Source organism: Piliocolobus tephrosceles, chromosome 6 (assembly GCF_002776525.5).
Source record: "Piliocolobus tephrosceles isolate RC106 chromosome 6, ASM277652v3, whole genome shotgun sequence".
Lineage (NCBI taxonomy): Eukaryota > Metazoa > Chordata > Mammalia > Primates > Cercopithecidae > Piliocolobus > Piliocolobus tephrosceles.
In genome coordinates this window covers 46,889,801-47,033,979 of record NC_045439.1, presented here as the reverse complement: position 1 = coordinate 47,033,979, position 144,179 = coordinate 46,889,801, and the positions used below count along the sequence as shown (strand labels likewise).

Below are 144,179 nucleotides of genomic sequence, written 5' to 3'. Positions count from 1 at the left end.
AAGGAGAAAAATCACATGATCATCTCAATTGAGGCAGAAAAGGCATTTGACAAAATATAACACCCACTCATTTAAAACAAACAAACAAACAAACAAACAAAAAACCTCTTAGCAAACTAGGAATAGAGGAATACTTCCTCAACATGATAAAGAGTATCTATTAAAAAAAGAAACCCTACAGTTAACATCATACTTCACAGTAAAAGACTGAATGTTTCCTTTAAGATCAGAAACAAAGAAAGATGTCCACTTTTATCCTCTTATTCAACATAGTACTGGAAGTTCTAGACACTGCAATGGGACAACAAAAAATACTAAAATCCATACAAATTGAAAATGAAGAACAAAATCTGTTCTTATGTGCAATGGTATGATTATCTGTGTAGAAAATTCCAGGGAATCTACAAAACTAAAACTAAAACTCCTAGAGCTAAGAGGGGTTGCAGAAAACACGATGGTATAGTTTGAATGAATCATTGTCCCTGCCCAAATCTCACGTTAAATTGTAATCTTCAGTGTTGGAGGTGAGGCCTAGTGGGAGGTGATTGGATCATGGGAGTGGGTCCCTCATAAATGGCTTGGGCCAGCCTCTTGGAATAAATGAGCACTCTCCTGAGCTCGCCAGCGATCACCTGAGATCTGGTATTTTTAAGATGTGTGGCACCTCTCCCCTCCACCGTTTCCTGCCCTCTCTTGTTCCTGCTTTTGCCATGTGAAGTGCCTGCTCCAACTTCACCTCCCACAATGACTGTAAGCTTCTTGAGGCCTCCCCAGAAGCTGATGCAGGAGCTGTGCATCCTAGAGTCTGCGGAACTGTGAGCCAATTAAGCCTCGTTTCTTTATAAATTACTGGTCTGTGGTATTTCTTTATAGCAATGCAAGAACTGTCTAATACACAAGATCAACACACAAATATCAATCATATTTAGACATGCAGTCGCTCCCCTTTTCCAGTTTTGCTTTCCACAGTTTCGGTTACTCATGGTCAATCACAATCTTTAAGGATTAAATGTAAGATTTGAGACATAAACAATCCATATGTTTTAAATCATGAACCATTCTGAGTAGCATGATGAAATCTTGTGCCATCCTGCTCCGTCCCACCTGGGATGTGACTTATTTCTTTGTCCAGCGTATCCACACTATATATGCTACCCACCCATTAGTCACTTAGCAGCCATCTTGGTCATTTGATCAACTGTGCTGGTGTCACAGGACTTGTGTTCAAGTAACCTGTATTTTACTTAATCATGATCCCAAATCATAAGAGTAGTAATTATGGCATATTGTTACAGTTGTTGTATTTTATGAATAGTTATTGTTGTTAATGTTTTAATCTGCCTAACTTACAAATTAAACTTTACCGTAGGTATGTATGCATAGAAAAAAGCATACTATATATAGCATTTGGTAATATTCGTAGTTTTGGGTATCTCCTGAGGATAAAGGGGGAACTACCGTACTAACAATGAACATGTGGACACTAAATTGAAAAACCTAATGCTATCTGCAATTACTCCAAATAAAATTGAATGCTTACATATACACTTAACAAAATGGATGTAGAATCTGCATGCTGAAAATGACAAAATGCTGATAAAAGAAATAAAAGAAAACCTAAATAGAGATATACCATGTTCAAGGATTACAAGACTCTATGCAATAAAGATGACAGTTACAGTTCTCCCAAATTGATTTAATGTAATTCCTATTATAATCCCAGAAGGGATTTTCATAAACATAGAGAAGCTTATTCTAAAATTTATGTAAAAAGGCACAGGCCCTAGAAAAACTAAAACATCTTTTAAAAGGAGAATACAACGAGAGGACTCACTCTATCCAATATTAAGGCCTACTGTATAGCAACAACAATCAGGACAGAGTGGTGGTGTTGTTAGAGGGACAGACACATAGGTCAATGGAACAAAACAGAAAACCTGGAAACAGACCCACACAAATATGCCCTATTGATTTTTTTGCAAAGGTGCAAAAGCAATACAATGGAGTAAGGACAGCCTTTCCAAAAAAAGGCAAAAAATGGCCTAAACATCATGCCTTATACAAAAATTAACTCAAAATGTATCATAGACTTAAATGTAAAACATAAAACTATGTAACTTTTAGAAAAAAAGAAGAAAATCTTCAGAATCTAGAATTAGAGAAAGTTATTAGACTTGACAACATAATCCATAAAAGAAAAAGAATCATAATTTATAACAGAAAAAAGATACATTGAATCTTATTCAAATTAAAAACTTTTTCTCTGTGAAAGACTGTTAAGAGGATGAAAAAAAGGCTACTGACTAAAAGAAAATATCTTCAAAGTACATATGCAAAAAGTACTATTATACAGGATATATAAAGTACTCTCAAAACTCAACATTAAAAACAGTCTAATTAGAAAATGCACAAAAGATTGAAAATGGGCATTTTATTGAAGAGGATATACAGATGGAAAATAAATACACGAAAAAATTTTCAGTATCATCAGTCATTGGAGAAATACAAATTCAAGTCATGAGATATCACTACACACCTATTATTAGAATGGCTAAAATTAAAAGGTAACAACCAGTGCAGATGAGGATTCAGAGAATCTGGTCACTAATATACTGCTGGTGAGAATATGAAATGGTACAGCCACTCTGAAAAATATTTTGGCAGTTTCTTTAAAAAAGCAAAACATGAAACTACCATATGATAATGCTCAATAAGTATTGAGCATTTATTACAAAGAAATTAAAACATATTCACACAAACGCTTGTAGACAAATGTTCATAAAAGCTTTATTTGTAGTAACCAAAAACTGGAAATAACTCAGATGGCCTTCTATGGGTGAAGGATTGAACAAACTGTGGTACATCCATACAGTATAATATTACTCAGCAACAAAGAAGAATAAGCTGTTTATACATGTAACAATTTGGATGAATCTCTTGGAAATTATGATGAGCAAAAAAAAAAAAAAAAAAAAATCCAATCCCCCAAAATTACATGGTCTATGATTCCATTTATATAACATTTTTGAAATTTCAAAATTATGGGAATAAAGAACAGATTAATAGTTACTAGGGATCATGAAAAGGTGGGGTGAAGATGGCTATAAAAGTTTCATCTTTGTAGTGATGAAACTGTTTATTATCTTGACTGTATAGTACTGTATCCATGTGAATACCATAGTTGTAATGCACAAAAGTTTTGCACTATATTATCATTGGGGGAAACTAGGCAAAGAATGCGTGGACTCTATTGTTTCTTAACAACTGCATGTGAATCTACAGTTATCTCAAAATACAAAAATTAATTTTAGAAATTTATATGCCTGCTGTTCCACTAATCCCAGGCCTAAGAATTTCTCCCATAGAAATAAAGCCATTAGAGGCCAGATGCAGTGATTCATGCCTGTAGTCCCAGCACTTTGGGAGGCCAAGGCAGGCAAATCGCTTGAGCTCAGGGCAACACAGTGAAACCCCATCGCTACAAAAAATACAAAAAATTAGCCTGGTGTAGTTGCATGTGCCTGTTGTCCCAGCTACTTGGGAAGCTGAGATGGGAAGATTGCTTGAGCCAGGGAGGTTTAGACTGCAGTGAGCTGAGGTCATGTCACCGCAAAGGCCCTGTCTCAAAAAAACAAAAAAGAAAGAAAAAGAAAAAAGAAAACTATTAGAATATGAAAACATATAAACATTTACTGAATTTGTTTTTAGTGGCAAAACCTGGAAGTAAAGTGAACACCCAGCAATTTGACAATGTTAGAATAAATTATGGTAAATAATATTATGTGTCCATTAAAATAATAAATTAGAGCAATACTGGTTGACTTAAAGGGATTTTTAAAAAGTTGAATAAGTAAAACAAGATGAAGATGTGTGGAATGTGCGTCTCTTTTTATAAAGCAAATAATGACAAAACCCCTATATATTTGCGAGTATATGTATGCATACATATGAATTTATATTCCTTTTCATAATTATGTGAGTGATATAGCTTCAATCTTCCCTCCAAATCTCATGTTAGAATGTAATCCCCAGTGTTGGAGGTGGGGCCTGGTGGGATGTGTTTGGCTCTCGCGGGTGGATCCCTCAAGGGTTGGTGCTGTCCTTGTGGTAGTGAGTTCTCACATGATCTGGTTGTTTAAAAACCCTACAGTTAACATTATACTTCACAGTAAAAGATTGAATGTGTGTGTGGCACACACCCGCACCCATCTCTTTTGGTTCCCCTCTCACCATATAATGTGCCTGCTCCCACTTAGCCTTCTACCATGAGTCAAAGTTCCCTGAGGCCTCCCCAGAAACCAAGCAGATGCCAGTGACATACTGGTACAGCTGCAGAACTGTGAGCCAATTAAACTCTTTTTTTTTATAAATGACTCTGCCTCAGGTATTTCTTTATAGCAATGCAAGAAAGGTCTAATACAATGAGCATGGAAAAATATGGAAACATATATATTAGGTTGCTGATAGGGTTACCTGGGAATAAAGAGGTTTTGGGGACATCAGTGTGGTAGAATAGGGAACAACGGTAGTGCAAAGAAAATGAGTAAAATAAAAACGGACTGCATTAAAATGTATACAATAGATAAAAATTATGCATTTCTGTAAAATTACATGTCTGGTACTTTTTTCTTATGTTTTCTAACAGACTATTCATGATATATATATAAGTTATAGATGTTTTAGTTTGATTTATATCTGGCTTCTATACTAAAATATCTTATTAATTCTAATAGCTTTTCCATTGATTTTCTTGGGTAAACAATTGAATATGTTGAAAATAAAATTTTGGATCCTACTTTCTAGTTTGTATGCTTATTTTGACTCCTTTAATCACTTGAAACTTTAGCTTCCAAGAAAGTATTAAAGAATATTGGTTTTCTCAGCCATCTGTATTTTGTTTCTTTAATATTCCTAGGGCTTACAATTAAATATGGTGTTAGTTATAAACTTAAAATATTTTTTGAAGGAATATATGTGTGTGTACTTTTTATGAGGAAAATGTGCTGAACATTAATGAGTGCCTTTGACATCTATCAACATAACACTTTTTAAAAATTTCTTTAGGCTTGGCAGAATGACTCATGCCTGTAATCCCAGCACTTTGGGAGGCTGTGGTGGGTGGATAGCTTGAGCCTGAGAGCTCATGACCAGCCTGGACAACATGGCAAAACCCCATCTCTACAAAAAAATACAAAAAACTAGCTGGGCATGATGGCACATGCCTGATAGTACATGCCTGATGGCACATGCCTGTAGTCCCAGCAACTCAGGAGGCTGAGGCAGGAGGATCAATTGAGCCCAGGAGCTGGAGGCTACAGTGAGCTATGACCATACCACTGCACTCCAGCCTGGGCGACAGAGCAGTACCCTGTCTTAAAAAAAAAATTCTTTGACCTATTAATATGATATATCATATGAATATATTTATTAATATTATATCATCATTGCATTTTAGAAAATAAATTCTCTATGGGTAGTGTTCATTTATTTAACTTAGTTCTGGGTTTAATTTTCTAATATTTTATTTAAAAGTTATTCCAAATTCATTGGCGGATTATCTAGTTTTCTTTTTTAACTTTTATTTCATTTTATTTTATTTTATTTTTGTGGGTACATAGTAGGTGTATGTATTTATGGGGTACATGAGATGTTTTGATGTAGGCATGCAATGTGAAATAAGCACATAATAAATAATAGGGTATCCATTCTCTCAAGCATATATCCATTGAGTTGAAAACAATTCAATTGCACTCTTTATTTTAAAATAAATTTAAAATTGACTATTTTATAGTCACCCTGTTGTCCTATCAAATAGTAGGTCTCATTCATGCTTTCTATTTTTTTGTCCCCATTAACCATCCCCACCTGCCCTCCTAGCCCCCCACCAATCCTTCCGAGCCTCTGGTAACCATCCTTCTACTCTCTATGCCCTTGAGTTCAATTGTTTTGATTTTTAGATCTCACAAATAAGTGAGAATATGAGATGTTTGTCTTTCTGTGACTGGCTTATTTCACTTATTTCACCTCCAGTTCCAACCATGTTGTTGCAAATAACTGGATCTCATTCTTTTTTATGGCTAAATAGTACTCCGTTGTGTATATGTAGCACATTTTCTTGAGCCATTCATCTGGTGTTGCACACTTAGGTTGCTTCCAAATCTTAGCTGTTGTAAACAGTGCTGCAATAAACATGGGAGTACAGATATCCCTTCAATATACTGATTTCCTTTCTTTTGGGTATACGCCCAGCAGTGGAATTGCTGGATCATACGGTAGCTCAATTTTTAGTTTTTTAAGGAATCTCCAAACTCTTCTCCATAGTGGTTATACTAATTTACATTCCCACCAACACTGTACAGGGTTCCCTTTCTCCACATCCTCGCCAGCATTTATTATTGCCTGTCTTTTGGATATAAGCCATTTTAACTGGGGTGAGATGATATCTCATTGCAATTTTGATTTGCATTTCTCTGCTGATCAATGATGTTGAGCACCTTTTTATATGCCTGTTTGCCACTTGCATGTCTTCTTTTGAGAAATGTCTATTCAGATCTTTTGCCCATCTTTTGATAAGATCATTATATTTTTTTCCTATTGAGTTGTTTGAGCTGCCTATTTATTCTGGTTATTAATCCCTTGTCAGATAGGTAGTTTGCAGATATTTTCTCCCATTCTCTGGGTTGTCTCTTCACTTTGTTTATTGTATCCTTTGTTTTACAGAAGCTTTTTAACTTGATTTAATCCCACTTGTCCATTTTTGCTTTGGTTGCCTGTGCTTGTGGAGTATTGCTCAAGAAATTTTTGCCCAGAGCAGTGTCCTGGAGATTTTCCCCCAGTGCCTTCTTGTAGTCATTTTACAGTTTGAGTGTTTAGATTTCCATCTTTAATCCATTTTGATTTGATATTTTGTATACGGCAAGAGATATGGGTCTAGTTTCATTCTTCTGCATATGGATATCCAGTTTTTCCAACACCATTTATTGAAGAGACTGTCTTTTCCCCAATGTATATTCTTGGCACCTGTGTTGAAAATGAGTTCACTGTAGGTGTGTGGATTTGTTTCTCAGTTATGTGTTTTGTTCCATTGATCTATGTGTCTGTTTTTATGCCAGTGCCATGCTGTTTTGGTTACTATAGCTCTGTAGTATCATTTGAAGTCAGGTAATGTGATTCCTTCAGTTTTGTTCCTTTTGCTTAGGATAGCTTTGGCTATTCTTGGTCTTTTCTAGTTCCATATACATTTTAGTATTGTTTTTTCTATTTCTGTAAAGAATGTATTTTGCTAGGGTTTGCATGGAATCTGTAGATTGCTTTGGGTAGTATGAATATTTTAACAATATTGATTCTTCCAGTCCATGAGCATGGAATATTTTTCCATTTCTTGGTGTCCTCTTGAATTTCTTTCATCAGTGTTTTATAGTTTTCATTGTAAAGATTTTTCACTACTTTGGATAACTTAATTCCTAGGTATTTAATTTTATTCATGGCTATTGTAAATAGGACTTTTAAAATTAGTTTTTTCAGATTGTTCACTATTGGAATATAGAAGGCTACTGAATTTTGTATGTTGATTTTGTATCCTGCAACTTTACTGAGTTTGTCAGTTCTGATAGTTTTTTGGTGGAATCTTTAGATTTTCCAAATATAAGATAATATCATCTGAAAACCAGGATAATTTGACTTCTTCCTTTTCAATTTGATGCCCTTTATTTCTTTCTCTTGTCTGATTGCTCTAGCTGGAACTTCCAGTACTATATTGAATAACAATGGTGACAGTGGGCATCCTTGTGATGTTCCAGATCTTAGAGGAAAAGCTTTCAGTTTTTCTCCATTCAGTATGATACTAGCTGTGGGTCTGTAGCTTTCTTTTGTGTACAATTTTTATCAAATGTTGGTATCAGCGTTATTAAAATGACCTGAAATTCTCTCGTATATTTTTGTTTCTCAGCAAAGCACAATTTTTCTATACTTCTCATACTTTAAAAAACATATAAATTATTTCTTGGAAATTTGATAGTGACAATCATTAAAATACCTAAGGCCTGGTACATTCCACAGAGGCAATTTTTAATAAACTTTTCAATTTGTTACATGGTTGTTCTCTTCTTGAGTCAATTTTTTATAATGTACATTTTCCCAGAAAAGTATTCCTTGTATCAAAATAGCTCTATCAGATCTTCTCATTTTGAAGAGAAGTCAGAAATTTTCATTACAGTAGTACTGCTTTTATTAAAAATAATTTTAGACTTATATTAATGTTAACATCTTATGTAACCACAGCACAATTATCAAAGCCAAAAAATTAACATTAACAGCTTATTAGCTAATGTGAAAACCAATTGTCCTATTAATATACTTTTTTTCTGCAACAGAATCCAATCAGATCCCACGTTGTATTTAATTGTCTCCTTTGTCCTTATTTTTTAATGTTAACAAATAAGTTATAACGCTGCAGGACTAACAAGACCTCAGACCTCCAATTTGCTACTTCTGGACAAGCAAGGCACAGCTAATCCTTATGTCTTGTGTATCATCAGCAATAGCTGTCCTGAAACTAAATGCAGGGTTGATGAGAGTTTAATAATGTATAGAAAAGTGAGTGTTCACTATATCTTTACTTTCTTTAATTTGCCAGAGGAATATTGGCACTTATTGTATCATGTAGAAATCAATTTTTATTTTGTTATTCTGGCATTCTCTACATCTTGCATGGCCTAGCATATAGTATATGCTGAGTATCTGTCAAATAAATGAGTAAATTCTGACAAAAAAGGAAATGCTGGCCATTTGGGAAAAGTTTCTACTAGCAAGAATGTATGTGTGCTATATTTTTGTGCACATGTGATGTTTTTGTTTGTTCATCATCTATTTTCCTTTCTTTTGGAATAGTAACCCAATTTTCCTTTTGGAAATGACTTTTCTCAACGCTATACAGTCTTGCTGAAACCATCAATCAAGGTGCCAAGAAGTGAGCAAATGACTCAGGTTATACCAACGAAGTTTTCCTGGAATTTCAAGCCTTGAGCAGAATGATACTCTGCTCAATGAATGGCTGGAGCTGACTCATTCCATTGGCAGAACACTGAATGGACCTAGATTCCTGGAATTTTTCTGATTCCTATCCTTCTCATGGCTTAACTTGTTCAACTTTTGCTTCTATTTTATAAGCTACTTCCATCCTTCCAATAAATCCTCACCTCCCCCCACTTGGTTTGGCTGTGTTTAGTCAGTGTCAGTTTATTGCTTATAAAGAAAGAAATTTAAGTATATATGAAAGGGGAAGTGGGAAGCCTATTTCTAGATTTTCTTCCCTAAATGAGTAGAAATTAGCAAAGAGGAAAGGTATGGTATATAAAATGCAAGTTCTCCCCCCTTCCATATGTAAGCTAATGTCCTTCATAATATTACAGCTTATTTAACATCCATATATCAACTATAATATTATATAACAGCTATGGATATATCTATAGTACATACAACATATATCAATATCATATAATTATGTTCTATATTATATATAAAGATAACAATTACATATATTAAATTTAACAATATATCTTAATATAAAACAGTGATATAAGATATAGCAAATGATAATTTTTTCATGAAAGAAATTCAAGTAGATATTTCATCATGAAAAAGAATAATCAGGCATTTCTCAAACTACTAGATTAAAATTTACTGAAGCTAATATCACTTGTTAAACAGGTATATAATAATCTGAAAAATACATTATTTGACTTCCAAATCCTTGGTAATAGTGATCCACTGTGTTCTAAAATGTCTTACTCTATAACAGTTCGCACAGTTCAATCATAATTTTAAAAAAAGACACATTTAAACTATTTGCTTATAAGAGTCTTGACATATTTGTGTTATTTTTCTTTATGTGTTTACAATATGGAATTTGAACATCACAGTACAAAATAATTCTTATTATTGGTTTAGGAATCTGTGTTTATTAACTTATAATAAAAACACATGCATTTGTATCCAATTTCATTTCTTAACATAAAGATATGGTAAAAGGATTGACCATCAGCTGTCATCTCTCATATATTGATAGCTCAGAGAAAAGTTAACTACATTTGAAATCCTGGAAAAAATTGTTAAGCCTTCAGCATTCCCATGTCAAAGTAATCACTGTGACTAACACACAGCAATAAATGACAAAAAACAGAAATACAAATAGCTGTTTTACATTATGTCAGTACTTACAGTTGACCTAGTCTTTGTGTTTGGTCTCTGATGATCTTAATTGTGAAGTATCATTTCCTTTAAGAACTAAAGAAAAATACAGTGTACATAATGTCCCATGAAGTCAAATTAAACAATTAAGTACATAATTTTTGTATAATTAAAATTGTGATAAGTTATATGAAGGAGGCATGCAGGGTGTTATGAAAGTGTAGAACAGGTATTCCAGTAGTCTTTGGTAGGGGAAGGAAGACCTCTTTGAGGAAGTGGCATGAATCAGTGAAAATCCCGTTAACGAAGTCTATGATTCTCTTCAGATCTAAAGCCACATTTTTGGTTACTTTTCTGTTTAAGCTAGTCTGAGTTGGGTGTCTGTTACTTACATGTGAGAATCTTAACTAATATGCCATTTAATGTCAAGTAAGAAGTAAAATTACTTTTGTTCAAGATATTCAGGAAAAAAAACATTATTTTTAGGGTTTAGTTTGCTATGTGAAGTTCACTTCTATTTGCAATTAATTTTTCCTAGGTAATTTTTTTCAAGCTCATTCCCCAAAGAAAATGTAAAGAAAATAATTTAATATATCCACACATATGTTTTTTGAAACTCAGAAAAACTATACTTTAGGACAAACTAATTATCCACTAGGACAAAAATGTTTCAATTTCAAGTATTTTCTTTTTTTTTTTTCTTTTTTTATTTTTTTCCTGGAGATGGATGCTTGCTCTGTCACCCAGGCTGTAGTGCAATGGCGCCATCTCAGCTCACTGCAACCTCCACCTCCTGTGTTCAAGCGATTCTCATGCCTCAGCCTCCTGAGTAGCTGGGATTACAGGCACCCACCATCATGCCCAGCTAATTTTTGTATTTTTAGTAGAGACAGGGTTTCACCGTGTTTTCCAGGCTGGTCTTAAACTCCTGACCTCAGGTGACCCACCCACTTTGGCCTCCCAAAGTGCTGGGATTACAGGTGTGAGCCACTGCACCCGGCCTCAAGTATTTTCAAACAACTTTAAGGAATATCAGAGAAGACTACTTTTCAAAGTTATCATCTGCACATACATTTACCAAGTGTATACTAAATGTTATGTAGTAATTTGGTAAACATTTATTGAGCATGTGCTAAAAACCAGACTATAGGATGCAAAGATTAACGACCAAATTATTGCTCTCAAGAAGCCCACTTCTAGGATTGTGAGAAAATTTCATAGGGAAAACTATATTCAACAAAACAGTAGTGTTAAATACTGGAAGCACAAAAATGATTAAGATTTACTTTGATCTGAAGGACCAGCCTAGTGGCACAATTAGCTCATGCCATTCACCTTTCTTTCAAAAATTATTTATTGAGTACCTACCATGTGCTAGGGACTCTGCTAGGCTCTGTCTGAGGAAGCAGTAGCAAACAAATCAAATACATTCAAATGGGAAAGATGGAAATTACTCAAGAATTATAAAAATAATTAAAGCATTACTGCACTTTGGGGTCACTAATAGACCTAGAGCTTAATCCTTCCACTTATAGATCACAAAGTGTAGTTTTAAAAATAGATAAATTATAAAAGAATGTTTTAAAAGTTATGATAAGAGGTATGAACAAAGTATTTTTGAATCATACAAGAAATGCCAGGATCTGCTTAGTGAAATCAGAGAAGGCATTGCAGAAGTGTCTTTGAGCTAAGTTGTAAAGGACAAATGAGAATCAATAGCATATGGGTGATATTTTAATCAATAAAAGAAGATAAGAGATTTTTTGCCTACAATTCTCTAATCACAATGAAAAGATAAGTACTATTTTATTGATTTTGTTTTTGTAGGCATGGAATGTTGATTATGCTTCTGTTTAATTAAGCTATCTGTTATAGATATACTGATAAGTTACACTTCTTGTGTTACATTGAAATATAGGGATAAAATATTTTGTTTTATACTCACAGCTGTGTTTTTGAGATCAGGTTGATTTATGTATGAATAAATTCAAGTTCTTAGAGAGGTGCTACTGTTGCTGTGGAGGATTAATTTTTGTTTGCTCAGGTAAGCTACACTATTATTTTGTTCCTCTTTTCTCTCCCTTATTCACCATATTCTTGCCACATTGACTTCTAGCTCCTAGAAGTTCCAAGTTCCTGCCTCAGGACCCTTGCCCATATTATGCCCGTTACCTAAAACATGTTACATATTTACACAAGTCTTGCACATTGCCCATCTTTCCCACATAGTAAGCCTTAAATTTTTTTCTTGAATTAATTATTATTGTCAGCCACATTTTTACTTCTAAAATCCTTTTATTTTTCTGCTTCTATCAAGAATAGACAGAAAGAAAGAGACACATTAATTCAACAATGAAGACTGTTATTGGTTATGTTTTAAAACCCTCATAATTCACAATTGAAATATTTCTCCATAGTGAGAATGCATCAATTATTTTATTTTATTTAAGTTTTGGGATGTGCAGAATGTGCAGGTTTGTTACATAGGTAAATGTGTGCCATGGTGTACCTAGATAATACCTAGGTGCTGGGTTGATAGGTGTATCAAAACGAATATTAATCCTCCACAGCAATAGTAGTGCCTCTCTAAGAACTTGAATTTATTCATACATAAAATCAACCTGGACTCAAAAACACAGCTGTGAGTATGAAACAAAATATTTTATTCCTATAGTTCCACATAACACAAGAAGTGTAACTTAATCAGCGTATCTCCAACAGATAGTTTAATTAAACAGAAATATAATTAACCTATCAACCCATCACCTAGGTATTATGCCCAGTATACATTAGCTATTTTTTCTGATGCTCTCCCTCTCCCTGCACCCTCTAATAGGCCTCAGTGTGTGTTGTTCCCCTCCCTCTGTCTATGTGTTCACATTGTTCAGCTCTCACTAACAAGTAGGGGCATGCGGTGTTTGGTTTTCTGTTCCTGCATTAGTTCACTTAGGATAATGGCTTCCAGTTTCATCCATGCCCCTGCAAAGGACATGATCTCATTCTTTTTTTTTTTTTTTTTTTTTTTTGAGACGGAGTCTCGCTCTGTCGCCCAAACTGGAGTGCAGTGGCCAGGTCTCAGCTCACTGCAAGCTCCGCCTTTTGGGTTCACACCATTCTCCTGCCTCAGCCTCCCAAGTAGCTGGGACTATAGGCGCCCGCCACCTCGCCCGGCTGATCTCATTCCTTTTATGGCTGCATAGTATTCCATGGTATATCTGTACCTTTTCTTTATCCAGTGTATTATCGATGGGCATATGGGCATTTGGGTTGATTCCATGTCTTTGCTATCGTGAAGAGTGCTGCAATGAACATATGTGTGCATGTATCTTTATAATAGAATGATTTATATTGCTTTGGGTATATAGCCAGTAATGGGATTGCTGGGTCAAATGGTATTTCTGTTTCTAGGTCTTTGAGGAATCTTCACACTGTCTTCCACAATGGTCGAACTAATTTACATTCCCCACCAACAGCGTAAAAGCAATCCTATTTCTCCACAGCCTCGCCAGCATCTGTTGTTTCTTGACTTTTTAATAATCACTATTCTGACAAGTTTGAGATGGTATCTCACTGTGGTTTTGATTTGCATTTCTCTAATGATAAGTGTTGTTGAGCTTTTTTCATATGTTTGTTGCCTGCATAAATGTCTTTTTTTTTTTTTTTTTTGAGAAGTTTCTGTTCATGTCTTTTGCCCACTTTTTAATGAGGTTGTTTGTTTTTTCTTGTAAATTTATTTAAGTTCCTTGTAGACTCTGGATATAAGACCTTTGTTGGATAGATTGCAAAAATGTTCTCCCATTCTGTAAGTTGTCTGTTCACTCTGATGATAGTTTCTTTTGCTGTGCAGAAGTTATTTCGTTTGGTTATTTTAATTTAAATTAGTTTAATTTTGATCCCATTTGTCAATTTTTGCCTTTGTTGCAATTGCTTTTGACATCTTTGTCATGAAATCTTTGCCCGTGCCCATGTCCTGAATGGTATTGCTTAGATTTTCTTCCAGCGTTTTTATAGTTTTGGATTTTACATTTAAGTCCTTAATCCTCTTGAGTTAATTTTTGTATAAAGTGTAAGAAAGGGTCCAGTTTCAATTTTCTACATGTAACTAGAAAACAGGCTAGCCTGTTCTCCCAGTGCCATTTATTAGAAAATTCTTTCCCTATTGCTTGTTTTTGTCAGGTTTGTCGAAGATCATATGGTTGCAGATGTGCAATCTTATTTCTGAGTTCTCTATTCTGTTCCATTGGTCGATGTGTCTGTTTTTGTATCAGTATCATGTTGATTGGGTTACTGTAGCCTTGTGGTATAGTTTGAAGTTGGGTGACATGATACCTCCAGCTTTGTTCTTTTTGCTTAGGATTGCTTTGGCTATACAGGCTCTTTTTTGGCTCCATACGAATTTTAAGATCTTTTTTTCTAATTTTGTGAAGAATGTCAATGGTAGTTTCATGGGAATAGCAATGAATCTATAAATTACTTTGGGCAGTACGGCCATTTTCATAATATTGATTGTTCCTATCCATGAGCGTGAAATGTTTTTCCATTTGCTTGTGTCCTCTCTGATTTCCTTGAGCAGTGGTTTGTAGTTCTCCTTGAAGAGGTCCTTAACTTCCCTTATTAACTGTATTCCTAGGTATTTAATTCTGTTTGTAGCAACTGTGAATGGGAGTTCATTCATGATTTGGCTCTCTGTTGTTGGTGTATAGGAGTGCTTGTGATTTTTGCCATTGATTTTGTATCCTGAGACTTTGCTGAAGTTGCTTATCATCTTCAGAAGTTTTTGGACTGAGACGATGAGGTTTTCTGTTATCTGCAAATAGAGACAATCTGGCTTCCTCTCTTGCTATTTGAATACCCTTTATTTCTTTCTCTTGCCTGATTGCCCTGGCCAGAACTTCCAATACTATGTTGACTAGGAATGGTGAGAGAGGGCATCCTTGTCTTGTGCCAGTTTTCAAGGGGAATACTTCCAGCTTTTGCCCATTCGGTATGATATTGGCTGGGGGTTTGTAACAAATGGCTCTTATTATTTTGAGGTATGTTCCTTCAATACCTAGTTTATTGAGAGTTTTTAACATGAAGGGATGTTGAATTTTATCAAAGGCCTTTTCCACAAGATAATCATGTGGTTTTTGTCTTTAGTTCTGTTTAGAGGATGAATTATATCTATTGATTTGTGTCTGTTGAAACAGCCTTGCATCCTGGGGATGAAGCTGACTTGATTGTGGCAGATAAGCTTTTTGATGTGCTGCTGGATTTGGTTTGCCAGTATTGTATTAAGGATTTTAGCACTGAGGTTCATCAGGGATATTGGCCTGAAGTTTCATTTTTTTGTTACATCTCTGCCAGGGTTTGGTATCAGGATGATGCTGCCTTCACAAAATGAGTTAGGGAGGAGTCTGTCCTCTCAATTGTTTGGAATAGTTTCAGAAGAAGCAATACCTGCTCCTCTTTGTACCTCTAGTAGAATTCAGCTGTAAATCATCTGATCTTGGGGTTTTTTTGGTTGGTAGACTATTAATTACTGCCTCAATTTCAGAACCTGTTATTGTTTTATTCAGTGATTCAACTTCTTCCTGATTCAGTCTTGGGAGGGTGTATGTGTCCAGGAATTTATCCATTTCTTCTAGGTTTTCTAGTTTATTTGCACAGAGGTATTTGCAGTATTCTCTGATAGTTGTTTGATAGTTGTTTGTACTTCTGTGAGGTCAGTGGTGATATCCTCTTTATCATTTTTTATTGTGTCTATTTGATTATTTGCTCTCTTCTTCTTTATTAATCTAGCTAGAAGCATATCTATTTTATTGACTTTTTCAGGAAAACAGCTTCTGGATTTGTTAATTTTTTCAAGGGATTTTCATGTCTCTATTTCCTTCAGTTGTGCTCTGATCTTGGTTATTTCTTGTCTTCTGCTAGCTTTGGGGTATCTTTGCTCTTGGTTCTCTAGTTCTTTTAGTTGTGATGTTAGGATGTCTATTTGAGATCTTTCTAGCTTTTTGATGTGGGTGTTTAGTGCTATAAATTTCCCTCTTAACATGGCATTAGCTGTGTCCCAGATTTTCCCTGTTAACACTGCATTAGCTATGTTGTCTCTTTGTTCTCATTAGTTTCAAGTAACTTCTTGATTTCTGTCTTAATTTCATTATTTACCTTCAGGAGCAGGTTGTTCAATTTCCATGCAGTTGTGTAGTTTTGAGTTAATTTCTTAATCTTCAGTTCTAGTTTAATTGTGCTGTGGTCTGAGAGACTGTTACGATTTCAGTTCTTTTGCTTTTGCTGTGGAGTGTTTTACTTCCAATTATGTGATCAATTTAGAGTTAAGTGCCATGTGGCACCAAGAAGAATGTATATTCTGTTGTTTTGGGGTGGGGAGTTCTGTAGATATCTATGAGGTCCACTTAATCCAGAGCTGAGTTCAAGTCCTAAATATCCTTCTTAATTTTCTATCTTGATGGTCTAATATTTACAGTGGGTTTTAAAGTCTCTCACTATTATTGTGCGGGAGTCTAAGTCTCTTTGTAGGTCTCTAAGAATTTGTTTTATGAATCTGGATGCTCCTGTATAGGGTACATATATATTTCGGATAGTTAGCTCTTCTTGTTGAATTGAATCCTGTACCATTATGTAATACCCTTCTTTGTACTTTTTGATCTTCGTTGGTTTAAAATTTGTTTTGTCAGAAACTAGGATTGCAACCTCTGCTTTTTTCAACTTTCCATTTGCTTGGTAAATTTTCCTCCATCCCTTTATTTTGAGCCTATGTGTGTCTGTGCATGTGAGATGGGTCTTGACTTTTTATCCAGCTTGTCATTCTGTGTCTTTTAACTGGGGCATCTTGCCCATTTACATTTAAGGTTAATATTGTTATGTGTGAATTTGATCCTGCCATCATGTTGCTAGCTGGTTATTTTTGCAGACTTGTTTATCTAATTGCTTCATAGTGCCATTGGTCTGTGTACTTCAGTGTGTTTTAGTAGTGGCTGGTAATGGTTTTTCCTTTCCATATTTAGTGCTTCCTTCAGGAGCTCTTGCAAGGCAGGCCTAGTGGTGATGAATTCCCTCAGCATTTGCCTATCTGAAAAGGATTTTATTTCTCTTTTGTTTATGAAGCTAGTTTGGCTGAATATGAAATCCTGGGTTGGAAATTCTTTTCTTTAAGAGTGTTGAATTTTGGCCTCCAATCTCTTTTGGCTTGTAGGATTTCCACTGAGAAGTCTGCCATTAGTCTGAGGGGCTTCCCTTTGTAGGTGACCTGGCCTTTCTCTCTGGCTGCCCTTAACAATTTTTCCTTCATTTAAACTTTGGAGAATCTGATGTTTATGTGTCTTGGGGTTGATATCCTCATGAAGTATCTTACTGGAGTTCTCTGGATTTCCGGAATTTGAATGTTGATCTGTCTTGCTAGCTTGAGGAAGTTCTCCCGGATGATATCCTGAAGTATGTTTGCCAACTTGGTTTCATTCTTCCCATATCTTTCAGGTACTCTAATAAGTCACAGATTTGGTCTTTTTACATAGTTCCACAGTTCCCGGAGGTTTCTTTCGTTCCTTTTCATTTGTTTTTCTCTAATCTTGCCTGCTTTTTATGTTTTACTTTTCTCCTTCAATTCTTATTTTATATTCAGAGGGTACAATGCATGTTTGTTACCTGAGTATATGGTGTAATGCTGAGATTTGGGGCTTTTTTTTCCCGATTCTGTGAAAAGTGACATTGGCATTTTGCCACGAATAGCATTGAATCTGTAGTTTGTTTTGAGCAGTAGGACCAATTTAATGATACTGATTCTTTCAAGTCATGAGCATGGAATGCTTTTCAATTTGTTAGTGTCATCTGTGATTTATTTCAGCAGTGTTTTGTAGTTCTCATTGAAGATCTTTCACCTCCTTGGTTAGATATATTCCTAGATATTTAATTTTATTTGTGGCTTAAGTAAATGGGATTGCATTCATTTGGCTCCCAGGTCGAACATGGTTATGTATAGAAATGCTATTGACTTTTGTACATTGATTCTGTATCCTGAAACTTTGCTGAAGTTGTTATCAGTTCCAAGAGCCTTTTGGTGGAGACTTTAGGGTTTCCAAGATATAGAATCATTTTGTCCATGAAGATAGTTTAACTTATTTTCCAATTTGGATGCCTTATATTTCCTTCTATTGCTTAATTGCTCTGGCTAGCACTTCCAATACTAGGTTGAATAGGAGTGGTGGGCATGTGGACTCTTATCTTATTCCAGTTCTCAAGGGGAATGTTTCCAGTTTTTGCCTTTTCAGTATGTTAGCTGTGGATTTATCATAGATGGCTATTACTATTATTTTGAGGTATATTCCTTTGATACATAGTTTCCTGAGGGTCTTTTTTTTTTTAAATGAAGAGATGTTGGATTATGATGAAAGCTTTCTCTGTATCTATTTAGATGATTATACAGTTTCTGTTTTTAATTCTGTTTTGTGGTGAATCACATTTATTGACTTGTGTATGTTGAACCTACCTTGCATCCCAGGAATCAAGCCTACTTGATCATGGTGAATTAACTTTTTGATGTGCTGCTGGACTCAGTTTGCTATCATTTTGTTGAGGATTTTTGTCTCAATGTTCATCAGAGATCTTGGTCTGTAGCTTTCTTTTTCATTGTGTCTTTGCCAGGTTTTGGTATCAGGGTGATACTGGCTTCAAAGAATGAGTTAGGTAGGATATAAGCCATAATCGTAAGTTTCCTGAGGCCTCCCCAGCCTTGCTGAACTGTGAGTTAATTAAACCTCTTTCCTTTATAAATTACCTAGTTTTGGGCAGTTCTTTATAGCAGTATGAAATGGACTAATATAGGAAGAGTTTGTCCTCCTTGATTTTTTGCAATAATTTCGGTAAAATTGGTGCCAACTCTTTGGTGTATGTCTGGTAGAATTTGTCTGTGAATCCATCTGGTCTGGGACTTTTTCTTGTTGGGAGGTTTTTTATTACTGATTCAATTGCATAACTTGGTATTGGTCTGTTCACGGTATCAATTTCTTCCTGATTCAATCTTAGGAGGTTGCGTGTTTTCAGAAATTTTTCCATTTCCTCTAGATTTTCTAGTTTGCATGTGTAGAGGTATTCATAATAGTCTCTGAGGATCTTTTGTATTTCCATACGATCTCTTGCCTTTGTTGTTTATGATTGTGCTTTATTTATATCTTCTCTCTTTTTCTATTGTTAATCTAGCTAGCAGTCTATCAATCTTGTTTATTCTTTTAAAAAACAAATTTTGCTTTTGTTGATTCTTTGTATGGATTTTTGGGTCTCAGTTTTATTCACTTCTGCTCTGATTTTAGTTATTTTCTTTCTTCTTCTATCTGTGGAATTAGGTTGTTATTTTGTTTTTCTAGTTCCTCTAGGTGTCATGTTAAATAATTAATTTTAGATCTTTCTAACTTTTTGAGGTAGGCATTTAGTATTATAAATTGTACTCTTAACACAGTTTTAGATGCATCCAAGAAATTTTGGTATGTTGTGTCTCTATTTTCATTTATTTCAAAGAATTTTTAAGTTTATGCCTTGATTTTGTTATTTATCCAAAATCACTCAGATCAAATTGTTTAATTTTCGTGTAATTGTGTAGTTTTGAGAGATCTTCTTGGTATCAATTCTATTTTTATTCCACTGTGGTCTGAGAGTATGGTTGGTATAATTTCCAACATTTTGAATATATTGAGACTTGCTTTATGACTGAACATGTCGTTAATCTTAAAGTATGTTCCATGTGCAGAGGATAAGAATGTATAGTCTGTGGTTGATGGACGGAGTATTCTGTAGATGTCTATTAGGTCCAATTGGTCAAGTGTAAAGTTTAAATCCAGAATATCTTTGTTAGCTTTCTGCCTTGACGATCTGTCTAATGCTGTCAGGGGTGTTGAAGTCCCCTACTATTATTGTGTGGCTAAGTCTTTTTGTAAGTTTAAAAGTACATTGTTTTATGAATCTGAGTGCTCAAATGTTGGATGCATATACATTTAGGATAATTAAATATTCCTTTTGAATTGGACTCATTATCATTATGTAATGCATGGTATTTTTTGTCCATTGTTAAGGTTGTTGGTCTAAAATCTATTTTATCTGATAGAAGAATAGCAGCCCCTGCTTTTTGTTTGTTTGTTTTCCATTTGCATGGTAGATCTTTCTCCAATCTTCTACTTTGAGCCTATGAGTGTCATTGTGTGAAATGGGTGTCTTGAAGACAACAGACAGATGGGTCATTTTAAAAAATCCAATTTACCACTCTGTTCTTTTTAAGTGGGAGTGTGTATACCATTTATATTCAAGGTTAATATTGATAGGTGAAGTTTGATCTTATCGTTAAGTCGTTAGCTGTTTGCTTTAGAGTTTCAATTGTTTGGTTGCTTTATAGGGTCTGTGGGCTATGTACTTAAGTGTATTTTTGTGGTAGCAAATATAATTATTTTGTTTCCATGTTTAGAACTCCCTTAAGGAGCTCTTGAAAGGCTGGTCTAGTAGTAATAAATTCTTTTAGTGCTTGCTTGTCTGGAAAAGATTTCATTTCTCCTTTGCTTATGAAGATTAGTTTAGCAGGATGTTAAATTTTTGGTTGGAATTTCTTTCCTAAGAAAGCTGAAAATAGGGCCCCAAGATCCCTGGCTTGTAAAGTTTCTGCTTAGAAGTGCACTGTGAGCCTGATAAGATTCCCTTTGTATGTGATCTGCCCTTTTTCTCTAGTGGCCTTTAAGACTTTTTCTTTAGCATTGACCTTGGACAGTCTGGTGACTATATGCCTGGTGATGATCATTTTGTATAATATCTCACAAGTGTTCTCTGGATTTCTTGTATCTTGGTGTCTACCTCCCTAGCAAAATTGGGGAAGATTTCTTGGATTGTTCTCTTAAATATGTTTTCCAGATTACTTGCTTTTTCTCCTCTCTCAGGAATGCCAATAATTCATATGTTTGGTTGCTTTAAATAATTCCATATTTCTCAAAAACTGCTCATTTACAAATATTATTTTTTCTTTATTTTTGTCAGATTTAGTTCAAAAGATGGTCTTCAAGCTCTAAAATTGTTTCTTCTGCTTGGTCCAGTCTATTGAGAAAGCTTTCAGTTGTATTTTGAAATTCCTCAAGTGAGTTTTTCAATTCCAGAAGTTCTGATTGGTGTCTTTTTAAAATATTGATCTCTTCCTTCATTCCCTAGATTTCTTTAGAAGTTTCTTTTTGTTGATGTTTTAAATATTTTATTTTATTTCAATAATTTTTGGGGAACAGGTGGCTTTTGTTACATGGATAAGTCATTTAGTGATGATTTCTGAAATTTTGGTGCACTCATCACCTGAGCAGTGTACACTATAGCCAATGTGTGGTCTTGTATCCTTTATCCCCTGCCCAACCTTCCCCCGAAGTACCCAAAGTCCATTATATCATTCTTATGCCTTTGTGTCCTCATAGCTTAGCTCCCACTTATAAGTGAGAACATACAATATCTGATTTTCTATTCCTGAATTACTTCACTTAAAATAATGGTCTCTGACTCCATCCAGTTTGCCACAAATGCCATTATTTCATTCCTTTTTATGGCTGAATAGTACTCCATGGCATATACATACCATATTTTCTTTATCCACTTGTTGGTGAATGGACATTTAGGTTGGTACCATATTTTTGCAATTGAGAATTGTGCTGCTATAAACATGTGTGTGCAAGTGTCTTTTTTACATAACAACTTCTTTTCCTCTGGGTAAATACCCAGTAGTGGAATTGCTGGGTCAAATGGTAGTTCTGCTTTTAGTTCTTTAAGAAATCTCCATACTGTTTTCCATAGTGGTTGTACTAGTTTACATTCCCACTAGTATTGCAAAAGTGTTCCCTTTTCACCACATCCATGCCAACATCTATTATTTTTTAATTTTTAAATTATGGCCATTCTTTCAGGAGTAAGATGGTATTGCATCATGGTTTTAATTTGCATTTTCCTGATAATTAGTGATGTTGAGCATATTTTCATTTTTTTTTGACCGTTTGTATGTCTTCTTTTGAGAAATGTCAATTCATGTCCTTAGCTCACCTTTTGATAAGATTACTTGTTTATTCCTTTCTGATTTGTTAGAGTTCCTTGTAGATTCTGTCAATTAGGAGTTTGTTGGATGCATAGTTTGTGAAGATTTTCTCCCACTCTTTGGGTTGTCTGTTTACTCTGCTAATTATTTCTTTTGCTGTGCAGAAGCTTTTTAGTTTAATTAAGTCACATCTGTTTATCTTTATTTTTGTTGCATTTGCATTGAGGCTCTTGATCATGAACTCTTTGCCTAAGCCAATGTCTAGAAGAATTTTTCCGATGTTATCTTCTAGAATTTTTATGGTTTCAAGTCTCAGATTTAAGCCTTTGATCCCTCTTGAGTTGATTTTTGTGTAAGGTGAGAGATGAGGATCCCTTTCATTTTTCTACATGTGGGTTGCCAATTATCCCAGCACCATTTGTTGAATAAGGGTGTCCTTTCCCCACTTTATGTTTTTGTTTGCTTTGTCACTGTAAGTATTTGGCTTTATTTCTGGGTTCTCTATTCTGTTCCATTGGTCTGTGTGCCTATTTTTTATAGCAGTACCAAGCTGTTTTGGTAACTATAGCCTTGTTATATAGTTTGAAGTCAGGTAATGTGATGCCCCAGATTTGCTCTTGTTGTTTAGTCTTGCTTTGGCTATGCAGACTCCTTTATGGTTCTATATGAATTTTAGGATTGTTTTTTCTAGTTCTGTGAAGAATGATGATGATATTTTGAGGGGAATTGCATTTTAACCAATGGATGGAAAAAATTACAAAGGAAATTAGATATAGACACAAATTAGACAAATTATAATTAAAGACAAATGAAAATGAAAACACAATGTACCAAAACTTATGAGACACAAAGGAAAAATTTCAAGGGATTTATAGCAATAAATGCTTGCATTAAGAAACAAGAAAGGTCTCAAGTTAACAACCTAGCTTTCAACTTAAATAACTGGAAAAAGAAGAAGAAAACAAACCCAAAACCAACAGAATGAAGGAAATAATAAAAATTAGAGAACAGATCAATGAAACAAAGAAAAAAACGATTGGAAAAAATCAAACTAAAAGTTGGTTCTTTAAAAAAATCAAGAAAGTTGACAAACCTTTAGTTAGACATACTGAGAAAAAAAAAAGACTCAAACAACTTAAATAAATGAAAGTGGGGAAATTATTGATTCTATAGAAATAAAAAGGATCATGAGACAGTATTATGAACAATTATATACCAACAAATTGGGCGATGTAGATGAAATGAAAATTTTCCTAAAAACAGAAAACCTACCAAGACTAAATCATGAAGAAATAAATAATCTGAATAGACCTATAACTAGTAGGGCAATTGAATCAGTAACCAAAAAATCTCCCAACAATAACAGCCCTAGACCTGATGACTTCACTGGTTAATTCTACCAAATATTTAAGGAAGAACTAATGCCAATCCTTTTCAAAATTTCCCCCCAAAATTGAAGAGGATGGAACACTCCCTAACTCATTTTACTTCTTTGTTTTTTTTACTTTTCATCAACTTTTTTCAGTTCTGGGGTATATGTGCAGGTGTGTAGGTTTGTTACATAGGTAAATGTGTGCCATGGTGGTTTGCTGTACAGATCAACCCCTCACCTAAGTATTAAGCCCAGCATCCATTAGCAATTCTTTCTGATGCTCTCCCTTCCCCTGCCCCCATGACCGGCCCCAGTGTGTGTTGTTCACCCTGATGTGTCCATGTGTTCTCATAGTTCAGCTTCCACTTATAAGTGAGAACATGCAGTGTTTGGTTTTCTGTTCCTGCATTAGTTTGCTAAGGATAACAGCTTATAGCTCTATCCATGTCCCTGCAAAGGACAAGATATCATTCCTTTTCGTGGCTGCATAGTATTCCATGGTATACAGGTATCACATTTTCTTTATCCAATCTATTATTGATAACCACTGGGGTTGATTTCATGTCTTTGCTATTGTGAATAGTGCTGTGATGAACATACATGTGCATGTATCTTTATAATATAATAATTTCTATTCCTTCGGGTATATATCCAATAATGGCATTGCTGGGTCAATTTATATTTCCAGTTCTAGATCTTTGAGGAATCACCATACTGTCTTCTACAGTGGTTGAACTAACTTATACTCCCACAAACGCTGTGAAAGCACTTACCTCATTTTACAAGGTCAGAATTACCCTGATACCAAAGCCAGACAAAGACAATACAACAAAAGAAAACTATAGACCAATATCCCTTATGAACATTGATGAAAATATCCTCAACAGAATAGAATTCAGCAGCATATTAGAAGGATTATACACTACGACCAAGTGGGATTTATTCCTGGAATGCTAGGATCGTTCAACATATAAGAATCAGCCAGTTGTAACACACCACATTAACAGAAGGAAGCACAAAAACCACATGATCATCTCAAATAAGGTAGAAAAAGCATTTGACAAAATTTTACATCTTTTGTGATTTAAAAAATACTCAACAAAGTAGGAATAAAATGAAAATACCTCAACATAATAAAAGGCATATATAAAAGGCCCACAAGGATCATTATACTTAGTGGTAAAATACTAAAAGCTTCTTCTCTACAATCAGAAATAAAGGCAAGGATATGTGCTTTTCACCACTTCTATTCAACATAGTACTGAAAATTCTAGCCATAGCAATTAAACAAGAAAATGAAATAAAAGGCATCCAAATTGAAAAGGAAAAAATAATATTACCTCTGTTCACAGATGATATGATCTTATATGTAAAAGACCCTGGAGATTCTACTAGAAATACTGTTAGGGCTAATATATAATTTAGCAAAGGAGCAGGTCACAAAGACAACATGCAAAAATCAGTTGCATTTCTATACACTACAATTAACAATCCAAAAAGGAAATTAAGACAACAATACCATTTGCAGCAAAAAGGATAAAACACTTAGAAATAAACCTAACCAAGGAGGTTACACTTATACACTGAAAACTATGAAATATTACTGAAAGGAATTATAGAAGATATAATAAATTGGAAACATCCCACATTCTTGGAAGACTTACTATTAAGATGTCAGTACTATTCAAAATGATCTACAGATTCACTGCAACCCTTATTAAAATCCCAATTATTATTTTTTTGGGCAGAAATAGAGAAAGCTATCTTAAAATTCATGTAAAATCTCAAGGGACTCCAAATAGCCAAAACAATCTTTAAAAAGGTGAACAAACCTGGAAAACTCACACTTCCTGATTTCAAAATTTAATACAAAGCTACAATAATCAAGCTATAGTAGACAAGAGACGGAAACAGCCCAAGCATCCATCAGTAATTAAATGGATCAGCAAAATGTGGTATATGCTACAATAGAATATTATTGATCTCTAAAAGTGAATGAATTTCTGACACGCTACAATATAGATGAACCTTGAGAATATTATGAGTAAAGTAAGCCTGTCACAAAAAGGATAAATAATGTATCATTTCACTTATATGAGGTACTTAGCATGGTTAAAATCAGAAAGATAGAAAGTAGAATGGTGGTTGCCAGAGGCCGGGGAGAGAAAGGAATGGAGAGTTATTGATTAATGGGCACAGAATTTCAGTATTACAAGATGAAGAGTTAAGAAGATGGATGATGGTGATGGTTGCACAACATTATGAATATATTTAATACCATTAAACTATGCACTTAAAATGGCTAAGATGATAAATTTTTTATGTGTATTCTACCACAATTTTTAAAATGAGGGAAAAAATTAAAGTTAGTAACAAAAAAAGTTATTTGAAAGTTGCAGACATGTATTTTCTAATAAAAACAGTCTCTCTTATTTAACCATAATACCATTATCACATCTAAAAAATCTAACATTGATACAAGAATATTATCTAGTATATAGTTTATATTGCAAATATATATATATAAACAGTAATTTTTAAACAGAAAAAAATTAGTTAACATTTCGGCATTTCATTTCAATCTTTTTGTATATTTATATTTTGACAGTTGAATGAATATACATTATATATAACAATGTAGTACTAGTTTTTTAATTTTTTCAGTTACCAATGTATATTATAAATTCTATGATGGCATTATTTTAAAATACTTTATAAAAATAAAAAGTGATGTGTCTTGAAGCAGAACTGCCGAGCTGCAAACAACCTGGGTATGAGTCAAAGGATATTAGAATGAGCCTGTCCACCAGGGATATAAATTTGATTGCATGTGACTTGTGTCAACTTCGGAGAAACCAAGAGCAAATGTAAAGCAAGGCAATAGAAATGTTTTTAAATGAGCCATTCAGCCTCTAAGGCAAGTTACAGGGCAGCAATTGAAATTCAAAGGGAAAGCACCAACATGTCAGGTTTACCATCTTTAAATTTCACATCACTTTTTCATTCATTCCTTCAAAATATCAGAAAAACTGTATTTTTTTTTTTTTTTTTTTTTTTTTTTTTTTTTTTTTTTTTTTTTTTGAGACGGAGTTTCGCTCTGTCGCCCAGGCTGGAGTGCAGTGGTGCGATCTCGGCTCACTACAAGCTCCGCCTCCTGAGTTCACGCCATTCTCCTGCCTCAGCCTCTCCAGCAACTGGGACTACAGGCGCACGCCGCCACGCCTGGCTAATTTTTTGTACTTTTAGTAGAGACAGGGTTTCACCGTGTTAGCCGGGATGGTCTCGATCTCCTGACCTTGTGATCCATCCGCCTCGGCCTCCCAAAGTGTTGGGATTACAGGCATGAGCCACTGCGCCTGGCCAGATAAACTTTATTTTAAAAATTTTAATGTCACGTCAAAATTACTGGCACTATTTGGTCATTTAGCAGTTATGCAAGCTCCAATCAGTCACACGTTCAGGCCCTTGAAATTCTAATACCCACCCAGTTGGAATAAATAAAAAGTTAATCTTTATCTTTTCCATCCACTAAAAATAATTTATAACCTTGAATCAGCAGGGTAGTAGAGAGATCATTGCTTTTTATAATATAAATCTACATATTCCAATCTGCTCTAATCAGTAGCGTTTACATCTTATTTTCTGACTATGCTTAAGTACCTTAAAGCTATAATGTTCAAGTAGAGGGTTATTTCATTCCGAGTTTAAATTTAATATAAATTACACTGTTAAAAATGTAACAGAACTGTGAATAAAAGTAAAGTCAGTTAAATAGTGAATTGCCTTAATACCTAATACTAAGGTACCTAATATTTTAATATTGAATAAAACGTAAACTATAACCAAGTCAAGTGATTTCTGCATAGTGACAGTATGGTTTCAAACTGTCAAGAAAGTAAAACCAATTTAAATAAACCTTCTCCAGTCTAAGAGTTTCAAAATGCTGTCTAAATTTCAATGTCAAAGATAAGTATTTCCAGCAAGGTGGCAGCATAGGAGTTTCCAATGCTTATCCCCTTGCAGAATCATCAATTTGAACAACTATCTACATAAGAAAATAGATTCACAAGAGCTCAGAAATCCAGGTGAGAGATTACAGCACCTGGATGAACCACAGAAATGAAAAAAAGACGCATTAAAGGAGGTAGGAAGGACAGTTTTACTTTGCCCATACCACTGCTCTCCCAGCCCAAGTTTCACAGCACAGAGGGAGATTCTTCCACATGAGAGAAGGAGAGTGTATGAGCACCCAACTTTACTGAAAACCCCAGCACCAAGCTCACTCCAGTGAACCCCAGTGCCAGGCTGGTCCCTGCAAACCTAGACTCCTGGCCTACCTCATACTCTGACCACCTTGTGCAGCTTCTGGTTTGAGAACCATCCTTGCAGATCCAGGCTCTAAGTCTGTCCCAGCACTCACAACCCCAAGTTCCAGGCAGGTCAGGCCTGCTTCAGCATGTCCATTATCAAAAAGACAAAAAATTGGCAAGGATGCAGAGAAAAAGGAACTTGTATACATGGTTGATGGGAATGTTACTGGGTACAGTGATTATAAAAAACAGTATGGAGGTTCCTTAAAAAATTACAAGTAGAACTACCATCCCACTTCTGGATATATGTCCAAAAGAAATAAAATCAGTATGTCAAAGAGGTATCTCTTCTTTGCAGCATTATTCACGGTCATTGCAGCATTATTCACAGTAGTCAAGATATGGAATCAACCTAGATGTCCACTAACAGATGAACAAATAAAGAAAATTTGATACATACACACACACAATGGACATTATTCAGCACTTAAAAAGGAGGAAATTGGCCAGGCACAGTGGCTTATGCCTATAATCCCAGCATGTTGGGAGAAGAAGGTGAGAGGACCACTTGAGGCTCAGAGTTTGAGACCAGCCTGGGCAACATAGCAAGACCCTGTCTGTACAAAGAAATAAAAATTAGGCAGGCGTGATGGCACCCACCTGTAGTCCTAGCTACTTGGGAACCTGAGGTGGGAGGATTGCTTGAGCCCAAGAGTTTGAGGTTACAGTGAGCTACAATTGTACCACTGTGCTCCAGCCTAGGCAACAGAGCAAGATCTTGTCTCTTTTTATAAGAAAGGAGGAATTTCTGTAATTTGTGCATTTTTGACAACACGGATAAACCCGGTGGACATTATGTTAAGTGAAATAAGCCAGGCACAGAAAGACAAATACTGCATGATCTCACATATACGTGGAATCTAAAAAAGCCAAACTCATAGCACACAGTAAATGATAATTGCCAGGGACTGGGGCATGGGGGAATGGGAGATGTTGGTCAAAAGGTAAAAAGTTTCAGTTAGGCAGGATTAATACATTCTGGAGACCTAATGTACAGCTTGGTGACTATAGTTAATAATATTGTATTGTATACTTGAAATATGCTAAAAGTGTAGACCTTAAATATTTTCACCGTTTAAAAAAGCCAAACATGTGAGGTGATGGAGATGTTAGTTAGCTTGATTGTGGTAATCATTTCACAATGCATATGTATGTCAATACATCACATTGTGTATCAAAAATATATATAAATTTTGTCAATTTTGCCTCAATAAAGCTGAAAAAAATAAAAATTTTTTAAAAAATATATTTCTTGTTTTATAGAGCATCTTATTCAGCCCCAGTCCATATTTCTTTAAGTTTTATGCTTATGTTTCCCTTAAAATTTGTATTTAGGCTGGGCGTGGTGGCTCATGCCTGTAATACCAGCACTTTGGGAGGCCGGGATGGGAGGATCACCTGAGGTCAGGAGTTCGAAACCAGCCTGGCCAACATAGTGAAACCCCGTCTCTACTAAAAATACAAAAATTAGCTGAGTATGGTGGCGGGTGCCTGTGGTCCCAGCCACTCAAGAGGCTGAGGCAGGAGAATTGCTTGAACCCGGGAGGCGGCAGTTGCAGTGAGCCAAGATCGTGCCATTGCACTCCAGCCTAGGAGACAAGAGTGAAACCTCTACTCAAAAGAAACAAACAAACAAACAAAAAATTGTATTTAACCTAGTTCAACAAAACAATATGTAGAATTATGAGATTAGTTCTTTTGGAAAGAAGGCAAATATTCCCTCTTTCCCAAATATTTTATTCTCTAAAACTAAAAGAAAATTACCTTGTTGAATAGATAATTCAAGTGTGCTGACTATGTAAGAAAATAATGGTTAGAAAATGGGATGCCAGGAATGGAGCATATGTAATTATCCCAGATTTTATGAAATTTCCAGTAATTTTCAAAGATTATCTGTAAAAAATGCAAAAACTGGATAACAGCATAAAACAAAGAGAGCACACAAGCATGGACTATTGTTTTTCTCCTCAAACCCAAATCTAAAGACATCACAGAAGCTAGAAAAAGTTTGAAGTATATTTCAAACTAATACAAATACTACGAGAAACCATCACAGCTGAACAACTCTATTAGTCAGGGTTCTCCAGAGAAATAGAAGCAATTGGAAATAGATATAGATAATATAGATATATAAAGAGATTTATTATAAGGAAATGGCTCAGGAGAGATAGTGGTACAGATTCAGTTTGAATCCAAACGCCTAAGAACTAGGAGGGCCAATGGTGTGAGTTCCAGTTCAAGTCCATGCCTGAAGGCAGAAGACTAATGTCTCATCTTGAAGACAGTCAGGTGGAGAGAGGGAATTCACTGTTATTCAGTCTTTTGGTTCTGTCTAGGCCTTCAATGAATTGCATGAGGTCCAATCACATTGAAGAGGGCAATCTGTTTTCCTCAGTCTCCCAATTCAAATATTAATCTCATTCAGAAACACACACTTAGAATAATGAGTACCCCAAGGCCCAGTCAAGTTGACATAAAATTAACTATCACAGCACTGTTCTCGGGAGCCAGCATTGGGATAAGTTTTTAGGCGTGCCCGTTTATCTTACCCTGGCAGTGGCAGCAACATGTGTTTGGTGTGAAATGGCAGGGAAATATTAGAATCTGGAGAGCAACTGAGAAGTACAGGAATGTTAGCCAGCCCCTGAATATATCCTCTACCTCAACTCCCTTATACATCCTCTTTTCAAAAACAACTGTTAAAAATGTGTATACCTATTTGACTTAAAAAAATATGAACAAAGGGACTTGAATAGATGTTTCTCAAAAGAAGATATACAAATAACCAACAAGTATATGAAAAAATGCTCAACATCCCTATTCATCAGGAAAATGCAAATTAAAAACAAAACGAGAGATCAGTTCATACCTGTTAGAATGGCTATTATCAAAAAAAATGAAAGATAATTGTTTTGGGGGAGAAAAGAGAACTATAGGTGGGCATGTTAATTAGTACAGCCATTATGAAAAACAGTATGAAGATTCCTCAGAAAATTAAAAATAGAACTACCATATGACCCAGCAATCACACTACTGGGTATACATCCAAAATACAAGAAATGAGTATGTAGAAGAGATATGGCCACTTCCATGTTCATTGCAGCATTATTCACAAAAGCCAAGATATGGAATCAACCTAACTGTCCATTAAGAGATGAATAAAGAATATGTGATATATATATTATATATTTATATTTATACATACAATAAATGTTATTCAGCCTTAGAAGAGAATTCTGTCATTTGCAACAACATGAATGAACCTGGAGGATATTCTGTTGAGTGAAATAATTTGGGCACAGAAAGACAAATACTGCACGACCTCACTTATACATGGAATCTGAAAAAGTTTGACTCATAGAAGCAGACAGTAGATTGGAGGGGTGGCTATTGGTAAAAGAATACAAAATTTTAGCTAGACAGGAGAAATAAGTTCAAGAGATCTAGTGTATAAGTTGATGACTATAGTTAATAACAATGTATTTTATATTTGAAAACTGCGAAGAGTAGATTTTAAGTGTTCTAACCACAAAAAAGATAAGTGTGTGAAATAATGCATGTGCTAAACAGCTTGTTTTAGTGGTTCCACAATATATACATATTTCAAATATCATGTTGAACACCATAAGTATACGTAACTTTTATTTGTCAATTAAAATTAATTAAAACTGGCTGAAAAATTTATATCTAGTCAAACTTTTTAAAATACTTTTATTGACATATAATATTTATACATATTTTTGGGCTACATGTGATATCTTATTACATGCATACAATCTGTGATGATCAAGTCCATGTATTTATGGTATCATATTGAGTATTTATCATTTTTGTGTGTTAGGAACACATTTCAGGTCCTCTCTTCTAGCTTCTTTGAAATATATAATACATTGTTGCTAACTATAGTCACTCTATTCTGCTATTGATAATTGGGGCTTATTTCTTCTATCTAACTATATCTTTGTATCTACTAAATTAACCTCCCTTTATCCCTGCCTCCTACCTACACACTCTTCCCAGCCTCTGATATCCACCATTCTATTCTCCATCTCCATGAGATCAATTTTTCTCCTACATGAGTGAGAACATGCAGTATCTGTCTTTCCAGGCCTGACTTATTTCATTTAGTATAATAACCTCCTAGTTCCATCAATGTTACTGCAAATGACAGGATTTCATTCTTTTTTATAGCCAATTAGTATTCCATTATGTCTATATACCACATTTTATTTATCCACTTATGGACACTTAGCTTGATTCCATATATTTGCCATTGTAAATAGTGCTGTGATAAACATTCTAGTGCAGGTGGATATACAAATTTTGATATACAAATTTCTTTTCCTTTGGATAAATACCCAATAATGGGATTGCTGGATCATACGGCAGCTCTATTTTCAGTTTTTCAAGGAACTTCCATACTGTTTTCTGGAATTACTGTACTAATTTACATTCCCACCAACAGTGTATAAGAGTTAACTTTTCTCCACAACCTCACTGTAATTTTCTGTCTTTTTATAATAGCCATTCTAACTGGAGTAAGATGATACGTCATTGTGGTTTTGATTTGCATTTCTCTGATGATAAGTTATGTTGAACATTTTTTTTCATATATCTGTTGGCCCTTTGTATGTCTTCTTCAGAGAAATGTCTATTTGTGTGTGTCCTTAGCTCAATTTTTAATGGGAGTTTTTTTCCTGTTGAGTTCCTTATATATCCTGGATATTAGTCCCTTGTCAGATGAATAGGTTGCAAATATTTTCTCTCATTCAACAGATTGCCTCTTCACTCTGTTTATTGTTTCCTTTACCATGCAGATGCTTTTCAGCTTAATATAGTCTCATTTGTCTATTTTCAGGTTGGTTGCCTGTGCTTTTGAGGTTATAGCTACAAAATCTTTGTCTAGACCAACTTTCTCAAGTGTTTCCCCTGTTTTCTTGTAGTTTTACAGTTTTAGGTATTACATTAAGTCTTTAATCCATCTTGAGTTGATTTTTGCAAATGGTGGCAAGTAGGGGCTCAATTTCATTCTTTTGCATTCAGATATCCAATTTTCCCAGCATCATTTATTGAAGAGGGTGTCCTTTCCCCAGTGTATGTTCTTGACACCTTTGTCACAAATTAGTTGGGTGTAAATATGTGGATTTATTTCTGGGTTCTTTATTCTGTTTTGTTGGTCTATGTGTTTGTTTTTATACAAATACCATGTTGTTTTTATTACTATAGCCTTGTAGTGTATTTTGAATATAGTCATGAAGGCATATTGAAAATGAAGGAATGAAACTATCTCTATTTGTAAGCAACATGATTGCTTACATAGAAAATCCCAAAGATTCTACAAAAAAAGCTAGACCTCCTGAGTTCAGCATGATCACAGTTGGTATATAAAAATCAACTGTATTTCTATATACTGGTTAGGAATAATTGGCATTTAAAATAAAAAATATTGCATATTTATATAACACTCTGGAAAAGACAAAGCTACAGGAATAGAAAACAAATCTTTGGTTTCCAGGCTTTGGAAGTAGGGGAAAGGATTGACTACAAAAGTCAATGCTAGAATTTGGGCTATGATGGAACTGTTCTGTATGGTGCTATGATGGTAGATACATGACTCTATTTGTCAAAACCATAGACCTGCACATCACAAAGTGTCGACAAAAAGAATCAAACTGTAAAATATTTGAACAGATTTATTCTGAGCAAATTATGAGTGATCAATGGCCCGTAACACAGCCCTCAAGAGATCCTTACAACATGTGCCCAAGGTGGTCAGGCCACAACTTTGTTTTATACATTCTAGGGAGACATAAGGCATCAATCAATACATGTAAGATGTACATTGCTTTGGTCCAGAAAGGCGAGACAACTGGAAGCAGAGGCTGGGGTTGCTTCCAGGTCGTAGGCAGATTCAAAGATATTCTGATTGGCAATTGGATGAAAGAGTTATTATCAGTAGGATGTTTGGTTATATAAGGGTTGTGGAGACCAAAGTTTTATCGTGAAGATAAAGCCTCCAGGTAGCAGGCTTCAGAGAGAATAGATTGTAAATGTTTCTTATCAGACTTTAAGAGCCTGTTCTCTCAGTAATTCCAAAAGGGAGGAGAGTATAATGAGTCTTGTCTGGCTCTCCCTCCCCATCATGGACTAAATTAGTTTTTCAGGTTAATTTTGGAATGTCCTTGATGATAGGAAGGATCCATTCAGATGGATGGGAAACTTAGAATTTTATTTTTGGTTTACAGAAGGAATTTTACTGTATACAATTTTTTTAAACCAAGAAGTAATTCAGATAAACCCAAGATGGAATGTAGATGGCCACAAATGAATCTGTGTTATAAATAAATGATACAATCAAATGTAAGGGGGTATAGAAGATAGGAGCTAACTTAAGTAACTTTGGAAAATATTGCTATAACTGGATAAAGAATACACACAAACACTATACCTTATGTAATAGGCTGAAAATGGCCCCCCAAAAGATTTCCATGACCTAATCCCTGGAATCTGTGATTGTTACCTATATGGGAAAAAATGGGGCTTTATGGATGTGGTTAAGTCAAAGATCTTGAAATGGGGAGATTATCTGAACTATCCATCCAGATAGACCCTAAATGCAATCACATTTACACGTATAAAAGGGAGGCAGTGGGAGAGATTTCATACACTGAGGGAAGGCCATGTGAAGGCAGGTCAAAGAGAAATTTGAAGATGCTGGCTATGGTGGTTAATTTTATGTCAATTTGTATAGGCTATGGTACCCAGTTGTTTGGTAAAACACCATTCTAGATGTTGATGCAAAAGTATTTTTAGATATGATTAAGTCAGTAGACTTTGGGTAAAGCAGAACTCTCCATAATGTGGGTAGGCTGCATTCAATTAGTTGAAGGCCTTAGGAGCAAAGACTGAAGTTTCCTAAAGAGTGAATTTGACCTTGAGACTGCAACACAGAAACCCTGCCTGAGTTCCCAGCCTCCCTAGTCTGCTCTGTTGATATTGAACTCAACTGAAACATCAACTCTTACCTGAATTTCTAGCCTGCCAGCTTGTCCTACAGATTTCAGACTTGCCACCTCTACAATCTTATCAACCAATTCCTTAAAATAAATCTAGATGAATGGATGGATAGATTAGATAGATAGATAGATAGATAGATAGATAGATAGATAGATAGATAGATAGTAAGAAAGATAGAGATAGAGAGAGAGAGAGAGAGATGGATGCTATTGTTTCTATTTCTCTGTTGAATTCTGACTAGCTTTGAAAATTGGAGTGATGTAGCTATAAGCCAAGAAATGCTAGCAGGCACCAAAAGCTTAAAGAAAGGAATGGATCCTTCCCTAGAGCGTTGAAAGTATGATCCTGCTGACACCTTGATTTTTGACCTGTAACACCAATTTTGGATGTCCCGCCTCTGGAACTATGAAAGAATGAATTCCTATTGTTTCAACCCAAAAAGGCTATGGTAATTTGCTATAGCAGTCACAGAACACTAACATATCCTAGTTGATAAATTTGTTTATCACAGCATCTGGGTTACCAATTTAGAAAAAACTTTACATATATACTAGGACTGAAAAAGAAAGCAAATAAATTGTAGTTAATGACAGTCAGGTTTCTCATTGTCAGAGAAAGCAGTTACAAATAAACAAAAGGGGAATACTAGATGAACCTCTTGTTGCTGGAATTATCAGTCTAAACTCGTGTTTTGTTTTCAGTAGTTAGATACACCGATAAACATGTATATAGATATAGTATACATACATATATTTCCTAGCTGTGTCTACTGACAGATCCTAGGTCTGTCCAATGAGAAGCAGTTATGCCAGGAACCACTGTCTGCTTATACATACACCTCTTGTGACAATAAATCAAGATTCTTAACTGATTTTGGAGTATTACTCTTATATTCTTAGAATATCTTTTCTAATCATAGAGAAAAAAATTCATTTAACAATATTAAAATAGATTTTTTGGACCTAAACAAAATTAGATATGCAGTGTCTATTTTTCTTCCAAATTTAACAGAGATCTCTGGGGCTAGACCCCTTATTTCTGAAATCTCATTGAATAGAAGTGGGAACAAATTCCTATTTTAAAGGTGATAGAAGATTTGATTTATCTCTAGGGGAATAATTCTCTTTTAAAAGTTATCTTTATAAGGCTATTTGATTATACAAAGTTAGTTTTGTGATTTGTATTTGAAACACTGCATATGCCTCCACTAGTTGGATGAGCTATGATATTCAAACACAAACAACTCTGGTTCCTTTCTCCTTTTACCTTATACTCAGATGGTGTTCAATCAAATGTATTTCTTTTAAACAAGATATATTTTTCCAGTTTGAGATGTCAGCAGTGTGAAACCACAAGACAATCAGTTGTTATCACCTGGAACATATCACTACACACTTGGACCACTGCAATTGACTCCTAATTTGTTTATTCAACTCTAATTTATCCTAACTGTGGCTGTATTGTCAGTTTAATTTTCCTAGTCATTTCTTTTCTCTTGAAACTCTGACATTAAAATATAAGTTCTGTATTGGCCTCAGAAACCAAGTCAAAACATTTCAAGATCCTTTATAAATCAATCCTACCATATCTATCAGGGGAACCCCAATATTTCACGCAGATTCTTTTCTATTTTCCATGACTGTCAGCTGGTCTGAGAAATAAAGGGAAAGAGTACAAAAGAGAGAAATTTTAAGGCTGGGTGTCTAGGGGACACATCACATGTCAGCAGGTTCCATGATGCCCCCCAAGCTGCAAAACCAGCAAGTTTTTATTAGTCATTTTCAAAGGGGAGGGAGTATATGAATAGGGTGTGGGTCACAGAGATCACATGCTTCACAAGGTAACAAAATATCACAAGGCTAATGGGCAGGGCAAGGTCACAAGGCAAAGGCAAAATTAGCATTACTGATGAGGTTCCCTCTCCCACTGTGCTTGTATTGTCATTGATAAACATTTTAACAGGGTTCAAGAGCAGAGAACCAGTCTGACTAGAATTCGCCAGGCTGGAATTTCCTAATCCTAGCAAGCCTGGGGGCGCTGCAAGAGGCCAGGGCGTGTTTCATCCCTTATCTGCAACTGCATAAGGCAGATATTCCTAGGGTGACCATTTTAGAGGCCCCCCCGGGAATGCATTCTTTTCCCAGGGCTGTTAATTATTAACATTCCTTACTGGGGAAAGAATTAAGTGATACTTCTCTTACCCGTTTTTGGTAATAGGAGAAATATGGCTCTGTCCTGCCCAGCCCACAGGCAGCCAGACTTTAAGGATATCTCCCTTGTTTCCTGAAAATCGCTGTTATCCTGTTCTTAAGGTGCCCAGATTTCATATTTTCAAACACACATGCTTTATGAACAATTCGTGCAGTTAACGCAATTATCATAGGGTCCTGAGGTGACATACATCCTCAGCTTAATAAGATGACAGGATTAAGAGATTAAAGACAGGCATAGGAAATCACAAGAATATTGACTGGGGAAGTGATAAATGTCTATGAAATCGTCACAATTTATGTTCAAAGATTGCAGTAAAGATGGTGTAAGAAATTATAAAAGTATTAATTTGGGGAACTAATACATGTCCATGAAATCTCCACAATTTATGTTCTTCTGCCATGGCTTCAGCCAGTCCCTCCATTCGGGGTCCCTGACTTCCTGCAACACATATCTATTAAACTCAATTTCATGATATTATTCTTCATTCCAGTTAGGTCTATTCTTTAATTTCCTCTACACATATTAATAGTAAATATGTGATTGCATTTTTCTTTTGATCATATTAGTCCCCTTATCTAGAAAGCTCTGTCTCCTTTACCAATTCAGTTAAATTCTATTAACTCAATAATTGTTTAATGCAATCCTACTAAAGACTAGCAACTACTTAGGTAATTAAAACATGAAAGGCTAAAAAAGCATCACTCTTACACTTGAAAATTTTACAATCTACATACCTATAAAGTCCTAATTCAATTCTACCTCTTTGGTGAATCCTTCCCAGGTTTTCCAGTCCACAATGACCTTTTTCCCCTCATGCTTAAAGCACTTGGTCTCTTCTATAACAAAAGTCACATTATAATAATATAGTTATTATATTATTGTTATAATAACATAGTTATATTATAGTTATAATATAGTTATTATAATGTGCTTTTGTTATTTCCCAAGTTTTGTCTACTCAACCAAGTTATAAGTTCCTTGAGTATAAGACCACATATGTGTTCTAGTCTTTTATATGCTGTCAAAATGCCATATGCACTGTAGATACTTTTAAAATATTTATTTCATATCACTTATTGATACATGATAAATCTAACCATACTGGTGTGCTAGACATTACTCTATTTAAAGTAAAAATAAATCATGGAATCACTGAATCATTCAAGGCTAAAACTAGTTTTGAATTTCTCAATAAACAAATTATAACTTTTTCTCCTGTCTCATATATAGCCCATGTCTTTATTATATCAAAACTACCAATTAATTCAATCATAGAGTCAATAAGATAAATACCTGTTTAAAAAACAAAGAAAATCCAGCTTTTTAACTGAAATTTTCATCTTTTAAGCAGTTGTTGAAAGTTTGATGGTTCTTTTTTAACAGAGTCTAAAATTTTCTTAAAGTCTATCATTAGTTAGATGGAGATTCTTTTTAAGTCTTTGAGACAGCTTAATGTAATACAACTGTGATAATTTGTAGACACCCTGAAGAAGCAGAAAAGACCCTTACCCAAAATTTGATCTGCATATTGAAACTGATGATGCCACACATCCTAATAGGGTATTAAAAGATTTTTCTAGTCATATATTAAGGCCTTCTAGGGAGAGCTGGACAGGCCTCCTAAGCTGAACTGAAAAATCAAGAAGTAGGGAAAGAAGATTGGCTTTGGCCGGGCGCCGTGGCTCAAGCCTGTAATCCCAGCACTTCGGGAGGCCGAGACGGGCAGATCACGAGGTCAGAAGATCGAGACCATCCTGGCTAACACGGTGAAACCCCGTCTCTACTAAAAATACAAAAAAAAACTAGCCGGGCGAGATGGCGGGCGCCTGTAGTCCCAGCTACTCCGGAGGCTGAGGCAGGAGAATGGCGTAAACTTGGGAGGCGGAGCTTGCAGTGAGCTGAGATCCGGCCACTGCACTCCAACCGGGGCGACAGAGCAAGACTCTGTCTCAAAAAAAAAAAAAAAAAAGAAGATTGGCTTTTGGTTTTTATGGTAGTTAGGGGGTGGAATTGGGTGGGGGCTCCCATATGTGGTTTGAACTTCCTACTGGCACCAAAGGAAGGAGCAACCAGGCTTTCTGATCAACTTGACCAGATATGGGGCAGAAAAAGAAAAGAAGGGGTTAGGTTTAAAAACTCATCAACAGTCACATCAAAATAAGGAGTCAAACTCTTTATTACTTGGTAACTCAATATAGCTAATTTACAAAGCACAAAATACAATGATATTGAGCAAAATGTTTACAGAAGTTCATCAAATGTTAAATATCTTTATGTAAGCTATATAACTAATTGAAAAATACTGAACACAAAACATAAAGATGACATTGTTTTTTATTGAAGGAGACAAAATTTTAAATGTTCTTCAAAAAATATTTAAGCAAAAAAAATATTAACAGGATCACCACTAATACAACAATCCAATTTTCAGAAATTACTCTTGCCCTTCACATTTAATTTTTATCCATTAAAGGCATTAACATGACTCATAAAATTAGAATTGTACCATGTGTTATATTAGAAGAAAATAACACAGATTTTGTTATTAACATAAATTATTTGAAATTATTATTATGGTACCACTCTGTATACTATATAGTGGAGCAAAAGTGAATTCCAATAATTTTAAAAGAAATTTTTAGTAGCTAAAGTACACTTCAGCACTAACTCTGGCGTTACTACTGCAGTTCTTGTTCTTATCAAAGTACCAACAATACTACCAGAAAAAAACCTTAGGTTCCAAGGAGAAGCAGGCTTAATATTTAAATAAAGAGTAATGAAAAAAGCCTCAAATTCTATTAAGATTAATAAAAGTTCTACCTGAACACGGCTCACAAAATCCAAACCAAAATAAATAATGATTAGTTAATAGCACACACAAAACCCAAAATATTCAGTATTTTAATATTTCAATAAATATAATCAAACAATGTAAACATTACTGCTTTAATCAACAAAAGAAAGCAGTCTTCATGTTTTAAGCAATAATGTGTAAATTTATGCCCTCATGAATACAGAACAGTAAAATAATTCAAGGAATTAATGACTAGCTCAAAAAAAAGTAAACTGTGTTGTATTTTGTGAGGAAGATGAAAAACCTTTTAAGGAAGAAGGTATTGAATTTTGACCCTGTCCAAATGAAAATGGAAAACTAAAATCATCTTTTCCAGCTCCAAATGTATGAGTTGAAGTGTCTGATGGAAAAGAAAATGTAAAGCCATCTTCTCCTTCTGGCTTCTCAAATAAGTTTCCTAAGGAAGATAAACATTACAATATCATGCTCTTCATCTTATATAAAATTTTTATAACCTACCGAATAATAGCATACTGCATACAATAAATATGGTAACACTCAATCATTCTTCTATTTAGCAGGTATTTAACTGTATTCCTCTTAAGTGCAAGGCATTGTCCTTGGTACTATGAAGATTAAAACAGACTCAAACTTAAACCCTATTTTCAAGTAATTTGAACTCTAGTATATAAAGAACTAGTATAAAAAGTAAAAAGTGGAATAAAATGCCTCAAATGAAGAGAATGATGCAGAGGCACAGAAATAGACATGCAAAGGATGTATTAGAGTAACAGAAATCTATTCAGCTTAGCAGGGGCAGTGAGAAATAATAAAGATGTATTAAGCAGAAATTAATGAGGATGAGCTTGGAAAGACTGCTGAATGTCCCACTATGGAATCTGACTTTATTTAGTAGATAACAAGAATTCATTGAAGATTTTCAAGCAGAGATATGACATGATTTGAACTGCTGTGTAAGTATTATTCAGGAGAGAATAGGTACAAAGGCTGGAACAGGAGAGTCTAGAAGTGGGACTAACCAAAATAAAATAAAAGTCCATTGTCCAGTAAAGACGTAATGAAAGGCTAACCTTACCTACAATCATAGTGATGGTAATGGAGGAAAAAATGCTGAATCTGAGAGATACTGTATAAATTAAACTTATTCAACTATTATTTATTGAGTCACTACAATATACTGTTCATAGCATTGTTCAAGGAAACTGACAGAACATTAAAAAGAGTTCTAAAAGGAATTTTTAAAATAAGCTTTAAATGTAGTTCTGGTTGATGAAGCCCAGAATTGCCATTAAGGAAAAATACTGTTTTTAATTTATTATATTACTTATTAATAAAATTATAAATATACAAATATATTTTCAACATCCTAATTCCAATTTAAAATTATCATTAAATAATTTTGAATCTATAGTAATCAAATATGTACTTGAAACAAGTCTTTTAAAATATCTATTTTTATATGGAATTAATCAAATAGCATATTAAGCAAAATAATTTACTTTGCATCACTTTGAATGTTTCATATATTTTTTAAACTTTCATATATTTAATAACTTTATTTTTATTTTTAAACATCTCAGTTATTTCACCCTAAATAGAACCAAGCCAATCAGCAATAAGATGGGTGGATAGATGGATGGATGGACAGACAGATGGATAGATGGACAGACTGACTACCAGATACTTGTGTTCTTCCCCTCTCCCTTTCTCACTTTTTTTTGACTATGTGTATTTCTCAGTACACATCCATACGACTTAAAGAAAAATAAGTATAATGGAAACACAGATCCAAAAAGAACTAAAATCTTGAATTTCCCTTTGAATAAATGAATTTGATTTTGTTTTTAATTTCACAAGAAGTTCATATGAAGTCTTCATAAAACTCATATGATCACTGTAAATAAAAGAACACGTTACTGTGCAAGGCAGCATTATAGGTGCTGTGGGGAATTCAAAAGTACATTTAAAAATCCCTGCCCTCAAAAAACCTGTGATCTAGAGAAGACTTTGTATCTATTTGTAAATAATGATGGTAGAATGCTAAAAAGTATAAAAAAGAAGAGATATTCGGAAAAGAGAGGGAGAAATCTTTTTGAAAAAGAAGGTTGAGGGGATAAATAAAAGGTATTATGGAAAAGAATTCTATCTTGAAAGATAGAGATAGAAGCTGAGGACTGCAAGAAGTAAAAAGCAGGTAAGAAAGTGTGGGCATACTTGAGACACACTGAGTTCCAGAGTCTGGTCAAAGCACAGGTTACTCTTATAAGATAAAAGGTTTAAAAGGTATGTTGGGGGATGAATAGAGATTGGTTAATGAGTATAAAAATACAGTTAGATGAAAGGAATAAGTTCTAGTATGGAATTTAAGAATAAGTTCTAGAATAGTAGTATGGTTTACAAGAATTTATAGTATATTTTGACATAGCGAGAAGAGAAGATTTGGAATGTTCCCCACACAAAGAAATGATAAATGTCTGAGGTGATCGATATTCCAATTACCCTGATTTGATCATTACACATTGTATGTAGGTATCAAAATATCACATGGACCCCATAAATAGGTACAACTATATACCAATAAAAAACAAAACAGGTAGTTGGAGCTAAATTAGAAAAGTAGAAGCATAATTTGATAGTCAATGGGGGAGTTACTTGAAGGTATCTGATTAGGGCAGTGACGATATGGCCACATTATGGGCACTGACGGTTAATTAAGCTGTGATCTATAGGTAAGCTGAAAAACGGAAAACACCAATTAGGATGTTATTGTAACAGTCCAAGTGAATAGTAAGACTCTGAAATATAATGGTTTCCATGAAAATAGAAAATAAAAATAAATATTTGAGACAGAACTGACAAAACTTGATGAATAGTTGAATGTAGTCACAGTCACAGAGAGAAGTTAAAATTGTTACTATGCTCCAAACATTAAAAGCCAGAATAATGGAGACACCATCAGGGACATGAGAAGGAGAACAAGTTTGATTTCAGCTACACTGAGTTTTTAATGTCAAAAGATGTCTGAAGAGATTTAAACTGTATAATCAGAAATAAGGTCCTAGAGTTTAGAAGTCAGTGCAGCAAGATATAAATTTGGTCATTATCTGTATGTAGTATATTTGAAAACACTGAAGTGAATAAGTGTCAAATGAATGAGAGTGTCAAAAAAGAGGATGTGGGCTGTGCGCGGTGGCTCACGCCTGTGATCCCAGCACTTTGGGAGGTGGAGGCGGGTGGATTGCCTGAGGTCAGGAATTTGAGACTAGCCTGGCCAGCATAATGAAACCCTGTCTCCACCAAAAATACAAAAAAATTAGCTGGGCATGGTGGTGGGCTCCTGTAATCCCAGCTACTCAGGAGGCTGAGGCAGGAGAATCGCTTGAACCCAGGAGGCGGAGGTTGCTGTGCCGAGATCATGCCATTGCACTCCCGCCTGGGCAACAAGAGTGAAACTCTGTCTCAGAAAAGAGGATGTAAATAGATTTAAATTTTTAGATGGTAGACATTTAATAAATACAATTGGTAGATTCATTCTGATCTCATAGCATTAAATACCATTTATAAAAATTCCAAAATCTGTGTCTCCATCTCACTGAATTCCAAATTCATATGTACAATTTCCTACTTTACTTTCACTTAGATATCTAATAAATAGGCTTTTCAATTAAAACACTTCCTAAATGAAACCCCTGGCTCCTCAATCTCAAATTACTCTTACAGCCTTCCATATTTCTATAAATGGCAACTCCATTCCAAGTTATTCATGTCAAAACCATGGCACAATCCTTTTTTCTCTCTCTCAATCCTTATATCCAGTCCATAAGCAAATTCTTCCAGCTCTATCTTCAGAACACTTTGTAACCAAAATCTGACATCTTCTCACCACTTCTACTACTACTCATCAATTCTCACTTTGTATCATTTTATAGCTTCCTGACCTTTCCCTGCTTTTGCCCTTGTTTCCATAGTCTGTTCTCCACATAGCAGCCAGAATAACTCTTTTAAAACCTGTCAGATCACTTCAGTCCTTTACTTAAAACCTTCCAGAGGCTTTCCATCTCACTCGGAAAAAAACCCCAAAGTCCTTAATGATCTACAGGTCCCACATGATTTGCTCTCCATCCACCTCTTGGATTTAATCTCCCACCAGTCTCTCCTTCCTTATTCCACAAAGCATACCAATTTAACTAATTTTCAGTGAACATACTGGGTATGTTCCCATTTCAAGACCTTTTTGCCCTTTGCTTGGAACACTTTTCCCAGTAGCTTGTATCTGCACCTTCTTCTGCTCAATGTTGACTTTTAGTGATGCCTTTCCTGACTCCCTTGCAATACAGCAATCACCTTCCCAATCCAAGTATTCCCTATTTCCCTTACTCTACATTACTTTGCTGCATAGTGTTTATCACCAATAATAAGTAAAGAATTAACATCAAGCCTGGGCAGATGCGGGCCCACCTGCAAAAATGAACTTGAAGCCTGACTTCCCACAGCACTGTTTTCACAGAATTAAGGTAAACATAGAATGTTTTATCTATCTAGTCTGCTGTGTGAGACTGCACCTGAATTAGAGGAGCTATGAGTTAGCATAGAGGCCTTGGGCCTCATGACTAGAAAAGTATAAAAGGCTGGTGTGAAATTGAAGTTACATCTCTCGTGTGTCAAGGTGACCTACATGCAACATGCCTTTTGTCCATAACAGCCTGACATGTTCCTTGGGTGGCAGTGGCAAAAGAAGATGTATTACTTGGGTAGTTGGTGATCCTCTCAATGAAACAAGGATGCTGTACCTACCATTATCTCTTATCTTGTATCGTTCTATAACATAAAGGTAATATTAGATTAAAAATCATAATATGTGAGTCTAACTATTCAAGTCCATAACAATTGTTTTTTAGTGTACTATCTGATAAATTATACATTGATTTATTTGTCTATTTTCAGTTTCTCACACTAGAACATAAACCATATGAGAATTTTTCATCCTTGTCCACTGTTCTGTCACCAAAGCCCAAAAGCATACCTGATATAAAATATAATACACATACACATTTATATTCATATGTTGAATGAATTAATCAAAGGAAAAATGAAGAATATCCAATAAAAAGTATCAAAGAGAGAAAAGGAAATCCAAAAATTACAGAAAAAAAGATGGAAATAATCAACTATATCAAATGTTGCAAAGAGTCTTAATAAATACAAGATACACATAATATTTGATAACTGGGAGGTCAATAACCTTGGAGAAAGTAAGTTTTAATAGAGTAGTGAGAAAAGCAAATTGCTTTAAAAAAGAAAGAAAATAATATCAGTGAGTAGTGCAGAAGTAACAGTAATTTCTAAAGAATAAATTGAGCACCTAAGAAAATAAGTTAGAGAAACTAAATACTGTACTAACGAGTTAACATGTTTTTAAATGTAGCAAACTTCAAACAACTTACCAATCTCTTGCTCTGATGACAGAGGATTTAGATTTCTTGCAGAATAATGTTCATTAAACTGGAAAATAATTTCCATTACATATTATTTGTGAAATCAGTATATACAGTATATATATTTGAATCTAAAGCCTAGTTCTTCTAATACACAGAATTGAAGTAGACATATGGTACCTTTATATAGCACACTCTTAAAAAGATCTATCTTCAAAACCTGTCATTTACTTATATTAAAATAAGGTCTGTTGATTTGATTCAGGCAAAATACACTGTACTAAAGATAGCTCCTACTTTAGAATTTAATATGATCTTTTGCTTTATCCTGAAAGCTTTTAACAAATCAGGTTCTTGGTTTTGTTTTGTTTTGTTTTTTGCCTAGGAAAGTAATAGAAAGTGGATAGCTTCACATCAGTTCAGATCAAGTTTTGCTGCCAAAAGTCTATTTTCTCAGTAAAACAGGCTTTTTTAAAAAATGAGATCATGACAGCATTGTTTTCTGTGCACTTTTTTCCTCTTCACATTGCATCATGAGCTTTTGTCCATGTCATTATTCTTCTAAAATGTGACTCTTTTCATGACTCTATAATATTCCTCTAAATAGACAAACCAGATAGTTTCAACCATCCTTTTATACTGGACATGTAAGTTGTTCCAACTTTGTTTCTTATATAAAAGCCATACCTGAATAAACACTGTTAAGCACATTTATTTTTCTTTGACAGTTAATAAGGAAATCTGTTTTCTCATAGATTTTATAAGCCACTTGAATTTCTTTTTCAGTGAATTATCTATTTATCAAATGGACTTTGCTCATTTTTCTATTGAGAAAGTAATTTTTTACTTATAGGTACGTATAAGCACTTTATATTCTAGAGATGGTAATTAATTCTTTGCAATCTTACTGCAAACATTTTACATCTTTGTCATTTTGCCCTTAAAATTTTTTAACATATAGAAGTTTAGATTTGGAGGTTGCTTCCAAGATGGCCAAATAGGAACAGCTCCAGTCTGCAGCTCCCAGCGATATCAACGCAGAATACAGGTGATTTCTGCATTTCCAACTGAGGTATCTGGTTCATCTCAATGGGACTGGTTGGACAGTGGGTGCAGCCCACAGTGGGAAAGCCAAAGCAGGGTGGGGCATCCCCTCACCTGTGAAGGACATGGGGTTGAGGGATTTCCCTTTCCCAGCCAAGGGAGGCTGTGACAGACTGTACCTAGAAAATACTGCACTTCGCCCAAGGTCTTAGCAACCAGCAGACCAGGAGATTCCCTCATGTGCCTGGCTCGGCAGGTGCCATGCCCAAGGAGCCATACTCACTGCTAGCACAACAGTCTGAGATCGACCTGCAAGGCTGCAGCCTGGCAGCGGGAGAGACATCCACCATTGCTGAGGCTTGAGTAGGTAAACAAAGCATCCAGGAAGCTTAAACTGGCAGAGTCCACCACAGCTCAGCAAGGCCTACTGCCTCTATATGTTCAACCTCTGTGGGCAGGGCACAGCTGAACAAAAGGCACCAGAAAACTTCTACAGACCTAAACATCCCTGTCTGACAGCCCTGAAGAGAGCAGTGGTTCTCCCAGCATGGCGTTCGAGTTCAGAGAATGGACAGACTGCCTCCTTAAGTGGGTCCCTGACCCCCATGTAGCCCGACTGGGAGACACCTCCCAGTAGAGGCTGACAGACACGTCAAACAGGTAGGTGCCCCTCTGGGACAAAGATTCCAGAGAAAGGATCAGGCAGTAATATTTGCTACTCTGCAATATTTACTGTTCTGCAATATTCACTGTTCTGCAGCCTCTGCTGGTGATACCCAGGCAAACAAGGTCTGGAGTGGACCTCCAGCAAACTCCAACAGACCTGCAGCTGAGGGGCATCACTGTTAGAAGGAAAACTAACAAACAGAAAGGAATAGCATCAATATCAACAAAAAGGATATCCACACCAAAACCCTACCTGTAGGTCACCAACATCAAAGACCAAAGATAGATAAAACCACAAAGATGGGGAGAAACCAGAGCAGAAAAGCTGAAAATTTCAAAAAAGAGCACCTCTTCTCTTCCAAATGATTGCAGCTCCTTGCCAGCAACAGAACAAAATTGGACAGAAAATTACTTTGACAAGTTGACAGAAGTAGGTTTCAGGGGGTCAGTAATGACAAACTTCTACAAGCTAAAGGAGTATGTTCTAACCTATCACAAGGAAGCTAAAAACCTTGAAAAAAGGTTAGACGAATGGCTAACCAGAATAAACAGTGTAGAGAAGACTTTGACCTGATGGAGCTGAAAACCACAGCATGAGAACTTTGGGACACATGCAAAAGCTTCAATAGTGGATTCGATCAAGTGGAAGAAAGGATATCACTGATTGAAGATCAAATTAATGAAATAAAGCAAAAAGACAAGATTAGAGAAAAAAGAGTAAAAAGAAACTAATAAAGCCTCCAAGAAATATGGGAATATGTGAAAAGATCAAATCCACGTTTGATTGGTGTACCTGAAAGTGATGGGGAGGATGGAACCAAGTTAGAAAACACTCTTCAGGATACTATCCAGGAGAACTTCCCTAACCTTAGCAAGGCAGGCCAACATTCAAATGCAGGAAATACAGAGAACACCACAAAGATACTCTTTGAGAAGAGCAACCCCAAGGCACATAATTGCCAGATTCACCAAGGTTGAAATGAAGGAAACAATGTTAAGGGCAGCCAGAGAGAAAGGTCAGGTTGCCCACAAAGGGAATCCCATCAGACTAACAGCGGATCTCTTGGCAGAAACCCTACAGGCCACAAGAGAGTGGCAGCCAATATTAAACATTCTTAAAGAAAAGAATTTTCAAGCCAGAATCTCATATCCAGCCAAGCTAAGCTTCATAAGTGAAGGAGAAATAAAATCCTTTACAGACAAGCAAATGCTGAGAGATTTTTGTCACCACCACCAGGCCTGCCTTACAAGAGCTCCTGAAGGAAGCACTAAACATGGAAAGAAACAACCAGTACCAGCCACTGCAAAAACATGCCAAATTGTAGAGACCATCGATGCTATGAAGAAACTGCATCAATTAACGGGCAAAATAACCAGCTAACATCATGACAGGATCGAATTCATACATAACAATATTAACCTTAAATGCAAATGGTCTAAATGCCCCAATTAAAAGACAAAGACTGGCAAATTGGATAGAGTCAAGACCCATCAGTGTGCTGTATTCAGGATACCCATCTTAGATGCAGAGACACAAATAGGCTCAAAATAAAGGGATGGAGGAAGATCTACCAAGCAAATGGAAAGCAAAAAAAAGCAGGAGTTGCAATCCTAGTCTCTGATAAAACAGACTTTAAACCAACAAAGATAAAAAGCGACAAAGAAGGCCATTATGAAATGGTAAAGGGATCAATTCAACAAGAAGAGCTAACTATCCTAAATATATATGCACCCAATAAGGAGCACCCAGATTCATAAAGCAAGCCCTTAGAGACATACAAAGAGACTTAGATTCCCACATAATAATAATGGGAGACTTTAACACCCCACTGTCAATATTAGACAGATAAACGAGACAGAAGGTTAACAAGGATATCCAGGACTTGAACTCAGTTCTGCACCAAGTGGGCCTAATAGGCAACTATACAGTACTCTCCACCCCAAATCAACAGAATATACATATAAGTGCACCACACTGCACTTATTCTAAAATCGACCACATAATTGGAAGTAAAGCACTCCTCAACAAATGTAAAAGAACATAAATCACAACAAACTGTCTCTCAGACCACAGTGCAATCAAATTACACCTCAGGATTAAGAAACTCACTCAAATCCCCACAACTATGTGGAAACTGAACAACCTGCTCCTGAATGACTACTGGGTACATAATGAAATGAAGGCAGAAATAAAGATGTTCTTTGAAACCAATGAGAACAAAGACACAATGTACCAGAATCTCTGGGACACATTTAAAGCAGTGTGTAGAGGGAGATTTATAGCACTAAATGCTCACAAGGGAAAGCAGGAAAGATCTAAAATCAACACGATAACATCACAATTATAAGAACTAGAGAAGCAAGAGCAAACAAATTCAAAAGCTAGCAGAAGGCAATAAATAAGATCAGAGCAGAATGAAGAGCTAGAGACACAAAAAAAAAACCTTCAAAAAATCAATGAATCCAGGAGCTGGTTTTTTGAAAAGATCAACAAAATTGATAGACCACTAGCAAGACTAATAAAGAACAAAAGAGAGAAGAATCAAATTGACACAATAAAAATGATAAAGGGGATATTACCAGTGATCCACAGAAATACAAACTACCATCAGAGAATACTATAAATACCTCTACGCAAATAAACTAGAAAATTTAGAAGAAATGGATAAATTCCTGGACACATACACCCTCCCAAGACTAAACCAGGAAGAATTTGAATCTCTGAATAGACCAAGAACATGTTCTGAAATTGAGGCAATAATTAATAGCCTACCAAACAAAAAAAGTCCAGGACCAGACGGATTCACAGTTGAATTCTACCAGAGGTACAAAGAGGAGCTGATTGATTTGTTTTTCTAAGACCACCAGAGTGGGCACAAAAGAACCAGCGAGTAGGCAAGGCTAAAAGCAAAACTGCAAATTTATTCTTTGGGGCTGAGAAAGCCCGCCCCCGGCGCATCTGCTGGGAGCGACTTTTCTAGGCGTGGAAGGGCAATAGGCGGGGCACGGGCATGTTGGGGGGGGGGGGCCGCTCCGCAGGTGCCACCAGGTAAATCTTGGTCTCCTCGGATTGACATCACCTGGTGCATGCCTGATTAATCTGCACCTTCCCTGGCGTCAGCTGCATTCTCGCACACATGGGAAGAGTTGGTGGTGAAGAAGAACCCGGAAGTGCACCATCCTGCCTCCATTCATCCAAACACTGATACCTTTCCTTCTGAAACTATTCCAATCAATAAAATAAAAGGGAATCCTCCCTAACTCATTTTATGAGACCAGCATCATCTTGATACCAAAGCCTGGCAGAGACACAACAAAAAAAGAGAATTTTAGACCAATATCCCTGATGAACATCGATGCAAAAATCATCAATAAAATACTGGCAAACCAATCCAGCAACACATCAAAAAGTTTACCCACCACAATCAAGTTGGCTTCATCCCTGGGATGCAAGGCTGGCTCAACATATGCAAATCAATACACGTGATCCATCACATAAACAGAACCAATGACAAAAACCACATGATTATCTCAATAGATGCAGAAAAGGCCTTTGACAAAATTCAACACCCCTTCATGAAAAACTCTCAATAAACTAGGTATTGATGGAACGTATCTCAAAATAATAAGAGCTATTTATGACAAACCCACAGCCAATATCATACTGAATGGGCAAAAACTGGAAGCATTCCCTTTGAAAGCCAGCACAAGAGAAGGATGCCCTCTCTCACCACTCCTATTCAACATAGTGTTGGAAGTTCTGGCTAGGGAAATCAGGCAAGAGAAAGAAATAAAGGGTATTCAGTCAGGAAAAGAAGAAGTCAAATTGTTCCTGTTTGCAGATGACATGATTGTATATTTAGAAAACCCCATCGTCTCAGCCCAAAATCTCCTTAAGCTGATAAACAACTTCAGCAAAGTCTCAGGATACAAAATCAATATGCAAAAATCACAAGCATTCCTATACACCAATAACAGACAAACAGAGAGCCAAATCATGAGTGAACACCCATTTACAATTGCTACAAAGAGAATAAAATACCTAGGAATCCAACTTACAAAGGATATAAAAGACCTCTTCAAGAAGAACTACAAACCACTGCTCAATGAAATAAAAGAGGACACAAACAAATGGAAAAACATTCCATGCTCATGGATAGGAAGAATCAACATCGTGAAAATGGCTATACTGCCCAAGGTAATTTATAGATTCAATGTTATCCCCATCAAACTACCAATGACCTTCTTCACAGAATTGGAAAAAACTACTTTGAAGTTCATACAGAACCAAAAAAGAGCCCACTTAGCCAAGACAATCCTAAGCGAAAAGACCAAAGCTGGAGGCATCACACTACATGATTTCAAACTATACTACAAGTCTATAGTAACCAAAACAGCATGGTACTGGTACCAAAACAGACAAATAGACCAATGCAACAGAACAGAGGTCTCAGAAATAACACACATCTACAACCATCTGATCTTTGACAAACCTGACAAAAACAAGAAATGGGGAAAGGATTCCCTATTTAATAAATGATGCTGGGAAAACTGGCTAGCCATATGTAGAAATCTGAAACTGGATCCCTTCCTTACACCTTATACAAAAATTAATTCAAGATGGATTAGAGACTTAAATGTTAGACCTAAAATCATAAAAACCCTAGAAGAAACCTAGGCAATACCATTCAGGACACAGGCATGGGCAAGGACTTCATGTCTAAAACACCAAAAGCAATGTCAGCAAAAGCCAAAATTGACAAATGGGATCTAATTAAACTAAAGAGCTTCTGAACAGCAAAAGAAACTACCATCAGAGTGAACAGGCAACCTACAGAATAGGAGAAAATTTTTGCAATCTACTCATCTGACAAAGGGCTAATATCCAGAACCTACAAAGAACTCAAACAAATTTACAAGAAAAAAACAAATAACCCCATCAAAAAGTGGGCAAAGGATATGAACAGATACTTCTCAAAAGAAGACATTGATGCAGCTAACAGACACATGAAAAAAATGCTCATCATCACTGGTAATTAGATAAACACAAATCAAAACCACAATGAGATACTGTCTCATGCCAATTAGAATGGCGATCATTAAAAAGTCAGGAAACAACAGATGCTGGAGAGGATGTGGAGAAATAGGGACACTTTTACACTGTTGGTGGGTGTGTAGTTAAACTATTATGGAAGGCAGTGTGGTGATCCCTCAAGGATCTAGAACTAGAAATACCATTTGACCCAGCAATCCCATTACTGGGTATATACCCAAAGGATGATAAATCATGCTACTGTAAAGACACATGCACATGTAGTTTATTGCAGCACTATTCACAATAGCAAAGACTTGGGACCAACCCAAATGTACATCAATGATAGAATGGATTAAGAAAATGTGGCCCATATACATCATGGAATACTATGCACCCATAAAAAGGATGAATTCATGTTCTTTGCAGGGACATGGATGCAGCTGGAAACCATAATTCTCAGCACACCATCACAAAGACAGAAAACCAAACACCACAAGTTCTCACCCATGGTGGAAATTGACCAATGAGAACACATGGACACAGAGTGGGGAATATCACACACGGGGGCCTGTCAGGGAGTGGGGGGCTGGGGGAGGGATAGCATTAGGAGAAATAACCAATGTAGATGATGAGTTGATGGGTGCAGCAAACCAACATGGCACATGTATACCTACGTAACAAATCTGCACTTTGTGCACATGTACCCTAGAACTTAAAGCATAATTTAAAAAAAGAAGTTTAGATTTTGTATGTAATCAAACCCAATTATTTTCTTTTGCTTCTTCTTCCACCGTTTTCATGCTTAGAGAACCCTTCCTCCTAAGATTTGGTAAATATTCACCTACATTTCCTCTGAAATATATTGTGGTTAACATTTTCTCATATAATTTAATGCATCTGTAACTTCTATTGATGTACAGTGTAAGATGAGTGCCTATTTTACCCCTATTAATTTGTAGTCTATCATTATCACATTATAAAATCTTTGGTTTCAAGACTTTCTAGCCCATACCATTGATCAATCAGTCCTTGAAACCATTATCATGCCTTTTATTACTCTAGCTTTATAGGATGTTTGAATATTTAGAAAGTAAGTTTCCCTCACCAATCTGTTTCATAATGTTTAGGATTTATAATTACATCCACTCTTTCACTCTTAATATAGGGATTTTGTCAATTTTGTCAATTATTTTCAAATAATCAACTTTGACTTTATGAATTTTCTCTACTGTTTGTTTCCCCATTTCACTGATTTCTCTTACTATTTTATTTCTTCATTTTACTTCAGGTTTGCTTAGTTCTTCTTTTTCTAGATTCTCAAAATGAAATCTTAAGTCACTGATTTTAGGCCTTTCTTCTTTTTTATTAATTATATAATTATTAAATTATTTAAAGCTATTGTTTTGCTCTGGCTCTGGCAACATCCCATAATTTTTGATAGGCTGGATTTTCATAATGCAGTTTAAAATCTTTCCTAAAAGGGAAGCCACTGCCTTGAAAGGAAAGGAATTCTACCCAGTCCTGGTAGAATTCATCACCCGCTAAATAAAGAGCCTTGGGCCCTGAATAACCAGCAGTGATACCCAGGTAGTATGCTGTGGGCCTTGGGCTCTGAGAGGTGCTATTTTCAGTTGTGACCTAGCACATTCTCAGCTCGGTGACTATGGTAAAATACCCCATCTGTTTAAGAAAAGCAGAGGAAAAAGTAAAGGGCATTTTATCTTGCACACTAGGTACCAGCTCAACCACAATGGAGTAGAACAAGCATGATTTTGGGGTCCCTGAGTCCAGGCCTAAGCTCTTGGACAGCATTTCTGGACCTTCCCTGGGCCAGAGGGGAGCCCACTGCCCTGAAGAATGAGTCACATGCCTGGCATCATTCACTGAAGAGCCCTTGGGCTTCGAGTGGACATCAGCAGTGTCCTGGCAGACACCCACCATGAGCTAATGGTGGTAGGGGCCACAGGGAGAGGCTCCTCTGTCTGTGGAAAGGGAGGGAAGAGCAGCAAGGACTTTGTATTGTCGTTTCAGTGCCAGCTTAGCCACAGTAGAATAGAACATTGGGCAAATTACTAAGGTTTTTGACTCTAATCCAAAACTCCTAGACAGCATCTCTGGACCTGCCCAGGGCCAGAGGATCTAGCCACCCGAAGGGATGGACACAAATCTGGCTGGCTTCACCACCTGCTGATCACAGAGCTTTAGGGCCTTCAGTGAACATAGGTTTTAGCCAGGTAGTAGTTACAGAAGACCTTAGCCAAGACCCAGTGCTGTGCTGGCTTCAGGTATGGCCCAGTGCAGTCCTAGTTGAGATGGCCACAGGTGTGCTTGTGTCACACCTCCCCCCACTCCAGGCAGCTCAGCACAGAGAGAGAGGCTCCATTTGTTTGGGAGAAAGCAAGGGAAAATAACAAGTCTCTGCCTGGTAATCCAGAGAATTCTTCCAGATCTTATCCAAGACCACCAAGGCTGTACTCTCTGAGTCTGCAAAAACCACAGGGTTATTGGACTTGGAGCCCAAGTCCTTTTGAACACTTGGAAAGCCTCCTCAAGAGACAGGCACATACAAGCCCAGACTGCGAAGACTACAGTAAATACCTAATTCTTCAGTGCCTAGACACTGACAACAACTACAAGCATCAAGATTATCCAGGAAAACATGAACTCACCAAATGAACTAGAAAAATCACCAGGGACCAGTCCTGGGGAAACAGAGATACGTGACCTTTCTGACAGATAATTCAAAATACCTGTTTTGAGAAAACTCAAAGAAATTCAAGATAACAAAGAGAGGATATTCAGAATTCTATCAGATAAATTTAACAAAGAGATTTAAATAATTAAAAAGAATCAAGCAGAAATTCTAGAGTTGAAAAATGCAACCAGAATACTGAACAGTTCATGAGAGTCTCTTAATAGCAGAATTAATCAAGCAGAAGAATTAGTGAACTCGAAAACAGGCTATTTGGAAATACATAGTCAGAGGAGATTTTAAATAGTATAAAAAAGAATGAAGCACACCTGCAAGATCTAGAAAACAGCCTCAAAAGGGCAACTCTAAGAGTCACTGGCCTTAAAGAGGCGATAGAGAAAGAGACGGGAGTAGAAAATTTATTCAAAGAGATAATAATAGAAAACTTACCAAACCTAGAGAAAGATATCCAGATTCAAGTACAAGAAGGTTATAGAACACCAAACAGATTTAACCCAAAGAAGACCAGTTCAAGGCAACTAATACTCAAATTCTCAAAGGTCAAAGATAAAGAAAGGATCCTAAAAGCAGCAAGAGAAAAGAAATAAATAACATACAATGGAGCTCCAATATGTCTGGCAGCAGACTTTTCAGTGGAAACCGTACAGGCCAGGAGAGAGTAGCATGACGTATTTAATGTGCTGAAGGAAAAAAACTCTTACACTAGAATAGTACATCTGGCAAAAATATCCTTCAAGCATGAAGAGAAATAAAGACCTTCCCAAACAAACAAAAGCTGACAGGTTTCATCAACACAACTGTCCTATAAGAAATGCTAAAGGCTCCAGTTTCAGCTTTCTACTTATGGCTAGCCAATTTTCCCAGGACCATTTATTAAATAGGGAATCCTTTCCCCATTTCTTGTTTTTGTCAGGTTTGTCAAAGATCAGATGGTTGTAGATGTGTGGCATTATTTCTGAAGGCTCCGTTCTGTTCCATTGGTCTATATCTCTGTTTTGGTACCAGTACCATGCTGTTTTGGTTACTGTAGCCTTGTAGTATAGTTTGAAGTCCTTACTCCTTATACGAAGATTAATTCAAGATGGATTAGAGACTTAAATGTTAGACCTAATACCATAAAAACCCTAGAAGAAAATCTAGGTAGTACCATTCAGGACATAGGCATGGGCAGGGACTTCATGCCTAAAACACCAAAAGCAACGGCAGCAAAAGCCAAAATTGACAAATGGGATCTAATTAAACTAAAGAGCTTCTGCACAGCAAAAGAAACTACCATCAGAGTGAACAGGCAACCTACAGAATGGGAGAAAATTTTTGCAATCTACTCATCTGACAAAGGGCTAATTTCCAGAATCTACAAAGAACTCAAACAAATATACAAGAAAAAAACAAACAACCCCATCCAAAAGTGGGGAAAGGATATGAACAGACATTTCTCAAAAGAAGACATTCATACAGCCAACAGACACATGAAAAAATGCTCATCATCACTGGCCATCAGAGAAATGCAAATCAAAACCACAATGAGATACCATCTCACACCAGTTAGAATGGCAATCATTAAAAAATCAGGAAACAACAGGTGCTGGAGAGGATGTGGAGAAATAGGAACACTTTTACACTGTTGGTGGGATTGTAAACTAGTTCAACCATTATGGAAAACAGTATGGCGATTCCTCAAGGATCTAGAACTAGATGTACCATATGACCCAGCCATCCCACTACTGGGTATATACCCAAAGGATTATAAATTATGCTACTACAAAGACACATGCACACGTATGTTTATTGCGGCACTATTCACAATAGCAAAGACTTGGAATCAACCCAAATGTCCATCAGTGACAGACTGGATTAAGAAAATGTGGCACATATACACCATGGAATACTATGCAGCCATAAAAAAGGATGAGTTTGCGTCCTTTGTAGGGACATGGATGCAGCTGGAAACCATCATTCTTAGCAAACTATCACAAGAAGAGAAAACCAAACACCGCATGTTCTCACTCATAGGTGGGAACTGAACAATGAGCTCACTTGGACTCGGGAAGGGGAACATCACACACTGGGGCCTATCATGGGGGGGGGAGGGGGGAGGGATTGCATTGGGGAGTTATACCTGATATAAATGATGAATTGATGGGTGCTGACGAGTTGATGGGTGCAGCACACCAACATGGCACATGTATACATATGTAACAAACCTGCACGTTATGCACATGTACCCTAGAACTTAAAGTATAAAAAAAAAAAAAAAAAAAAAGAAAAGAAATGCTAAAGGCAGTTCTTTGATCTGAAAGAAAACAATGTTAGTCAGCAAGAAGAAATCAACTGAAGGTACAAAACTCATTGACAATAGTAAGCACATAGAAAAACAGAATATTATAACACTGTAATTGTGATGTGTAAACTACTCTTATTTTAAGTAGAAAGACTAAATGATGAACCAAGCAAAAATAATAACTACAACTTTCCACGACACAGACAGTACAGTAAGACCTAAAGAGAAACAGCAAAAAGTTAAAATGCCAGGGGATTAAGTTAAACTGTAGAGTTTTTATTAGCTTTATTTTTGCATGTTTGTTTATGTAATTTGTGTTAAGTTGTCATCAGTTTAAAATAATGGGTTAAAAGGTAGAATTTCAGGCTGGGTGCAGTGGCTCACTCCTATAATCCCAGCACTTTGGGAGGCCAAGGCAGGCAGATTACGAGGTCAGGAGATGGAGACCATCCTGGCCAACGTGGTGAAACCCCGTCTCTACTAAAGTACAAAAAAAATAAAATTTGCCAGGCGTGGTGGCACGCACCTGTAGTCACAGCTACTCGGGAGGATGAGGCAGGGGAATCACTTGAACCCGGGAGGTGGAGGTTGCAGTGAGCCGAGATTGTGCCAACTGCACTCCAGCCTGGTGAGAGAGTAAGATGTGTCTCAAAAAAAAAAAAAAAAAAAAAAGATAGACTTTCAAACCTCATGGTAACCTCAGTCAAAAAACAGACGATGGATACACCAAAAATAAAAAGGAAGAAATTAAATCACACCATCAGAGAAAATCACCTTCACTAAAAGGAAGACAGGAAGAAAGGAAAAAAGGTATGAGATGCTGTGATTTCCAACAACATGGATGGAACTAGAGGTCATTATGTTAAATGAAATAAGCCAGGCACAGAAAGACAAACCGCATATTCTCACTTATTTGTGGGACCTAAAAATAAAAACAATTGAACTCACAGACATAGGGAGTAGAAGGATGACTACCAGAGGCTGGGAAAGGTTGGGGGGTGGGGGATTGGGGATAGGTGGGAATGGTTAATGGGTACAAAAAACATAGCAAGAATGAATAAGACCTAGTATTTGATAGCACAATAGGGTGACTGTAGTCAACAAATCTAATTGTACATTTTAAAATAACTAAAAGAGTATAATTGGATTGTTTGTAGGACAAAGAATAAATGTTTGAGGGGATGGATACCCTCACTTTCTATGATATGATTATTTCACATTGCATGCCTGTATCAAAATATCTTACGTACCCCCATAAATATATACATCTACTATGTACCCATAAAACCTAAAAATAAATAAATAAAATTTTTTTCTGATTTATCTCATGATTTCTTCTTTGATCTATGGCCTACATATTTAGGATTTTCTTAGATATCACATTGAGTTCTAATTTAATTCTGCTGTGGTCAGAGAACATACTCTGATTTCAATCCTTTTAAATTCATTAAGACTCATTTTATGGCCCAGAATATGGTATATCTTGCTGAAGGTACCATCAGAACCTGAAAAGAATATATATGCTGCCGTTGTTGGATGTGATGTACTATAAAGGTCAATTAGATCAAGGTGATTGATGATGTTATTCAGATCTTATTAAAGATCTTTACTGATTGTGTTGTCTAATTCTACCAGCTGCTAAAAGAGGAGTATTAAAAACCTCTATGTTTGAGTTTTTGTCTATTTTTCCCTTTAATTCTGTCACTTTTTGTTTCATGTATTTTGAAGCTGTTATTAGGCTTTACACATTTGTGACTGTTATATCTTCCTTATGAACTGACTTTTTTATCTTTATGAAATGTTCCTCTCATTTCTAGTAATATTCTTTAAGACTACCAGAAATTATATTAATATAGCCACTGTGACCTTCTAATGCTTAATTTTCATGATACATCATTTTCCATCCATTTACTGTCAACCTGTCTTTGCCTTTATATTTAAAGTATGTTTCTTATAGACAGCTTATATTTGGGTCTTGCTTTTTTTTTCCCCCATTCTTACAATCTTTGTCTTTTAATGAGTGTTTAGCCCATTCACACAATGTAATTATTAAAAAGCACATTCTTTGGTGTAAAATTTATTTGTTTTATGATTTTTTTACTGTGTGTATTTTTTTTATTATACTTTAAGTTCTAGGGTACATGTGCACAACCGTGTATATGTTTTTTATTGTTTCTTTTCTGCCTTTTGGGGTTGAATTTTTTAGAATTTCATTTTAATTTATCATCAATCTTATTTTCAATGTTTTCTTGATTATTCTTGATCACTTTCCCCCAGGACAGTTTTTAATTATTTTGCCATTCTCCTTTCCCAATCCCACTACCACAAAAACAAAACAAAAAATTAAATATAATCTTGTCAGGATTGTAATTAGATTTGAATTGGACTATATTTATAAATTATATTGGGAAGAAATTTATCTTTACAATATTTTCTTCCTATACAAGTACTGCATGTGTTTACGTATTCATTAACTTTTTTCAGTCGTTCTGTAGTTTTCCTTATTCATAGCATACATGTTTCCTGTTAAATTTATATACATACATTTTGCATTCATGTTATTATTGTAAATGAGAATTAAGTAACTATAGTCTATTTTCATGCCCAGCATACTCCTAGGAATTACTTGTTTTTAAAATAAGCATTTAAATAAAAAATGAGACAAAAGTTGAAGATGTAAAATACTATAACATGTATGTTACTATATCATCCATCAATAAATTTGTAATTTCAACAATTTAATGTCAGAGATACGCAAATAAAATATTCTAATCCACATAAAATTGGCTAAATGTAATTAACTTAAATGAGCAATAACAATATTACTCATATCACATTGATACTTATGTAGGATTATTAAGTGGTTGGTACTTTTCTAAGTGCTTTATGTGTATAAACTCTAATACTCACGAACCCTATGATAATAGTTATTATTTCATTTTACAGATAAGGAAACCAAGCCACTTACCCAAAATCCCACATCTGGTACATATCTCAGTAGTCTGGCTTCAAAGTCTAGTTTTAACCACTACACTGTATTGTTTCTACTTTTTGAATAAAGCATGTCTCAGTTTTCAGCTTTAATTTCTACATATAGAAATAAGTACTTTATCATGATTCATATCACTGAACAGTAGAAACCAATATTAGGTCTTTTAAAATTAACCAGTGATAATGCTGCTATGTATACACATGTAGTTGAAAAGACCAATTTATAATATGGAATATTTTTATGTTGAGAATTCTAGTTTGTCTGAAAGTTAGACACATTAACTATAAAGTCAAATTCATTTTTTAAACTGCCTTTAGCTGTGATTTAAATTATCCCTATCCTGAGATCAGTTTTTAATGAACAGATATCAATATGAGGCATTCGAAGTTGAAAACAAAAAGGTAATAGAGAACTTTGTCATACCATCAATACTCAGAACTTTTTTTAAATGCTTCTGTTGATAATCTGCCCCAAGACAGTTTTGTATTAAAGAACTAAAATTACTCAAAGTTCCAGAGCACAATTTTTAGAAATAAAACTTTTGGCTTCTCATATTACCTGATCTGATGAGATTTCTGTATCAAATACAGAAGAATCAAATAAATTCAATCCAGGTGATCTAGAAGTATAACTCATAAGAAAAGAAAGTCCAGGGGATTCCTTTTGTGTTTGAACTTCAGGTACTGCATTTCTATTTCTGTTACTGAGAAATAAGAAATCATCAAAATGTTAAAAATCTATTATTAAACACTGAATACTGGTAAGCATCATAAGCAACAGCATAGAGGTGAGAATTAGCACAGTAGGGAAACATAGGAAGTAGTTATTGAAGTGACAATCCTATGGAGAAAGGATTGTATGAGGTGGAGACTAATGTTAAATAAAGTAGAACAATCAATTTGGGGATAATAACTATGAAAACCTACTGTGAATATACTGTCAGGCTCTATTCTAGGTTCTTCCATAGGCATAACTTACTTATTCTTCACAAGAACCCTATGAAATAGGTACTGTTACTATCACTTCCATTTTACAGTAGGGAATTTTGAAGCATAGAAAGGTTAAATGATTTGCTTAAAAGAATAATAAGTGCCAGAAGTGGCAGGTGAATGCAGCAATCCCGATTCAAAGTCCAAGCTCTTAACCTTGACACTGTACTGTCTTCAAGATTTTTAATGCCAGTGACAAGATTTTAGTGTTGATGAGAAGCCAGCCATTACAGTGATGTATAAGGAAGTTAAATTATAATATGATTTGGGAAAAATAATTAGACAAGACAGTTTATACCAGTGGTTAAAAGCATGGATTCTAGAGCCAGAACAGCCTGGGCTTAAATTTCTATTCTAATGTTGATTAGTTGTATCACCTGTTATTCTGTTTCCTCTTCTGTAAAATAAGGATAATAATGTACCTACACCTAATAAGATTGGTGTGAAAATTAAATGAGCAGTATTTATAAAATGTCTAGAGCAGTGCCTTGCACATTTTGTTAAGTGTTTGTTAAATTTAATAGAAATCTGATGATACTGTCATAACTATCTCTATTACCGTGAATGAGTCACTTAACTTTACAGATCATAGTTTTCTGATCCATGGAGAGAGGTTTTAGCGTATGAGCTCACATTCTTTCACAGTTCTCAGGTTTGATGACAGGTTCCATTTTGAATGCGCTGTGCTTGAGTCAACAGCATGACATTCAAATCAGTAACTCTTACTAGCAATTTAAAATGCGGAAGTAGAGCACAGGTCTGATGCAAAACAACCCTCATGAAGTGAAATCTGCTTGACATATGTTTTAGAGAAACCTCAGGGTTCAGTGTTAAGGAGGAGGATGGACTAAACAGAAAGGTTAAGTACAGCACTATTTTCTTGGCTGCAAACTACAAATATGTGGTTTCCAAAATTTAATAATCATGTGAGAGATATTTATGCCTAAAGAGCTTGCTTAATAGAAATGGCAAGTCTTGCTTCAGACACTACAACATATGAAGAAATGACTGACGGAACATTAATTGACGATAAGTCTACATTCTACCATATGTGACAACAGCTTTTTAGCTTGACTTTTTTTTTTTTTTGAAATAGAGTCTCACTATGTTGCTCAGGCTGGATTCAAATTCCTGGGCTCAAGGAATCCTCCTCCCTTAGCATCCCAAATAGCTGGGACTGCAGGCACATGCCTCTATGCTAGGCTTAGCTTGACATTTTAAATTTTCTTTATCCTTTGGAAAAATCTTAAATCTACACACTATTGCTTTATACGTACATGGGATTTATGCCATCTTCAGCTAAATGTTGCAGGAAAAATGGGGAAGAGGGTCTATGAAACAGGAACAGCAGGGTATTAATAATTGTTAAAACAGGGTGAGGGTAAATGGAGGTGTGTTATATTAGTCTTTCTCTTCTTTGTATGTCTGAAATACTACATAATAAAAATTTGTTAAAGTTACAAGTACTAGGCATGTTACTATTCCTATCAGTTATTTATATAATTCAACACACAGATAATTTAACAGTAGTTATTAATTAAAATCCTACATTTCGAATGGGGGGGTTTTAGGGAATTTTATTTTCTCCAATGACTCAGATGCTTTCACAGCTTCAGGAGTTCCTAAAAATATAGGAATTTCAGATGTTCGTGGAAAATTCTCAGCTCTCTCTTCTACTTCGTCACTATCATTTTCTATTGGCTTCCCAAAATGTTCAGTATATATAGCCTGCAAATTCAAAGTAACAGAAAACTATAAAAAACAAATGCTGTGGCATAAATGAGACACATAAAAATGCATGAGGAAAATACCTTATTAATCCATGATGTTAACATTTCACAGACAAAATAAGTGAAATAAGAATAACTGGTGAAAGTGATACTAAAACATATACCAAAATATAGAAAAATAAATATTTATCTGATTTTTTCTTTTCTTTCCAGTTCCATCTTCCACTCCTACCTGAAAAAGTAAATGACAGCCAGAGCATATTGGAATTGATGAAAAAAATGATTAGGAATGATTTTTCTTTTAAAATTTCCACAATATGCTCTTTGGGTGAACAATTACATATGCTATCTCCTTGAAAGTGAAAAATGATGTACTTTTAAGCAATCTTGCTCTCACTGATTAATTTCATTTTCACACTTTTTTGACCTTATAAATCTGTTATGCTACTTTCTCTACAATAATTGAGAATCTGAATACTAATTTTCCTTTATGTCATTTTGTAGAATAGAGATATGATTTGTCAAATATGCTTGTTATGCCAAATCCCATTACAGAAATAATCTGGGTCCCTTCATCAAAAAATGTGCTTATTACTTGTGTTTCTTTACAGCAAAACACTACTTGATGTTTCTCTTATTTTAACCTTTAATAGTTAGACTGAACTTGATATACATTGTTTACATCTATCATCAGGAAAAGTGTTCCACTATTTAAATAATGCTTTCAAGATACTTTTATGGCAACCACTGCTCTTGAATTGCCGTGGTCAATCATTCAATCTTACCAAACAAAATTGTTTTCATCAATCATTATTTAGTTGTGGTCAAGATACACTGTCACTTACTAATGATAACTTTTTGTATACGTTTTTTAATTTTTTAAAACATTTGGCCGGGCGCGGTGGCTCAAGCCTGTAATCCCAGCACTTTGGGAGGCCAAGACGGGCGGATCACGAGGTCAGGAGATCGAGACCATCCTGGCTAACACGGTGAAACCCTGTCTCTACTAAAAAATACAAGAAACTAGCCGGGCGAGGTGGCAGGCGCCTGTAGTCCTAGCTGTTCGGGAGGCTGAGGCAGGAGAATGGCGTAAACCCGGGAGGCGGAGCTTGCAGTGAGCCAAGATCCGGCCACTGCACTCCAGCCTGGGCGACAGAGCAAGACTCCGTCTCAAAAAAAAAAAAAAAAAAAAAAATTTATTGATGCATAATAGTTTACATAGTTTTGGGATACATGTGATAATTTAACACATTCATGTAATTTGTAAATATCAAATCAGTGTAGTTGGGATATCCATCACCTTAAACATTTGTCTTTTCTTCATGCTAGAAACTTTGACTTATTCTCTTCTAGCTATTCTGACAGGTACAATAGATGGCTGTGAGCTGTAGTCACTATACTGATCTATATCTAACACAAGGCCTTATTTCTTTTATCAAACTATATAGTTGCATCCATTAATCAGCTTCTCTACATTCCGCCTTCCCCACTATCCTTCCTGGACTCTGGTAACCACCAATCTATACTGTATCATCTTGAAACCCACTTTTTTTAGCTCCCACATATGAGTGAGAAGATGTGATATTTGTCTTTCTGTGCTTGTTTTATTTTGCTTAATATAATGACCACCAGTTCCATCCATGTTGCTGCAAATAACTAAATTTCACTCTTTTTCATGGCTGAATAATATATTTTTGTATATTTTCATATAAAATGTTTGTGGCTTCATCTTTTAATCTGAAAAACAGAATCTGTAACTCTCTAGAAACCTGATCACCAAGCTGACAACATCTCACATAAACCACATAAATCATTGTACTAAATCTGAAATTTAAATAGTCGTAATATTTTAAATTGGAATTTTTGCTTAGAAATTAGAAATAAAATATTTGACTTACTTGTGAAGTACATTTTGATTCTCTTACTTGTCTTACTGTCCCTTTATCTCCATACTCAGCATCTGCTGTCATATAAGAACAAACTATTTTTCTCTTTTTGTAATTGTATTGTAAAATAAAACATTAGTCTAGAGCCATTTGAAATAGCTAATATTTAGCTGTTTTAATCTGCAAAAATGGCAAGTTCATATGGTTCAATATAATACATACAGATAAGAGAATAAAAAATATGAACAGTTTAACAAACAAAATTATAAAGAGAATACCCATGTTTCTTTACCCAGGTAAAGAAATCCAACATCATGAGCACTCTAAAAGGTTTCACATTCACCAAGTCTTGCTCCTCAGAGGTAATCACTATCCTGACTTTTGTGACAATCATTTCCTTAGTTTGCTTTGTTTTATCATCTAAATAATATAGCCTATTTTTCCTGTTTTAAATGTTATATAATAACATATGTATGCTCTTATGTTTTGGTTTTTTGTTTTGCATATGCTTGTAAGATGCATCCATATTATTGCACAAAGACACACTTCTCTTATTTTTACTGATGTAAAGTATTCCATTGCACAAACACAATATATCTATCCATTCTATTGCAAATGGATATTTGAAGTGTTTCTGCTTTCATGTACAATCAATGATATTATGAACATTATTTTACATATATCCTTGCATGTATGTACTTCTATTTCTCTAGTATATACCTAGGATTGGAACTATGAGGTATGGGGTATGTATATCTCTAATTTTACTAGATGCCAGGTTTTTCCGAACAGTTGTACCAATTTTTTGTGGTAATCTGTCATTCTGAATTACTCCAAGAAATCATTCAATATCACCAGACAAAATGATTAGCTCCAATTATAATTCAGGTATGGTCTCAATATGTAGTCATTTATGAATGGAGTTCCCACCAATAGTTTATGAGAATTCCTATTGTCCTACATTCTCCTACTTAGTATTGTTAGACTTTTTGAATTTTGCTAACCTGGTGGATGTGTAATGATACCTCACTGTAGTTTTATTTTGAGTTACCTGATTTTCATACGTTTATCTGCCACAAAAGATTCTCTTTTCTAAAGTGTATACTTTCATACTTTGCACATATTTCTAATTGGGTTGTCTGCTTTTTTCTTCTTCATCTATAGAACTGCTTTACACATTTTGGAAACGACTCTTTTGAAAGTTTTATGTACTTCAAATATATTATTTGCTCTTGTACTCTTTTTATGGTATCTTTTGATAAACAGGAATTCTATATTTTAATATTGCCAAATTTCTCCATCTTTCTTTCATGATTGGACTTTTTAATGCTTGAGAAATCCTTTCCTATCTTGAAGTCATGAAGATGATTTTCTATTTGATCTTCTGAGAATTTTACACTTTTTGTCTCTTACATTTAAGTCATAAGTATTATTTTTACCACATATTAATTTCTTCAAAAGCTGGGTTTGAAAATTATTGAAAAAAAATTTTTAACTTCAAAATAATTGTATTCATTCTTGGGTATGAAGCCTCACTATACATGCTCCACAGCAGGTAGGGCTATGTGAGATATGTGCATTTCCCCATATTCCTAGAGATTGGCTATTCCTCCTTGTCAAACACTCTGTCAGCTTGGCATATATAGATTATAAACAGGTGAAACAGATCACCTGCACAGGTAATATATAATTTTTTTCTCTCAGAAGGAGCGTCTTTGTGGATTAAGCATACTGTGTTGGGTGAATCCTATAGTGAGTGTGACAAAAAGACTCATAGTATATTAAATGAACATTCTAAATATACATCCATTTCATGCTATCAGAATAAAGCATTTTTAAAACTTCAAAACAAAAGTCAGTTATGAGACAAAAAGAGATATAGAGTTTTATATACTTTAATAGAGCAATTGTTATGCATTACTAGTTTACAAAAAAAAATCCATCTGTGTGGTATATGTTATATATACATTCACCATTATGTTAATATACATATACATACATGTATACACATGTGTGTGTATATACATACAGAGAATGAGTTCATATTTTCAAGGGTGTGTCAAAGTTAGAAAAGCTACATGACTTGGGGATGATAAACTCATATATATATATCCTGTGATCCTTCAGTAACTTTATTCAAAGAAAATAGTCCAAAGTTTTAAAAGATTAATGTAAAAGAATATGGAGGCATTATTTATAATAGCAAAAAAACTGAAAAAAAAAAAAAACACCAAAAATATTCCACGTGAAAGAATGACTAAATAAATTACATCATATCCACACAATGGAACATTATACAATCATTACAAATAAAATCTATTTACTGACATAGAGAAATAACCTAAATAGTATATCAAGTAGGAAAAAAGAATAAAAAATTATGTATATAATATGATTCAAACGTGGAGGAAAAAAGAATAAAAATGCATAGAAAAAATGGTATACGCCAGTATTTATGATGTTCAGTTATGTCTGAGTGATGATATTTTTGTTTTCTTTATATCTTTTTTTGTTTTCCAAATATTCTTTTGTTTTTACATAAAGTTCTAGGGTACATGTGCACAACCGTGCAGGTTTGTTACATATGCATACATGTGCCATGTAGGTGTGCTGCACCCATTAACTCATAATTTACATTAGGTATATCTCCTAATGCTATTCCTCCCCCCCCACCCCCTCCCCACAATAGGCCCCAGTGTGTGATGTTCCTCTTCCTGTGTCCAAGTGATCTCATTGTTCAATTCCCGCCTATGAGTGAGAACATGCAGTGTTTGGTTTTCTGTTCTTGCGATAGTTTGCTGAGAATGATGGTTTCCAGCTTCATCCATGTGCCAACAAAGGACACAAACTCATCCTTTTTTATGGCTGCATAGTACTCCATGGTGTATATGTACCACATTTTCTTTATCCAGTCTGTCAGTGATGGACATTTAGGTTGATTCCAAGCCTTTGCTATTGTGAATAGTGCCGCAATAAACATATGTGTGCATGTGTCTTTATAGCAGCATGATTTATAATCTTTTGGGTATATACCCAGTAATGGGATGGCTGGGTCAAATGGTATTTCTAGTTCTAGATCCTTGAGGAATCGCCACACTGTCTTCCACAATGGTTGAACTAGTTTACAATCCCACCAACACTGTAAAAGTGTTCCTATTTCTCCACATCCTCTCCAGGACCTGTTGTTTCCTGACTTTTTCATGATCGCCATTCTAACTGGTGTGAGATGGTAGCTCATTGTGGTTTTGATTTGCATTTCTCTGATGGTGAGTGATGATGAGCATTTTTTCATGTGTCTGTTGGCTATATAAACGTCTTCTTTTGAGAACTGTCTGTTCATATCCTTTGCCCACTTTTTGATGGGGTTGTTTGTTTTTTTCTTGTAAATTTGTTTGGGTTCCTTGTAGGTTCTAGATGAGTCAGATGAGTAGATTTGCAGATGAGTAGATTGCAAAAATTTTCTCCCATTCTGTAGGTTGCCCATTCACTCTGATGGTAGTTTCTTTTGCTGTGCAGAAGCTCTTTAGTTTAATTAGATCCCATTTGTCAATTTTGGCTTTTGTTGCCGTTACTTTTGGTGTTTTAGACATGAAGACCTTGCCCATGCCTATATCCTGAATGGTATTACCTAGGTTTTCCTCTAGAGGTTTTATGGTTTTAGGTCTAACATTTAAGTCTCTAATCCATCTTGAATTAATCTTCGTATAAGGAGTAAGGAAAGGATCCAGTTTCAGCCTTCTACTTATGGCTAGCCAATTTTCCCAGCACCATTTATTAAATAGGGAATTGTTTCTCCCTTTCTTGTTTTTGTCAGGTTTGTCAAAGATCAGACGGCTGTAGATGTAGGGTATTATTTCTGAGGGCCCTGTTCTGTTCCATTGGTCTATACCTCTGTTTTGGTACCAGTACCATGCTGTTTTGGTTACTGTTGCCTTGTAGTATAGTTAGAAGTCAGGTAGCGTGAAGACTCCAGCTTTGTTCTTTTGGCTTAGGATTGTCTTGGCAATGCGGGCTCTTTTTTGGTTCCATATGAACTTTAAAGCAGTTTTTTCCAATTATGTGAAGAAAGTCATTGGTAGCTTAATTGGGATGGCATTGAAGCCATAAATTACCTTGGGCAGTATAGCCATTTTCACAATATTGATCTTCCTATCCATGAGCATCGTATGTTCTTCCATTTGTTTATGTCCTCTTTTATTTCCCTGAGCAGTGGTTTGTAGTTCTCCTTGAAGAGGTCCTTCACATCCCTTCTAAGTTGAATTTCTAGGTATTTTATTCTCTTTGTAGCAATTGTGAATGTGAGTTCATTCATGATTTGGCTCTCTGTTTGGCTGTTATTGGTGTATAAGAATGCTTGTGGTTTTTGCACTTTGATTTTGTATCCTGAGACTTTGCTGAAGTTGCTTGTTAGCTTAAGGAGATTTTGGGCTGAGATGATGGGGTTTTCTAAATATATAATCATGTCATCTGCAAACGGGACAATTTGACTTCTTCTTTTCCTAATTGAATACCCTTTATTTCTTTCTCTTGCCTGATTTCCCTGGCCAGAACTTCCAACACTATGTTGAGCAGGAGTGGTGAGAGAGGGCATCCTTGTCTTCTGCCAGTTTTCAAAGGGAATGCTTCCAGTTTTTGCCCATTCAGTATGATATTGGCTGTGGGTTTGTCATAAATAGCTCTTATTATTTTGAGATACGTTCCATCAATACCAAATTTATTGAGAGTTTTTATCATGAAAGTCTGTTGAATTTTGTCAAAGGCCTTTTCTGCATCTATTGAGATAATCATGTGGTTTTTGTCTTTGGTTCTGTTTATATGCTGGATTACATTTATTGATTTGCGTATATTGAATCAGCCTTGCATCCCAGGGATGAAGCCCACTTGATCATGGTGGATAAGCTTTTTGATGTGCTGCCGGATTCGGTTTGCCAGTATTTTATTGATGATTTTTGCATCGATGTTCATCAGGGATGTTGGTCTAAAATTCTTTTTGTGGTGTCTCTGCCAGGTTTTGGTATCAGGACGATTTTGGCCTCATAAAATGAGTGAGGGAGGATTCCCTCTTTTTCTATTGATTGGAATAGTTTCAGAAGGAATGGTACCAGCTCCTCCTTGTACCTCTGGTAGAATTCGGCTGTGAATCTGGTCGTGGACTTTTTCTGGCTGGTAGGCTGTTAATTATTGCCTCAAGTTCAGAGCCTGCTCTTGGTCTATTCAAGGATTCAACTTCTTCCTGGTTTAGTCTTGGGAGAGTATATGTGTCCAGGAATTTATCCATTTCTTCTAGGTTTTCTAGTTTATTTGTGTAGAGGGTTTATAGTATTCTCTGATGGTAGTTTGTATTTCTGTGGGGTCGGTGGTGATATCCCCCTTATTTTTTATTGTGTCTATTTGATTCTTCTCTCTTTTCTTCATTATTAGTCTTGCTAGCAGTCTATCAATTTTGTTGATCTTTTAAAAAAACCAGCTCTTGGATTCATTGATTTTTGAAGGGTTTTTGTGTCTCTATCTCCTTCAGTTTTGCTCTGATTCTAGTTATTTCTTGCCTTCTGCTAGCTTTTGAATGTGTTTGCTCTTGCTTCTCCAGTTCTTTTAATTGGGATGTGAGAGTGTCAATTTTAGATCTTTCCTGCTTTCTCTTGTGGGCATTTAGTGCTATAAATTTCCCTCTATACACTGCTTTAAATGTGTCCCAGAGATTCTGGTATGTTGTATCTTTGTTCTTGTTGGTTTCAAAGAACATCTTTATTTCTGCCTTCATTTCATTATGTACCCAGTAGTCATTCAGGAGCAGGTTGTTCAGTTTCCATATAGTTGAATGGTTTTGATTGAGTTTCTTAGTCCTGAGTTCTAGTTTGATTGCACTGTGGTCTGAGAGACAGTTTGTTATAATTTCTGTTCTTTTACATTTGCTAAGGGGTGCTTTACTTCCAACTATGTGGTCAATTTTTGAATAAGTGCGATGTGGTGCTGAGAAGAATGTATATTCTGTTGATTTGGGGTGGAGAGTTCTGTAGATGTCTATTAGGTCTGCTTGGTGCAGAGTTGAGTTCAATTCCTTGATATCCTTGTTAACTTTCTGTCTCGTTGATCTGTCTAATGTTGACAGTGGGGTGTTAAAGTCTCGCATTATTATTGTATGGGAGTCTAAGTCTCTTTTAAGTCTCTAAGGACTTGCTTTATGAATCTGGATGCTCCTCTATTGGGTGCATATATATTTTAGAGTTAGCTCTTCTTGTTGAATTGATCCCTTTACCATTATGTAATGGCCTTCTTTGTCTCTTTTGATGTTTGTTGGTTTAAAGTCTATTTTATCAGAGACTAGGATTACAACCCTTGCCTTTTTTTGTTTTCCATTTGCTTGGTAGATCTTCCTCCATCCCTTTATTTTGAGCCTATGTGTGTCTCTGCATGTGAGACGGGTCTCCTGAATACAGCAAACTGATGGGTCTTGAGTCTTTATCCAATTTGCCAGTCTGTGTCTTTCAATTGGACCATTTAGTCCATTTACATTTAAGGTTAATATTGTTATGTGTGAACTTGATCCTGTCATTATGATATTAGCTGGTTATTTTGCACGTTAATTGATGCACTTTCTTCCTAGCATTGATGGTCTTTACATTTTGGCATGTTTTTGCAATGGCTGGTACCAGTTGTTCCTTTCCATGTTTAGTGCTTCCTTCAGGATCTCTTGTAGTGCAGGCCTGGTGGTGACAAAATCTGTAAGCATTTGCTTGTCTGTAAAGGATTTTATGTCTCCTTCACTTGTTTTCATAATATTCTACAATAAAATGTATTTGTTTTATATTTAGGGAAGATGTATTTTAAAGCCCGGCATGCATGGTCAGTTACCCAGAGATGCAAATAATGCCAACAATTTATTTGACTTATATAAAAGCCTGATATAATTTGTTACCCCTACTTCTTAGAAAAAAAATATAAACGGCAAATACCTTTATCTCCTTTTTCAAACCACTGATTGGAATTTGATTGTTTCTGTGGAGTTAACAATCTAAAATAGAATAAATATAATTTTTGTATTTTTTCTGAGTTGATATCCATAAATTATTTCAGAGGTTAAAGCATTTTCTTATTTTTAAAAGTTACCTGACTTGCATAAACTTTTGTGAACTTTTGATAGCCGTAATATGTGAACATTTTGAATGGTTATCCACAGCAGAGTCATTAAATATCTGAAAGAAAGAAATTAAGCATCTGACTTGGTTATATAAAGCAATAAAAAAATTTTTCCTTGTCATAGCAACTCAGAACTCTCATTTCGTTAGCATTTCATCCTTACCATCATTACCATCATTATCAACATCAACAACTACACACATTAACTGAAACCACTACATACAAAACATTAAGTCAAATGCTGAGAAACAAAAAAGTTTAAGAATTTAATGTTTTTGACAAGTATAGTAATGATCATTGTAGTATTTCTGTATTTAAGATAAGCCTTTTAAAATTTATACCACCCATATTCATGACTCATCAACTAAATCTTACCATTTTCTCAATTGATTATCTGATTTCTGTGTCCCTCCATTCTCTATTAACTCTCAAATTTAACACAGGAAAGCAAAACAACAGAGTAAAAGATTAAAAGCGGAAACTTTCCTTTTTATATACATATAAAAGAGCTATTATTCCATTTTAACCTTAAATTGTTTAATATTAATATCTAGCTGGGAGTGGTGATTTATGCCTGTAATCCCAATACTTTCAGGGACTGAGGCCAGAGGATCACTTGAGCACCAGGAGTTCAAGACCAGCCTGTACAACATAGCGAGACCCCATCTCTACAGAAAATTTAAAAATTAGCTGAATTTGGTAGCCTGATGTCCTAGCTACTGGCAGTGGGGGGAGCAAGGGTGGGATTGAGGTGGGACGATCCATCGAGCCCAGGATTTCAAGGCTACAGTGAGCCATGATCATGCCACTACACTCCAACCTGGAAGTGACACGGCAAGACTTTGTCTCAAAAACAAATTGTTTAATATTAATATCTAAACCATTGTTTTATTAATGTTTGTTTCAAGCCTTTTGTTCTCCTTGAATCACTCATTTGAAAAGTCCCCGCTTTTTGTTATTTGACTCAAAATGAAAACATAGTTTTAACAGAAAAGTTTATCTCATTTATTTTTGCTATAACAGACACTGATCTTAATTCTGTCATCTTTCTGTGCTCTTCAACTGTAAGAAAAAGTGTCAACCTCCTTTAGAACAAGTGATGCTACTGTTTTGATGTATGCTTTAAACCAAGCTTGTTCAACCCACGGCCTGCAGCCTGCATGAGTTCCAAAACGTCTCTGACTGTGGCCCAATACAAATTTGTGAACTTTCTTAAAACATGAGATTTTTTTCAAGGTTTTATTTTATTTATTTATTTTTTAGCTCATCAGCTATTGTTAGTGTTAGTGTATTTTATGTGTGACCCAATACAATTCTCTTTTTCCAGTGTGGCCCAGGCAAGTCAAAAGATTGGACACACCTGCAAGGAGAATACATGTCTGTATATGTCTCCTGGTACAAATACCTGTATAAATATTTCAAATATTTGTTTCGAGTAGATGTCAAGTAGTAGAACTACTAACTATATACATTTTTATTTGTAATAAATTTATATTGTGAATCAGTCCTCCAAAGTGATTGTACCAAATTACACTTCCACTATTCTTGACCTCACTAAATATTACCAAGCAAATATTTTAAGTCTGCTAACCTGATAGGTAAAGCCAGACATTACAATGGTTTAATTTGCATTCCCCTGTACTTCTGGGGTCTGGCATCTTGTTATGTTTAGTGATCCTTTGGCTTTCCTTTTTTATAAACTGCCTTCTTATTTTTTGTCCATTTTTATTATCTCTTTATTAATTTGTAAGAGTTACTATGTACTTCTTTATATAGTATACATTGTGGATACCAATATTTTGCTCACTTTGTTATTGTCTTTTAACTTTGTTAGTGTCTTTTGTCACATATAAGTTTTTATTTTTATGTAGTCTGTTGATCACTTTGTCTTTTTCTTTCACCACACTGTTATAATTACTATGTTTTGATAATATTTACAAATGTTTCGTGTGATGGAAATATTCTGGAATTAGAGTAATAACGGTTACACAACCTTATGATATACTAAAAACCACTAAATCTACACTTTTAAGTGGTAACTTTCATGGTATATGAATTATACCTCAAGGAAAGAAGAAAAATAACAGACATTTTGACATATGGCCATACAGATCCCCCTCTTTATCTTGCTAGTTTTTTTGGGGAGGGCTATCTTTGTGTTTGACTTGTATTTTTTAAATTATAGTAAGTAAAAATAGCAACTTTCTAGAATTCATTGAGATATACTGTTTATTCTAGTAATGGGTCAATTTTGGTTAATATTGCAAATAAAAACTTAACTGTATTCTGTGTATGTTGAGCACAAAGTTTGCTAATTCTGCTATTCAGATTCCCTAAATTCTTATTTATTTTTTACCCATTTGATTTACCTCTGTGGCAGAAACTGCCATTTGCCTGTCTTATCCAAAATCTAATTTCTCCTTGTGTTCTACTTTAAAAACCAAAGAAACAAACAAAATACCCTGTTTCCCAACCTCTTCTGCAGATAGAGGTACCCAAGCGACCAAGTTCTGGCCAATGAAATGATATCATAAATTGTTTACGGAGCTTCTAGGAAAAATCCTTAAAAATGGGGCTGACTCAGCTGACCCTTCTCCGCTTTTTCTTTCCTGCCTGGAAGGCAGATATGATGGCAAATTTACATAGTTACCTTCTGACCATGAAGTGACTTAAAGGTAAAAGCATAGCATGAAAAATAGCAGGAAAAAAAAAAAAAAACAGATGAAGCTTGAGAAATAACGACATTGTTGAGATGATGCTATCAGTCCTGAATCTGAATCACCTACTTTAGAATTTTATGGCAAGTAAGAGAAAAATTCACGTTTATCTTAAGATGCTATTATTTCACTGGTTTGGTTTTATATTTTTTCACATATAGCCAAACTCAACTCCTCAACTCACAATCAGTACTTTTTTTTTTGAGAGACTATATTAAGCTTCTTGTTTTAACTGTGTATTTAACCATTTCTTTGAAAGTCTGTCAAATTCTGCTTTACATATTCTGAAACTTGAAATAACTTAGCACATTGTGGTTTTTACAATTTCTTGAAATTGTTCTTTTTAAAAATATGAAATATATTTACCCCATTAATGCTTTTCACCCTGAACTTTATTTCATACAACATTGTTACATCTGCCTTGTTTTTGTTTGCATTTGCCTGATATATTTTTTTTTCAGTCTCAATGTCAAGTTGTTTCTGCTCTTCTGCTTTCATAGCATATACCCGTATTTTGTTTATATATCCCATAGAAGTAGTTCTGTCTTTTAATGGGGGTTTAACTCAGTCACATTTTTGTGGTTACTAATTTGTTCAGAACTATTTCTGGCACCTTATTCGTTTTCTATTTACAATGCTTTCTAGCTGTTTTATTTTTACCCCCATTACTGTCTTTTGTTGGACTAATTAATTTTGTTTTATCTATTTTATTCCACTTTTTAAAAACTAACACATTCCATTTCTCTTCTTGTGGTTACCCTTAAATGTTTAATATATATGCATAAATTTACATTTTTCCAACAATGTATGGAGTTCATCAGTGTTCATATCTTCTCCCTACCTCTATCCTTAAATAAAAAATGGAACTCTAGTAAACTTATTTTTCTCATTTATTTTTCCACCTTCATCCCATATTGACATCATCTGGAATTTCAGTACCAGATTTAAAAATTTTTTAAAGTTATACATATTTACACTTGAGTTTCACTAATTACTTTGGTCACCATTACCAGTGTAAGAACAATTATATTTTTCACTGAGGCTTTCCCTCTGGACTATTTTCAGGAAGAATGGGGAAAGATAAAAAAGTGTGCCAGCAGCAGTTAGCTCTCTGGGTGGTATGCACCTTATTCTTCATGGGCATCAAGAACCACCCAGGGGACCTGCCTATCTCTCTCACCCAAACTTCCATATTCACTGCTTCCATCTGGAGACAGTCATTCCACTGCTGATGCCTGGCCAAAGATACAGTGGATGCAAGATGAACAGGGGGTTAAGTAAACTAACTATGACTGAGGTAACGCAACCAATTACCTTACTCATCGTCCATATACCTTTATCTTGTGGAACAGTATTATCCTATGCATGTCCTGGGCAATAATTTCCCTCTTCAATCCAATCGTGCTATTTTTCCTTCAGGGATTTCTCAGTTTTGGGTCTACTATGTACAGGGCTTGGTATTTTAAAATATTTTTCTATTATTTTTAGGAATAAGGGGACAAGTTACAGTATACAATCAGAATGCCATATTGAAACACCTTTAAATTTTTTAGACCTTGAATTTGCACTAATGGCCGATTTAATAAGTTTATAACACACACACACACACACACACACCCATCTGTGTCTTAAGGGTAGTACATTCATTATTACATTTAATGCAAGCAGGTATTTAATTTATACTACTAAAAAAGAGATACCTACCTGTGTATCATTTTCTTTTCGTCTGAAGTCAATATTGGCAAGCTTTGACTGATTCACAGAACTTTCTTCTTTTATATCTAGATTATTAAACAGTACTACTTTAAATCAATTCTGGAAACAGAATCAAGTATCTTCCCCAACATTTAACCTAAACTTGTAATTTAGAAAATCAAATCTACATGAATATTTAGTTTAAATTAAAATATGGAATTATGAAATTATTTTAAAACTCTTAATTCCTTACTATATAATAGCTTTACAATAACTATGAAGATGAAATGACAAAAGACCAATTGACAAAACCGTACCTTTATAATGGGTTACCAAAGAAGACAGAGTGGTTGAGGAGACAAAGAAATCAGCCTATGTAGTTAATCTAATATAATGTATTAGGTTGGCGCAAAAGTAATCATGGTTTTTGCCATTACTTTTAATGCCAAAACTGTTAGGTAACGGCAAATGCCGTTAAATTTTAATTAAAAGCAATGGCAAAAACTGTGATTACTTTTGCACCAACCTAATAGTTCATTTAATCTGCAGAGCCACTGAATGAAACTTGACTCAAATATCTCAGTGACTAAGTTACAGATACTATTAGCATAAATCTTTTACCTGCCTAAGTCAAACATATTGATACTCAACTCCTCAAATGAAAAATATGTAATTTTTCATCCTCCTCTAATAGCTGTGCAACCAGGCCAGACACTTTTTTTGAAAATTATTGTGTGAATAATTCCTTTCTCAGGAGAAAAAAGTTAGGTATAGAAGACATATTTTGTTTGCTCTCAGAAAGATTCAAAGCAGCACTTTCTTGAGTTTATAGATCCCCAGTATTGTTTTTGCTTACACCAAATGATAAATAAAATTGCTTCCTTTTATTTCTTCTGTGTGTTTGCAAAAAAAAAAAAAAAAAAAAAAAGATGTTTTTGAATAACAAACAGATACTATACCTGCAACTCTTGGTTCTGAAGAATGCATCTTTATTGGTCTTACTAATTTCTGAGATTCATAAGGAAGAAATAATTGACTGCTTTGAGTTTTATTAAATGCAAGTACATGTTCATCTTTTTCAAAAATTCTAAAGAGAAAGGTGAATTACATTAAATATTAGATAAGTTAAAATTAATATATTTTAAAGCTAGGAGGCATATTTAGATACTATACAATAAAAACCACTCATTTTGCAGATAATAAAACTGAGTTCCAAAGAATTTAATCGACTTGCCCAAAATGACTGAATTACTTAGTAGTGGTGTCAGAGCAAAAACACACTTCCCCTGATTAAGTTCAGTGCTCTTCCCAATATACTCCACTCTTGTTTTTAAAATATAATCATTGAAAAAGACTTTCTACACATGTCAAAAACATTTTAAGCCAAAACTTGTAACTACAAATAGCATGCTTCAGATTTCATGGTACTTCAAACTTTAAAAAGACATATTCAGAAATAAATCAACCAACATGAATACAGAAATTGTTACAACAGTATTATAATCATAAATGGGTCTTTTAAGTTTTTTACTGAAGGAATAGTTTTCACTAAATATTACCTAAATCAAAGAAATAGAATAAACACTGTCAGAATATATACTGAGTTAAAAATGACTAAATATTTATATGTTTCTGTCAATATATGGAATTTTTCTTAAAGGCGGTCAATAAAGTAAAATTCTGTCTATTTACATATTTTTTCAATTAACTTCATTATAAAATTAAAGACATACTTGCATTGAATGTGGTACATGGGAGTGGAGGAATCAAGAAAATAACACATCCAAAAAAGTAGGATCAGGGAAATTAACCTGACAGAAGAGTGTGTTGAAAAATCAGATGAAGGGCCATGGAACTTGAGGAAAGGAATTTTAGAAGAATGAAAAAGGATTAAGTAGGAGGGAAAAGTAAAAGTTGATCAGAAACAGCAATAGTAATACATCTATTTTTCTGTCATATGATAACAGGCAGATCCCATCTTTTTTTTTTCTTTTCTTTTCTTTTCTTTTTTTTTTTTTTTTTTGCCCCTATCACTGATCTCTATTTTATCACCATTAAAACTAAAGACAAGGAAATATGATGTCACACATTTAGCAGCATGCTTTGACTCATCTTCACTCTATAGCAAAGGAAGAACTGGTCAAGGTGGACAGGGTGATAAAAAAGTAAATACCTTGCTATTCCCACTATTGTTTCTGTTTTACTCCTATCGCTGGCCCATCATGGAAAACAGTGGATGACTTACACAACTGACAGGTTCTAGAACAGCAGATTTGCTGCTGCTACTCTATTTCTCTTTACACATCATCCTCAGCCTTACTAAATAACAAGCAGATTTTAGTATTAGTTCATAATATTTAAGTTAATAATATTTTTCATAAGAAATTAATAGAAAATAGCCTGAACAACAAAATTTACCGATACTGTGTAAATATTAGTGGTTTGGGATGGAATATAGAATCAAACTTTTAGATGCAAAATATCTGTTCACATAAAATCTAATTTTAAAGGTTACCTATACCTTTCTTTCAGTTCTTTTCTGTTTTCTGTATTTTTGTTCTTTTCTTCCAGAGTTTCTGAAAGAGCCTTAGTTTCATAATGCCTAGATATCTGCTAAAAAGACAAATGGGAATGCAAAACAAAATAATTATTTGCAAAGCAGTAAAAAAGATATGCTTTATCTTATGTTTTTCTATATAATCATAAGATTCATATTTTTGATAGTATCTACTATTGTCTATTTACAGTTATTAAAACAAAAACAAAATTAACAATAAATCACACCCCTTTAACTTTTCCTTACAATTCCATTGGCAAATGTAGATTTTAACGAACTCCAATCTTTTTAAAAACAGATAGTCATAAGCAAAGTAGACATTGATTCCTTACATAAGGACACAGTTACCACATATTTTAAAGGAAATGGCATCTACTTTCTTCTGTTTACTAAAATGATATTACTGTTATTTGGTACCTCATAGTTAATGAATGATAAGAATACAATATTTAACAGAATTTTCAAACATTTAGAAAATCAGGTATTCAAATTTTTCTCAGAATTTGGAAGCGACTTTGATGGGTTATCATACCTATGTAAATAAAAGCCACAATTTCGTGGATGGCATCCAAACGTATCCAAGAAAAAAAAATTTTTTTTTTTGAGACAGAAAAGGCTACACTAGTTCTAGCCTAGCTCACTAAAGATTATAGTCATGTATTTTTCAAGTTTAAATTCTTTATTTACTACCTTTAAAAAAAAACCCTGGCGTAGATCTTTTAATGCCTTTAAAATCCTGTTATTATGTTGCATCTTATTCCTTCCTCATGTTCTCTCCTCAGACCTCAAAGAAAGCTAAACTATTCCCCAAAACTCAGTTTAATATATTCAGTACCTAAAATACCTTTTGGCTCCAAAGGTAATCTGAGGCAAATAAATTATCTTAAACCTTTCTCCATATTAGGCTGTCTTAAAAATAGCTCTTCTAAAACTGTCAACTAACATACCATTATATTTATACATTAATACACATATTAGAAATACATAACAAAATACATACCTGGTTTAAATAATTAATTTCTATTTCCATTTCATCTACTTCTTTCTTCAATTCAGATGAACTTTTGGTAAAACTGCTGGCATTTTTAAGAATATCTTGCGTTTTACATCTCAGATTAACACTTCTTAAGTTAAGGAACTATGTCATGTAAGTAAATTTTACATTTATAATATATGTAACATATCAGAAATGATTAATATTATGTGACATCATTTATATGTATGTTCCATATAAACAGTAAGCAATATTAAAAACAGTATCTGAAAACAGGAGAATAACATAAACATTTGGCAGACTCACAAAGATAATTTATTGTTTATGTTATATATTGAGCTTAAAAATAACATTTAATACAAAATATTTGTTAGGATTATTTGAATTAAGTATTTTCACAGGGAAGTCTTTTTTTTTTTTTTTTTTTTTTGCTTTTTAAATCAAAGTTCATTGTGTCACTTGCCATAACTAATAAAACATAATTCAGGCCCAAATTTAACTTCTTACGTGCTTCCATTATTTATTTGTTCAAAGACAATATTAAAAATCTACCCATTTCAAGCCAACAACAGTATGCTGGACAAAAACAAAATCGACCAAATTTCCCTTTTCTTGCTCTGTAAGGCTCATCAGTGTACCCTACAGAACTCAAAAGAGAGGCAGATCTTCAATTTGGACTTTCTACTTGAAGTGGATTTGTGCCCAATTTCAAGTAAAAAATCCTCAGCTATTAATAGACATTCCACATGGTTATTAGCTAATACAATGTCCTAAATTACAATCCATTTAGGAGAATTTGAAAATGATAGAATAGTGACAGTTAACAAGAATTCCAGAGAAAATTAATCAGGGCTTTCCTATTCTGCCTTAAAATATGCATGATTTATAAGATAGAACATAAAATTTCAGGTGAATCAAGATTTATAAGTCTATTGTTATCAAGTTTCCATTAAAATGTTAGATACAGATAATTAAATCCTAATCTTCAAATCTTCCTACTTCCATTCACCTCTTCCTGTTTGTCATGCAACCTTGTATCTCATCCCATTCCACATCCAACTCCCTAAACCCTTGCTACACCTTCAGCGTCTACTAACTTTTGCCCCTTCCCACTGAAAAGTTAAAGCACAAATGGGCAGCAAATGAACAGCAAAAAATGAAAGAGACTAAAACCAAAACATGGAAAACGCTAGCAGCAGAAGAGTTAAAAGGATGGTTTAGAATGAAGCAGACAGAAAGGAAGGTAGAATGCAGGGATAAAGAAGACTTAGTACAAATAGTGGAGTTATAATCTGATAGGAAAGCATATGAAGGATTGCAGAGGTTAAAAGAGGATTAAAGTTTCAAGTTCATCATCAGGGAAGATCTCTCTGACAAACAGGTGAGACTTAGACCAATTAAGAATTACTTAGGCATCTATTACAGTGGTACTGTATTAGAATTATTTGTTTACATGTCTGTCTTCCCTACTAAACTGAGCTCCTTGGAAGAGAGCTCTGTATCATCTTCAGTATTGCCTGGCACAAGGTAGGTTTCCAATGATAGATGAATGAATAAATGTAACTCACCTCCTTTGCACCTTCCATTGTAACAAGTAATAATCAAGCAATTTAACTGGAATTTTCTTTGGTAAGACAGACCAATATGACATTATCATGGTTTGGTTCCTAAGATATGCCACTTAAACCCAAATACCTATGCCATTTTATTCTCACCAAAGTTGCTTGATTCTGATCACATGAATATACATGAAAATGAATCCAAGATGACCTTTAAAATGACTTTTAAAATCTTTTAATTAAACACAAAACAAATCCATGTTATTTTCACAAAGGAAACACAATAACAAAATACAAAACAATGCTTATCTAATAAAAATTATAAGTACAAATACTATTGTGGATACATGTTTAATGTCCATTTAATAAGTGTTGGAAAGGGAGCAGGCACTGAAAAACAAAGTCATAGCATAAGCTGATTTATTATCTTCTTTTTGTTACAAAGATACCATAATTAAAACAAAATGACAAAAATATTAATACCTCGAAATTTCATAAAAATTGTTTCATTCATTTTTAATTGTTCAGTACATGCCAACACTCTGCTTTGAATTTCTTCATGTTCTCTTTTCTTCTCATAATATTCACACGAAAAGGGTGTTTCTGAGTATTTTAGTTGGTATTGCTTCAAAACTTCTTTATATTGATGTATATAATCATGATACATTTCTCTGTTAAAATTAAAAGAAATTATGTCTATGTAACAACAATAGATCTAAAAGCTTTGTAAATAGACTGTTAAAGTCTACTAAATCAAGCATAAAAGGCAAATCAAATGTCTTCTTATTCTTGCTTCCCTCAATATTGTCTGTCCTTCAGACTTTCCTTAACTTCACCACACTTCTCAACTTGACTCTTTTTCTTCATTATCTGAGTTATTCACTTCCTAATTCTATTCAATTTAACTCCTACTCCCACCATTTTAATGATGCTATTCTTCCCAAGGTCACCAATGATCAAATTTGTCCAACTGAATGATTTCTTTTTCGTACTGATCCTAATTAACACTGCAGAACCTGGTTCTTTGTTCACTTACTCCTAGTAGAACCTCTATCCTCCCTGGCTTCTGAGTCTCTACTCTCCCCAGCTCAGCTACTTCTATAACCATATATTTTTAATCTTCAATTTTCATTAGCTAAAATTATCACATGAAGTCATGTTCTATGTGTTAGAACTCTGGTTCACCATCATGTATACCCCATAACTATTTTATGAAGAAAATTTTATCACGGTTTAGAAGAACTCCTCTAGTCCAGCTCCAGTAGTAGTGGTCGCTCATCTACTTAGGCACAAATCTTACATGAGACAGTTAATTCTTGCAAAAGGACATTAACCTTTTTTTCTTATTTGACCTGTACTCGATTCTACAAGAATCAAAATTACGATGGCCTATGGGCCAAATCTAATCTGCCACCGATTTTTGTACAGCCTATGAACTACGAATGATTTCTACAAGTGTAAATGATGGAAAAAATCAAAAGTTTATTCCATGACACATTAAAATTATATGAAATTTAAACTTCAGTGTCCATAAAATTTTATTAGATTATAGCTCATTTATTTACATATTATCTGAAATTCTCTGGTGCCATAATAGCAGAGTTGAGTAGTCATGACAGATGTTTGCCCACAAAGGTTAAAATATTAATACTTACTATCTGGTCCTTTACCAAAAATGTTTGCCAACTCTAATCAACAACACTGAAAATGTTAAATCCAGTTCTTTATAGAAAATATATTCTTAAATCTTCTTTTTGCCCAATTCTTATCAAATACTTAGTTTCAAAAAAAAATCATAGAAAAATTTTTGAAAATATATGGTTCTTATATTCCTCAAGATTTTGTCATTTCTTGGATCAAAGTATACTCTATGGGGGAGTTTCTTAAAAGATACTCTGATTATCTCACCTTAGCAGATTAGGGAAGAACAAGTCTTCAAAAACTGCACACATGAGAAGAAAAGTAAGGATAACAGCCCTGTGCTGGTGAGCAGGTCTGAATCTTAAGAAAGTTTTAGGCCAGGCGCGGTGGCTCAAGCCTGTAATCCCAGCACTTTGGGAGGCCGAGACGGGCGGATCACGAGGTCAGGAGATTGAGACCATCCTGACGAACACGGTGAAACCCCGTCTCTACTAAAAAAATACAAAAACTAGCCAGGCGAGGTGGCGGGCGCCTGTAGTCCCAGCTACTCGGGAGGCTGAGGCAGGAGAATGGCGTAAACCCGGGAGGCGGAGCTTGCAGTGAGCTGAGATCCGGCCACTGCACTCCAGCCTGGGCGACAGAGCGAGACTCCGTCTCAAAAAAAAAAAAAAAAAAGAAAGTTTTAATTTCTTAATATTACTAAACTGTCCCCTTTAGCAAGAAAAAGCAGTTGTGCCCCAAACAAGCAAACAAGCTCCTATTCCTCTAAATGTATATTTGCTGATTAAGACCCACTTACTATTTAATAGCTTGGGAAAAATGATACAGGGAAGAAATACCTATAAGAAAATTAAGCCTGGGTCACCAGTTCCAGGTGAGATGAACATACCACATCCACCCTATTCATACTGTATATTCATGCTCACTCTTCTAACATACTCCATATAGAAACTCCAGCAGAGCCGGAGTCATAGTTAAAGAAGAGCCATTATTATCTCATCTGTGCCAGCAATATTATTTTTCATGAACGACTTGAACAGGGTTGGGAGATTAGGAGAAACAAGCAACTGGTGCCTCTACTTCCTCCATTATCCACGAAACCAACAAATGAGTTATTTTCCATTTATAAATGCCTGGTACTAAATCATCAATTCAATTAAGCTACGTGGCTGGTTTAAGAAAGAAACAGACAACTGTTTTCACTTTAATATCTTCAGTTAGCTCACAGAAGTCCTCTATAACAAACACTGTGAGAGAAGTACATATTTTAACTGGTTTGCTTTAGCCTCTTACAGAATCATTTTTAAGAATTAATGTTTTATAGTCATGACTTACATTGATAGATGTTATAAGAAGCAGTTATATATACTGTGTTTGGGGCTGGGGGCAGTCACCGACACATTGCACAATTTCCCCTTTAGAGGACCCAGGGGAGAAATTTCTCTCAAGCCTCAGGAGAAGCCTCTACTTACCCTAAGCAATTGACCTGTTTTTTTAAATGAATATTATGAATCCCAAACTGATTATATTTCCACAATGCCTTGACTACTAGGAATTTGAAAGCTTAATTCCTGCCTGTATCTAACAAATGTGTGGGATACATAGTATGAATTTCTAACTTCATCAAAGCCTTCAATTTCCTATATTTTCCTTACTTCTCTGTAGCCTTGATTTTTAATCTAGTTTCTTTAAACACTATCCTTTCAAGATGATTATTCAGTCAAATCATCTAAAATCCTTTTTTAAATGAAGCAGGATGTATAAATGACAACACAAGTCTCCTTCAGTGATCCCACCCTCTGCCTACCCTCTAGATGATGGTGTGCTCCAGCTTTCTCCTCTTTTTGCTCCATATATTTCCATGGGCAATCTCACATATTTCCTAAAAATGAAGTCCATATCTATAACTTTAGTCCCTGCCTTTTCTTAAGACTTGTCTTTGAATATATAGAGTATTGCATTCTAGATTTTGCACGTTTTTAGTTACAATATAAAAATAGATACGGCTCTCATCCAATTATATTAAAAATAAAAACATTTCAATGTTTTATATTAAGCAAAATTTTAATGCTATATAATGTGTTCAAAGTCTCTTGCCTTGTTTCATTACATTCACTAATTACATTTAATCCCCAAGACAATGGGTTTATACATATAATAAAGTAAATTCATACAATTATTGGTGTTTCTCTATTAGAATATAACCACTCCATTAAATCAGCAGTCTAAGATATACAAGTTTGATATAAAGTACCCTTCAAAAATCAATATCCCAAATTTGTAATAAGCTAATTCTACAGTTAACTATTCCCCCAGATGTTTGCCTAAACAGTTCACTCATAAAGACCATTAACTGATGGACTTTGCTATTATAATTGCTACTGAGAAATAGTTTATATCTAAGGCCATATCTAAATATATCTAGGGTTAGAGAGAGCTTTACAACAAGTAGGTAGACCTTCCACTGCACCCAAGGAGTCCAAAATGCTACATTTACTTAAAATCAAAAACTCCTTCATAGTACAAAATGTCTACATTTTTCAATTGACATTCTTACACACCATGTCCTAGTAATACAAACTTATAGAATTGATAAACTTAATATATGTATTATACTTGTCTTTTTCAGTAGTTTCTTGATAAATAGTAAATTGGTCCTGCATATAATCTTCATGTTTACGAAAAACATCACATGTTGGCTTCCAGCTATAGAAAAAATATATTTGTAATTAGCAACACGGAATGATAAACAAATTGACAGAGATAATTTAAAAATGAACATAATCATTTGAAGAGAAATGAATCTTTCTCTTCCTGGAGAAAACGAGTGTACATCAAGAAAAGTATTTCCATCTCATATCACTCCCACTACCTCCATTTGTGGACTATTATACTCAAATATCAATATTCATGAATTTTTATATTAAACTTGTTTTTGAACCATTACTAGGGAAAAAGCAAATGTGACATGGCTGGATTGTGTATTGCTATGGCATTTCTATTATACACTTTATAACACTCCAATATCAGCCTTTCTCTCTCATCACATTTCTAAGATTTTGGCCAAAAAAATTCTTTCGGAGTAAGTATTCAAAGAACTAGAATAAAGGCTAAAGAGAGGTTTTTTTGCTCCTTTAACACTTAGAAAACAGGTGTCACATCATCCTGAGTTACAAAAAAAGGTAAATCAGAAAAAGAGCAAACGAATTACAAAATCAGACAATACAAATATAACAAATATTCATCTTATACATTTTTATTATGTAACTTGAAAGAATATTACCAATACAAAAATCTAAAATGAATATATAACATGGTGGCTTCCAGTCTAAGTATTCTTCAAATATTTCCCTCTTTTCTAACATTTTTTTCAGATTCAAAAATTACACATACCCAATTTGGAATCACAGAAAAGTATATGTAAGACAATAACTATTAATTATATTCTCAATATTGAATAATGACTATTACTATTGTTTTGATAAATTATTTCCAAATGTTACTATAATTATACATTTTAACATCATTGATATCTTATCCTGTTTTTATCACTCAGTAACAGAACTCGTACCTAAATATTTGTCTGAATTTCTGATCATTTCCTTAGAAAATATTCTCCAAAATGAAATTAGAAGGTCAAAAATTATACATACATATATTCTCAATATTTTAAAATATCATAAATACTCATGGTCGTAAAGATAGCAACACTAGACACTGGAAACTAGTATGGGGGGGAGAGGTGAAAAACTATTGAGTACTACGCTCACTACCTGGGTGATGGGATCAGTCATACCCCAAACCTCAGCATCACACAATATACCTATCTGATAAACTTGCACATATGCCCCTGAATCTAAAATAAAAATTGGAATTATTTTAAAATTCCATAAAACTACATGTTCATTGAGAAGGTATTCACTATAGGCCTTTTGATGTACATCCTTCTAGACTTTTTGTAATTATATATAAATACACAATTACTAAATTGGCTTAATATTATGAATATTGTTATTTAACCTGCTTTGACCAATTTGTAATTTTAAAAAGCAAGTTGGAGACCTTGCTTTTTAAAAGACTTCCTTTACTGTTAACATCTTCCCGTGTCAACAAATATACGCCTATATCACAATTTTATTGGCTGCCTAGCGTTCATTCATATGGATACACCAAAACTCATTTAATCAGTTCCCTAATGCTGAACATTAGAGTTGCTCCTAACATTTTCCTATCATTACAAAAAGACTGAAATAGAACTCAATAGAAAAAATAAATAAATAACCTGATATTTTAAATGGGCAAAGGATCTGAATAGACATTTCTCAAAGAAGAGATACAAATGGCCAACAGACATATGAAAAAATGCTCAATACCTCTAATCATCCGGGGAATTCAAATTAAAACCAAAAATAAGATATTACCTCACACCTGTTAGAATGGCTGTTATCAAAAAGATGAATAAGGCTGGGTGTGGTGGCCCACACCTGTAATCCCATTACTTTGGGAGGGTGAGGCAGGTGGATCACCTGAGGTCAGGAGTTCAAGACCAGCCTGGCCAACATAGTGAAACCCTGTCTCTACTAAAAATACAAAAATTAGCTGGGCATGGTCGTGCATGCCTGTAATCCCAGCTACTCAGGAGGCTGAGACAGGAGAATCGCTTGAACCCTGGAGGTGGAGGGTGGAGGTCGCAGTGAGTCGAGATTGTGCCATTGCACTCCTGCCTGGGTGACAAGAGTGAAGCTCCATCTCAAAAAATAAAAAAGGTGAATAACAACAAGTTTTGGGGAGGATGTGGAGAAAAGGAAAAGGATGTGGAGTATTTGTCCAAAGGGAATGAAATCAGTACATCAAAGAGATATCTGCCCTCCCATGTTCATTTTAGCATTATTCATAATATCAAGATATGGAAGCAACCTAAGTGTCCCACAAGAGATGGTGGATAATTAAAGTATGGCATAGATACACAATAAAATACCATATAGCCTGAAAAAAAGTAGGAAATTCTGTCATTCAAGACAACATACATGGAACTAAAGGATGTTATGCTAAGTGAAATAAGCCAGGCAGGTAATGGCAAATACTGTATGATCTCACTTATATGTAGAATCTAAAAACGTCAATCTCATACACACAGAGAGTAGAAAGGTGGTTACCAGAGGTGGGGTTGAGGTAAAGAAAAAAGGGGGAAAGGGAAAACGTTGATCAAAGAACACAAGGTTTAAGTTGGAGTGGAGGAAAAAAAATTAGTGATCTACTGCACTATATAGTGACTACAGTTAAATAATATATATTTCAAAAGTGCTAGAAAAATAGCTTTTTAACATTCTCATCACAAAAAATAAGTTGGTAAGGTGATGAATATCTTAATTAGCTTGATTCTTTCGACAATGTATACACAGATCAAAACATCACACTGTACCTCCTAAACATACATAATTTTCAATTAAAAATAAATTTTAAAAATGTTCTGTGTATGGAAAAAAAGACTGACATAAACATTTGGTTGTACATTACATCTTTGAGAGGATCTCTATTTCCTTATGAAAAATTCTCAGAAATTGAATCACTTAATCAAAAATTATGCTTGGGCCAGACGCAGTGGCTGACATGTACAATCCCAGCACTTTCAGGGGCCGAAGTGGGAGGATCACTCCAGTCCAGGAGTTCGAGACCAGCCTGGGCAACATAGTGAAACTCCATCTCTATTTTTTTTTTTAAATCATGCTTATTTTTAAAGCTTTTAAAAATATATACCGGCATGTCATCTAAAAGATTTATACTACTGTACACTCCTACGGTGTATGAGAGTTGATATTCTTATTTACTGCCAGTGTTAGGTGTGTTTTTTTTTTTAATCTCAGCAAAACTCAGAAGCAAAAACAATAGCATCTAATTATTGCTTTAATTTAGATTATTTCTATTAGTAAGATTGAGCATTTCTGCACGTGTGTTAGACTTGTGTATTTTTTTCATTTTGATATTTACCTGTTTACCTTCTTTGCTCATTTTTCTAATAGTACTTTTGCTTTTTCTTATTATTTCTACAAGTATTTTATGTTTTTAAACAATCCTTATTTGACACTTTTCCTAGCCTATCCTTTTGTCTTTCACATCATTATAGGCTATTTTTCTCTTTAATTTGTGTGCAGTCATATTTATCCATCATTTCCTATGTGGTTTCTGGTTTTAGTGACATATTTAGAAAGACCTTCCTCTCTCAAAGATTATATAGCACTTATATTTTTCTAGTACTTTCATAGATTCATATTTCACATTTAAATATCATAACCAGTATGCTGAAATCATGCACTAGAGGTATTCATGAATTTAGACATATTAAAATCAACAGATCCTACCGACTCTCCTCAGACCCAGCAGAAATTAAGCTTTTACAAAGTACGACATATCTAGTACACGGTAGATTCTAAGGGGAAACTATTAGTACTTTTCCACAACCCAATGCAGCTAATTGAGGAAAACCACTGGTAAAATCTACTACAATAAAACCCAAATAAAAATAAAAGAAAATGGTCAACAACATGTAAGTTTTGGCTGATCAGATTACCAAAATATTTAAACACAATTCCAATGTTGGGAAGAGTATGAGGAAATAGGAACTCTCCTACATTGTTTTTTAATAATTCATTTTCTATTTATAAAAGTAACAATCTTTATAATAAGTCAATCAATGTGTCACTGCCTAAAATTTTGTTCTCATACATTGCTGGTGGGAGCGTAAATTGGTATAAACTTTTTGGAGAGCAGTTTGGTATTATTCACCCAATGTTTAAAAGTGCATACTCTTTAGCAATTTCACTTCTAGGAGCCCATTCCATAGCATCAGATCTCTATATATAGAAGTATATCTGTACATGACTGGAAATAACCTAAATTTCCATTAATAGGGGAATGGCTAAATAACAGGCTACATCAATACCATAAATACCATGGAGCTGTTAAAAAGAATGAAATATACATGCAATTACATGCATAGTACAAATTGCATTATATATTGTTAAATGTTAAAAAGCAAGTTGCAGAATGAAGTGATTCCATTTTTGTAAAAAGGAAAGAGCTATATAGACAGGTGTGTGTGTGTGTGTGTGTGTGTGTGGTGTGTAATAATGATGTTAACTATTCAAGGTCTAAAAGAATGTGAGTGATTACCTACGCAGAGGATGACACAGTAGGGGATGGGAACTGCAAGCAGGGAAAAACTATGCACACCATATATATGCATATTGCTTGAATCTTTGTATTAGGTATATATTACCTTTATAATTTCTTAAAACCAGTGGGAAAAAAGTAATGGGGGAAAAACCAAAAAGGCTTATTAAAATTTTGAATAACAAAATATTTCAAAACAAATATGATCCTAAAGTACAATACTTACTACAACATCCATATAAAAGTACAGAAAATTTATATTTGTAATAAGTCTTTGTTCTTTTTATGCCTTTGTTTCAAAATGTTTGTCTTCTACTAGAGTTAACTAGTAGAAACCAGTGGAAAAAAAGTAATGGGGGAAAAACCAAAAAGGCTTATTAAAATTTTGAATAACAAAATATTTCAAAACAAATATGATCCTAAAGTACAATACTTACTACAATGTCCATATAAAAGTACAGAAAATTTATATTTGTAATAAGTCTTTGTTCTTTTTATGCCTTTGTTTCAAAATGTTTGTCTTCTACTAGAGTTAACTAGTAGAATCCAGAACCTGAAGCCATGTTGAAAGAATTCTTAACATATTAAATATGTTTATTTTGAAAAACTTTACGCTGTATCCCCTCACACAAAAATAAGATCTTGAAAATTCAAAATTGGAAATCGTTTCAAATTTATCTAATAGGAATTTTATATACTGAGCTTATTCAAAAGTTTATAGTTAGATTAACTGGATCTGAATTAGTGAGATCTTATAGTTGTTTAGTTCTATTTCTCTTTTGATCCTCCTATAATCCCTTTACATAGTGGCATAACAAGGCACATTAAGACTTGATTCATTAGCTAATATAGAATACTACTTTGAAGCAAGTATCTTCAACTATAAGCTCAAAAACCCTGAATAAAAGAATGTAATGAAAATGGAATCTTTCAAATACTCACTTTCTGCAGTTTTCTTTAATTTCCTCACTATGTTTACAGTAATGATCAATTTCCTCATCTGTTGTATTTATAGTTTCATGTATCCTACAAATAGTTACTTTGTTTTCCTTAATATCTTCACAGCATTCTAGAAAGAGGAAATATTTTCTTAAGGCAGAAATCATAAATTCAAAATAAACAAATAGGGGGAAAAAATGGGTATGGCAGCTTACCTAAAAGGAAGAGAGCCAGAGAATGGAGAGGAAATGAGGCTTGAGATGGGTGGAACCGTATACTAAAATGCAGAGAACCAGGGCCAGGCCTGATCCTACAGCCAGAAGCTAAGAAGGATTTCAGTTGGGATTGAGAAATAAATGTCCCTTGTACCTCATCTTTAACATAAGAGGGCTAGATTCAGTGATATCTAAGGTCAATCGTATCTTAAGATGCTATGAATTCGTGCAAACATTTACTCATTAATGACACTAACACAAGCCTTCTGTTTCTGAAAAATGTGAAATTTCTATTCATCAACTCTATGTCAATTAATTATTAAACTCACTTATCTTTGTTACTAGTGATTAAATGATAAAATGGACATAATTTCTTGAAAAGATTAAAATAAATTCTTAATATGCTGTATTTTTTTGATTGCAGAAAAGATAACTAAACTCGACCTTTTCAGAATGATTAAAAAATTTAGAACTCTGTTTTTTATGGTTGTTTTGTCGGATCTTAAAATACTATACAGTATTTGTGTGACTTGCCTTGCTATTTCTCTGATAACATTATTTTCAGAATTATTATTTCTGAAAATGTGGCATCTATCAATTTTGATCCCTGATTTCTGGTGGTTTCTATAAAGATAAAAAAATTTCACTCAACTATTTGAAATAACTTGTTATTAGAGAAAAATAACATCTTTTCAACTGCACCTAAGGGGTCATTTCTGCTTAAGACAAAATTCTTCACAAAATAATTAAATGCTGAATATAGAAGTTTATTATCAAACAACTATAGTTAAGTCACATCTATTTTGTCTAGGGTAAACAGTTTATTTGTCGCTAGAGAGAACTGACACAAAAGTTATAACGCCAACAATAAGTTGCCCTAAACAGGGCAATTGTCTATTATGTGTCATAAGGAATTAAAAGACTAAAATATCTTGATCATGCAAAGCTACTTACTATTAATTCTTTGAATCATCTCTTCTTTAGTACTTATGTCTTGCTCATACTGGAAGACTAAAATAAACAACTCTCTTGTGATTTCAATTCATTGTTAAAATGCCAAAGGCTCATACAAAAAGCTACCTATTTTTCCACTTTATACCTACCAAATTCTAGCAAAAGTCTGTCCAAACTGACAAACAGGCTGTCATTCATCTTGGATACTATGTTAAATGAAAAAAAAAAATTATAAGGAAAGATTTTAAGTCATATGCAAAACAGGATATATTTGGTAACGACCTTTTCGATATAGCATTCTTCACAGGAACATGTGGGCGGAGCCAGAACTGGAAGGAGAGAGGTCCCCTGAGCCCATGGCGACTTTCCCAGTCCCTTCCTGGGCCAAGCCCAAAACGAGCGCTTTAGAAATCGTTGTTGAGTCGGCGCACGACTTGAAGCTTTGGGGATGGGATAGGAGGCACCCGCATAACCGCTTATGCGTGGGACTGCAACAAGCGTCCGGATCTTCCAGGATTCACAGACACCCACATTTCTCCACAGGATATGCCCTTTAAAATAAACGTTCTGAGTATGTCCCTTGGTGACGAGTGTACAACCACGTGTAGCAAAATTCTAACGAAAGCCCTTCCCCAATAGCCCGGTAAACCTAGAGAAACAGTGCGATTTCGCATTTACGAATTTACCAAGGAGAATCAAAAAAGCGGAGTTTTTCATAGGACTGCCAATTCGCATTACAGCATACGCCTGAGGCGGGGTTCGTGTCTACCGTTCCCCTCAGAGTCCAGAAGTCACAGCCCGCGCGCTTCGCGGTGGGAGCTGGCCGGCCGATTCCCACCCTCACAGCCTCCCGTCCTGGCTTCCCCTCGCCCGAGGCCGCAACACCGCATCCCCCCACCCATCCTCGGCCGCGCCCACAGCCTCGGGCCGCACCAACCCGCAAGATAAGGCGACTCTGGTGGTTCTGAGGGGCAGGGCCAGCCAGCCCCCTCCCACCCACTCACATGCTCCCCCTCAAGAGTCGCCGGCCCAGGGAAAAACCAACACCCACAGCCCCCTTCCCCACGCACCTAAACAGCCAGCCCCTCGGGACCCGAACGCCCACACCCTCCCTCCCTGGGGTCCCAAACTCCACTCAAGATCCCCGGGCCCGGGGACGCCACAGCTGATCCTGACCCCAAACGGCCGGAGTCTTGGCCTGGCCTCGCTCAGCCCCGCCCCCACGCCCCTGGTGCCAGCCCCAAGAGACCCCGCGGAGCACGCCGCGGGATCCGCAGATCGCGCTGAAGAGCAGCGAGATCGCGCTTTGGACGAGACCTGCGTGGCTGCAACAGCTCCTTCTTCGCGGGTGGAAGCGCGGAGGAAGCCCCGTAAAACCCCAGAAGTGGGTGCTGAAGTCAGGGGACCCTCAAAGAAGTAGGGACCTGTCAGGGACTCTCCTGTTTTCTTGAAGACAAGTGTTTTTTAAAGCCTATTTATTCCTCTTGTAACAAATTTTTAAAAATATTTTGGAGTACAGAAATAAAATTGATATTAACTTTAACAAGACAGTAAAAAATACTCGATTCAGTAATCAAAATTCAATTCTGAATTCAGTATTTTTCAAAACATCTTAAAAAGCAAGCACAATTCAAATACATATTAGTTGAATGGACGTTTTGAGACTGACTCATTTGCTCAGTTTCAAATAAAGCACATTTTCTGTCCAAAATGCTGTCTTCAGGTAATTTATGCTCTTAGGTTTTGTCTGCCTATCCAACGTGAAATAAAGAGTGTAAACAAAATCATTTAAGCAGTTCAGTCCTCCAAAGTGCCTCAATCCATTGTATATTTCTGGTAGAAATGTTTTTAACCCTAAATGATCTCAATAATTGTCTCAAGTCACCAAAACCTAAGCTGTTTCACAGAATATTTAAGTGAAAAAGAAGGTTTCAGAAGTTTTTCTTGCTTAATTGCCTCAGATCAGATATGCATAACCAGTTTTATTATAGTGTGCTGTCATATTGCTCACTAGTTGGTATTAATACGCATCAAAACTAACATACGTTTTGATAATGTAAGAATTTAGCAGATTTATTCTTTTGTGTGTGAAAAATCTTTTTACTTCGTTTTTCCAGGTTTACTGAGGCATATTGACAAATAAAAATTGTATTTACCAAGTACATGATATTTGGACGTATGCATACATTGTGAAATGATTACCATGATCAAGTTAATTTGGATAACACATCCATCACCTCATATAATCATTTTTGGGTGTGTGTGGTGAGAATCTTTAAGATCTACTCTCTTAGCAAATTTCAAGAACACAATACAGTATTATTAACTAGTCACCATGCTGTACATTAGATCTCCAGAACTTATTCAGTCTGCGTAACTGAAACTTTGTACCCTTTGACCACCATATTTCCTCATTCCCACCTCCTCCCTCCCCCAGCCACTGGCAACCACTATTCTACTGTCTGCTTCTATGGGCTCAGCTTTTTCAGATTCCCCATACAAGTGAAGTCATACAGTATTTGTCTTTCCGTGCCTGACTTACTTCACTTAGCATAATGTCCCACAGGTTCTACCACCACCCACGTGGTCACAAATGACAGGATTTCCTTCTCTGTTAAAGCTGAATAAAATTCCGTGTGTGTGTGTGTGTGTGTGTGTGTGTGTGTGTGTGTGTGTATGTGCGTGTGTGTGTTTATACATTCATTGACAAGTGAATGGATAGGTTGAGTACATATCTTGGCTATTGTGAATAATGTTGCAGTGAACATGAGAGCACAGACATCTGTTCCACAAAGTGATTTTATATCCTTTGGATATATATTCAAAAGTGGGATTGCTGGATCTTATGGTAGTTCTATTTTAAAATTTTGAGAAGCCTCTACACTGTTTTCATAACGGCGGTACCAGTTTGCATTCCTGCCAAGAGTGTACAACTTTTCCTTTTTCCCATATCCTTGTCAACACTTGTTGCCTTTTTTATCATAGTCATTCTAACAGGTGTGAGGTATCCTACTGTGATTTTGATTTGCATTTCCCTGTGATTATTGATGTTGAGCATTTCTTTATACATCTGTTGGCCATTTGCACATCTTCTTTTGAGCAATGTCTATTCAGGTCCTTTGCCCATTTTTAATCAGATTGTTTGTTTTCTTGCTTAGATATTAACCCAAATTTACTCTTATTACATTTGTTTATATTTATTAACTACTACTTTTTAGGAAAACATAAGAAAGCAAATATAAAGTGCAAAGCTATTTTGTCTTGCTGGCACTACATTGCTATGACTGTCAAGAAAATTTAGTAGGTAAAAAGTTAGTCCACTTCAATTTAACACTAGATTTTCTTATGAAAATTTGTAGAAATCTAGAAACACCACCTTACTGAGATCTGAAAATCAATTTATTTGCATTTAAATTCACATCTATACATATCCTAATTACCCTCATAAAAGTATACCTAAGTTCTACCAACACCACTGCCATCTGTCTTATTCCATTCCAAAATTTTCTTCTGGAAAAGCAATGAAGATGCTCCATCTACTGGAGAGTTTTAAATAAATTTTATATCCCCCTCTCCCTCCTCCTATTCCCTCTCACTCCAGTGAATTATAGTGCTCCGTTTGAAAAATTATAGAACTTTGACTCAGATAAACATTTGTCTTAACAAATCATTTTCTGGGAAAGCACTCCCATAAGATAAAATTTTCCTTATCTACTATTGACACCTTTGCCTCTTGATCCATAATCAAGAATCTGAAGAAATCCATTACTTAAACCCACTGCTCATTCTAATTGCACTGTATTCCTTTTCTTCCTTTTATTGCTTAATTTGTCTAATAGGAAGCGTGTGTCTCCTACCTACAATTCCTCTCCACTCATTTCCTAACTGACCTTTTCAATTCAACTACTATCTCCATCACATTTAACTACTTTCTCAGGTAATCAAAACATTTTAATTCCAAATCTTATGGTCTTTTCTCAGTCTTACCCTCCTCCCTTCCTTTTTCTCTAACTTTCTTCTATATTTGGTTCCATTAAAACTCTCTGCAGTCCTGACTTCCAAGACACTACTCTCTTCTAGTTCTCCCACCTCTCCTATCTGCCCCTCAGATTTCATCTTCTACTTCTTTCCCCTCACCATCACCATGGACTCTTACCAAGATTTTTTTCCTTAACTCTACCCTTCTCTTTTTGGGGGGTCACGCATCCATAATAACTTCAATTATCACACCTGTGCTTATACTTCCAGTCCTATCCTATTATCGGGGAGTTATCCAAATATTTATCTTTATACACTTTCCATCAATTTTGATTTAACCTGATCTAAATCCAAAGTCATCTCCCATAAATAGTCATTCACAAAGTCTTGCTGATTTTTTCTTTGATATATTCTTTGTATGCATCCAGTCAACTCTATAAACAATCTTTGCAGTCAGGCAGATACCGATTTAACTTCTGGATCTGTCATCTGTTAAGTCAAAACTCTGGGCAAGTTTCTAACCCAAGCTTTCGTTTCCTCATATATAAAGTGGAAACTGTAATAACTCCAACATCATAGGATAGCTATGAAAATTAAATAAAATAATTTCTATAAAGCCCCTAATATAATGCCCAGCACATAGTATATAGAAAATATAGAAGACATCAGAATGAAACTTCTTCAAATTCTAGCTATCAAACATATGATCCTACTTAAATCTTCATTATTCTATCCTCCTTCTGTTGTTACAATAGGGGAGCTATCTCTCCTCTTATCTAAAGCCAATTCCTCCACCTGTACTTGAGTACCATCTCCTCTTGCCTCCTCAGAAGTGTTAAAATATCAAATATGCCTTTTCTCTCATGTGTATTCAATCTCTCCCATTTAATTGGATCCCTGTCATCAGCTTTAAACATGGTCAACTCTATACCAGAAAAATGAAAGAGAATCTTCCCTAACATTAAAGGTTTTATGAATCAATTCATATTTCTCTCGCAGCCAACCTGCTTTCTAAACAGTTGTCTAAGTGTGCAGTTTCCCTCCTAACTCTTTTCTTACTCCAATCTGCCTTCCAATGCCATTATGCCATAAAATTTGTTCTACGATGACAATGACCTCATGACACTAAATCCAATGAACATGTTTCAGTCCTTATCTGACCTGACCTCTGCAGCATTCAATGGTATTTATCACTTTTCCTTCTTAAAACACTGCAGTAGCTACATTATTTTTCTCCCATCTCTCATAATTTTCTCTATCTTCTCTTTCAGCCTCCTCTCCTTCCACTCAGCCATTAAATGTTATAAATCTCAGGCTCAGTCCTAGCCCTTTTTTCATCTGTGCTCCATGTGCATGGTTTCTAATGCAGCCACTATACAGGTGACTTACAATGTGTATCTCTAGCCCAGGCCTCTAGTGTCAATCCAAACCAGTAATTACAAACAACAAAAATTAATTCTGGCTGATTTAAGCAAAGGTAAAATTTGTGTGAAGAATACTGCGATCAGGCATGGTGGCTAATACCTGTAATCCCGGGACTTTGGGAGGTCACGGCACAAGGACTGCTTGAGCCCAGGAGTTCAAGACCAGCCTGGGAAACACAGAGAAACACCATCTCTATAAATAAATAAATAAATACATAAATAAATAAATAAATAAATAAATAAATAAATAAATAAATAAATAAATTGGTGCACACCAAGTCCTAGCTACTTGGGAGGCTGGGGCGGGAAGATCACTTGAGCCCAGGAATTCAAGGCTGTGATGAGCTATGATCACACCACTGCACTCCAGCTTAGGCAGCAGAATAAGATTCTGCCTCTAAAAAATAATAATAAAGTAAAAAATTTTAAAAATGATGCCGTGTAACACAATACTCCCCAGAACAGCTACAGAACCAGACTCATGTGCTATATAGCATGAAGCAATAACCACACTCTTACCACAGATTTGGTAGTCAAGACACCATCACTACAACCAAGCACTGAGGGCTGCAGCTCACACCACTATCATGAGCACTACCACAACTGCCCTACAAACACTATCTTACTTTAACTGTCACCTGTTAACAGATAGGATTCTTTCTAGGGCACACTTGTTGGTGTAACTCATTCCAATTCAAAATCTTGGGTAGATATATTTCATTAAAGAAGCCTATGACACACAAATCACTTCTTCCTCCCAGACTGTTAGAGTAAAATATTGTCCAAACATAAGAACTGGATATAAATGCTGGGCAGTCAAAAAGAATAGCAACTGTTCATGACACCTATCCTCTGAGTTCCAGACCCATGTATCTAATAGCCTACATGATAAGCTATCTTAGTCCATCCTGCACTATAACAAAACACCACTAACTAGGTAATTCATAAATAATAGAAATTTATTGCTCACAGTTTTTGAGGTCAGTAAGTCCAACACTGAGGCACTGGCAGATTCAGTGTCTGGTAAGGGTGCACTCTTTGCTTCCAAAATGGTGTCTTGTTGCTGTCCTCCAGAGAGGACAAATGCTATGTCCCAACATGGTGAAGAGGACAAAGTCATTCTCTCAAGCCCTTTTATAGACACTAATACTAAGCCCTCATCACGCCTCTTAATACTATTGCATTAGGTATTAAGTTTCAACATGAATTGTGGAGGGACACAAACATTCAAACCATAGCACAAGCTCAAACACAGCTCATGTATTTCCCCCACTAATGCTGACCTTCTTCATCCTTTTCATTAATGAGACCAGAATCTATTTGTGCGTACCAGGAACCTACACCTTGACAACCTTCCTCTCCTATCATCCCCCATATCAAATCCATCATAAATCCTACCATTTTTTCCTCTTAAATATCTTCCAAAGATAAAGATATTTCCTCTTAAATATCTTCCATCCATTTTTCTCTATTTCAACTGCCACCATCTAAGTCCATTCTCTCACCTGGATTATTGTACTAGCTTCCAAACTGGTTTTGCCACATATCCACTCTAGCCCTCTTGTCCATTCTCTGTCCAGCCTGTGACAGAACAATTCTTAAATGTAAATATTCTCTCTCTCTTTCTCTCTCTCTCTCTCTCTCACACACAGACACACACACACACACACACACGCACACCCCTATGTTAAAGCATATCAATGACTTCCTATCATTCTAAGAATAAGGACAAAATACATTTTTATTGGAAAAATTCAAAATTTATTTTTCAACAGACAGCATCAGCAGGTACCTGTGTTGAAACTACAGGTGTTTCTCTACAGATCATGTATTCATAAAGCACTACTAGCTCAACAGTGAGAAAGCCACTTGGGTGTTTCCTGCAACAATACCCACTTCACAGTGTGAACGGGTACTATTATTGTATTCTCTTAAAATTCCAGAAGGAAAGGCACAACTTGGCAAAACTTAAAATTTTTTTTTATCCTAAGTCAGGTGCAATAACTAAGAGACAAAACTTGGAGTAACATTCTGGCCTTCAATAAAGACCTTCCACAGGAAGAGAAAAGACTTCTCCACCCTAAAGTTATGGTCTTTTTCTCTCCTTCCTTGTTAACCATTACAGCATTGTTTCATCATTTGCTCAATATTAACACATGTACAAAAGTGAATTTTTAGAGAAGAAATAAAAATATCTTGAATATCCAGCTGTTCCCACCAATACATCAATCCTTAGGGATTGGGAATCCTTCAGCAGTCATAAAGTAAGAAAATAGAGACTATGGCTACAAAAATAATTTTAAAAAATGAATTATGGGCCCGGCGCAATGTCTCATGCCTGTAATCCCCACACTCTGGGAGGCCAACACAAGCAGATCGCTTGAGTTTAAGACCAGTCTGGGCAACATGGCGAAACCTTGTCTCTAACAAAAAATAATAATAATAAATTAGCTGGGTGTGGTGGTATGTGCCTATAGTCCCAGTTACTCAAGAGGCTGAGGCAGGAGGATGGCTTGAACCTGGGAGGCGGAAGTTGCAGTGAACCAAGATTGCACCACTGCACTCCAGCCTGGGTGACAGAGTAAGACCCTATCACAAAAATAAAAATAAAAAATAAATGAAGTAGATAAATTAAAGCTTTCACAGCCAGGACTTGCCTGTTCTAACTTTGCAGTCTCCATGAAATACTTAGGAAAAAAAATCTTCATAATTACATGGCATCAGTCTCACTAACGAATTTTTTTTTAATTAGTACGTGAACCTGTGATAGAAAACATGCCTTTCCATGAGTTTCAACTCTAGAATAAAAATCCAGATTTTCAATAGAGTAGGCATTGGCAAATTGCATTACGTCACCTAATATTCCCCACTCAGGTGCCCACCTCTTCTAGCGTTCAGGAAGATGAAGACATCTGAGAAGTGTGGGAAGGGCATTGGCACACTTGGGGCTTCGAATGAACCATACTTAAATAAGCAGCAACACACACATTGACTCCCTAAGGACTAAAGTAAGCCCATGTGAGGGTATCCTACTTAAGGTTCTAGGGTTGAAGAAACTTTGTAATTCTACAACCTTAGTATTTTGGAGTTTTTTAAAGGTACACTCGAAACAAAACAAACAAAACAAAACAAAAGATAGGTACATGGTTAGATGGCATATAAAACAGGTCCCTAAATATATGACAGATCTTGTCCACTTACCCAAATACAGTTACCTTGTAAGTATACAGTACCCCTTCCCCCAGTTAGGCTAAGCAGTTATGTTTTCCACTTGGTTCAATAAGCTCTAACTGTTCTACCTTAAAATAGGTGACAGACTTTGGAAACAGTCACTCTAGGGGTGCGAAGTTTCTATGTGTACTTTGTCACAAGTGACAAAGCTACTTTCAAGGCCCACTTCTTCCAAAATTTAAAAAAAAATTCTAGTCTGTATTTGTGTTGTTATAAATTTTTTTTATTTTTCATTGTTTGTTTTTATTTTTTGCAAAGCAGCTTAGCAACAATTGTGATTGTATGACTGTCTGAGGTTGCAGACACAACTGGAAACATCATTTGCATATCAGTAAGAAAAAGGAAAACAGGAAATGGAGATGTTTCTTAAGAAAATGAAAAAAAAAAAGAAAGAAAGCAGATTCTAGAGATTTCACCAGCTGCATTCCTCCTTCTATGCAGGTTCCCATTTTGTTTAGTTGACCACAGTCTTGTTTTCTTCAAAGAAGTGAGGGAAACTGGTGTTTAGGAACACTGTTAGTAGCTTCTGGTTTTTCCACATTAGCACTGATACCTGAATGGGAGCTATCCATCTTAGAGATAGGACATCATTCACAATGAAAAGAGGGATGCTGGAAGGGTGTCAACACTGGTGCTGTAGACCACAGAGATCTCATTGTTCTTCATGGCAAGGCCACCATTGAGCATGCTGATGTACTAGTTCCACACGACAGGGTCCACATTCATCAAATGGGCCAGAATTTCCTTGGGAAACATTTCTGAGACTCTTTCCATTCATATCTAACATCCACGGTGAAAAAAACAACATCCATGGTGTTCTTGATAGCCAGCTTCTTTCCACGGCATGTCTAGTTATTGTTTACCTTGTGCATCATATAGTGGACCTTCAAGTTGCCTTTGGTGGCGAAAGCTTGTCTATATATGTTGCACACAAAAGGTCTCTCTCCAGTGTGAGCTCATTAATCTGAAGGCACTAGCAGACAAGAAATTCTTCCCACATCATGTGCAGCTGTGTTGCCTGGCCTGTCTGCATGATTGAGCTGCTAAAAAAGTGTCAGCCCAAGAACATGGCCAAGGGTCTGATAAATATGTTAGAAACTTCAACTCTGACATAGGTTGGATGTGCTTGTATAAATATTAATGGGAGACTGCTCCGACCTTCCATCTCAGTGCAGCTATTGTCAGAGCTCTCAGCTTTGCCCTGGCATCGGGAGACTCTGATGTGATAGTTTCTGCTTGGCTATTGGCTGGGTAGAGTGCCTGGAAGGCCATAGTTTCCATGGCATCTGGACTTTGGCTCTCCATTGGACCATTTTTTCAGCTGCTCTACCACTGCAGGCTAAAATAGGCAGAACCCACATCTAGGGAAGCCATCATGTAGTTAGAGTAAGTGATGCCAAGTGGATTCTAGGGGGAGGTGCAAGGACCTTTAAGGAGCTACTGGGAGCATCTTGGCAGTTGACTTTGTCTACATCAACTTTCTACAACATCATCATAACAGATGGCACTTACATTGCCATTCTCACTGGCCATGATTGGCTCAAGACCAGTAAAATCACCAAGATTCTCCAGCATGTTAATATGTTGATACAACATGACCGCACTGGTAAATTTCTTTTGACTGATGAGGCACAACTTTATAGATGTGTTGTACTGGTGAACCCCAAGATGTATCTTCAAGTTGCCTTTGGTAGAAAAAGCTTAGCCATAGATCTTACATTGGAACAGTCTCTCCCAAGTGTGGGCATGGTAATGCATTTTGAGGGATTTATAGCAGCTTAAGATTCAGTGGTAAATGAGACATTCATTGGGGTTGGTGGTGGATTTGTCAATGTTCTCCATCAGTTGCTGCAATTTCTGGGTCTCTCGCCCTGGCTCATGGGTTTCACTCCCTTGGAGGCCACCAATCCTTGGGGAATTATAGTTTGGTCCCACCCCAGGTTGTGTGAGTCCACCCTTACATTCTGAAGAAGATCTGAGTGGCAGGTCATCAAGCAAACAGGTCACTGATGAGGTCCTTGAGCTCAGTACCCGAATGGAGATTTTGGGGCACACCTATGGAGGGCACCCCTGCTACAAAAACAAGTTTGCTACCTAAAGAGAGACTTAATTCATCTATGGGGACAGGTACAGAGAGTGCGTGGGAATGCCATTGCCTGCTCCCATTTTGTCCTAGAACTTGAAACAGCTGAAGGTTTGCCTTTACCTGGAAATATCTATGAAAGCACATGTTGGGTTATCCTTGGTGGTGAAGCCATGACCACAGACAGAGAACATGAAAGGTCTCTCTCCAGTGTGGGAGCAGAGTTGGATCTATAAGGAGCTATCAGTCCCTTAAAACTTGCTATGATAATTAACCTTGTGCTTGTAGACAATAGTTTTGTCCTTGGCTTTGACATCCCCCTTGAGGTGTTCCATGGCTTCCTTTTCCCTTTCTTGGATAGGTCTAGCACTACAGTGTAGAATATAGAAAGAACTCTGGAAGAGCACAGAGTCCAGGGTGTGAGGTAGCAAAGTATTCAGGAGGCAAGACATGACACTCGGGAGCACATGTGTCCCACTTCATGATGAAGGGTATCAGTCCTGGGGACAAATAGCTAGTTGTGAAAGGGATGTTGGCATGAGGTAGCTTGGCTTGTTTCAAGACATCCACTGGAAGACAGACCTTGGCTTCCAGTGTTCTGGCTGAGCACAGCCACAGCTGCAGAAACCTGCTGGAACATGTGGCTGCCCAAGGTCTATAGAGTATCACATCCCTACCCCCATGTGAGTGCAGGAGACTCACATGTTCACCTGAATTCAGATCTTCTGGATAAGCTGGATCTGCTGCAACTGCTGCAGAAACAGGATCTGCTCAAGGACCCACTGGATACTGTTGGTGCCAGGCATAGAAGCTGATTCATCATAACTTGTTGCCCCATAGTGCCTGAAGAGTCACATTTGTGTTGGCCACTTTCCCTTTGGGTAAATAGCTTATGTTCTGGGGTGCAGGTGGCAGGGCAGTGTCTGTCTCTAAGTACATGACAGACTCTGCACCCAGCTTCTCCTTAATGTCCCCTTAGCTGCCACCATTCTCCCTATGCCCATTCTTACTGCTTGGACTGGGTGGCTGGTGGCTCAGTACAGCTCCAAAGAAGTCTTCTCAAGGCACTGGCCTCTCGCTGTCATACATGATGAAGACAGGTGGATTTTTTGTACAATTTTTCTTATGTTCCAAGAACTGAGAGACTAAAGAACTTTGCACAGCATCTCTCAGTTGTTAGTCTCTTCCCAGTGAAGCTGCTTTACCGCTGCTTCATTCTCATTCAATTTATCACCATTTCTGAGGTGGGTCATTGGAGCACCTGGCTCCCCTGACACTGGCGCGATCAGCTTGCATCTGCAAACTCCAAGTCAGCTCTGCAATGACTGCTCACCTTGGTCCTTCTCCAAGGTGATGTGCTGTGGTTTCACCTGCTTGTTCAACAACATGATGAGAGCACTGGGTGCTGGGGGGAGCTGCAGTTATTTGGCCTCCAGCACAAGTTACTGGAGTTGGGAAAGTTAGCCCCCTTCAGGTGGAAAGCACATGTCCTAGTCAAGGACAAAATTCTTATCATGGCCTACAGGGACCTTTATGGTCCTGTCCCTACCTATCTTTCCATCTTCATATTATACTAACTCTACCTTCCTCTGCAATCCATCTTTATGAACTTCTTTCAGTTCTTAACATGCTCTTTCCATCACAGGGATATTGTACTTGTTGGCTCCTCAGCCTGGAATGTTCTATCCTTCTTTATTTAATAACCTGTTACTCATTCTTCAACTTTAAACAGTCTCAGCAATGTGTGTTATAAACTCTCATAGTTCATGCACTTGTCCTTCATAGCAATTAGCACAGTTTTAATTCTCTATTATTTGTGTAACTATTGTATAAATACCTATCTCGTCCACTATACTGTAGTCTCCATGAGTACAGGCCCAGTTCCCCATACACACACACACACACACACACACACACACACACACACACACACCTTGGCACTCAAAACAAATAGGCTATAGCAACAGTTTGTCATAATGGCTATTATCCCAATTCAATTCATAAGCACTTCTGAGAGAATAAAGTCTAAGAACTGTCCTTATAAGAAAAACAGTCACAGATGAGGAAAAATCTGCTACCTCTAGACTTTCAGTTCGGCAAGTCAAAAAATTCTCTTTGGGCAGGACAAGTGGCTCACACCTGTAATCCTAGTATTTTGGGAGGCCGAGGCAGGCCAATCACTGGAGGTAGGAGGTCGAAACCAGCCTAGCCAACATGGTGAAACCCCATCTCTACTAAAAATACGTTTTAAAAAATTAGCCAGGCATGGTGGCGGGCGCCTGTAATCCCAGCTACTTGGGAGGCTGAGGCAGGAGAATCGCTTGAACCTAAGAGGCAGAGGTTGTGTTGCAGTGTCAAGTTCACACCACTGCACTCCAGCCTGGGCAACAAAAGTGAAACTCCATCTCAAAAAAAAAAAAAAAAAGAAAAGAAAAAGAAAAAGAAAGAAAGAAAAAAGAAAAAATTCCTTTTGGACTTACGGTAGTCTAAGTTGACTTTCTATCGCCCACACCTATAGTGTCCTGATAAATGCAGAGAAGTAGAGATAATGAAATTTTATGTCACTGTACATGCCACTTGAAACACTTGTACTACATTTCTAAGTATCAAAGTCAATTAAATTTTTTGTTTAGTTTCCATGAATTTATTATAATGAAGCATGTTTTAGTATTTTTCATATTTCATTTATAATTTCTTATACAGATTTTGTTTTCCCTGGAGTTTCTAATTGCACTTCTATATTTCTATACACAAAATAATCCTACATATTCTTTACTATATCATTAAAACTCTTTGGCTCCTTACTAATTGTTGAATGAGCTAACATAATTTCCAAACTAATTAAGCACAAACATTTCTCATTGAGAGGTCTATACCTTTCCAGGCTAATCACTCAATTTCATTAAAGACTATTTCTCAGGCTTCAGCCTGGGTGCATTCATAGGATTAGGGAGATATAGGAAAGACCAGTTATCACAGCCCTGCTCCAAATAATTTTTCAAACTCTAACCTCATTTTCTGCTCCCCTTCCCCTCCAATTATCTATATTTACAACTCAAGGAATTCAATGGAAAAACTTTTTCATTTATTTTAAACAATACTAAATGTTAATTATTGTACTACTCTGTAATACAATGATGTCTTTGTAATCTATGGACTGCTATAGGACTTAAGGCCTTTACAATAATAACCTCAATCCATGGTGCATTTTCAAATCTCATGTCTGCTTTTCCTACATGAGGAAACTATAAACTTTTACTGAAAGACATTTTAAAAAACATTAGAATAAACGACAGTCATTTCATGTATTTGAACTGGAACATTCAACATTGCAAAGATGTAATTTATCACAAATTAGTCTGTTGATGTAATACAATTCCATGAAAACCCCCACTGGACTCTGAGGTAGTGGAAAAAACATTGACAAATTGATCTTAAGGTTCATCTGGAAGAAAATATTCACAGAACAGCCAAAGAATCTTCTTAAAAATATTACTGAAGGTCCAAGCACAGTAGCTCACATCTGTAATCCTAGCACTTTGGGAGGCCGAGGCAGGCAGATCACCTGAGGTCAGGAGTTCGAGACCAGCCTGGTCAACATGGCAAAACCCCATCTCTACTAAAAATAAAAAAAATAGCTGAGCATGGTGGTGGGTGCCTGTAATCCCAGCCACTCGGGAAGCTGAGGCAGGAGAATCACTTGAACCCAAGAGGCAGAGGTTGCAGTGAGCCGAGATCACACCATTGTACTCCAGCCTGGTCAACAAGAGCAAAACTCCATCTCAAAAAAAAAAAAAAAAAATTACTGAAGAATCACTTGCCTTACCAGATATTAAAATGTACTTCAACTGCAGTCGTGGAACAATAGGAATAAATACACATATCAATGAAACAGAATAGAGGATCCAGAAGAATTTCTATGTATGTAAATTTAGTATGCGATACAGGTGGCATTTCAAATCTGTGGAAAAAGAATAGATCAATCAATAAATAATGGTGGTAGAATCAGAAAATGATTTGAAGAAGAAAAAAACACTGTTCGATTTCAAATTTACATGAGACCACAAAATAAATACAGAAGTATTAAGCAGTTTTAAAATGTTTTTAATCTAAGAATAGTAGGAGAAGGAAATACAGATTATTTTTATAACTGGCAAGGTTGGCAATATTAAGTATGGCCCCCAAGGCAGAACTGGATTTGATAAATTCGACTATGTAAAAACTATAGGTGATTGCCTATAGGGCAATCAATACCATAAAGTTAAAAGGCAAGTGAAAAACTGTGAAGAAATATTTGCAATACACGACAAGAAAAAATATATATCCTTAATATTTGAAGTGATCTTGCATATGATTTTGAAAGAACAAACATCCCAAACAAGGGATATAATTGGAAAATTCTCCAAAGAATAAATATAAATGACCCATAAATATATGATCGTGTATAACCTCATTAATAATCAAAGAAATGCCCATTTTAAAAAATGAGAAACCATTTTTCATCTATCAAGTTGGCAGAGATTTCTAAGAAGATTAATGACCGGAGGGAATAGCACTCTTTTTTTTTTTTTTTTTTTTTTTTTGAGATGGAGTTTCGGTCTTGTTGCCCAGGCTGGAGTGCAATGGCATGATCTCGGCTCACTACAACTCTGCCTCTTGGGTTCAAGTGATTCTCCTGCCTCAGCCACCCAAGTAGCTGGGTTACAGGCATGTGCCACGACACCTGGATAATTTTGTATTTTTAGTAGAGATGGGGGTTTTACCATGTTGGTCAGGCTGGTCTTGAACTCCTGACCTCAGGTGATCCACTCACCTCAGCCTCCCAAAGTGCTGGGATTACAGGTGTCAGCCACCACGCCTGGCTGGGAATGACACTCTTATACAGAATGGGTAGAAGTAAAAATTCGTAAAAAGTCTTTTTGGATGGCAATTTGGAAGTATATATCAATTTTTTCATGTGCATACCTTTTGACCAATCCATTTCACATCCAATAATATGAAGGAAAAAACTGGACAATACATAAAGATGTTCATTGCTTCATTGTTACAATGGTGAAAAATGGAACTTAAACATCAATAGGGACTGGTTAAATAAGTTGTGGTATTTATGCTGTAGAACACAATGCAACTTTCAAAATGATAACATATTTATGGTCAAGAAAAATGTTCAGAAAATGTTATCAGGAAAAAGCTATAAAACAGTATGGATAATATGAAGTACTTCCATCAAAGGGGGAAAAAATGTGTTTCTGTGCATAGAGATAAATGTCCATAAGGATATGAACCTAGCATTAATAGTAGTTATCTCTAACAATAGCACTACAAGAAACTCATTTTTTACTCTATATAACCATAGTGCTTGGATTTTTATTTCAATGACCATGTATTGCTTTTATAAGAAGGAAAACAAACAAAAAAAAAGATATTTCCAGTAGGAAAAAAACCTAGCACTCCAGATGAGGACAATACATGAGAAAAGAGCACAAATAGCAACAAATGAACTACAGCAGAGGAAAGAATGGAGAGGAATGCGTGTGTGCATGTATGGGTGCATGCGTGTGTATAAGTGTGAGTGTGTGTAATAAGAATAGACTGTCTAGGGCCAGGTGAAGGAGGATCACTTGAGGCCAGGAGTCCGAGACTAGCCTAGGCAACATAGAGAGACCCTGTCTCTACACACACACAAAAAGTATTAATTAGCGAGATGTGATGCCATGCATCTGTAATCCTAGCTACTAAGAAGGCTGAGGTGTGAGAATGGCTTGAGCCAGGAGTTTGAGGTTGCAGTGAGCTATGATTACACCACTGCACTCCATCCTGGGCAACAGAGCGAGACCCTGTCTCCAAAAAAAAAAAAAAAAAAAAAAGACAGCAATCACATGAATCCTTATAAAATGTGGGCAGAAAGAGTTTTCACATCTATACAACCACACACAGGAGAGAAAGTAATGCAAAGAAGGAGGCAGAGATTGGAGAGATGCAGCCACAAAACAAGAAATGCCAGCGGCCACCAGACACTGGAAGGGGCATGAAGAGGCTCCTCTAGAGCCTCTGGAGAGGATATCGCCCTGTCAACACCTCGATTCAAACTTGTTGCCTCCAGAACTGTGAGAGAATACATTTCTGTTTTAAGCCACTCAGTTTGTGGCAAATTTTTATGGCAGCCACAGGAAACAAATATAGCAGGCATTTGGGGAATTTCATGTGAGCTATCTATTGACTTCTTTAGACTAATTTATTGCAACAGCAGTGGTCCACAGAATAGGAAGGCCTACTTCAAAATAACCTATTGCTTGGAAAGTTTCGAGAAACCTAAGGTGGGCACCAAAAGATCACGAGACCCAGGACAAGATGGAAAGTGAGACATCGCTAAGACAATATGGCCTAATTGATATATTAAGTGAGTAGCTGCCCACAAGAGGGGAACTAACACTTGTTAAGAATTTACTATATGTCAAGCACTGTGCAAGGAACAGTCATTCATAATCTCATTTAATCCCTACAACTATCCCATAGGATAAGAATTATGCTATCAGATAAGGAAATGGGGGCCCAAAATCATGTGGTTATTGCAATGATTTAAACCTAAAATATTGGAAGTCCTTGTCTACTGCTTTATCTGCTTCTACAAAGTTTAGTTTGAGCAGCATCACTGCCCTAAAATACCATTATAGTGACACTATTTCCGTCTTCTATGAAAACCACTCCCCGTCTTCCCATCTGCCTTCAGGAATTGAGTATTTCATCTTTGTCTATCTCACAGTTTTAACAAGGCTTAGTCTAGTGAGGAAGTCCTAAGCAATGGGAAATAGGAAGGAGTCATGGAGTCAGAAGAAACACAAAAGAGAAAAGGGAACATAAATATGAATTATTACAACACACAGAAATACAATCATTGGGAAATAATAAATCTTTCAGAGACAACAAAAAGGATAAAAAGGTAAAAAAAAACAGAAAGGAGATGAGAGGGATAGAAAGAAAACAACTAAATGAAAGATAAAACTAAATACTAAAATTCAAAAAAATCAGTTCAGCCCCCAATTTTAATTACTGTAAAGATATATAATCTCACATTAATTTCACCAAAACCAAGGCATAACAGAGAAAATAATAACAGATAAAACACTAAAACAGAAAAAAAGATTAAAATTTCATAGTTTGAAAGACCTGAGAACAAAAATCTGCTGTTAAAGGAAACATGCACTCATTTCTCTGTCCCTTAATTTTTTCTAAATCTACTCCCACTGTCTGCCCATATAATTCCCTGCCAGAGCTTTGCAGCTGGTCCCCACTGGGGCTTAAGCAGCCTCCTCTCTGTGTTTCCATTTAAAAATCTTTATTTCAATAGGTGGGCCTAGAGCATCTGCACTTCCAAAATTACCACACAACTGATCCAAAATGATTGAAACAAAATTGGTTTCAAAAATTGCCCTTAGGCTGAAAAGAAGATGAAGGCTAACATTTCAGACCTAAAGAAACATTTATCACAATTCTGTGGTCTGTAATAGACTTCTGTAGTTGTAATAGAAATGTTGACAGCTTGTTAATTATAGAAATGCTTGTGAGCATCACTGTTATTCTTTTGGAAGACTTGACAAAAGAGTTCAGAGGTTTTTTTACTTAAACCAAGCTTTACAACACCTCAAGTCCAATCTCTTTTCCTTACAGGCTGCAATCAGTTCCATTTTTCCTGCCAGTACACAGTGTGCTGACTCAGGGAAGGGTCTTCAGTACCACCACACTCTACCAGTTTCCACCCCCGCTCAAAAAACAACAAAAATCCCAGAGACACATTTTTGATTCAAGGGTTTTTGGGGCTTGCAAGGGTTATAGCACCTGACAAGACCCAGAAGTTGAAATCTCTCTGAGGTCCTTGAACTATGGTGCACCAAACTCTGAAAGTCATAACAGCATGAAATGGTACTGGACTTTACACACAGCAGGCATTAATAACTATTTGTGTGTGATACAGAACTGCCCTCAAACTCAATTGGAATTAAATTATTTTCCTTGGGTAAGAAAAGTAAGGTATATAATGGATAGAAGTTTGAGCCTATGTTTTAAACCTATCTCTGCCATTAACTAGCTGTGCAATACAGGTAATCATTTAACCTCTGTAGTCCTCATATTTTATTCATTTATAAAATAGAGATACACTAACAAAAACTTTCAACCACTGTTCTCTGTCCCACTAATTATTCAAAGAACATAGATCCTAACAAGATAGAAACAACTTCACCGTTCCCACAGATATTTGCAAGCTTTATAAGTATTTGGTTATCCTAAGTATCATTTAAAATAAATTTTAAGAAAAAACAAAATTACAGTAAGCTCTTAGGAACAGATTTTATTAGTATGGCCTAGACCCAAGATGAAATTGAAAGTGCCCTGAGTCCTTTGCAAATGCTTCAACTCCACAATAAACCAAACTTTAGAGGTTTGTATGTCTGTGCCTTGTCGATTATTTGGGGCAAGATCCTTGGGGTCAAGGTTTCTTAACAGCAGTGTTATTGACTTTGTTATTGTGGGGTCTGGGGGGGCACTGTTCTGTTCATCGTAAGATGTTTAGCAGCATCTCCGGCCTGCACCCACTAGATGCCAACTGAGACTACCAAAACTGTCTCCAGATATTGAGAAATGTCCCCTGGAAGTGGGGAAGCAGGGGGAAACCAAATTTCCCTCAGTTGAGAATTGCTGCTTTGAAGGGTAAGATGTCATGTGCGTGTATTTTTTTATAATGCAATATTTAATAAGCACTTTTTGTGAACTAACTGGATCAACTCAGAGAATTTAAGGTATTTGTTGAAGGCTGATGCCTCTATTTGACTTTAGAGTACTTAGAAGGAAATTATGATTTACTATGCATATAATACAAACGGTTGATACAGTGTATGACACATACAGTTTAATGTGAATAATATTTGGTGCATCCCAGAGGACATTAAACAAACTTACATTCTTTCACATCATTGAATTTTAAGGTTTCCATGTGTATTTTAGAAGGATATTTCGATCTTAGATTCAAAAATTGTCAAAAATAACCTGCTGCTGGGAAAAAGTAATGTCCCAATAGAGAACCATGAACTAATCATTCTTTCACTTATTCAACAAATGTTTCATTACTAATAATAGAAAGTGTTTTTAAGTGACAAGCTGGCTACATTTTTTAGCACTAATCCTTCAGGCAAGAACCCACTGATATGTAGCTCTAAGCAAGTAATGCAGTAATGTGGTTAACCCTGTAAACATTTAGGCTTGTCCTAAAGAAGTAGACTACAGAAAAATGAATTTAAGACCACAGTTTATATTGCAAGGAGTATAATTTGTAATATGCTCTTTGACTTAGATACAAATTTTTATCCACGTGCCTAGAATCAACCACAAGCTAGAAGTCAAAACACAGTTGAACCGGCAGCCTAACATTTTTAAAGAAAACATTATCACTAATTAATCATCAATGTGAAGTAGTGCATTGTCCCACATTTAAACTTATACAAATTTCCTCCAATTAACAATATAAGCAATTTTGTACCACTTGAAAATGTCATTTAAAAATAGCTGATGAAGAATAATAACAAAATATACTAATCTCTTAAAATGAGGTCAATATTTTAATTGTAATACTTTTTTGCCAGTTAATTTAACAACACTAGGAAACCTACAAACATTGGTCAAATGGTGTTTGTTCTCCGAAATATACAATTAAAGCACCTTCTCTGTTCTTTGTTACAAGGTGCACAATGGCAGGGGAGGAATGCGTGAAATACAGCAATCTACCTTGGCAGTTTATTAGGATAGTTAGTAGTACTTTAAAACTAGAATATTGAATTCATTCCAAAATCTGAAGGTCTGTACTATCAAATACATGAACAAACACATCGTATTTATGCATATGATATACCTGAAAATCAGAATGCCAAATAAATAAGTGTTTGAAAGTGTAAATTTTTAATACTGTAATTTCAAAGTCTGAAAAATGCCTTTTAAAACTTTCTAGATAATTTTTATACTTTTTTTAAAAGTAGAGTTATAAAAATTAAAAGCCAGTTGTCACTACCAACACTCGGCTTTGAGACACAGGAAAGAGAAACCAAGATCTCTTCCAAAGTCCAAATCACACAAAAGACTGGGGACTTCATTGTCTTCCAGTCTGTGACTCTCAGATGCAGCACAAATGTGTTTATCAAGGAATTCAGACGGACTCAATTACTGCATTCTTAAAATATCTCATTATGTCAAATTGCGTGAGAAAAAAACAAAAACACATCATTTAAAAAAAAACATTTGACTTAGGAAAAGTCAAAGAAAAGATAAGATTGGAACCCAGAGGTAAGAAAGTATTGACTTCTAAGCACTGCTGTCCTCTGGCAAATGTGAGCTACTGGTTGGCAGGGTGAAACCAGAATTCCACCTGTCCTCTACTCTAGAGAGGAAAATCAGTAGGGGCAGAGCGAGGAGTAAGATCCCCAAATGTGCAGAAGTCCCACACTGAACTCCGGATATTTCTGGCATGAGCCTCAGAATTCCCTAGGGCACATTGCCTAAATCCAGCACAAAACAGCTACAGAACCTGCCCTTGGACATCATCTTCTACATGCTTTTTTCTCCGTATTTGCCCCACAAAATGCAACTCTAGAGAAAGCTGAGTAGACGTCTATGGATTCCCGGCAAGACTCGAGAGTTTGTCCAAGACCTCATGTCTCAATCTACTAGCTGCAAACCAGCGGTAGAAAGTTGCAAAACCACCCAGACAGGCCCAAGGCCAAGTGCTGCCACTGTACTTTCTTGATTTCCTGGTCAAATGCAAAAGAAAAATGAAATGTGGGATAAGAAGTGAGGGGTTGCCTGGAGGGTTGGCACAAAACCTCAAAACTGATAAAAGAAAAAAAAATTACACCCTTCCGTAAAATTAAGAAAAGCCAGCCCGAAGATACAGCTTTCGTCTGACAAACCTAGGAGAAGTACACCTTAAGGGTGGGGTGAAGGTCACCGCCTTCCCCAAAACAGCGTTATTTCTAAGGAATCCCGTGAAGCTTCCCTCTTTCCCAGGGGGCTTGGCTCACATACTTTTCTTCCTGTTCGTCCCTTCCCCTTGTGAAGCTGGGGAACAAGTAAGTGATTCCAAGGTGCCCTGGTGCAGTCTATTTCCTTTGGGTTAATAAAATTAAATCAAGTCCCTTGCGATGGCGAAGATGGATCTCCTGATAGTAGACCCCGACCTCCAGGCGCTTCTCAGTCCCTTCCTGCCGAGCGACCAGACAGTGCTCGGGCTCTGCCACACGCAGCCCACACCCTTCTGGCAGCTCCCGCGCGGCCAACTCAGACTCGCAGTTCCAGTTGCCCGCGAGCCTCAGAAGCCAAAGCGCCCTCATCTAATTATCTGCAGAACTATTATCCAAGAAATGGGCCATAGGATAAATATTCCCATTTCCTGGATGGGGCCCCTAGACTGTCGACTTGCTCACAAAGATTAAGGGTAAGAAACCAGCTCTCCCCGAATGTGCCGCTTCCAAACTGTCCAGCAAAAGGGCGAGGGGGACGTGTGGTCTCCTGGGGCATGGACAATCTCTCCCACCTCAGCAGCTAGGCGCTGGGATCCAGGTCGGCTCTCCGCTCGGCTCGCAGGCTGTAAGGTCTCCGAGGACCCCACCGCCTCTTCTGCATGCTAAGGGTGCGCGCCAAACAATTTCGCGAGCAGTAGCCGGCAGAGGAACCATCCCGAAAGGGAAAATAAACCTCTGCAAACTGGAGCAAGGGGGTGCTTTCCTTCCCTGGCCAGAAGCTCCGGGATCGCAGCCCTGCCGGGTCCGGCTTCATCCCTGCCCGGCCCCCTCCCAGGCCCTCATTTTCTGCACCGCGGATTCTCCTCCGCCTGCATGTTCGGGGCCCTTGTATGCGATGTTTCTTTCTAAAAGTTGTCCTTCCGGCTGATTCGGAAGTCGCTTCAAGGGAAAGAAGGTTTATGCTTTGTCATTATCTTCATCGCCCTCTTTATTTTGCCCCTGCCCTGTCGTATTTCAAGAAAATGAACTCTTAGAAAAGAAAGCCTCTCCGTTGAGGCGGTTGGCAATCTCACAGAAATGATGTAAATGGTTTCAGGGCTTTTTTCTTCCCCTCTGCTATTTTTTTAGAGTGAACTGTGAAGATCTGTGAAAATAATATCAGGGTTTTCCGTCAGAACGAGCTTTGCCCTGCACTCAGGCGTGGCGTGATCTGACCTGACACCTCCAACCATCTGTGCTATCTATCTGCCTTCTGATTTACCAGATCTGTACAAGCCGCATACAAATTGTGCTTGATACTAAAGAAAAGACAGTCGGGCCCAGTCCAGTTCGGCAGTGAACATTCTCATCTCATTTCTGTCTAGGGATGGACCTCCCCAAAACGGTTTTCCTGGCGTTTTTGTTATACAGCCCCCTACCAGTTATTTTCTTCAGACTAAAAAAAACCCTACCACAGGCCCGGATGAGATCATGGTTTCTTTGACCCAGGCCTCAGAAAATGGTACGATGTGGACTGCCAATTGGGAATCAATAAAAGTTGCCAATTCACTCTACTGGCCCAAAGTCAGAGACACCAAGTCACTCCTTCCTCACTACAGGAGGGGTCAGTGCTCAGCGGCTTAAGAAGCGCTTTCTAGGCCCCCGCATTGTAGTGGATGCCTTTCTGTATTGTATTTATACTGAATTGCTTTTGGGCTAAAATGTCATGGTTAGAGTTGTTATCCCCAGCTCAAGAGATATATGTTCTAACACAAGGTAGGGGCAAAATAAGCCTGCAAGGAAAGGAGTTAAGTCGATATTTTTTAAAAGATATCGGAAATAAGCTTTTAAGTTGCTGTCCTGACCTACCAATGACTTCTTGGCTCTAGATGTGGCTATACTGCACATTTGTTCAAGCCCATTAAACTGGGGGAGGGGGAGAAAGTTTATTTCTCCTCTTTATTTGGAGGTACCTAGAGCCCACCCTTTTCTTAAAGTGTCCGACTTCGTGGTCTGCATCTGCGTTATCAGACGTGAACATGTCCTTGTTCGCATTTAAAATTTTAGTGGGCTTTGAAGGGAATAAGGCTAGAGTTCAAACTGACCTCTTCTACAGATCCCTGGTCCTGTTCCTGCTGCTCCAGATTTGCTTCCCACTCAGCTGCTTTGGCAACTGGAAAGGGGAAGAGGGAGGCATGTAGAGATGGGTACTTGGGAAAAAATGAGAAGATCGCTTCCCCCCACCCGCTTCCTGCTCCCACCGCAAGGTTTACTGTTTCGCTACAACTAAACTTGCGAATTCTCGGAGCATTTCAGTTTGGCTCAGTCCTCTTTGTCCTCTGGAGACCTCTCGACCAAGACAACGCATCGCCCCAAAGTGAATTCCTGTAGCATCACTGCTTCTTTGGTGGGAAAGGGGAGGGAGGGGTAGAGTGGGGTTGGGGAGGGAAGAAGAGTGAACGCTGCCGCACTCGCCTCTCTTTTTCTCCCAGACACTCGCCTGTCTTTTCAACCTCCAGGTTCTGCAAAATACTGAGGAAAAGTCCAGGGACTAACGGCGGGCGCTGTCGAGCACGGGGAGGTGCTGAAACAGTCCTGGCTTGCTGGTCCAAGCTTTGATTGGCAGAGCCAGCCGGTGAGTGACAAGGGGTCTCCATGGCGCCCGCGCCGCCAATCCGCCCACCCCAGTAGCGGAGCCAGCTCTCCTGCCAGCGTGCTTGGGCCGAGCCAAGCCCGAACCCCGAGCCGCGGAGCCAGCACCTCCTCCAGTCAGGGCCGCCCGCTTCCGGCCGTTGCACCACCGCCGCCACCAGTCGTGTGTCCCCGCTGCCCCAGTCCGCCTCATCGACAAGAGCCTGGCGCACTCAGCCAGGCCCGCGGGCATCTGCTGCGTGTCCCGCTCCGGGCTCAGTGCCCTCGCCGCTGCCGGCGCTGCCTCGATGTTCCAGCTGCCCATCTTGAATTTCAGCCCCCAGCAAGTGGCCGGGGTATGCGAGACCCTGGAAGAGAGCGGCGATGTGGAGCGCCTGGGTCGCTTCCTCTGGTCGCTGCCCGTAGCCCCTGCGGCCTGCGAGGCCCTCAACAAGAATGAGTCGGTGCTGCGCGCACGAGCCATCGTGGCCTTTCACGGTGGCAACTACCGAGAGCTCTACCATATCCTGGAAAACCACAAGTTCACCAAGGAGTCGCACGCCAAGCTGCAGGCGCTGTGGCTTGAAGCACACTACCAGGAAGCTGAGAAGCTGCGTGGAAGGCCCCTAGGGCCGGTGGACAAGTACCGAGTAAGGAAGAAGTTCCCGCTGCCGCGCACCATTTGGGACGGCGAACAGAAGACACACTGCTTCAAGGAGCGCACGCGGCACCTGCTACGCGAGTGGTACCTGCAGGATCCATACCCTAACCCCAGCAAAAAGCGTGAGCTCGCCCAGGCAACCGGACTGACTCCCACACAGGTGGGCAACTGGTTCAAAAACCGCCGACAAAGGGACCGAGCGGCTGCAGCCAAGAACAGGTCGGTACCTAGAGGCCTCCGCGATTTGCGCGCACCGGGGAGGAGGCGGGTGGAGGCACCTCTGGCGCCCTTACCAAGTCCCTGACGACTCCAATGCAGCAGGAGTTAGGAGCGCGGTCTGTCTCGGGTTAAGAGACTACTTGCGTTCTGGGTTCCTGGAGTTCCCTTCCCGGCTCTGCTTCCCCACCCACTGGTTCTCCACGCCTCCGGGCAGCTGCAGCAGCTGGTCCCGGTCACCAAACCAAGGCTTCACTGGGACAGAGAGGAGAAGAGAAATAAAAATTAAAATCCTACAAGTAGGGACCCCAAGACCCAAAGCTAATTCTTGTCAGCCTGGCCACAGGCTCCTACTATTAATGGAAGCCTGGCTTATTAGCAGTGTGTCGGTTTCATGTTAATTATCATTTTCAAAGCCCAGGTGTATCCCTCCGTAATGCTCTGAAAACAGTTTTCAATGGACTTTTGAGAAATGGGAAGTCGAGTTTTCCTCTTCCCATGCGCTGCCTGCCACCCTTGTCTCAAAACAGCAAACTAGTCGGTGGGCCGAGGCTTTTCATTTCCCGGAGTGTGGATCTCGATGAGCCAAACATTTTGCGAAAGAGCCCAGCCTCATCCCCCAGGCCCAAATGCTTCTTACAATCCTTTTTGCCTTTAGGTCGGGCCGACCCGATCCAACGCGATCGAGGGAGCACTGACTCAGGCGTACGCCCCAGGCAGACGCACCACTAGAAATGGAATCCCATGTCCCCGGGACCGATTTGTCCTTGTCACCCACGCTTCGTTTATTTCCTGACAGTCCTGTTTATCTCCCAAAGGTGGACAATAAACGGGGAGGACCCTGCAAGCCCAGTGTACCAAAGACCTGGGAGCTGGGGCGCTGAGAAAGGGCGCGAATGATGGTGGGGCACAACAGTAGGGGCCCGCGGAGGGGCGGCCGCGGACTCCTGCCCGACCTCTGTCGCCTTGCCGGGAAATCCTCGCCTTCACTGCTCGGGTCTACGGAAGAGCCTCTGGCCGCCGGGCTGGAGGGACGAAGGAGGTGGTGGGGGCGGGTGACGGGCGACTGTGTTACTAGCTGTGACCCGTGTTCCCTTTCTTCCCCGTAGACTCCAGCAGCAGGTCCTGTCACAGGGTTCCGGGCGGGCACTACGGGCGGAGGGCGACGGCACGCCAGAGGTGCTTGGCGTCGCCGCCAGCCCGGCCGCCAGTCTATCCAGCAAGGTGGCCACTTCAGCCATCTCCATCACGTCCAGCGACAGCGAGTGCGACATCTGAGTTGCCCATCCAGGATGCTAAGAAGCAGATTCCAGTGTAAAAACGAGAAAAACAAAATGAAAGAGGGAAAGAAGATGAGAGACCTGCAAATCCAGCGCCAGAGAAGCCAGGTGACCAGAGACCCGCGCGCTCGGGTTGCCGGGTTGCCGTTTCTCACCCCACACAGCGGCCGGCCTGGCTCCACTGGCGCCCTTTGGCCGCGACCACAGGAACCCGCGGTGAGGCCTGACCCAGCACCACGTTCTTCTTGCTTTGCTTTTTCCTAAGGATTTTGCTGCAAAGTCGCCTTCGGAACCGAACTGCAAGCTGAGCGCCTGCCCAGATTCTTCCATGGGTATTTCACGTCGAAAGGACGCTGTTTTGTTATATATGTATAACTTTTGCTTTAAAGTTTTTTTTTTTTTAACAAAACATATATATGCTGTTTATTTACTTATTTAAGAGACCGCCATAGTAGGTTTCTCTGTAGCTTGGGGAACTTGCTGTTTCTAAACATGCAGGCTGGTGCTGATGGGTTCTGTGTGGAGAAGCCAAACAATAAAACAACCTAGTGGGCAACCTTCTTAATTAAGGGAGCTGCTCTCAGATTCCTTTCATTATTATTATTATTATTATTATTATTATTATTATCATTATTATTATAAAGATCATTCCCTTCACCAGGCATGCAGGGACCCTTGAGCAAATGGTCTCCGGAAGGTCTTATCTATATATCTTTTGCCTTCTTTAGTGCTTCCTGGTGTATGTTTTAAACAACCTATGGTAGGTCCATAACCACCTTGCACGTCAAATTACATGTATGTGCATATATGTATGCACCTATACAAACACATATGTATGCATACACATGATATATTTAAGGCTAAAAATTGGCAACATGTGAGCGTCCTCTCTAAGGCAAGTCCCCGCATCCCCAGCACAGGTAATTATGGCATGTCCACTTGACACTCGTTTATATGAAGTGTCAACAGCTTTCAGGAGCAATTTAGGAAGCCAAACTCTGGGACTCAATAGGTGAGTCCTATTTTCTAAAAATACAAAACTATCCTGACTCAGACTCTGCAACAAGAAAGGCTTTCTACCTCCTTCGAGGCCCCCTTCCATACAATAGCAGCAGGCACCCATGATCATGCTACAGTGAGCATATACTTCATTTAGGATTGACCTATTACTAAAATAAGACAAAAGATGATAGGAGAGGTCGTAAATAATTAGACTAACATCTTCTTGCTGCAGGATTGGGTTTTAATGAAATGAATGGTTTTTAACAAGAGGGATACTGAGATGGCGGAAAGGATGTAATCATGTCACATATTGAGGGTAAAACAAGGCTGTAGAAATAACTGGCATTTTATAACCTAATCTCTGAAGTAAGCATAGAACAAGTCATCAAGGGCCCCATTGTCCTGGTAATGGCCTCAATTAAAATATAAAATATTTTTAGCATTTATTTTTTCCTTGTGCACATGCATGTGTGCACCTACACATGAACAAATGCATGCCTATACAACACAAAAACATCTACCATCTTTGCACTAAGAAAATGAATGCTAGCCAGAGTCTCTAATTTTGTTCCTAGTGAAACAGATTGCATATTATAAAATTTGACATTGATCTTTAAATCCCTTGAGCTGACTTCCCTCTTTACTGTCCCCATCCTCCAATTACAGCCTTTTCCATTTGCCTTTCTGTCCTTAGAAGATGTTCTTTGGATCAGAAGCCTGCTAACTTCTTTAGGCAGAAGTGCCAAAGTGCAAACCAAACAAAAATAAGTGAAGTCATGGAAGACAAAAAGCAGCCAAACGGCAAGATAGACAATGGAAGCCCAGGACCGAGTAAGGGTTGACTTTTGGTTTCTAAATCGCTTAAATAGATTTGGCTCATTTGGACTTTATAAATGTTGTCATTGTGTATGGTGGCCCTTATCCAGAGAATTCTTGAAAATCAAAACTCTCTTGCACAAGAGCTTTAGATGGAAGGAGTGGGTAAGTCTTCGTGATAAAACTGGTGTTCTTTTCAAAAGTAAGCAAAAGCCCTCCTGTGGTTCCTCAAAGGCTCCCATGGTAGAGCTTGGTCAACACTTAATTTTGTTTCCTAGAGGCCCAGGTAATTCCTAGAATGCCAACAAGGGGCCACCCAGGACTAGAGTGAGGGCAGGAGAGGACTCACTGTCAAGGTTATGCAAGTGCAGCAAGTGCAAGGCATCTGAGATTGAGTGCCTCCTTAAATTTTGCACTCTAAGTACCTCCCTTGCCTCATCCTAGTCCTTAATCTGCCAAGGAGTAGCCACAGATATCCACTCTTGTTCCCCAGCCCCACCCCACCGTAACTATGGGGCTGTCCAGAACTAGCGTTTGGAGAAGTTTGTTGGCAAATTTTCTCTTAAGTTTATGCTTCTAGGTCTGAGAGGGATGGGAAAGAACTAATTAGTGGAATAATGTAAAAGAATTTGAGATTCTAAAAATCCCACTCCACCCACCAGTTCAAATGATACCTAAAAGCAGAAGAAAATGTCCATTCTGCAGTGTCAAGAAAATGGGGTAACTAACGAACTAAGCTTTCTCTTTACAAAATAATTTTTAAGTGACAGTTTATTGCTTGAACTAAAAGAGAAGACCAAACAGTGATGGAGGATTTTTAATTCCTGCTTTGACAAAAGCCTTTAAACTACATCTACCATTTACTTAAATTAACAAGCTGCCTACATTTTAAAGTAGCTATTCTGTTTCAACAATCTGGAGATTTATTTATCTAATTTCACTTTAGAATCTGAAGGGGGTGACACATGTAAGATTTTTAAAAATGTTTATCTGAAATGTGATGGCACCTAATTGCTTCTGTGAATAACCAATTCTTTGGTGACCACATGTTGGAAAGTAGTCCAGATCTTCACAGAGATTTCTATTATTTTAATCTTTCCAATCTTCCCAAGGACATATAAATGGTTTCTTTTTAAGACTTTTTCCGTATCAGCTTCATTCTAGTCTTTAGGGTTTTGGCGGGGGGGGGCGGGGGGGGAATCCAGGTAGTTGCAAGGCTGAAGGTTTCTGAATTTGGCAAAATCTTTATATAATGAGTTTCCTTCCTTTCTTTTCCTGCAATTCTTCTGTCGTAATTTCCCAAAAAGCAGTTACTCCAGCAGATTGGAAAGAGCATTTTTATATTAAATATTTCAACGAACCTGACCAATGTTAAGATTTTACCCCAAGCCCCAGGTCAGGCTCTTTCCCGGCTAATAAACATTTCAACCACACTCCAGTTTCACCAAAAGAAACGACGGTCCCTGCTGCTCCCCAAATGCCGCAGTTCCTCTCGCCTCCACGTTAATGACCCACTCCGCTTCCACCCGTCACTCCCTCCTTTCACTTCCCCAGTTTGTTTATAAAAAATCTGGGAGGGAGGGGAGAAGAGGATGGGGGTGGGGAGGGCTTGCTCTTTGTTTACATTAAACAAATGACAGGCAAAGAGTTCAAGCAAAGTCTTCCTTGACCTCGTTCCCTCTCCCTAATTTTAACAAAAACGAAAAAAATATTGTATCCAAAGAGAATGTGAATGGGGCGGGAGGAAAGGAGGAGCAGCTTTTCGCTCTATTCAGTGGGGACGCGAGAGCGCGGACGATTTCCGCTCCTTTTGTGAGGCGGGGCCCGGGGGCTGCAGTGAATGGGGGGTCTGTGGAGCGGCCCGCGGGGCTGTCAGGCGGCTCTGCGTAATCAGGGCTAATGACGGCGGCCGGGCGCTCGGCGGGACAATGCGCGGGGCCGCGGGGTTTTGTCGGCCTGAATGGCTAATAGGTTTGCCTGTGAGCTGCGAGGGGGCGGTGTCGGGGAGGAGGCGGCGGCGAGGAGAGAAGGGGTCATTGTCCGCGCGCTGGCCCGGGCGCCGAGGCGTGTCCCTGCCTGCGCCGCGCGGCCACCCCCGGGCCCGGCGCCGCCGACTGGAAGGCAGCGGCGGGGAGGCCCCCTGGAGGCCTGCTGGGAAATGGCGGCTGGAGCGGCGGGCGCGTGGGTCCCCTCGGGGAGGCTCTCCAAGCCACGGTCCGCTTGGAGAAGAGAAGCCCAGACTCGGCCCACAGTACCCGGGAAGGTGAGTCCTTCCTCGGAGGCCCAGATCTCCCCACGGAGACCACGGAGTCACGATCTGGGTCCCCGAGGAAGGAGAGGCCCTCCTCTTCGCGCACCCACCTTTTCCATCCAGCGCCCCGCGAACTCGCGGACATGCAGGCCTCGAGCCACTCCTACTGTTGGGCTTCCTGACTCAGCGGCTCGAGGAGAGAAACCTCTCAAAACCGGGGGACCAAGAGGGGTTCAATTTAAACCTAGGTGGGAGAATGAGCCCACAAGCGCGCGCCCCAGCAGCTGCGGAGGCGCGCGCCCGCCCACTCTCGGGCGCCTGAAGTCGCAGCGGTTGCCCAGCCTCGAGCCTGGGGATGCGGCGCGCGCCGCGGTCTGGGCCTGCGCGAGAGGCTGCCGCGCGTGTCGGGCCTGGGCCCGCGGGTGCAACGGCAGTTGTCGCCACCGGCCCTAGGCCGCGCCGAGCGAGTCGCCAAGAGGGGCGGGAAGAGGAGAGAGGTCCGAGACCAGGGAACAGGACCTAAAGGGGGCTTTCCGCGCCCGGCAGGTCCGCCTGGGTCAGCCGTCGAGGCGAGGAGAGGGAGCAAGGCACTTCGAGGACCGCATGTTCTCGACAGCACACTGGAGCCCTGGCAGGCCACCTGGGCCCCCTTCTTAGGTTTACAATGGGAAACCTTATTTCCCATTGTAAGTTCTTACAAATCTCCTCCTGCTAGATCCTTCCTTGCAGCTATCTTTGCTAGGATTTATATTACCAAACTTCTTCAGACGTGCCATACGGCGAGGGACTGAACTGGTTTTCTTCCCGTTTTCACCTCCTTGTCTGGAGACAAAGTGGTGTGAAGGTGATCCCAGAGATGAACAAGCAGTTTCACGCCTCCCTGCTCGCTCATGCTGTTTCCACTTGCCCTGTGGTTTGCTCTGCCTGGAACGCCGCCCCCTACCTCGACTGCTACCCTGTCAATCCACAAAGCCTACCCCACCTCCACTAGGTTTTCCGTGAGCCAGTGAGCTCCACACAGATAATGTGCCACTACCTTTTTTAATGCTCCCACCGCACCTTATCTAAACGTCTGTTTTAGCACTTGTAACACTTTTGCTCATTTATTTGTCTGTCTCACTTCCCCCTTCAGCCCTTGTTAGAATGTAAGCTCTTTAAGGGCAAGAACCGACTCTTACCCATCTTTGTATTCCCCGCACCTAACCTAAGTAGAAGGTGCTCAATAAATATTTTAAAGCTGAATGAATTCGTGTATTTTCCTTGAAATCTGTCTGCTCTTCCATTAGTGGGGGACCTCTGCTAGCTCGGGAAACATTTGAACAGAAAAGACGAATTATATTGGCTGGACCCGGAGTTCACTGCAGTCCTCCCAGCTCAGTAAGTTACTGGCTATTACCTACTTGTTGGGTTCTCTGGGATGATTCCATAGAGCGCTCTCTCCCTCTATTCATGTGGTTTTTTTTAGAATCCTGTGACTTTCGGTTCATACCATGAAAATTGTCTTCTCACACATTTTCCCAAAAAGGTAAGAGTAATCCCCTTGGATTTTGAAAATTCTAGGTATTACACTCTCTGAACCCTACAACATAGAATTTCTATTCTGCTCCCAAGATAACTGCTATGGTTTAATGTTGATATCCCTCCAAAATTCATGTTGAAACTTAATCCCCAATGCAATAGTATTAAGAAGTGGGACCTTTAGGAAGTGATTCACTGCCCCATGAATGGAATGAGTGCTTTCATAAAAGGCTTGAGGGAGTCTGTTACTCCCTTTCTGCCTTTCTGTCCCTCTGCCACGTGAAAATGCAGGAAAAAGGCACCATCTTAGAAGCAGAACCAGCCCTTACCAGACACAGAACCTAACTGGGCTTTGATCTTGCACTTCCCGGCCTCCAGAACTGTGAGAAATTTATAAATTACCCAGTCCAAAGTATTTCCGTTATAGCAGCAGGAATGGACTAAGACAATAACCCTTTCCTTTCTCCTCCCTCCCACCTTTTCTGTCCTCGGGCTTCCCCACCTCGCTCCTGTGCTGACTTACAAATGATAAAGTAAACCACAAAAACAAAATACCACAAACCCAGACAAGGTGTCCAATTCTAAGATGATAGACTGGTGTCCCACCACTATGCTTAGACTCACCTAGTGGGGATAAACAGTATCTTTTTCCTTCTTTTTTTTTTTTTTTTTTTTTTTTTGAGATGGAGTCTCACTCTGTCGCCCAGGCTTGAGTGCAGTGGCGCTATCTCCAGCTATCTCTAGCTGGGACTACAGGCGCCCGCCACCACGCCAGGCTAATTTTCTGTATTTTTAGTGGAGATGGGGTTTCACCGTGTTAGCCAGGATAGTCTCAATCTCCTGACCTCATGATTCGCCCGCATCGGCCTCCCAAAGTGCTGGGTTTACAGGCGTGAGTCACCCGCGCCCGGCCATTAAAATATTAAATCACTAGGGCTCTGTGAAAATACTGGATAACAAACTCATCTCTATTTTAAAATTTAATGGGCAGAAGCAAGTGAACTGTGTATAATTTTGAATTCTGATAAAATATATATAAGACTGCCTCTTGGAAACTCATTCTAGCCTGGCACAGCCAATCTGCAACCTGAGAATACTAAGTTACTGTTTGTTTTTCTTACTGAAGAGATTAGTCTTGAATTTTCTAGCACGAAATCAAACTCTTAAGTTGAGAGGGCACATTAATTTGGCACATGAAGAGTCTGGTTGACAAAAAATGATTACGCATTTCAAACATTTTCAGATATTTAAGATTCCTATAAAAGATTTGCCCATTTAAATTAATCACCATTTAAAGCATTTTCCATGGCATTGGGTAAACTCCTGACTTTCTATAAATTCCTGCTAAATTATGTATTTGAACTGAAGACCTATGCATATATATCTTATCTAAATAAATTATTTTTGCAGATACTTGTGACTGTATGAAATGGATTTGTCCATTTAAAATAGCAAGTAAGAAAAAGAAAATTATACTGGACACAGTCTATGGACAATGGGCTGGCACCTGAGAAGGTGGGATCAGACAAACCTGAATTGAAATACGTAATCGCTGTGAATTTGAGAAGTCACTCAACTCTCTGAGCCTTAGTTTTTACTTCTGCAAAATGGGTCGATAATATCCATGAATATTGTGAGTGTTATTGGGTTAATGCATGTAAAGCACCTAGCACAGACCCTCACATATAATAGGGGTTCAGTGAATGGAACTTCCCTTTCCCCGTTTTTCCTGTTAAATGCTAAGGCAAAGAAATAAGCTGTACAACTCCCCTTAAAAAATTGTTTTTAATAGATGTACATATTTGTAATATTGAATTTAAATGCTAAATGCTTTCCTTAGTACTAGAAGCAGCTTCCACTCACCACCCCCAGTAGGTAGGACCCAATATGATGGTTTTCCAGCAATGGCATTGGAGGAGCTTGTGCTCACATACCATCATCCTTTCCTTGCTTCTTTACTCTGCCTATGGCTGCTTGTCATCTCCGTGAAGCTCTCCAAAGGGATCCTGGCCCATCATGAAAGTCAGGATAACCCCGAGCATAAAGTAGGATCACTGAAAAGGTAACATAACATTTTGGGGAAAATGCAAGGTTCATTTCTTTGAGAAGAAAGTAGTGATCTCACTTCAATTATACTCACATGACTGTTTTTATAGCTAGTAATAAAACATTTCACTTGCACTATTTCACTTCCTTACAAGAACCCTGTGAGGTAAATCAGCAGATAGGGGGGTTCCCATCTTCCGGATGAGGAAACTGGGGCTCATTACTTGCTCAAAGTCACAAAACCAGGAAAGAATCCAGATTTTGTAGGGTTTGAAGCTTACACTATTTGGAGGGCAGGGGCACTCTTTAAGATTAAAGATACAAAATTATGAGTACAAAATTGGGCACAAAAAATAAATAACAACAATTACAATTTTTTTAACCTGGCAAATACAACAAACCACAAACTCCAGGCAAGTAATAAAATCATTAACTGTCTTACATACCTCTAGAATTGTTTTTTTCCCTACTGTTTTTCTATGTGTTCTTTGATTGCTCCTTTGTATGACAATTTTATTATACAACCTCAAATAGAAAGATAATTCAGTCTTTACTATGGGTTGGTTTAAATATTTTTATTATTGATAACTTGGAAAAGTTTCTCACAGTTTCATAGTTCATTATTGGTAATGCCCTATATTATTTTTAGGATTTGCATTAAATATGGGAAAGCCTCAATGAAATTTCTTCCATATATAGGCAGTAAAATTTCAGGACACTGCAAGTTTCCTTGAGCAATAACCCATTAAATAATCTTTGCATTGACAACATTCATTAACTAGTTTGTGATCAAGGTATTACACTTACAAAGAAGTAACAGCAAATCATAAAAATATAACACTAAACTCAAACTAACTATATATCGAACTCAAGTTCCCTTTAACTACCAGCTCCCAAAAATGACTATGGTTACTCCACTGAAACCCAACATGAAGGGAAATGGACAGAGGGAAAATAGGAGTGGAAAGAGACAATGATCTATTGTTGTTAAATTGCCTTATTTTATAAATTTTCAAAAACTGCATGATTGTGTGAACATATTGTTAGAACCACTTCCAGGGTCTTGGAAGAGACCTGTGCAAGCAAGGAATCTTTTTTTTTTTTTTTTTTTTTTTTTGAGACGGACTCTCTCTCTGTCGCCCAGGCTGGAGTACAGTGGCGCAATCTCCACTCACTGCAAGCTCCGCTGCCTCCTGGGTTCATGCCATTCTCCTGCCTCAGCCTCCCAAGAAGCTGGGACTACAGGTGCCCACCACCACACCCGGCTAACTTTTTTGCGTTTTTAGTAGAGACGGGGTTTCATCATATTAGCTAGGATGGTCTTGATCTCCTGACCTCGTGATCCGCCCGCCTGGGCCTCCCAAAGTGCTGGGACTACAGGCGTGAGCCACCGGGCCAGGCCACAGGTAAGGAATCTTGAAGCCTAAGTGTCATTTGCTCCAAGGTAATTCTGCCTGTGCACAGGCCCAGTGAGTGAGTGATGAGAACAGGTTTTCTAACTCCAAGTCCATTACACTTTTCTATTACCTGAGACATAATGTATTTTCTCAGAAAGTTTTGATAAGTTTCTACTGAAATCCTGTTTTAAAAAATGGCTTATAGATGGAGGGAGAGAGAGTTTAAGATTGCAACTGGAGAGGTGGCCCTGAGTAGAATTGTGAGGTACACAGGTTACCCCTTTGAACCTGGTTACCTTTCCGTTTCCTTTTGGAGGTCTTTCACCTTGTCTGCTTACAGGTGCCCCATCCTAAACTGTCAGAAGTCCTTCAATGTTCTTCACCCTCCATTTATCAAAATCTATTCTCAGTTGTCACAAAAATCAGATAAACCAATTCACATCAACATGCAAATAGAGCTGCTAAAAGCTTGATGAATTACCTACAGATGGGGGCCTGGGAGAGTACTTACTATCTGTTAGGAAATAATCCTTTAATTCAATAACCCCAAATCACTAATGGTAGCAATTCAGACACCTCTAGCAGGCTAGTAGAAAATTATTTTTGGTTGGAAAAGAGCCAATTACCCTTCAAATCATTCCATTGAAGTAGATGACTGCTTTGGGAGTCAGATATCGCCAATATTAAAAGTAAAATAAAGCAAAAACCTTTTCAGGCTCCTCAAGTTTTCCCCTCAAGAAGCAATTTCTTCTCTTCACCACCCAACTTCATGAGAGAGTAGCCTACCTTCTTTGCCTCAGTTTCTTCTCTAGGTATTTACTCCTTAACCTTGTGCAACCTGTCTTTTACTCACATCATTACATTAAGACAGTTGCCTCAAAGGTCACTTTACGTGGTCCTCAAACTACTCAACCTGTTGATCTTCAACTCTGTGAAGCATCCTGTCCTAAACATGGCCAGGATTAAATTGAGGCAAGCAAGGTGACTAAGGTACAAAATTTAAGGAGGCACTCACTCTCAAGGTCCTGTAAGTTCAGGGTTGGCATCTAAGAATTAGTACTCCCTTAAATTTTGCACCATACATGCCTCACTTGCCTCACCCTTGTCCCTGCTTTCTTCTGAAACATAACTGAACTTCTTACCATATTCAGAGCATGGAATACATTTTGCTACCTTCATGACTTTGCTCATGATGCAGGTGTAAATAGATCTTCACACTTGATGCCTGCATGCATCCCTTCCTGCCTTTTTCTGTAGCAGCACACTTGGGGAACTGTTCTTTCCCAACTCAGTGTGTTTTGGTTGAGGCCGCCAAACAGTACCTCCCACTCCCTCAACCCACAGTGAGGTATAACCACAAAGTTAGGCCAGTCCTTTCCAGAAATTTATGAATTAAAAGTAGAGGAGCAAAGAAGAGAAAATCAAACACCGCATGTTCTCACTCATAGGTGGGAACTGAACAATGAGTTCACTTGGACTCGGGAAGGGGAACATCACACACTGGGGCCTATCATGGGGAGGGGGGAGGGGGGAGGGATTGCACTGGGGAGTTATACCTGATATAAATGATGAATTGATGGGTGCTGACGAGTTGATGGGTGCAGCACACCAACATGGCACAGGTATACATATATAACAAACCTGCACGTTATGCACATGTACCCTAGAACTTAAAGTATAATAAAAAAAAAAAAAAGTAGAGGAGCAGTTTTCTCTGTACTCTTGGATTGAGAGCAGTAAGAATATGATGCTACAGCCATATCACCTACTACAGGAAGGAGGCTCAAGGAAAAAGTAAAAGAATAGAGGAATGAGAGACAGAAAAGGCTAAGACTGGTAAAATATTTGTATGCTATTGACTGTCTTGTGTTTTGGATGCAGGAGCTAACATATATCCTCCTCCCTTTGCATTATTTTTTAAAAACTACTTTGAGTTTCTATTACTTGCAAACAAGAGTACTAAGTCATAAAATAGAATGTTCTTTCTTTTCCCTTACCCCATCTACACAGGTACATAAACCGAACTATCAGGGCTCAGCTCTAAGGTCATTTTCATCCCAGAACCATTTTTGATCCATGTCATTTAACTAATCTCTCCCTTCTCTGAACTGCTGTGATATTTTAGGCATCTTTCATAGTAGTTAGATTCATAGCTTCTGTCTTCCACTATACTATGTTTTCTTCAAGGATAAAGTCTATCATCTTTGTAATCTTCCAAGAACTGAGTACAGGATTTTTGCCACCACAGAAAATCAGTAGATCTTTGCTGAATAATTGAATTAAATGAATGAATGAACATAACTAAAGAATAGCCAGAATCCTTATGTTTTATTTCAGGAAAGTTTAGTCTGAATAAGCTGAAGTTATTTACAAAAAAAGATTTCCTTTTCCAAAGAAAAGTAAAAGAAGGTATGGCCAACTGATTGCTAGACAAAGATAGTGAGTATAAAAGGATGCCAGAGTCTTTTTTTTTTAAGTGGGGAATTAAGACCTTACATTTATATTTATTCATATCTGAATAAATAAACTCTGGAAAGATACACATGAAGCTATAAACAGTGGTTTCAAGTTTGGGGGACCAACTGAGCAGATGGGAGATGTGGGTGGGAGGGAGACTTTTCACTGTATACCTTTGTATAGTTTAAAGTTTTAAAATCATGTGAATTGATGCCTATATTACATTTACTACTTAAGATGTTATAAATCAAATACCAAGCTGCTTCCTTTAGCTAATGGGAATGGTATTTTAGCTAATTCACATTATAAAATAATAAATAAAGTAGGTTTTGTGGTAGAGATTATTTGCCTACAAAATGAAAGGAAAAATCTAGATGCCTAATGTAATATGCAGGCAGTGATAGCACTATGGTCAGGTTTTAAAAGTGCTGTGGTTCAAGTAACTTAGAGATAAAGATGATGTGCCCTGAAAAATTCTGTTACAGGTCTCAACAAATGGTACAACCAGTGACGATAATAATGATGATAAGGACACTAGTATTGAAGCTAAACATGAAGGGTTCAAATAAAATTGCTTCCTATCAAAAACAGTATAATACAAAATCCAAAATTTTTCATAATCTTCATCTATTAACTAGTGTTTCTCTTTCAAATGAAGGGGAAGATATGTCCTTTTATCAGAACTTTTTGAAATACACACTTTCAGATGGGTGAGTTTTATTGTATATAAATGATACCACAATAAAGCTGATTTTTAAAACATATCAACTATTAGATTGAAGGGGACCTTAGATACTTTGTTTAGTCATCCCCAATATTTTCATCCAAGTATTCCTTTTATTTTGTTTCCAATTATACACCACATATCTTTAAATATCTTGTCACCTAAATGAAATCATAAAAATGGCTGTGATGAATAATATTTATAAGCAATAAAACTAATTAGGTTTACAGACAAGAAAATCTTAACCTCATTTTGCTAGTTTAAAAGTTGAGAGTCAGGTCTTTTCACATAATCTACTTAGATTCTAATTTATAATTAGCTAAAATAGCATTCCTGTTAGCTAAAGGAAGCAGCTTGGCATTTGATTTATAACATCCTAAGTAGTAAACTTATTTTTTTCTTTTTTTTTTATTGTACTTTAAGTTCTAGGGTACATGTGCACAACATGCAGTTTTGTTACATAGGTATTCATGTGCCATGTTGGTTTGCTGCACCCATCAACTCGTCATTTACATTAGGTATTTCTCATAATGCTATCCCTCCCTGAGTCCCCTAACCCCCAGCAGGCTCTGGTGTGTGATGTTCCCTGCCCTGTGTCCATGTGTTCTCATTGTTCAACTCCCACCTATGAGTGAGAACATGCGGTGTTTGGTTTTCTGTCCTTGTGATAGTTTGCTTAGAATTATGGTTTCCAGCTTCATCCAGGTCCCTGCAAAGGCCATGAACTCATCCATTTTATGGCTGCATAGTATTCCATGGTGTATATGTGCCACATTTCCTTAATCCAGTCTATTATTGATGGACGTTTGGGTTGGTCCCAAGTCTTTGCTATTGTGAATACTGCCACAATAAACATACATGTGCATGTGTCTTTATAGCAGCATGATTTATAATCCTTTGGGTATGTATCCAGTAATGGGATTGCTGAGTCAAATGGTATTTCTAGTTCTAGGTCCTTGAGGAATTGCCACACTGTCTTCCACAGTGGTTGAACTAATTTACACTCCCACCAACAGTGTAAAAGCGTTCCTATTTCTCCACATCCTCTCTAGCATCTATTGTTTCCTGACTTTTTAATGATCGCCATTCTAACTGGTATGAGATGGTATCTCATCGTGGTTTTGATTTGCATTTCTCTGATGACCAGTGATGATGAACATTTTTTCATTGGTCTGTTGGCTGCATAATGTCTTCTTTTGAGAAGTGTCTGTTCATATCCTTTGCCCACTTTTTGATGGGGTTGTTTTTTTCTTGTAAATTTGTTTAAGTTCTTTGTGGATTCTGGATATTAGCCCTTTGTCAGATGGGTAGATTGCAAAGATTTTTTTCCATTCTGTACATTGCCTGTTCACTCTGATGATAATTTCTTTTGCTGTGCAGAAGCCCTTTCTTAATTAGATCCCATTTGTCTATTTTGGCTTTTGTTGCCATCGCTTTTGGTGTTTTAGTCATGAAGTCTTTGCCCATGCCTATGTCCTAAATGGTATTACCTAGGTTTTCTTCTATGCTTTTTATGGAGTTAGGTCTTACATTTAAGTCTTTAATCCATCTTGAGTTAATTTTTGTATAAGGTGTAAGGAAGGGATCCAGTTTCAGCTTTCTACGTATGGCTAGCCAGTTTTCCCAGCACCATTTATTAAACAGGGAATCCTTTCCCCATTGCTTGTGTTTGTCAGATTTTTCAAAGATCAGATGATTGTAGATGTGTGGTGTTATTTCTGAGGCCTCTCTTCTGTTCCATTGGTCTATATCTCTGTTTTGGTACCAGTACCATGCTGTTTTGATTACTGTAGCCTTGTAGTATAGTTTGAAGTCAGGTAGTGTGATGCCTTCAGCTTTGTTCTTTTTGCTTAGGATTGTCTTGGCAATGTGGGCTCTTTTTTAGTTCCATATGAACTTCAAAGTAGTTTTTTCCAATTCTGTGAAGAAAGTCATTGGTAGCTTGATGGGGATAGCATTGACTTTATGAATTACTTTGGGCAGTATGGCCATTTTCACGATATTGATTCTTCCTATCCATGAGCATGGAATGTTCTTCCATTTGTTTGTGTCCTCTTTTATTTCATTGACAAGTGGTTTGTAGTTCTCCTTGAAGAGGTCCTTCACATCCCTTGTAAGTTGGATTCCTGGGTATTTTATTTTCTTTGTAGTTATTGTGAACGGGAGTTCACTCATGATTTGGCTCTGTGTTTGTCTGTTATTGGTGTATATGCTTGTGATTTTTGCCATTGATTTTGTATCCTGAGACTTTGCTAAAGTTACTTATCAACTTAAGGAGATTTTGGGCTGAAACAATGGGGTTTTCTAAATATACAATCATGTCATCTGCAAACAGAGACAGTTTGACTTCCTCTTTTCCTAACTGAATACCCTTTATTTCTTTCTCTTGCCTGATTGCTCTAGGCAGAACTTCCAACACTATGTTGAATAGGAGTGGCGAGAGACGGCATCCTTGTCTTGTGCCAGTTTTCAAAGGGAATGCTTACAGTTCTTGCCCATTCAGTATGACATTGGCTGTAGGTTAGTCATAAATAGCTCTTATTATTTTGAGATCCGTTCCATCAATGCCTAGTTTATTGAGAGTTTTTAGCATGAAAGGCTGTTGAATTTTGTCGAAAGCTTTTTCTGCATCTATCAAGATAATCATGTGGTTTTTGTCGTTGGTTCTGTTTATGTGATGGATTACGTTTATTGATTTGTATATGTTGAACCAGCCTTGCATCCCAGGGATGAAGCTGACTTTTGGTTTGCCAGTATTTTATTGAGGATTTTTGCATCGATGTTCATCAGGGATATTGGCCTAAAATTCTCCTTTTTTTGTTGTGTCTCTGCCATGCTTTGGTATCAGGATGAGGCTAGCCTCATGAAATGAGATAGGGAGGATTCCCTCTTTTTCTTTGGATTGAAATAGTTTCAGAAGGAATGGTATCAGCTCCTCTTTGTACCTCTGGTAGAATTTGGCTGTGAATGTGTCTGGTCCCAGACTTTTTTTGGTTGGTAGGCTATTAATTATTGCCTCAATTTCAGAGCCTGTTATTGGTCTATTCAGAGATTCAATTTCTTCCTGGCTTAGTCTTGGGAGGGTGTATGTGTCCAGGAATTTATCCATTTCCTCTAGATTTTCTAGTTTATTTGCATAGAGGTGTTTATAGTCTTCTCTGATGGTAGTTTATATTTCTGTGGGATTGGTGGTGATATCCTCTTTATCATTTTTTGTTGCATCTATTTGATTCTTCTCTCTTTTCTTCTTTATTAATCTTGCTAGTGGTCTATCTATTTCATTGACCTTTTCAAAAAACCAGCTTCTGAATTCACTGATTTTTTTGAAGGGTTTTTTGTGTCTCTATCTCTTCAGTTCTGCTCTGATGTTAGTTATTTCTTGCCTTCTGCTAGATTTTAAATTTGTTTGCTCTTGCTTCTCTAGTTCTTTTAATTTTGATATTAGGGTGTCAATTTTAGATCTTTCCTGCTTTCTCTTGTGAGCATTTAGTGCCATAAATTTCCCTCTACACACTGCTTTAAATGTGTCCCAGAGATTCTGGTATATTGTGTCTTTGTTCTCCAATTGGCTTCAAAGAGCATCTTTATTTCTGCCTTCATTTCCTTATTTACCCAGTAGTCATTCAGGATCAGGTTGTTCAGTTTCCATGTAGCTGTGGGGGTTTGAGTGAGTTTCTTAATCCTGAGTTCTGATTTGATTGATTGCACTGTGGTCTGAGAGACAGTTTGTTGTGATTTCTGTTCCTTTACATTTGCTGAGGAGTGTTTTACTACCAATTGTGTGGTCAATTTTAGAATAAGTGTGATGTGGTGCTGAGAAGAATGTATATTCTGTTGATTTGGGGTGTAAAGTTCCGTAGATGTCTATTAGGTCTGCTTGGTCCAGAGATGAGTTCAATTCCTGGATATCCTTGTTAACCTTCTGTCTCATTTATCTGTCTAATATTGATGGTGGGGTGTTAAAGTCTCCCATTATTATTGTGTGGGAGTCTAAGTCTCTTTGTAGGTCTTTAGGACCTGCTTTATGAATCTGGGTGCTCCCGTATTGTGTGCATGTATATTCAGGATAGTTAGCTCTTCTTGTTGAATTGATCCCTTTACCATTATGAAATGGCCTTCTTTGTTTCTTTTGATCTTTGTTGGTTTAAAGTCTGTTTTATCAGAGACTAGGATTGCAACTCTTGCTTTTTTTTTTCTTTCCATTTTCTTGGTAGATCTTCCTCCATCCCTTTATTTTGAGCCTATGTGCATCTTTGCACGTGAGGTGGATCTCCTATAGGTCTTGACTCTTTATCCAATTTGCCAGTCTGTGTCTTTTAATTGGGGCACTTAGCCCATTTATATTTAAGGTTAATATTGTTATGTTTGAATTGTTATGTTGAATTATGTCATTTTGATGTTAACTGGTTATTTTGCCCGTTAATGCATGCAGTTTCTTCATAGCATTGATGGCCTTTACAATTCAGCATGTTTTTGTGGTGGCTGGTACCGATTGTTCCTTTACATGTTTAGTGCTTCCTTCAGGAGCTCTTGTGAGGCAGGCCTGGTGGTGACAAAATCTCTCAGCATTTGCTTGTCTGTAAAGGATTTTATTTCTCCTTCACTTATGAAGTTTGGCTGGATATGAGATTCTTGACTGAAAATTATTTTCTTCAAGAATATTGAATATTGGCCCCCACTCTCTTCTGGCTTGTAGGGTTTCTGCTGAGAGATCTGCTGTTAGTCTGATGGGCCTCCCTTTGTGGGTAACCCGACCTTTCTCTCTGGCTTTCCTTAATATTTTTTCCTTCATTTCAACCTTAGTGAATCTGACAATTATGTGCCTTGGGGTTGCTCTTCTCAAGGAGTATCTTTGTGGCGTTCTCTGTATTTCCTGCATTTGAATGTTGGCCTGCCTTGCCAGGTTAGGGAAGTTCTCCTGGATAATATCCTGAAGAGTGTTTTCCAGCTTGGTTCCATTCTCCCCATCACTTTCAGGTACACCAATCAAACACAGATTTGGTCTTTTCACATAGTCCCATATTTCCTGTACGCTTTATTCATTTCTTTTTACTCTTTTTTCTCTAACTTTGTCTCCTCACTTTATTTCATTAATTTGATCTTCAATCGCTGATATCCTTTCTTCCACTTGATTGAATTGGCTATTGAAGCTTGTGCATGAGTCACGAAGTTCTTGTGCTGTGGTTTTCAGCTCCATCAGGCCATTTTAGGTCTTCGCCACACTGTTTATTCTAGTTAGCCATTCATCTAACCTTTTTTCAAGGTTTTTAGCTTCCTTGTGATGGGTTTGAACATGCTTCTTTAGCTCAGAGAAGTTTGTTATTAACAACCTTCTGAAGCCTACTTCTGTCAACTCATCAAACTCATTCTCCATCCAGTTTTGTTTCCTTGCTGGAGAGGAGCTGCAATCCTTTGGAGAAGAAGTGCTCTGTTTTTTGGAATTTTCAGCTTTTCTGCTCTCGTTTCTCCCCATCTTTGTCGTTTTATCTACCTTTGGTCATTGATGTTGTTGACCTACAGATGGGGTTTTGGTGTGGATGTCCTTTTTGTTGATGTTGGTGCTATTCCTTTCTGTTTGTTAGTTTTCCTTCCAACAATCAGATCCCTCAGCTGCAGGTCTGTTGGAGTTTGCTGGAGGTCCATACCAGACCCTGTTTGCCTGGGTATCACCAGCAGAGGCTGCAGAACAGCAAATATTGCTGCCTGATCCTTCCTGTGGAATCTTTGTCCCAGAGGGGCACCCAGCTGTTTGAGGTGTCTGTCAGCCCCTACTGTGAGGTGTTTCCCAGTCAGGCTACACAGGGGTCAGGAACCCGCTTAAGGAGGCAGTCTGTCCATTCTTGGAACTTGAACGCCGTGCTGAGAGAACCACTGCTCTCTTTAGCACTGTCAGACAGGGATGTTTAAGTATGCAGAAGTTGTCTGCTGCCTTTTGTTCTACTATGCCCTGCCCCCAGAGGTAGAACCTATAGAGGCAGTAGGCCTTGCTGAGCTGCAGTGGGCTCCACCCAGTTCATGTTTCCCAGCCTCTTTGTTTACACTGTGAGCTACTCAAGCCTCAGCAATGGCGGACCCCTCTCCCCCACTAATTTGCAGCATCACAGATTGATCTCAGACTGCCATGCTAGCAGTGAGCATGGCTCTGTGGGCATGGGATCTGCTGAGCCAGGCACAGGAGGGTATCTCCTGGTCTGCTGGTTGCTAGGACTGTGGGAAAAGCACAATATTTGGTCAGGAGTGTACCGTTTCTCCAGGTACAGTCTGTCACGGCTTCCCTTGGCTAGGAAAGGGAAATCCCCTGACCCCTTGCACTTCCCAGGTGAGGCGATGCCCCACCCTGCTTCAGCTTACCCTCTGTGGGCTGCACCCACTGTCCAACCAGTCCCAATGAGATGAACCAGGTACCTCAGTTGGAAATGCAGGAATCACCCATCTTTTGCATCAATCTCCCTGGGAGCTGTAGACCGGAGCTGTTCCTATTCAGCCATCTTGGAAGCACAATTTTAAGTTGTAAACTTATAATAACTTGCCTAAATCAGAAATCTCATTCCTCTAGTAAAGAAATACTTTCACCAACAATACCCTAGTTGTGTCGCCAACATTAGATAGACACTCACACTGGTCAGAAACTCATTGACTCATTCAATTATCCTATAATCATCCAACCATTCATTCACCATCTATTGGGCACCTATTTTGTGCAAGGTGTTTTCAGCCTTCTATCCACACTAAAAGTATCTCAATCTTTTAACAGTTTACTTTTCAGTAAATGAGTGTCCAACAGGTAAAGATTAGAAAGGAACAATTAGCCACGTTAAACAAGTCCAGATATCCAAACCCTGATGAATTACATTCTGAGACACGGAAGGAACTTTCCGAGATTGTTTCTGAGTCACTACCAAAAATGTCAGAGAATCTATAGACAATGGGAAGGGTGCCAGAATTCTGGAATCGGAAGACAATCTCCTTTGCTCAAAAAGAAGAAAAAGAGTAGATTTTAGAAACCACAGATTTAGCCATAATTATCTAACTGCAGGGAAGACGACAGTGCAGTGCCACAAGTCACCATCCTAAATTAACATTTTTATTCTTGACTTAAAGGTTTTTTTTAAATCATGTTTTTAAATGAGCCAAATTATAACTGAAAAGAAAAATTGATATGATAGATGATCAGAACAAAATTCAACATGATCTTACTAGACTGGAATGTTAGACCAAAACAAGCAAGATAATTTGTAATAGGCCTATCCCAAATTTCCAGGCTTTAACAACCTGTAACTACAAAATAAGGTCACAGGTCACACTTCTCCTGCCTATGAAAATTACACTGAATTTTGTTAGATTGATCGAAGGAAACTACCTGACAGTTCCCTTCCCCAGATTGTGTTTCAGGTATGCTTACGTTTCTCTGGTATGAGAACCTTGTTATGGTACCACATTCCTACTGTGGCATGAGCCTGCCATATTGCCAAGTACAGCTGTCCCCACTGATAATTCTCCCACTGCAACTCCTCTGTAGCCTCAAAAATGGAACCACTGCTCTTCCCTTTGCATTTCCATCTATGTGAGACAGACCCTCCACTAAAATCCCTGAAGCACAGCTAATCAGAAGTCAAAACTTATGAATAAAATTTTGCTCAAGGTTAAAGGATAACAGACAAGAAGTATAAAACAAGTAACACAGTTGCTAGTAGAAGTGACTATTTTCAGAGTTCACAAACAAGACCCTTGCTTTGGAGGATCCTTAGCCTGGATCTACCTCCTGGGATCAATCACTGGTCTGTTAGATACTCTGACATCTCTACCAACAAGAGTTCAAGCCAAATTCTCCCCAAGGCTCAGAGAGAGAAACAAGTTTACCCCACCCTATCTGGATCTAATCAGCACTGTTAAAGTTAACAGGAAAGTATTCCTCCATAGTACTCAGTTATGCCACCTAGTAAGATCTGGGCTGGGAAGAGACTGAGCTTGTAGTTGTCAGGGTCAGTAAGTACAGTAAAAGAGTAGGCTCCAATATTGGAATCCAAGGGTCCCAGGCTAGATAAGATAGTCGCAAAAAAGCACTAGTAGACACCAAGAGCCAAAGGGGAAAAATCCATTGTTCAGGGGGAACTTCACAATGAAGGTACAAGGAGAGGATTATCAGCTATTGCTCAGGAAAGTGAGTAGGGATTGACCTTCCAAAGCCAAAGTCAGAGAAAGAAACAGTAGTGGAGGAGGACATCACACTGAAAAGGCTGCCCACCAGGCAGAGGTCAGTGCAGGACTTCAAGACAAAGCCAAGGCTGAGATAAGATGACCTGAATAAACTTGTGGTACCAGAAAACAAGGACATTCTCAAGAAAAGGATGGAAACAAATCAAAAGGATACAGGAGCCAACCCAAAGGGATCCCACAATGGCTCCTTTATTGGGACAAATTAGCATAAATTACATGATGCTAATACTGGATTATAACTCATAAAAGAAATATCCATGAGTCCATATTAACATAAATAAATAATGGAATAAATAAATGGTAAAGAAAGGGCAGTGTTTCCTTATAGAAAAATTCTAATTAGTAATATAAAATGTAAAGAGAATACAGAGGAAATAAGAATATAGTCATCATTAGGCAAATACTGCAATAGTAATTGTTGCAGAAAAGATCCTATGGATGCAACAAATAATAGGCAAAAGTCTGAGGAAAGCCAGGATATTAGCATACTCTCCAAGTACCCCAAAATAGTTATCAATTACAACGGGGAAAAGAGTAGCTTTACAGTGTAGAAACCCAGCACAACCAACTTAACCAAGTGATGAAGTTAACATCATGAGTAATAAGACATGTTGACATCATATATCTCCCTTACGATGTTCTTAAGATATGAGATGACTTCCATGGTATTCTGGACAAAAATGCATAACCCATCATGAGGAAATGCTAGACAAACCCAAATTAAGGAACATTCTGCAAACTGATCAGTATTCTTCAGAAATGTCAAGGTTATGAAAGACAAGGAAAGACCAAAAAACATCTTTGGAGGATACTAAAGAAACACAACTAAATACAATGTGGGGTCTTGAAAAAGAAAAAAAGACATTGGGATAAACTAGTAAAATTTCAGTGAAGTTTATAATTTAGATACCAATAATGTATCAATGTTAATTTCCTGGTTTTCATAATGTACAATGGTTGTATAAATAGTTAACATTAGGGGAAGCTGGGCAAAACATGTATATATGTATCTTTGTATGATTTTTGCAAATTTACAAATTTAAATCATGATAAAATACAAAGTAAAAAACATTATCACCTATTCTGAAATCAAATAACACATTCTTGATAGGAAGGCACCATAATATTTCTGCTTCCAGGTGGGAGTGATAGAGCTTCCATCAAATAAACATGTGCTTATTCATTTGTTAAACTGCAAAAACCAAGAAAGGTAATTTTGCATAATTTTAATTCATAATGTTAAATGGAAAACATTAAATTTATTTCCCCTGTCCCTCCTCCACCCTTCCCTCAGAAAAGACTGAGGAGGACAACAAAGAAAATCCCGTCTTAGGCACCTTAGCTGAGTCACCATGAATCACTGGCCATATTGTTTTTTAATTTGTATCTACTTCTTAATGTGGTGTTCTTGATCAGTGTTTTTTAGAATCCTTTTAAATGTACTGTTACTTAATCTTGAATCCCAGCTACAAAATATAACATGTTGTTGGCTCTGAATTACTTCTCAACTTCTATGACCACTATTGCCTTCTGCATAGATTCTTTTGCTCTCTTCCTTCCACAACAGGGATTTAGCAGTTATCCCAAGGAAATCAAAGACCCATGACTATTTTATATCTCAAGTAAAATATGGCAATTCAGACTATTCCTGATTCTTTTTCTTCATTTGCTCTGTAGAGTCAGAATTTGAGGGAGGCCCTAGGGATCCTCCCCATCTCAGAGCAAGTTCAAAAGTCTTCCAAAAGGAACTTACCTCTATGCTCAGTACTGACTGAAGAGAAGGCATGAATAAAGTGCAGAGTGAAAATAATGGCAGATATTTTGAAGGTGGAATTAAAGAGATAGATATCCCTTTGGTGTTTAAAGTCCTCATGCTTTCCTATATGTTACTAGAGAATTTCCTTGCTCTATACATTTTTGGTATAGAAATTTGAAAAGCACTTTTCTAGAACTCCTTGATCCCTTAACTACTTAGGTTTTCTCCAATAACTTTGGAAAACATGTAACTATTTTCATCTTTATACTGTTAATATTTCAATTTGAGGTGGCACCTCTCTACCATTCTACGTGGATCTGATTGAACTGCTGAGTGTCCTCTCTTTCCTCCCAACTCCCATAAGGGATGAGCCTGTGAGCTACACTGAGATGATTACAAGATGACAGTCTGATATGGTTTGGCTGTGTCTCCACTCAAATTTCATCTTGAATTGTAGTTCCCACAATCCCTATGTGTCATGGGAGGAACCTGGTAGAAGGTAATTGAATAATGGGGGCAGTTACCTCCATGCTGTTCTCGTGATAGTGAGTTCTCACAAGATCTGATGGTTTTATAAGGGGCTTTTCTTCCACTTTACTCTGCACTTCTCCTTGCTGCAGCCATGTGAAGAAGGATGTGTTTGCTTCCCCTTCCACCATGATTGTAAGTTTCCTGAGGCCTCCCCAGCCATGCTGAACTGTGAGTCAATTAAACATCTTTCCTTTATAAATTACCCAGTCTAGGGTATGTCTTCATTAGCAGCATGAGAACAGACTAATACAGAGCCCCCTGGAAACAGTGTCTGGTTTGAGGGGCAAGTATGGCAAATAATCCAACCCAGAACAATTAATAATTTATGACATTTTCCAAATTGGACGCTAAGAGACAGCTTTCTCTCTCCTTTTGGAGCTGAAATTTTAGGCTAATGATGCCTGTGTTTCCAGAGGCCACATTTCTGCCATGGGAAGAAACGCCTCATGTAGTACAAAAGAATGAAACTAAGCTGAAAGAAGCAGAGATGAGAGCCAGATAAGGAAAGAGAACCATAAAAGCATTGTTTGAGACCCTGGATCCAGGCATGCCCAAGGCCATAAGTTCCACAGATTTGCCAGTTAGGTGAACAAATAAGAGTCTCTCTTTTTCACTTCAACTGGTTTGAATTGGATTTCTATCCTTGCAGGTAGGCTTCTTGACTAATACACAGTTTATACATTTGAAGATGGCTATACTTCCAGGTTTTTTTTTTTAATAATCAGCTTATTTTTTAAAATCCCCTTTCCCATAGATTTTCTAAACTGACAACCATTTGGGGGATATGAAGTACTACTATGAGATCTCCAAACCCCTACCTATTTTTCCCAATAGTCTATTTATTCCACCACCCCTTGGAGCCATACTCCCCCCACGAAACTCCTAGGAATCCTCTTCAGAGCATCTTGTTATCAAAGCTGATGTATGCGGGGTTTTTTACCTCTCTGATTGGTGATGTTTCTGAATATTTTTCAAGTCTTATATATGAACACTCACTCTGTTGAGAGGACAATAGATTGGCCTACTTATAAGTGGATTCTGAGAACACTTAATGGAGGCTCCATGCATTAATCCTACAAGAAGAGCCCCTGTACACTAATAATGATGAAGGATCTAAATGGTTACAATGCTTTGCTTTTGAAAACATTGAGTGCATCGTGGCCATTTTAAAAGATTGCTTCAGTTCAGATTATTTGGTAAAGCTAAAGCAAAGGAGTAAAAACATTTGCTTTAGAGAGCCAATTCTAACTAACTATGGGGCAAATGCAAACCATCGCATTTATCCACTTATCCTTGGAATCTAGAGACAACAAATGTGTATATAGTGATACAGACAGGAGTAATCTAAAATCTTTTTTTTATCTTGAAGGGATATGGTCATTATAACATGCCAAAGCTCTTTTTTACTTTGTTTAAAAATAACCACTTCTCTATAACACTGGAGTTAGACTAATGTTAGAGAAAAACCCCTTCAGAAACGTTTCCAAACCATACCCATATAGTAAGGTCAGGAGAGGGCAGACTATTCAACTATGTTCAACATAATGGATTTATGTAAACCAGTGAGCATCACTGTATTTCACAGTCACGAAACTCCATTATTTATGTTTCATGATTGTGTCTTACTGTTATAAAACAAACAAACAATGCTAGTGTAGGTCAGACCAATGACCCATCTACTTCATTAGCTCTTTTTCTTTTCTTTTTTTTTCCTAACTATAACTTACTTAATTGGAGAAAAGGCCAGGCAATCTTCCTCCCCTACATGTTTCTACTTTCTAGGGAAAAAATAACTTGATAATAAAATGGCAACCACACATAAAATCACAAGAAAAATAACAGCAATTCTAGTATTTTCAGTAATACACCAATAGGAACAATTTAAAACCGCAACCAACGGAAGATAGCACTAGTGATATACTATGATAATAAAATATCCTACTGAAAAATTTGGAGGAATTCCAACTATATGTACATATGTAACACAGGAGCTTTGTAGCATCTTGTCCAGGCTTGTTAGCAAGCTATATTCTGGTATATATATGTGCTGTCCAGTATACAGCCAGTAGCCACATGTGGCTATTGAGCACTTGAAATGCAATATAATGCTTGAGATGTGCAGTAAGTTTAAAGTGCACACTAGCTTTTGTAGACTTAGTATGAAAAAAAGAATTAAGCTGGGCACGGTGGCTCATGCCTGTAATCCCAGCACTTTGGGAGGCTGAGGTGGGTAGATCACCTGAGGTCAGAAATTCAAGACCAGCCTGGCCAACATGGTGAAGCCCCGTCTCTATTAAAAATACAAAAATTAGTCAGGCGTGGTGGCGGGCACCTGTAATCCCAGCTACTAGAGAGGCTGAGGCAGGAAAATTACTTGAACCTGGGAGGCAGAGGTCACAGTGAGCCAAGATCGTGCCACTGCATTCCAGTCTAGGCAACAGAGCAAGACTCCGTCTCAAATAATAATAATATTCATATTGAACATACTTTGAAATGATAATATTTTGAAAATATTGAGTTAAGTGAAATATATTTTTAAAATTAATTTTTACCTGTTTCCCACAACATTTTTAATGTGGCTGATAGAAAATTTAAAATTACATATGAGATTTGTGTTAT

General features: G+C 37.2%; 2 protein-coding genes across 2 annotated transcripts; one reads left to right on the top strand and one right to left on the bottom strand.

Annotated features, from left to right (window-relative positions):
- Positions 1-39,356: 39,356 nt before the first annotated feature.
- On the bottom strand, positions 39,357-93,592 carry C6H14orf39 (chromosome 6 C14orf39 homolog). Its single transcript, XM_023230009.2, has 18 exons — positions 93,430-93,592; positions 92,509-92,565; positions 92,360-92,416; positions 91,194-91,320; positions 85,698-85,787; positions 81,924-82,111; positions 81,788-81,830; positions 79,888-80,008; positions 78,852-78,943; positions 77,290-77,417; positions 76,340-76,416; positions 71,889-71,974; positions 71,735-71,793; positions 64,794-64,855; positions 62,715-62,893; positions 60,735-60,879; positions 45,455-45,512; positions 39,357-40,446 (listed from the first exon to the last, which is right to left on the bottom strand). The coding sequence occupies exons 2-18, from the start codon at positions 92,555-92,557 to the stop codon at positions 40,247-40,249; spliced, it is 1,761 nt and encodes a 586-aa protein (XP_023085777.2). The 5' UTR covers positions 92,558-92,565; positions 93,430-93,592; the 3' UTR covers positions 39,357-40,246.
- A 22,962-nt stretch (positions 93,593-116,554) lies between these two features.
- On the top strand, positions 116,555-119,416 carry SIX6 (SIX homeobox 6). Its single transcript, XM_023230020.2, has 2 exons — positions 116,555-117,568; positions 118,675-119,416. The coding sequence occupies exons 1-2, from the start codon at positions 116,997-116,999 to the stop codon at positions 118,841-118,843; spliced, it is 741 nt and encodes a 246-aa protein (XP_023085788.1). The 5' UTR covers positions 116,555-116,996; the 3' UTR covers positions 118,844-119,416.
- Positions 119,417-144,179: the final 24,763 nt, after the last annotated feature.

Bases quoted from the DNA above. Each gene is read 5' to 3' on its own strand.
- C6H14orf39 (XM_023230009.2), bottom strand. From the start codon at position 92,557: ATGAATGACAGCCTGTTTGTCAGTTTGGACAGACTTTTGCTAGAATTT. The intron at 77,418-78,851 runs GTATAGGTAACC...CTTTCTCTTTAG, and splicing joins AGAAAAGAACTGAAAGAAAG to AATTTTTGAAAAAGATGAAC. The intron at 71,975-76,339 runs GTAGGTATCTCT...TCTTTCTTTCAG, and splicing joins GAAAAGAAAATGATACACAG to ATATTTAATGACTCTGCTGT.
- SIX6 (XM_023230020.2), top strand. From the start codon at position 116,997: ATGTTCCAGCTGCCCATCTTGAATTTCAGCCCCCAGCAAGTGGCCGGG. The intron at 117,569-118,674 runs GTCGGTACCTAG...TCTTCCCCGTAG, and splicing joins GCGGCTGCAGCCAAGAACAG to ACTCCAGCAGCAGGTCCTGT.